Source organism: Rhea pennata, chromosome 2 (assembly GCF_028389875.1).
Source record: "Rhea pennata isolate bPtePen1 chromosome 2, bPtePen1.pri, whole genome shotgun sequence".
NCBI lineage: Eukaryota > Metazoa > Chordata > Aves > Rheiformes > Rheidae > Rhea > Rhea pennata.
The window spans coordinates 22,503,623-22,631,592 of record NC_084664.1 but is presented as its reverse complement, the minus strand read 5'-3'; the positions used below and the strand labels follow the sequence as shown (position 1 = coordinate 22,631,592).

The following is a 127,970-nucleotide window of genomic DNA, read 5'->3' as shown; positions in this document are numbered from 1 at the left end:
TCTTACAAAGAGAAATACCTCCAAATTTTGAACTCTCTGCCCTCGATTTATTTCAAACCGTACTAATACACAGATTCTCCAACTATTTGGCAAACATCTCTGTAATTCTACCAGCTCTCAAGTATTCCTTTTTGGCTGCAGGGATGTTGTCATTGCTAGATGACAAGCCTGTATTTAAAACACATTCTTTTTGAACAACATGGAAAAAATGCTTTTATTGTATATTTCAGTTCTCATAATTTCAAATATGTAGAAAAGTAAGTAGTCAGTTCTTGTGGCATATCTGTTCTAGGATTTAATTCGTTAAAGTTTGGGGGCAGGCCTCTGGAATGGATAAGTGTGGTTGGTGTTCCCCTCCTGGTATTCTGAGTGGCTGCAAGTGGGATTGTCTGGGAGGGGTATGGATGAGGGCAACGCAAAACCTCCTGCTGTATCAGGAAAACAGTGCCCGAGGAGGGGGAGAAACATTACCTATACATATCCTGAAGGTTTATGGGAGCACTAGATGGCTCTTACAGTGATCACGTGTTGTAACTGCTCACCTGTATCCTCTCTGTAAGTATCGTAGCTTGTAAGGCATGTGCTGGAATCAAGAAGATGACTTGATCAGTTGTATCGGTTACTGCTGATTTTATTTGCTTTCTACAATGGCTGGATCAGTTACCATTTCTGGAAATCTTAAATTCTCAAATGCAGAATTTATAGTCCTAATTTTTGTAAATCTTGTAAAATGTAAACAATGTCTGAGTTCAATTCCTCACATAAGGGTGTGTGAAGTTTGGTTTGTAGTTTCAGATTTTGTTCTGCGAAATAATAGCTAATTTTGATTTTTTTTTAAAAAAATAATTTTGCATTGATATAGTCTTACCTATGTAAGGGTCAAAGTCAAATTTAAAAGGCGATTATATAGCCATATTCCACCTTGAACTGTGATGAAATACTATATTAATCATATTTTCTTGTATCCGTCCATGCATTATCTGCTTAAATCAGACAGAAAAATGCCAGCTAAGTGCCAGCAATGATCTGAGTTACTCATTCTCTCAGATAAGGGGAAATTTATTCTGGATCCCCTTCCTCCTCTGGCTTTGCTCTCTTTATCCCTGTCCTCGACTCTATTCCTGCTGCTCTTTCCTTTTTTTTTAATGACATCTTTAGAGTTGTTTCAGCATTCTTTTCAAGGTGTGGTACTTCTAATGGTGTTTCACCTCACCTCGCATGTGGCTTATGTGCATGGAAGTACAGGAATCATTTAATTTTTAGGCAATGTCAAATTCACAAGGCACCATCACAAAGCAAATTCACACACAAAAAAAATGGATATACTGCTATCATTTGCTGCTACTGTTATAAAGAGATAGTTGAGTTTTTAGAAAATACCTTTCCCAAGCAGTGTCAAGATTGGTGAAGTGAAGAAGGCCTGTAAAATAAGAGCGATAGGCAGCATGAATCAGAAAACCTCCTGACTGAGTCTGAATAATGATGCTAAAGATGATATCACCACTAGTTTCAAAAGTATAGAAAAAATATTCTAAAGGAAGTGGTGCTGGCTAGAAGGTGAAAGGGATAGGGAAATCATAGCAATGTCAAGAGACCTAACCGGAATCCCAGCCTCATTGTGCTCACTGGTCTGCAAACCACAAACAGGTGCAGTTTCTGCCCCAGAGAAATTTAATCCTGTTTGGAGGTCCTGCACAGCTTTAAGGCTGTGCACACTAACTGATTATTCCAGATAACATTTCATCACATGTATATGTGCAAAGTATTACTGGAAAGATCCCGGTGCTTTGCCAAACTTAGCAGGTGCAAATCTACAGCTAATGTGGGTCAGTGAGAGAACCCAGCTCCTCGGCCTTGGATTGTCCTGTAACTCATTTACTCAGTTTACACTGTCTAAAATCCAGTATCATCTTTGAGTTGAAGAAAATTAAGAATTCCATGCCATCAGTAGCTAGTAATAGGGGTAGCTGCCTCTGTGAAATACTGCATCTGTTCTGTTCTCCTGGTCAAAGGGATACAGCAAAAACAGAGAAAGTTCCAAGTCTGAAGCTCTGTGTTCTTAGTCTAAAGATGGATTTAAATCCTTTGCCTGCTCTTTTTAGAAACAGTGTAACTAGAGATATGAAAGAGTTTCAGAAGAGGAAATTTAAGCTGCATGATTTACTATCCCTCTAAATGGAATGCAATGGAATTGAAGCAAATTTCTCATTAAAGAGCAAACATGGAAGCGGTGGCATTTATGGCACAGGAAATCAGTAAGTTTCCATTTAGTAAAATTAAGATTTATCTTAAGTCCCAATACTTAATCACCACTATGGATTCTAATAGCAAGGAATGGAAGGTAGAGAAACCAACAGACTTCAGCATTGTAACCAATATTTAACTAACATGGGATTAAATAGAAGACTTGTCCATGAGGACCTTATGGGATTTCTTCTTTTCTTTCAACTAGTGTCTTGCAGCGATGGACACTCATTCATTAGCCATCTGAATACAAGAGTCCCGAGTTTTTAACATTATTCCTTTCCTCAACTTATAACAAAACTGACCATACATTTTCAAGTCTGGCTGACAGTAGTTCCAAAACTACTGTTCTATTTCCATAGCCTAATGTTATTTCCATATTCCCTGGACAGAGTTGTAATGAAATAGTTTTACCTGACATAACTTGATGATCCAGCATCCAGGGTGTCAAGGGGATGGGAACAAACTATTTTCAGTTGTCCCATGGGACAGGACAAGAGGCAATGGGCAGAAATTGAATCACCGGAAATTCCGCCTGACCGTGAGGGGGAATTTCTTCACTGTGAGAGTGACGGAGCACTGGAACAAGTTGCCCAGAGAGGTTGTGGAGTCGCCTTCTCTGGAGATCTTCAAGGCCCACCTGGATGCAACCCTGTCTACCATGCTCTAGGTGACCCTGCTGAGCAGGGAGGTTGGACTAGATGATCTCCAGAGGTCCCTTCCAACCTTACCTATTCTATGATTCTGTGATTCTATGATTCTATAATGTTCCCCCAAAAATAATTGCTACATAAAAAAAATGTTGGGATGTGGAAATTATCCTTATTGCTCTTTTTGATTGAATATTGGTAAGGATTCAACTCATATGGATGCCATATAATTTGTTACTTAATGTATTTTGATTCATCACCAATTCTTTTAGCTATTTTTCCTATCAGCTGCTATTCCTGCTCAGATTGCTCAGTCATCTTAGAACTATCATGTTGCTCTCATGGCCTCTTGTTTTGTTTCCTCAGTAGATGCCACCACTTACAGAAGGTTTAAGCCTGCATATTGTATAAATAAACATTCACAAAGGAATTTGGATCTTGCTTTTTTGAAATTTTCTTGCTGTAAAAACAAAAATAATTCTTGATGAATAAGGTGAAATGGAAGGCCTGGGTAGAAAAGCAAAGGAAACTTTTTTTTACTGACCACTATAATTCATATTCATAATCCCCTGATTCTGCCAAGATTTATGGTATTTGTTCTTGGCAGCTTAAATAAAGAAAAGAAGAGAAAAATTGATGGCGTACAAAAATACAGCATGAAAGTGCAAGCTGCCTTATGGTGCCCTTTCAATCTGTTTGGGAGACTGTCTAGAGGAAAAAAAAAAAAAAAAAAAAAAGATAGTTTGCTTACTTTGTTTATTTGGCCAGGAACATTAATGCTCAGTTTTCCAGCAGCATCTTTAAAAGATTTTTGTGTTCAGCTGGCAACTTTGTGATTGTGCTATATATGGGGATTCTGGGTTGAAATTTTGTATCAAGTTTTATCAGGATAAATAATCATAATATTCCTTTCTGGATTTAATATCAGTGTTTTGTTTAACTTCAGTAGGGAAGCATCTACCAGAACCTGGATTGGAACTACCAATTTATTTCTGTGGGCAGCTGAAGAATGCCAGGATGGTGATGGGCTGCAGTATATGAAGATTTGTCTGTTTGCACGTTGCTATGCTTTTTGATAAAATTGAGCTTAATTTTCATTTCCCCTTTTCTCCAGAAGAATTCAGACTTCAGAGAAAAGGTGGTGAATCGGCACACTGTGAGTGTAATTTCCTGCCTGAGAAGCAGAGATTGGCAAAGGAACAATGCTGAATCAGCATTAGACCCTGCAGCCTTTCTTCCTCACCGCTTCTGGGCTTGCAGGCTGTGCCTTGCTAAGTGGAAGATGCTAGAGTACATCTTTGCATTCTTCAGGTTTCCTTTCCCTTTTTCTAGTCTGTGATGGGATCTGCTCACACAAACATACAAACACTAAGGTGAAGTTGACTAGTATGTTTTGCTCTTTTCAACTTCTCTTAGCAGGTCATTGATCGTGGTCCTTCACCAAACACTAGCCTTTTTCAGAACAGGGCTAGTTTCTCTTTTCCTGCTGTAATTGTATTTGTTCCCTCCCTGTAGCTTTCAAGAAGCTAGGACATTGTGTATCCTGCCTGCACAGCAGAAACACTGGACGTGTTTCTCCTTACTAATTAATGAATAAAAGTATTTTCTCCATCGTTACATCTGAAGGCCCCCCAAAAAGCATAGCAAGAATTGTGTTAATGGAAAGTTGAAGCTGCATGGTCAAGCATGTTGGTGAATACCAGAACTTTTTTACTCCAGACTGGATGTAGTCATCTTTGCATAGGCATGACAATGCACTTAGTAATTGTCCACTTGTTTCTTTGTCAGGGCAGTCCTAGCTTTTCTCCCAGTTTCTCAGCTCTTAGTGTCCTTCCTAGACTCCTTCTCTTTCCAAGTTTTTGGTCCAGCTCTACCTGCTGGGCTTTCAATTTTTTTTCACTCCTATGGCTATAATTCTTATTCTCCTCTTGTTCCTTGTGTACCTTTTCATACCCCACAAGTTATCCACCTGCATCTGAGTCAGAGCAGTAATAAAGGCAGGATTCCAGATCTTTACATAGCTGTTCCTGTTCCTGTTACCTACAACAGCAGCAATTTTCAGGGAAAGTCTTGTTTGGCTTCCCTAGCTCATAAAGGATATTAAAGGCTGCTCACTGCAAACAAAATATTGAGAAAATTATCTCATACCAGCTTCTCCTAAATCTGAAGAAATTGAGATTTTTTGAAGGCTTTTCATTTGACCATACTCAAGAATACAGAAATCCACCATAGGAGTGCCTCTTCTACAACTCCACCCTCTCCATGTTTCTAATTTTTCTACATATCATAAAGGTGAGAGTTTTGTCAAATTAAATGTCAGAATTGTGTCAGTATGGTTGGAGGTTGTGCACTTCAGGTGATGCTAAATTTCATAGAACAGAGACTATAAATGTAGGCACTAATGTTTATCAGTCGTGTTTTCCACTGCAGTGATAACTGAAAATCCCTCAGTTTTCCAGTTACAGTTTATTTTTGTCATACCTTCTTTGCAGGGGTTTGTCAATTGCTGCTTTCAGTTTGGGTACGTTGCTCTTGCAGATAGCCAGGAATAGATCCGAAGAAGGGACAGGTGCCTCCCTAAGAATGCAGCTCCTTTTCTACAGCTTTTCTCTTCTCTATGGAACTGCAGATGTGGGAAATCCTCATTCTTTCTAATTCTGAGGTCAGAGCTACTTGATTTGCATTTTTATGCCAGCCAATATTTCACAACACTGCATTGCACTCTGCCTTATTTATTATTTGTTGACATGCAAAGCTTCTGCTTCTTTTCACCTTCTCCTTTATTTCCAGAGAGACATTCATGTCAACTTATTCCCCAAAGTAATGATCCTGAATTGTAAGCTGTATTTCCAGAAATCCACACTGAAATGTGACCTCGTGGATCTAGTATTTCCAAGGAAGAGAAGACATGTATATACAGTTGAGAAAGTAGCTTAGAAAGCAAAGCTTATTCATTGAGCTATTATTTCAAAATTGCTCATGTGACAAGATACAGTTCCGTATTTACCACCCAGAACTTCCCTGTATCTTTCAAGCCTTAAAATCTGAAAACGATTTACAATCTGGTTCTGCGCAGAAAGGTTTTCCTGCAAGGCACAAAGTTAGTCTTCAGCCTCAATTTGAGGTGAAGGACAGAAGGGAGTGAAACATTCGATAATGACTGTCTACCTGCTCATGATCTTTCTCTTTCCCTTTAGTACATGTCTTCAAGTGTCTGGTAAGTCTTTGTCCTCTGCTGAGTACAGAAGTTTGCAAGTAGTCTTTCTTGAGCCTTCTTGATGTACTTTTTGGTGGAGAGTGAATGTAGTTTTGGTCTGTTTGTGGCATGTAATTTCAAATAGTTTCATTCAACTCTTAACTTTGGTAATAGCTGTATAGGCATTGTATGTCCTTAATCCCCAAAGCTAGTTTTCAAGGAAGGATTTGAGTGAAAGAAATGTGCAAACAGATATAGGCGTAACCTATAGAATGTTGATTCTTGAAAGTCAGCTAGCAGAGTGTGGACAAAAGCTGCTCTGAAACTACTCTACTGGAGTTAAAGTAACTCAGATGTACAAGACAGTGTTCTCTCACGACACACAGAACCACTGGCTCATGTGGTGCATTGAATTTCTTAGACAGCATGTGTAGACTATGGCATACTGATAGTTGTGTTTTGCAATCCTTTTCCAAGCTGAAGGCTTTAAGAAGGACATTCAAAGTTGCTGTCTGCTAGATTTCAGATGCTCCTACTTCTGAGAGGAAAGAAATGCTACCGTGTCTGCTACAACTTTTTCCCTCAGGAAACTCCCAGCTAGAGAACCAGTGGGAGTCTGGTGCTATCACTTGATTAGGAGCTTGCCAACAGTGCTGATCTAATCCAGTGCAGAAGAATTTCTTCTGGGCATGTTTCCAGGCGAGACCAAGCTGACTCTAACTCATCCTCTGCCAACTTTGTGAAGCACTGCTGCAGCAGGAGAGCTGTGCTGGGGGGATGCAATTTAGCTTGTGTGGTGGCTTTGCAGCCTTTCAGGGAGATGACACCAAGGATGCTCTAACATTCCTGGCACCTCTGTGATCTAAGGGATTACAAAGTCACAGTTAACTGTTTCACTTGCCCTGGCAAGAAAGCTTGGCAGCAATACAGCTCAATGGGACATGAAAGTGAGCTGTAAGATGTTAATGTCATTTAGAGGGGGAGTCAAGGAACACGAGACCTTCTGCAAACATAGTCAAGGTTTAGAACAGGCTGAAGTTGTTGATGTAGTCCTCTTTTTTTTTTTTTTTTTTTTTTAAGTTGGTCATAAGAAACAATCTTAACTCTGTTATGCAACACCTCACATTTCTATTTAAAAGTGTTGCTATAAATGGCACTTAGGATACTTAGTGAGCTTAACTGCTCAGAACTGAACTGATGGTATTGGAAGTTGTGGTTTCCCTCCTAAGAAAATTACAAGCTGAACTCTGTGAACAGTTTATTCACAGTTGCTGAAAACTTCCAAACTAATTAATTAAAAATGAAAAATGCTATACTTGTTTAAAAGCTGAAAAACACAATGTGATTTTGGTGAAGTATAATAGTGATTGCATTACGAGTGTGCAAAGTATTTTTTAATAACTCAAAAGCAAAAAGAACTTTTACTTCCAAAATTAAAGCCTATTTAGTGTACTGTATGATGGTGGAAATTTGAAGAATACATGAAATTTAGTAGAGGCCATTTTTGAATGACATTTTGGGAACAGTGTGCTTTAAGGAAGGATCTGAAGAGAATAATTTCCCTTGAATTAGCTATATTTTCAGTTTGCGCATGTATGCATCTTAAGAACATTTTGATGAATATTTGTTATAGTGGTGATAGATCTCCTTTGATTTCTTTCTTTATAGACTCTAAATATTCACTTTTTGATGTAGCAAATTGTCAAACAGCTAGTAACCAACCTATCTCCTATTTGATCTCTGGTTAAATATTTGAATTCTCATTTTATTTCATAGATAGCAGAATATTTTCAATATATAATGAAGATAGCAAGCTCTGTGCCCAAGCTCAGAACTCTAGCTCAGTCATATCTACCATGTGTGAGCAGCACAACGAGTTCCAGAAGTTCCGGTGGGTCTCGGCCACCCAGCTGCTGAGCATGGCGCTGAAGCTGTGCTTGGGAGTGCTCTCCAAGGATAACGAGGCTGCAGTCACTTTGGAAGCCTGTAACAAGACAAATGCACTTCAGTGGTGGGAATGTAGAAATGACACACTTGCAATTCAAGGCAAAGATTTATTTTTCAACTATGGAAAAGGAAAGGGAAAGAAAATTAGACTGTCCGAAGGATCAGGCAAAGGGAGCAGGTGGAAAATCTATGGAACCACAGACAGCGTGTGCTCACAGCGCTACGAAGGTGAGTTCTGAAAATTAATATCTACATTTCAAAGCATTTTAACTGCCTCTATTTTTAAAGCATTTTACTACCTGCTTGTCATCCAGCAGTCCCCTCTTCACAACCACCTCAGCAGCAGAGCTGACTACAGATAAGAGAGTAGGAATGCAAAGCAAATACAACTTTGTGCTGAACGTAAAGAGTGCAGCTCTGTCAAATAAAAGTATAAAAAAGTAGAGGCCTCTGTTGTAATCTGGTTGGGGAATGGGAACTCTATTGGTACAGCAACACTAGGAGAAGATCTATGACTCCTTTCAAAATGTATCCAATCCATTTGTGGAAGGAGTGGAGAATTCTGTTATATTTAAATATTATTGTGTGACTTGCTTTGACCATGCACTTTTCTAAAAAGTTATGTTCTATTTAATATAAATGTGATATAAATGTGATCCAGTTCTATCCTCTACCTGGAGTTTCTCAGGCCCAGCAAGAAGAAAAAGTAATTCAGCATATGATCATTATTTAGTCATCATTTGACCTTTAGATGAGAAAACTGCACTCAAAGATAAAAGGAAATTAATTTTACTACAGCTACAGTGGAAAGAATATCATTTAAACCTTGAGAAATGATGCAAACTTTACTGTCCAAAATCTTGTCCCATATTGGATTTAGCAAATGCGAATGCTGTCTCAGAAAGCATACTCCTGTTAGTGTCTAGGCTGCTAAAACCAGTAAGAGACTTTCATTGTGCTCCTTCCTCTGTTTTCGAGGTACAAATTTTGGTTAAGCCTGGATTATCTGTAAAAAATATTGTTATGGTTCTTGTCATTAATTTAAAAGTTGAAATTATTTCAAGAATCTCTTTAGTATCATAGATGAGAGAGCTCTTCACAGCTATGCAGGTCAAAACTGAGGTTACACCTGAAAACATAACTTTAAATATATGCTGTCCTTAACCACCCTCTGATAATCATTGAAGAACAGTGTTGTAATGCATTAGAGTGCATTAAGGCCTAACACACAGACAGAGGAGCACTAGAGGTAAATCTCTCTTTTCCTGCATTACTATCCTTGGGTTATGTAGATTTGGCCTCTAGACTCAAGCATTTAAGTTTCTTTCTGCAGTGACCCTGGTAGGGTTGGAAGTTAAATAACAAGGGATGAAATGTTGAGCCTGTACTACAACAGTTCTAGCAGAAGTTAAGTTTGTCGTAATTTGCTTCAGAAGACTAACAAAAATATTCTATCACCTCCTCTCCAAGCCTCCTCAAAAGCTATCTAAGAAAAAAAAGAAGATCTCAAACATCATACAAAGACAGGATTATGTATGCAACAGGAGAAGCTGAGTCAAGAGCACTGATGGAACACTGCTTCAGACAGCATTATAGCAAAATAAATAGGATAGAAATTACTCTGAGGGCCAAATGAAGGTTGTTTAATTCTGAGCATTTATTCTGAGTATCTTGCCCTAATTGTATCTGATTGGTGCAACAGCCTTGGGAGACTTCATAGCAATTAGATGATGACATGTTTTCTCCACGGAAGCTTGTGCATAACTCAGCTAAACAGCTGTATGTAGCTGGAGAGCTAGGGAGCACCAGGAAGTGCTGTCCTTAAGCAGGCACTGTGATCAACATTTGATACCAGCTGATTGCTGTTGCTCCTCATTTCTGCCCCTAGATATATTTACTCTGGGAGGAAATGCTTTTGGCGCACCTTGTGTATTCCCGTTCAAGCTCAATGGTAAATGGCATGCTGAATGCATACCTTGGAATGATGATGCAGGCTCTCTCTGGTGTGCAACATCTTCAGATTTTGATGAAGACCAACGTTTTGGAAATTGCCCATTAAAAGGTAATTTATTCATAAAAATTTCAGGAGAGGTATTAAGCAAAAGTTTCATCCCTTTTCATCGTCAGAATCTGCTTATGACTTGGAAGGAGTATTGGACAGCAAGCTGGATTCAGATTAATCTATTTTATTATGGGCTATGTAATAAGAAAATGGGGTATCTGTTATTGGCTTTCACTCTTTCTCTCTGCAACTGAGATGAGGAGAGCTCCTGCAGTACTTCAGGTAGAGCAGTGGATATGGGGAGCATGGGAAAAGCTATCATCATCACATGGGATGGTACTGGAACTAGGACAAAGAAGAGAAAATCCTTAGGAGCAGGGGAGAAGAAAAGCAGGGTAAATGAGAGGCAGAAAGAAGTGCACTGGATAAGGAGGATGGGATGTAAAGGAGTCAGAAGACAGTAATATATTGTAGTTTGGACCGGAAAATGGGAGGGTTGCCATAAATGACAGGGCACAGCCTTGGGGTCCCAGTGGTCCTTACATCTGCAAAGCACTGAAGAGAGCTTTTCAGTGAGAAAAGAGCAACCCCAGCTGAAAGAGACTTGAACCCTTCCCCCTGCTTCCCAGTTGACTGGCAATGGCTGTTTCTGTGGTATTGGCAGGGTGGGGAGAGTGTAAGAGGGAGGCCTGAGATAAGGGATCAAATGTGCAGACTGAGATTTTCTATATGGCAAACAGGGAAATGTGTGTGTCTGGGTAGAATATGTCAGAGAGCAGGTTAATGTGGACTGAAGTGTGAGAGAAATAGACGAGTTATGTAAATGAAGACCTGGAACAGAGTGAATGTAGAATAATCAGAATTTGTAAGGAGAAACAATTCTTTAGATTATTAATAATACTGAACAAATGGAGTATATATAAATGGGTCTAACTGCCTGTGAAAGCTTAGAAGATTGTACAGCTACACAGTTTTAGTCTTCATTGAAGATTTTGTTTTCCATGTTCCCATGCAAGTATGACTATCTTGTCAAATTGCTGTTACCGTATTTTATAGACTCCATTCACAATGATGTTTGGAAAGCAAATCCTTTGACAGAAACCTACTATCAGATAAACTCAGAGTCACTTTTGACATGGCACCAAGCGAGGAAAAGCTGCCAGCAGCAGAATGCAGAATTACTAAGTGTCACAGACCTTCATGAAGAAATGTATTTATTAGGTAAAGTAAAAACAAAAGCAAAAACAACAACAAAAAACCTGTGTGGGCAAAATGTGGGTCCAATCCAAGAGCATTCACATGGCTACTTATAAATACTTATACAGGTAAATAAATTGTGAAAATAGGTCTTAGTGGTTATCTTAAAAAACTTGCCACTTTCTCACAAAACACATTAAAATAGTAGAAAAAATTCAAATCCATACAAAACAGATATCTGTTATACTTTGACCTTTTCCAAATTTTAAAATTTCATTTCAAGTTTTCTTCAGTAACTTACAGAATCATATGCATTTAATAACTTTCTGCTCATTTCTTTTGAACACTTAGGACTCACTAGTGACCTGGGTGTTAATGCTAAGCTCTGGATTGGTCTTTTTGGTGCACTTGACAGTGGCTGGCAATGGACTGGGGGTAGTCCTTTCAGATATCTAAACTGGGCTCCAGGTAAGTGCACTTTTCTGAAACGATGATCAATATCTGGGCCAAAATTCTCTTCTGTTGTCCAAATTTCTGTTAACTAATTTCTTCAGTTTCATAGAATTGTTATAGACCCTGGAAGATTAGGGAAAACTAGGATATTACAGTAATACAGATTGCACCAGAAATGAATTGTCATTAATTCTGAATTTCTCATAAAAGGTAGATTGTTCATCCAAGAAAACATTTAAGCATATGCATTTGTACCTCCTTCAGTGTTTGATTTTTCCATCCACAATTTTCTCATCAGGCATATTATTCAATCCAAAGAAAACACTCAGGAACAATGCAATATGTTCTAAAGAGAAACATTACATAAAATACATTTTTAATGTTTTTCCTCAGTTATTATTTGTTTACGACATTTACCTGATGAACTTTGATTTCTTAATAAGACTGTGCTATTTTCTTAGCATGTAACTCAGCATGTTGCATGTTTGCATAGCTGCTGTTGTGACTACCGGGAAAACCCAAAGCACAAACATTCCCATGGAGTTACAGCATCATCTCAGTTTCAGTATTTCAGTAAAGGAGATTTGGTTGCTTGCAGTACCCATATGAATGGTGTCTTAGCTGATCTTCTATGAAGCGTTTTCCTGTATGCTGCAGTGTCCCAAACACACTGAATGTTTTCCTCCAGAAGTGCATGGGAGAAGAGGGGGGAAATGCTGGGAGCATCAGTCCCGTGGGCTGGCTCAGGGATTCTCCCCATGGCCTCTCTTTTAGAAATTCTCAGTCTGAGGAATAATGCCGCAATGGCTTTGTGGGTGCAAGAGACTTGCATATTTGTTCCTGTGGTGACATGAAAATTAATGACATTAACAAAGGAATTGTCTATATTTTGTGCCTTTTTTCTAAAGGAAATCCCTCTGTGGAATCTGGAAAAATATGTGGGACCTTCCAAGGTAGGAATGGCAAATGGGAAAACCAAGAATGCAATCGAAAACTGGGATACATCTGCCAAAAGAGAAATGCCTCTTTAGATTCCTCCACTACTGCCTCAAGTAAGTTGGCCAAAGATAAGATTGGTTTTGCAGGGAGTGAGAAATAATGGGAAGATGCTATTACTGGAAATGAAACTACATATAGCTATCCATCTTGTGTGTTGTCAAAAGTGTCACACTTGTTGACCTTGGTCAACACTCAGAAGACTTTGATTATTGTTCATTTTAAAGATGATGTCTAGATATTGCTCAGCTAAAGGCCATTTGGAAAAGATTCCAGGGTACTGAGGAAGGCAAGATTATTTGTTTAGTCCTGTGATCCAGACCATGAAATTCTGATGACTATTCTGTGATCTGCAGAACACTTTTACTGTGCCCTGCAAAAAGGTGTGATACAGAGTTCATACTTTATCTACTCTCCCTGCCCCTTCTGCTGTGTTCTGGAAGGACAGTTCCAGAATATGGGCATCTTTTCCAATTTGAGTTCCCTTTGGACCTGAGGCAGGCTCAGATCTTATCTACATGAAGAAAATAGTGTGAGTTAGTTCACATGGGAATTAACGGTATACTAGTAACTCTGCAGTAACTCCCTCCACCACATCTATACTAATAAATAAAATTTTTCTCTAGCTCCTAGAATGAGTGGCACATCATAGCAAGAATCCTTATACTCTTACTCTCCCAGACTGGCTGCATCCGAAACAGCTTACTGGGAATGGTTTCTGACCCATTTTAACCTCCAAACCACTCCTGGATGTTTTCTAGGGGAATGCAGGATTTCAAAGGTCAAAACTATGTTTAGGGAGTGTGATAATGACTGAACAACATAGATGACCGCATGCCAACGCTCGGGCGCACCTCCTGCCCTCTTCAGTTTGCTTGTACAGGTGCAGCCCATATGGGCATTCATCAGAGTGCACGAAGGCTGACTACACTAAATTCACACCGAGAGATAGCCATGGAAGATGTGCTGCACTTCCATGCAGCTGCTATTTCTTACACTTCTAATACAACATCGATGTGCCTGGGATCTCTGGGTATAGGATCTAAGCTGCGCAGGAGCTCCAGCTGACTGTCAATACCTATGTTTCCAGAGAAAAACACTGAAAATCTTCAAAATTCAGAGATAAATTTCCTAGTAGGAATAGAGGCCCCATTCTGAAAAAACAAGGCTGTACCTCTTGTTGAAAATGATTGAGCACAAAGTGGTGCCCTGCTAGGTTGCATGCCAAATTACTTTGTACTTATTTCTTTCTGTGAAAGTTCTTGGGTAGTTAGTAGTGAAAAAATAAGCATGACAATACTGCACTGACAGGAAAATCCATTCTGTATTCTTCATGATACTCACACATCTCTTTTTCTTTTCTGCTCATATATTCTTCAATATTTCAAATACTTGTCAATACTTGTCATTTTATTTTTAATTATTAGAAAGCGATGAGCAGGATTGCTCACTAATTGTTTGAAATAACTCTTTTTAGGTCACTTAAAGTCTGTTAAATGCCCCAGGGAATGGGTGGCCTACGCAGGTCATTGCTATATAATTTATAGAACGCCGAAAATATGGAAAGAAGCCCAATCTTCCTGTAGAAAAGAAGGTGGAGAGCTGGCGAGTATTCATAATATCGAGGAGTACAGTTTTACAGTGTCTCAGCTTGGGTACAGTGAGTATTCCTGCAGGTCACTCTTTCATCTAGAATTACAATGTCACTATTATTGATTTAATTGTAGCCATGATCTTAAGGGTCTTTAAAAATAAGACGGGAATCAGCTTTCTTGCTCAGTCAGTCTCCCATGGAGGTGAGATGTGGATGCTCCCTTTTGAGACGTAAGCACACCCACGATTACATTTGCTTTCCCAGGGCCTGACGATGAGCTGTGGATTGGTCTAAATGATTTCAGGGTTCAAATGTATTTTGAATGGAGTGATGGGACACCAGTGACATTCACCAAGTGGCTTCAAGGGGAGCCAACCCACACACGCAATAAGGCAGACTGCATCATTATGAAGGGAGAGGTAAAAAATTCTCACACTCTTTCATGCTTTCTTTCGTCCATTGGGTCCCCAGGAAAGGAAACAGTCAGTGGAAAAAAAAATGAAGAAAAGCTTCCGACCTCTGTATTTAGGTTTTTAAGAGCTTGCTTTGATTCAGAGTATCTTAGTGTGGAAGGAGCCGAGAGACTAGATACAGGAAGATGTATGGTAGAGCACAAGAAGCTCTGAGACTGAGACTTGATCTGCTCTGTAATGATTATAACAAATCTCCCATCTGAAAGTGATTGGAGTAACTCATCATCCACATACAATAGAGCTGATCATAGCTGCATAATATGATTCTTGGTACAAGGACATTCATATGTTTCCCCTAAACCACCTAATGCATACTTTTATTAGAGCCAATTTGGAAGCTGATATTACTGGAGGCACAAAAAATTAGATTAAAGAACCCTATCTTCTTTTATGCTCAGTTTGAAATGACATAACCTAATGCTATGGAGAAAGGCTTAAATAATGTGTGCTTCATATTTTATGTGTAATTTATGCAACTTTTCCTTTCTAGTGTCATCTGGGTATATGAATGTTATAAACAGCATGCTAGTGAGAAAGAATGGAGCAGAGTGTTTTCTTAGTGTTCTCATCAGCCACTGAACCTTTATTGCAGGCTACACTAATTCTGAGATCCCTGAGGAAATGTTCCCCCCTGTCTTGTATTCCCTTCTTGGGGGCACTGGAGAAAGTAGCAAGGCAAGGAAGAAAGCTCAAATGGCCTCAGCTGAATGTAGGTTCTCTCTGAGAAAAAAATATTCATATTGGCTCTGATTTTTCTTCAGACTTCTCTTTGTGCTCTCTTCTTACCATGCTCAGGATGGCTTTTGGGCTGACAGTGCATGTGAAAAGAAACTTGGATACATCTGTAAAAGGAAACCTCTGGCAGAAGAAGCAGAGGAAGCTGAAGTTACTTACGTGGGCTGCCATAAAGTAAGTGTAAAGCTTACACAAAACCACGGCTTCATTCAGGTTGTTGCATCTTACTTTCACTCTCATGACGGCTAAGCTGTATCTCACAAGTCTTCTACTTTCACTGCACTTGGTAGAGCCCTAGAAAATTATTTGTACATACTGATGCTTTTCAGACTAAAAAGGGGATTTTTTTCATTATTTTAATAAAATTTAGACTGACTTGTTTTTTTCACTCCCTCATGTGCTCACTTCACTCAGTTCTCTTCCCCAAACAGAGCTGATCACTTCAGTTCAGATCCCATAAGAACTGCTCTCTGCAGAGCATGTCACTGTGTTTTCACGCTGCATCCCAGCAGTTGCAGGTGGCACCATACCCGTCTCTGTTCAGCCCGTCTGCCACAAAATCATAACCAAGGCCCATCGCTCGTGCAGACCAGGAAATTTTGGACTTGTGTTTCCTTTATCAAGGAGGAAGAAACAGAGTTATGGTTACAAAGGCCATTTGATTAACCTCTTCGTTTTTTCTCACAGCTTCTGAGATTAATTTTGAGTTGGGATGCAGCATTAGCGCAGCTGTTAGAAGGGCATAGCATTGTGCAGTTTTACAAAACCTCCTGTGCGTTTCTGCTGTTCACGTTGGCAGGGCTGGACAAAGCACGGTTTTTACTGTTATTCCATGGGACAGATACCAGCAACATTTTCAGAAGCAAAACAAATCTGTGAAGAAAACAAAGGTTATCTGGCTACTGTGAAAGACAGGTATGGAAACATAATTCTTGTCCTTTCACATGCGCAACCAGGATGGAAGGAGCAAAAAACGTCATCGCTTCCTAGTCTGCACTTAGTAACAGTATCTGATGTGACACTTTTGCAGGAATATTTATGGTAGAACCGAAGCAGGGGCTCGATGTCATGACTACAACTGTGCAACGCCCTGCTACTAGGCATCTTCGCTATTGCTGACCCCAGGAGTTAAAAAATGGAGTCGATCTCCTCAGCCCCTCAGAACTGCCAGATTGTTTTAAAACTCACTGAACCAAAAACAAGCAAATGAATGTGGAGCTATTTATTTCTTTTAGTATTCAGATTTTCGTTTTCTTTGCAACGAGGAGATATGGAAACTTACCCTTTTTGGAATAAAAAATAGAATTTTTCCTAGAGTATCAAGAATCAAATATTTAGCTCTTACCACAAACCTCAGTAAAACATTGAATCACTTATTTTTATAGAGTAAATAACACAAATATATTAACACAGGTATTCTCTTATTTATGCTGTTCACTGTAGACTAGAAAAAGAGAACAGAATCTCTCTAAATTAAAAATATAACTTACACTATAAAATTATAAACAATTTATACAATAAATAGAATTTTAAGGGTAAGATAATTGCTTTTATTTCTATTTATGCTATTTTTTCACATATTAAGAAATCACTTTACCAAATTTGGTATTATGAATTGTTTGAAGAAATGGACAAATTAGGATGAAATATTAGTACAACATAATTTTGGAACTTATTCTTCACAGATATGAACAAGCATTTATGACTTCTGTAATTGGCTTCAATCCAGCAAAATATTTCTGGATTGCTCTCTCAGATGTGGAAGAGCAAGGGACTTTCAAATGGGCCAGTGGCGAAGCTGTTACATTCACTAACTGGAACTCAGGAATGCCAGGTACAAGCAATGGAAATGGGACCGAAGAATTTCTAGTCTGGGGGCCCAAGAAGTTAGGTTTTTCAAAACTAAAGCGCTGTCTTGAAACTTCTGACATAAAGCTGTAGAAATGAAAGTACCTCCCTCCATCTGTAGTAAAGAGAAAGGGGTGGTGGAACAGGCCATCCCCAGTTCCCAGTTGGCCATCTGGGATCGAGTGTGTCACTGGTATCATTTTCTCTTTGTTATTTGCTCACTTGATATTTTGGTGCTTCATAGTGTAATATAAGAGGAATGTGATAAAGTTTCTTTATGACTTAATTGAAATTCCTGTGAGTTATTGGTGTCCAGACACAGTGGGGTTTTTCAAGTAGATAGACCATGCTTTGAGAAGATGCAGTTCTTTACCAATTAGGTTCGTAACTCTTACTTTTTATGAAGGAAGGGAGTCAGGCTGCGTGGCCATGAGAACAGGAACTTCAGCTGGGTTGTGGAATGTTCTGAACTGTGAGGAGAAAAACATGTTTCTCTGCAAGCAACTGGTTCAGGGAGTGACCCCTCCGCCTCCTCCAACGACGGCTCCTCCTCCATCGTGCCCAGAGGAGTGGAAATCAGTTCCTCAGAGTAGCTCATGCTTCAAAGTAGGTATTTAACTTCTGAATGCAAATGCTTGTGATGTCAAATGTGAATAGAAAACATAAATACATGAAAGATAGATTTTACCCCATTTACTTGATAGTTACTCTGCGGTAACATGTTTCCAGCCAACCCCAGGGTGGTGCCTGAAGGAGAGTGCCATATGTAGATGAAACTGCAGTATGGAGTCACAGGGACACAGACATAACAGGCAATACAAAGTTGCAGGGATCAAATTTAATAGAGAACCACAAGCTTTGGTGACACAGTTAAATCGTAAGTGGTCAAACCAGAGAGCAGGGGACCAGGAGAAAGAAAGAAGCTTTCTGAATGTTTCTCAGTTTCCGGAATATCTGATACAGGAATTAACTGTCCACTTTTTGTAGCTTTTTCAGAGGGGAAGGGATAAAATGCAAACATGGTTTGGTGCAAGAGATTTTTGCAGAGCTATTGGAGGAGATCTGGCCAGTATCCATAGTGAAGAAGAACAAAATCTAATATCTGGCTTGTGAGTATTTGCAAAACCTGTTGTTTAGAGATAGGAGATAAAACATTTTTTAAAAAACTACCTTTCTAAAAGATATAAAAGATTTCAGATGATCAATTTCTACTCTGCAAAGATAATGTATATTTTTGCAAAGAAGTAAATAGGTAGAAGGAGGTGAGCAAAAGGGTTTCTTAGCAGGTCTTTGGGGAGGGGGTGTTATGTGTAGAAGCAGCAGGGACAATATTTGTGGTATCATGATACTTGTGATCCTTCCTATGAAGGTTCACAGCTTCCTGATTACTTTCTATGACTCTGTTAAGTGACACTTCAAGTGCCAAAACACTGAGAATGTAATGATATATAGCCTTCTTCTCTGCTTTCCACCGTGTCCAATTGTACTTGTGTGTAATCATTCAGAGACAGAGACTATCTTCGCTCGTCTTACTGGATGGGTTTAAATGCCCTAGACTCTGACGGAGGATTTGTATGGAGTGATGGCTCACCAGTGAGTAAATAATTTCTTGTTCCAGCTGTTGATCTAATTCTCCATATCTGTCTTGTCAGATGATCTCTTCTATACCAGCCACAAGTGCGTTTAAGTCTTTACTTCTCAATCTCACTCTAAGAATAAGTTTTTATTTTTTGATTGCTTGTAGTTATATATAACAGTATTACATTTTGAGAATATGCAATATCATCAAAGACGATTAAATATTCATCTCTCTTACTTAAGCAAATCTAGTTCATACTAATCTCTATATCCACATGTCATTTACTGTTAGAAATAATTTTGTGTGTCCAGTCAAGCTAAGCTCTGTTGCCCTCACCCTCTTAAGCATATCGAGGTCTGCAAGGTCCAAGTCAATGTAGCAGCACATATGGATTGTCTCAAGTTGAAATATTAGAGCAGGATAATCAACCCAGTGGTAGGAGGATGGTACTTGGATGCTCCTTCTCAAAGCCTGTCAGGACAACTTCATCTCTCCTGATAACAAGGAGGGCCACAACTTCTTAGCTTGTTAACATGACTTATAAATACATTGAAGAATCATTACTCTATACAACGGCCATGTCTTTCTCCTTACCAAAACACAAGACCGACCTTGAAATGAAGTGAAATGCATTCTCCTTTAACAGGACAGTATAAGACATACGAAAAATAGTAACAGAGCTATGTTTCCACTATAGGTAAATTTTGAAAAATGGGCAGGTGGAGAACCAAACAATTATGATGGGAATGAAAAATGTGGAGTGTTTTATGGCTACAATAATATGAAATGGAATGATTTATTTTGTGAACATATGCAGGACTATGTTTGTCAAATAAAGAAAGGTAAGGTGACTTTCTTCCTTAAAAAACTTGTAGAGACAGATAAGAACATCCTTTTCAGGTCAAATCGCACCATTCACATGTATGAAAATCAGCTGTATAATCAAGCATACTGAAGCACTTGATACTTTTCAGTTTGAATAAAAGCGATCAAAAACTACGAATTTTGTCCATGAGACATGTATGTAAGTGTACACTCCATATGGTGCATGATGAAGAAGTGAAACTGAGTAATCTGAAGCCTAGTTGCTGTGGGGTTAATTTGTGATTGGTTATGGCATGGTATTTAGCTGAGTGTAACGTATTTTTTAATATATTCTAAGAAACTGTGACAAAAATAAACCTACTGAATTAGCCTTACAATCTGTTTTGTTTTTGGGAGTTAAAATACTAATAACTATGAAAGTATATTTAATTGAGCAAAGATATCTGAGAGCCATATAGTCAGATACTGATTTATGTTGCAGGAACATCATTGAAACCAGAACCTAATTCCACATTCCGTAAGTCTTATTCTTTCAATACCAGAAATAAATTATCACATAATGATGCTAATTTCTATTATTGATACTCTCCTTAATGTTTTACCTTGCAGATTATGAATATGATGTTAGTGAAGATGATTGGATAATATATCATCATAAGGAATACTACTTCAGCAAGCAACCAATGCCTATGGAAAAAGCCAGGGATTTCTGCAGAACGAATGGTGCTGATCTTGTTGTCATTGAGAGTGAAAGCGAAAAAAACTTTATTTGGAAATATGTAAGAAAAATATTTTACATCAAAAAATGCATTGTTCTTTGAAGCACTAAGGCACCTTTGTCAGCTGGTTTCTGATATGTTAGAAAGTGCTCCTTGTCTTTAAAAAGAAAAATCAATGCCACCTTTAATGGGCTTATCTACTTAAGAACTTTACCATAATTATTATTTTGATTAATTGACATGTGTAGATAAATCCTGAACTTTTTTGCTAGGACACTCCGGGTGCAACTTTCAAAATCCTTTTCTTACTTAAATGCAAATTGCAGTCACTGAGTATACTTTTGTTTGTTTTCCTTCTCATTCTTTTTACAAAATTTAAGAAAAGCTTTTTCCCTCTTTTATAAACTGCTGGTATTTTTCAGGCTTTCAGTAAAAAGTTTAAGTTAGAATATTTTCTAATAGGAAGTGAATAGTCTGATAATTATACACTCCTTTGGAAAATTTTTTTTTATATTATTCAAAACCAATATGAGTCCTTCCTTCCCCTTACATGAATAAACACTAAAAAACCAACAATTACTAGTAGTTCTTCAGAAATTCTCACTACATCTTCCCCATACTCTTAAAAATATTGTTTTATTTTATAGCCTGCCAGGGAGTGTTTTTAATTTCTGAATATAGCTTTCTTTTCTGCTTTTCTTTTTACTTAAATACTGGGAATCAGATGAAAGTTTTATATTTTGCAGATCAGACACATAATCCCAGCAACTGCCTGCACATTATATACTATGTAAATTGTACAACTGAAACTAATCTGGTTTTGAGAGCTTCCGTATTTTATTTGAAAACTAGTTTCTCACATTTCCTTAAAATCTTTTTTTTTGTGTTTTAGAGTTTCTATAAAGACTGGGGAAATCACTTTTATATTGGCTTAAGCGTGAGCCTTGATAAAACATTCCGGTAAGTCAAAAAAAAAAAAAAAGTTGTCAAATATCATATATTAAATGTAAATACTCAGTATGGCTCTCTGTAAGAAACCATTGAAGTTCAATGACTTACAAAACTTGTCTGCAGCTGTACCTTGGCATAAAGCTTCAAAACAAGATTGTGAGCCTTAGGGTAACATTCCTCCCTTGATATCTGCACTCTCCGTTTTCCGTTCTCTTTGAGTCTAGGCTCTGCTTTTGTATTGGTGGGGTTGACACTCATTGCAGTGTCATCCACTTTTCCATGTTAGATGAAAGAAAAAATAGGTTGGTGGTCTGTAGGGATGTTCCAGGTGGCACTATCACCTCACTTGCAGACATTATCGAGTACTGAAGTGGTCAAAAAAAAAAAAACCCTACACAAGCCAAAATGAAAAAAACAGTGCCCCTCTCTGCAGTGAGGCATCACGGTGTTTCTTTTTAGAAGCTTAAACATCAGTGTAGGAGAGCTCATAGCCCTTATCTGGAAGGTAATTTCCAGGTGGTTGTAATGTCAGAGTCCAGAGCAAGAGAGCTTCAGGGTACATGGAGTCATTGCTCTTCTATAAATGTCTTCAGAAATAAAGTGCTCTGGGAACATCCTAAATATCCATGGAGCCTTAGGTGAGTTACAGACATGCTTTCCTTGAGTCTGCCCCTACTTTGCTCCCTTTCTTTAATGCTGCCTCCTGAGATTTCAAGCTTGGTCAGATGGGTGTCATCATCTTTGAGCCTTTCTCCTGTCCTTTCAGGAGGTCTGTCCTGGCTGCAAGCCACAGAGAGTGGATAGCCTCATCTCCTGGAACTCCTGCTTCCTGCACTGCATCCACTGCTCAGAAAAACTGTTTTCGACAGTTTTCTCTGCCTCCTCCTTAATTTCTCCCTTCTCTCTGCTGGATGATGGTGCCACTATTTGTATTATTTCCAGTTTGTTACACACTGTTTTTCCTGTTAGGCTCAATAGGAAGATTTGCAAGTGGGAACAGTTAGGCACCACCTGCTATATTCCATATTTTAATTTTACTTGTAGAAAAATGCATTCAGTTGCTTAGTCTCAAAAACTGGAAAAATCCCTTCCAGTACACTGAGACTTTTTTCACTTTGTTCTTGCCTATTTTTTGAGAATAAATATATGAATCATTGAAGTAGGAAGTAATTGTTGCATAACTGAAAGCAAAGTTACACAATATTAAAGATTACCTTTGTTTAACAAAATGACTCCTAGTGATCCCCAGCATGTGGGTCAAGGATCTTGCCTACCCTAAAAGGTCTTATGTTACTGCTTGTGGCTCCAGAAAATTACTAAGCTAAGCTCAAGTTTCTGTTGCTGTTGCTTCTGTTGCTGATTCTGTTGCTCAGATTTCCCTGTGCTTCAGGGAAAGGCACATCCAGTATTGCACTGATGAGGCTTTTCTTTTTTTAAAGTTATCAGTGCTCAGGGACCAAGAAAGTCTGGAGCCACCAGTTGAGATGATTAGTGTAGGCTAGGCAGCTGACATAAAAATATTTTTCATTAATTCTAAATAGATGACCTTGTTTTTCTTTTACTAGAGAACAAAATTTGTTTGTTAGCTAGGGTATTTAAAATTGTATTTAAAATACTTATGCGTTCTTTAAAAAGAAATATTAACTTATTCACTAACAACAGTTATTTCACAACCTGCTTTATTTCAGATGGATGGATGGAAGCCCTGTGAACTATGTTGCTTGGGCACCAAATGAACCCAATTTTGCAAATGATGATGAAAACTGTGTGGTCATGTATACCCATACAGGTGGGTACTCTAACAACATTCTAGCTACCTGGTGTGATATAGGCTTGGGAGGCTGTGTGCATTACTGGGTAAGTTATAATACTGAGCAAAGCGATGATTGAGAGAGGGTTTAAAAAGCTTAGGTGAAAAATCACGTTGTCGTCTTTCAATTAAGGCCCTTTAAAAAAAATTCAGCTCTGAGTAATTAACATGATGGATTACACCCGCAATTTGATTCCTAGCCTTATCGAAACTTTTCACCCTGAACAAAACAGGCAACAAACCATCTGCAGGTAGAGATAATATTGTTTTCTACTCTAACCTTTGTCCATGTTATTGCTATCATCTCTCTAAGACATCTATTATCTGTTACCATTTGTGCAGTTCCTAATAATACAGGGTTTGGACATGGCTGCGATTATTACTATGCCATTCTATACAGTATCTTAATGAAAAAAAAAGAGTACAAACATGTGTTAATATAGACAGGTGGGAAGGATAGTTATACTGATTGTCACCAAGCACTCACTCTGCTTTGGTGCTATTCACCTTTCCTACTTTTAATCATTTGTAGTCTCCACATCTATAGCTGAGATAATCTTCCCAGGCTCTCTTAATGGTCACTGGAAGGACATAGATACCTTTGCAGAGTAGGAGCTGTGTCCTGTTTTAGACATCTTCTTTAGGACAAGAAGAATTATGTCTGTAGCTTCGTTGAACTTTAACAACAAGGTGTCCATTGAACATCAAGTGTGATCATCTCTGCTGTAGATATCTACCGAGGAAATATCTACAATTAATGAGGTGAATGCCTTTTTCTCTCCCCATTCTTGATCTGTAAAATGGGGCTGGAGATGATAACATTATATTCTTACATCTCACTCCCATGTCGAGAACAGGTACCTGGAAAACTGTAGAGCTGTGAGAAGCTCAGGTAGTAACTCAGGTAACAAAGAGCAAGTACCGTACATAGAGAGACTGAGCTTACAGAGAGTGGGTAAATTAAGTAGTTGAACTAAAACTCTCCTTTGGCAATGCCAAGGCTTTTCAATATTGAAATATTTATTTTCTCAGACAAAATATTTCATATTTTGAATGTTGCTGGAGACCTGAATGTTTATTAGGAGGCTATATGTAAAAATAATTATTTCTGGGGTAAAAGGGAGAGAAATACAATTATTGCAATCTGTTCTACTTCCTGTAATAGATTTTTTTAATAGGAAAAGACATTTTTCATCCTAATCACAGTCTGATTTTTGTTTTTCTTTTATTCCAATTTCCCTTCAGGTACATGGAATGATCTCAACTGCGGCAGTGTTGAGTTGTTCGTCTGCGAAAGGCTCAACAGTACTGTTCGGCCAACTGCTGTTCCCACTTCGCCACCACCAGAGGGTGGTTGTCCAGAAGATTGGGCCCTATTTAATAGCAAGGTGCAGTATGAAAGGCTAGTGTATTATATTTTTAAAAGAACAGAATAAAGAACATTGTTGGTTCAGTTTTTCACAGCTGTAGCAGGGATTTGGATTATCTCAAAATATGTTCTTACTAGGTATATTAAAGAAGATAAAAGTAAACCTCCCTGAAACAGAAATAGGAACCTCTATCGGGACTACAGCAGTTATAGGAGAGGTTATGAGCCATACAAGAGTTAAGCTCATCTTCTATTTATGCTATGATTTGCCAAATGGTTGAGCAACTTTGTGCGGGAAACACAACCTCAGAGCTGTAGTATGTTTTCTGTTGCTGTGCTGAGCTTATCTGGCTGTCACAGGTCCCTTGGACACTTCTTCATCCCATGGTTGTTATGCTACTGGCTCTTAAGCCACTGAGGCAGCATCTGTTGAGCAAACTTACTAGTTTCCTTATATAACCAAACACTTGTTAAGGTTTTTAAGTAATTCATTCATAAGCATTGCAACGCTTTTTACACTTTTAATTGTATAAGAGCACTCTTAGTCAAGCCTTCTGAAAAGACAACATTTCAGGATAAGAGAGCATGTGTTTAAAAAGCATAGATTTTCATCAATAAAATAAAGTTATAAAACAACAGTGTGCAGTGCTAAGAATACCACTAGCAATAAAGATGATCCTTATCTACTTTGTTCGTCTCATCTAGCTCCATCTCTACTTCTTTTGGCTAAGTCTAAATATGATGTCAATTTGACAGAGCTCCTTTAAGGTGCCTGGCTGCTATCTTCTTCTTCCCCTCTCTCTTGGTCATGGGGAAAAGAGGCACAAACTCAGAGAGCGCCGTAAAAGGGAACAAACTCTAAAGCTAAAATGTCTCTCTCTTCCTTCTCCTGAAAGAAGAGCTCCCATAGTCTCCTTCCTTGACTCCTCTCTGAGTGTTTAGACACCATTTTTGGCTCTCATGGAGATACCTTTCCTTTGCTGACCCTTTTTTTCCCCCAAGTTGCCTAATTAACTTCTCTGTTTTATACTTTAATCAGCACATTCTTGGTTTTATATTGCTTGACTCTGACAGTGCTGTCTAACAGCATCTTGATTAAACCTCATAAATCATATTACATGAAATTGTAACTTCACAGTTTTCTTACTAGTGTCAGAATCATTCTTTTTCTGTGACTATTGTATGAAAACCAAGCACGGTATCACAACTGGAAACTGGGATGTTTAGCTGCAATAACATGTCTTATCTTTGTTGCACCTTTTTTGTTTTCTGAGGTCTTGGGCATTCCTCGCACAGAAATGCCGAGGAGCCCTTGCTTTAGGTTTCTTCCCACTGAAGCTGTCAGATTGGCACGTTCCTTCTTTTAAGTGTATGTTAAAATGTGCAGGTTTATACTAGTTTCCTAGGATATATCTTTTATTTCATAAAGATATTTTCAAGCCAGAAAAGACAGATCAACTGATCCCCCTTTTTGTTTAAAATATCCAGTTTATCTTGCTTGTTACAAACAGAAAAGCTATCACCAGAAACTCGGAAAAGCTATCTAATTACAGCCTTGGCACGCTTCTGTTCCTCAGTGTTTCAGAACGTTTGGCCTTAATGAGAGCGATACGCTGACATGGCACGCCGCCCGGAACAACTGCATACATTTCAGCGCAAACCTGGCGACCATATCAAAAAAGGAAACACAAGGTACAGTGTACAATTTTTTTTCCTGCTAGATGGGTCATCAAGTAATTCCTGTGAAACAGGTAAAAAAAAAAAATTGCTTCTGCAGTATATCTAATTATTTCTTCCATAGTAATACTATAGTAATACCAAGTTATGTTGAACGAGCAAATTTTAAGTTTGAAAGAAAAAATTGCATAGATATTAGCCCTGAAGTTATGATTTTAAAATTTAATCAATACACTAATATTAGGACTGACATAGGAATTGTTACTGTTCAGATATTAAGATTTTATAGTATAGGCTTATAAATGTCCCTATATTATTTTTTTAAGTTTAAGTCCACAAATAAAATAACATACAAAGGGAGTAAATTATAGCAAAATATAATAAACAGAATAAATTACTGTAATTTAAAAAAGCTGCTCATTCAAATGCTGTGGGTGTGAGCAGAGAACATACCCTCAGGCAGCAGATGGTCCTAATGCTGGAGTCCCAACTTCCCCCTTTTCTCCGTGCTCTGCCAGACCTGAGCCTGCTGTACAGCAGGTTACAGCTTTTACTGAGACCTCATAACTTGCTCAGGAGCCTCGGGACTCCTGAGGGCTCTGTGGATCCAGATCTAGCTTGTTCCATCAGAGCTTAAGTTTTCTGCTTCCTCTCCACAGCAGAGGAAGGACACCTTTTTCTTTTTTTTTTTTTTTTTTTCCTCTGGAAAGTCAGTCTGGGCAGGAGCACAGGAATACAATATTTGGCCTTCCACCAAGCTGAGGTCTTAGCACACACACGCTTGGTTCTCACATAGTCTTATTTGTGTTGTGTCTCTTTAGAAACTAAGTTATTAACTGTGGTTAACAAGGAAGTTACTAAAGAAGAAAATGGAATGCATTTTTTATGTGCCAAGTCTCAGTGTACTGAAGCTGTTAATTTGTGTGCATAATATCATTAAAACCACTTCCTTAGATGATTGACAACGCGGAAGAGTGTGCACATAAGTTCTTTAAAAAGATCTAGAGAGCCATTTTGTGTTAAAATTTTAGGTTTAAAACTTGCCCACGTTTGAATTTGTAAATATTTTTTATGATTTTGACATCTGAGGAATAGGTATTCTTTTTATTTTAGCATGAGATTAACACTTTATTTTTTAAAAAATATAGCAAAATAAAATGTATAGCCCTTGTTCCAGGTACCCCTGAATTTATACTGTTTGGGTTTCAGTTTTCCACCTTCTATAATTCTTTTTTTCTTTTTTTCTTTAGCTTTCCTCATGTCCCTCTTAAAAGATGCTGCAACTGATGCCTGGATTGGACTCAATGACGTAAATCAGGAGCACACATACTTATGGACTGATGGAAGCCCAGTTTACTATACAAATTGGGCAAAAGGCTCCCGAAGTTATTATAGTAAGGTAAACATTAATTGCTGGTTATCACTTAATCATTATAGCTTTGGTAGATGAATTAAAATGCATGTAGCTAAAACTGTATTTTTTATAAGATTGTCTTTATGAAGTTTTTTATTGATCTTGTTGCTTTTGAAAGCACAGTAATCATGTTGTAGATTTACCTTTAAACATTTATTCAAATTCTGTATTTTGTCGTGATCCAGTATGAATCCAGATAGACAGCTGACTGGAAGTATTGTGCAAAACTCAGACTAGTGAGAAATTTCCTCCACTTTACTATGACAGATCAAGGGACTCAAATAAAGCATATATGACAGTTACTGTATGATTTTGGAACACAGTGAATGTTATTTAGAATTGATGAAAATATTCATGGAACTGTGTATATTAGTATTTCTTGACTCTGAGTTTATTAAGGTAAATGAATTGAATTATACCATTAGGAGGAGAACCTGGATCTGCTTTTTTTTAATCTTTTCCCTCTATACCATCTATCAAATCTTTTTTGTGAAATATCTCTTCTGCATGCTGTGAAAATTTTATCGCTATAATGCCAATTTATATTTAATTGCTAAACAAAATTGAATGTTATTCAATAGCTTAAAAATGGCTAATGTAGAATACTGGTTGATAGCACTACTCCTGTACATCTATTTAATTATCCTTGAAAAGTTGTGTTGAAGGGAGACATATTCAAAGCTTGATACTGAATAATAAAATAAGATAGTTTTAAATGTTGTTGCTATTTAGAAAATGTCTTAATATACTTTCATCCTACCGAATGCAGATAATGGGAAATTATTCTGTAAGGTCCAACCTCGTCGAGGCTAGAGCTGGTTTTGGGGCTCTCCAAGGCTTCCCCCTCTCACTCATGCTTTCCGCAGGAGCCCATTTCCTAACACGAGGAGCTCATGCACACCCTCCTTCACTTACAGCCAAGACCTGGGCTGCTGCCTTTGATGGATTTCAGAGATACGATTAGGTTATGTTGATATGAGGGAGGGAGAGCTGCTGCCTCCAGCCGCAGACAGCTCAGCAGCAGCTTCTCATGCCAGGGAAGGCAAAGCATGAGGGTAAATGACCCAAATCAAGGTGGAAATGGTTGTTTGTGTGAGGAGGGGGTCTACCAGATGCCATTTCTGGTCTCTACCCCTATGCTGCTTAACTGTGATGGCAACTTTGGTTCCTGGTGCTGGACCAGGGCAGGAAGAGGATTTTAGCTGTTTAGATAGTTTCAGTGCTGACGAATGATAAATGGTTGTGGTCGTATTACTGCTTGTGACCATTGCTGATATGAGCTGACCTTCATTATTCATTTATGCATGTCTGTGTGTGATAGGTGAGTCTGTACATCAAACAGGAACAGGAACATTTCTTATGAATCCACATTTGTTTTTCTCATTTCCCTTCTAGGATGACTGTGTCTTTATGATGAAGAACCCTGCTGAACAGGCAGGGAAATGGAAAGATGAAGAATGCAAAACAAGCAAAAGCTACATATGCCAGAAAAATACTGGTGAGTTCTTTTTCACCAGCTTCTAGTACAGCCAATGACTTATTGTGGTTATGTTTTCTTAACACTGGTGTTAAAAGTAACTTTCTCATATTCAACCCTATTTTTAGTGAAATTAATTTGATTGTATCATGTGCACGGGGCAACATTTTAAGAAGATGAACATGCACTTCACTTTCTGGAGAAAAACTCTTAATCATTCCTATTTTAAGAACTGAACTAGACCAGTAAATTAAAAAAATAAAATCTATGAATCACCATGTATTGTACTATTTTTGATAGTAGGAAGGAAGGAGAGATATCAATAAAGTATTTTGTCTTTAGGTGGGCAAATTCTTCAAAACAGAAATTTTACTGCTATACTTAAGCATTGTAACTTCTGCGTTGGAAACTGCCCTGTAAGACTGTCTAAGTCTTACTTAGACAATTTCTTCAGCAACAGTTATATCCCTCTCCTTGTTCACAGTGTGCCAGCTTTACCCTCACCTACTTATCTTACTCCATTTCTTGTTAGTAATTCAACTAATGCTAATATACCATGGAAGAAGTGTAGGGGACTGTTCCCTTTAATGCCCTTCACAGTTCCATCATACTTTGGGAATTTTTAGCACATACAGGCATGTTCCTGGTGGTGCTATAGATATTTATGGTAAAAGACTATCAAAGACCATTCTGACAAGAATCAGAAAATTTTATTAGAGAATATGGAACCATATCTTTCACCACTACAGTGACAGTTCTTTAATTCGTTATTACAGCCTCACAATTATTTGACTACACTGCTACAGTAGATCCTCTTTCAGTGATATGATATATCTATCGATTATAAAGCTTTTGACTTTTCTTCTGTATTTCAGATCCCAAATTGTTCAATTCCCAACCCACGCTTCCGGTCTTTGGCTTTAATAATTATGGTAATGACCGCTATGCAATCATCAAGTCCAAAATGAACTGGGAAGAAGCAGAAAGGAACTGCAAAGACCAGTTTGCAGAACTTGCCAGCGTTTTGGATCCTTACACTGATTCTTACCTATGGTTACAAATGTTACACCATGGGGAGCCTGTATGGATTGGTCTTAGCAGCAACACGGTAAGACCATCAAATACTTGTACCAGTCATACCTGTACCTGATCAGAATAGATCTTTCCTACTTGTTGGTCAGAGGTTAACAAGATCCAGTATTGAGGGCACTGTTTGCTCCTACACAAGTGCTATGAATCAGATTTGGCATCAGGCATCAAAGTCTTGCCGAGGTACAAAACTTCCTTTGACTTCAGGGGGTTTAAACTTTTAAACATTTGGCCATAGTATTAGTAAGAACTCCCACAGCCCCTATTTTAGAGGATGAAGCTGCAGTAGACAGTGGCTTCAGAGGTGAATGTGGCTAAGAAGTTTCCAGTTGCTACGCCATGGTTTGCCACACACTCATTTGTGCTAGTAGAGTTATATCTGAGGACACACTGAAAACCAGGCCACAGAAATAACTGCTTCTTCTTGATATTATTTTTACTCAAATCGTTTCTATTTACTTCCTATGAGGTCTTGAACTGGGACAAGTGGGGAAGTGGCAAGGAGCAGCATAGAGGCAGGAAGTGGCATCTGGGAATAGGAATATCTTAGACTGGTTTCAGAACAAGCTGTGACTGTATCTGGTGTAGATCATCCTCTGCAAATCACAGTGAAATACACTGAAAGAGTATATATGCTCAGCCTGTCTCCTGTAAAAGACAGGTCCTTATAAGGGGTAGAAAACTATCACAAGTGCTATTGGCTTGAGAGGCAGAGGTCTGTAGAGTGTGCCTAAGGGTTCTAGCCCTGATGAAAACTATGGTCAATGTTCCTCTCTAGTGGAATTTTTGCTTTTTATTTTTGTTTTCTAAATATATACATATATATATATATTTAGAAGCGTCTGTAAAAGGAACACTAACGCTAGTTACTCTGCAATCTTTTTTTGACCCCTTTGAGTGTATATGTGGACTCCTCTCATAGATCTTCAATTCTATATCCACATTTGTATCACAAGGCCTTTTCCTCATTTACTGCAAAGACTGATGGTGTAAATTTAATACTGCTGGTTGCATCCTGAATGAACGTCTGTAGGGCCACTGCCTCATCTGCTACATAGAGAGTAAAAGTTGGTCAAGACTGCTGGGTATTCATGACAGAGGACTAGTTAATTTTGTACAAGAAGCTGTGATTTTGCCTTTTCCTTCTTTTAATCCAGTTCTTGTATGTGAAATAATCTTTATTTTCTTTTGCTTTTAGAGTCATGGCCACTACGTATGGTCAGATAGGAGAAGAAGCAGGTATCATAACTGGGCCAGCGGAGAACCAAATAAGAACACAGCCTGTGTCTATTTAGATCTGGATGGTTTCTGGAAGACAGCATCTTGCAATGAAACATTTTTCTCTCTCTGTAAACAATCTGATGGTAGGTTGTGAATGGAATAAGTGTCATTAAGGAGGCTGGAGTTTATATTTGTGGCTTTATTTCAGTTCAGCCATTCAACATAAGTAAAGATTGTGGTAGATGGTGTGGGTCTTGACATAAACTATTGCTTTTGTTCAGGAAGAATTCCCAGATCCAGTCTGTCTTACCTGAGTGATTTCCAAAGTTTTGTACATTACATTTAATTTCACAGGCCAGTCAACATGTGCATGTCATAAAGTTAACTGTGAGATTTCATGCTACAAGCAATGGATCTTTATTTGTACTTGCTTGTCAGAAACTGCAGAACTGGTCCTCTTTAGCCTAACTACGAATAGATTAATGATATATTTTTATATTTTAAATTATCTTTTATAATATTGGGAGATAATAAACTTCAGTTAGTGTAACAAATAAATGTAGCTGAGAGCAGGACCAGGAAGCAGAATACAATAAATACGTAAACAACCAAACCAGCTTTTTATATATCTATATAAGTAGAGAGAAAGATTTATGTGTATGTATATGTCAGTAGATTTTAAAGGATTAAATGAATGAATTTGTATTTGAGAAAAGTGTAGGATCCTAGGAAGCTTCTGCTAAAACATTTTAGGGGGTTCAGATTTTGCACTGAAAAGACCTTATTGTCAAATCTATGTTTTAAATTATCCTTGAAATTTGTGATATTTCCACCATACTTCACAGTAAATCTAATGTTCATTTAAGCCATACTGTGCCTTTAGTCAGGCCATGAAACAGAAAGCTAATTCTACTTCTACATAGCTTAGTACATATGTAAAAGGGCAGATACAGACAGTTTTGAATTCCACTGACTTTGCTGCAAACTGATTGGAGCAAGCCACTGGTCATCCGTAAGCCAGGCAGACACTGCGGCCAGCTGCATCAGGTTATTGCTCTCGCTGTCTCCTGTGTCTGTTGTCCTTTGCTGTTGCCCCTCTCCAAACGGAGCTGCTTGGAAGCTGTATGCACAGCAAAACAAAAAGTTAGTTGTGAAGCACAGAATAATATGACAGACGCAGAGCATGCTTCAGCCACGAGTGACTGACATCTTAGGAACACATCACTGTGTGCCGTTGTTATCGAGATCCTGTAGATATACTGCCATTCCTCATTCTGTTTCATAAATTTTGAGTCAAAATCACCTAGCTGAAGACTGTTGCAGTTAAACTGCTGTAAACCTCCTTTAGCAGACTGGAGATTCAACCTCAACCACTTATCATTAGTTTAGCATCATTAATTTAATATTTTATCATTACCTATGTCTATGGGACGTTCTTTCTTTCGGAATCATTGTCACATTGGTAGGGGCTACTTCTGGCACATGCTTCGCTTGGACTTTAAGACCCCTTTGAAATCTGTGTCTCCCTAACAGAGTTGATCCCTAGCGAACCCCCACAGCTTCCCGGAAAATGTCCCGAACCGAAGCGTGGTAGAGCTTGGATTCCTTTCCGGGGTCATTGCTACTATGTTCACACCACTTCTGAAGAAAGTTGGCCTGATGCTTCTATGGCATGTATTCAGATGGGTGAGTGTCAGTTTTTATTAACAGATTTCAAAGATTGTTCATGTCCAAAATAAAGAGCCAGGCTGCGACCTTTACATTTTTCCACCATTTCTAGTAAAAACTGAAGAATCTCAGAATAGATGAGCCAAGGGATTGATTCTTTGTGGATTGCCCCTGCTTGCCCCTCTGAATCTCCTCCTCTGCTACACCTTACATCTCTCCACTCATTTCACCAGTGGTTTACTTTTCCTGTTCACTTTATCCCACCACTTTGATGGCTCTTCTGCTTTTTGTATTTTCTTCCTCACCAGAAGTTCTTAACTCTGTTCATAGAGGATCTGTATTCTTAGTTTCATTAGGGGCAGTCTGTATCAGGTTAAAGTCAGGTCATACAAAGCAGAAGTATATAAATACATGCTGAACTGAGGCATCAACCAAATCCTGTGGATCTAGTGCTGAAGTTTGTAAACTTCTTTCATCAATTTTTGTTCTTTTTTTGTAAAATACAGAACTAACAGATAAGATATAGATGTGTGTATGTGTATCAGTTATAAATTACAACTAATTTAAAATTATTATCAAGCTTTTTAATAATATAATAAAGCTGATCATCATGAAACATAGCATAAATAATTTCTAATAGAAGATCTTTCTGAAATTATATGTAATATTTGATTGATATTTTAGGTGCTTCCCTGGTTTCCATAGAAGATTCAGCTGAAATGAACTTCATCTTACTTTACTTGTCTACAATTGCAAGTGACTTCAGGAAGTTTTGGATAGGATTGTTCAAAAATATTGATGGTAATTATTTCATATTACATATTGAGGTAAAAATACTTGGAAGTAAACAGACAGAAATCAACTGTTAAATAATTAATAGATTTTTCTGTCAAAATACTTAAAAATACAAGCCATCAAGAGGTCTACAATTTTTATATCTTTACTATAATTAGAGTATAGTTCAATCTTAAGGTTCCACCTTAGATCTGTAATAGTTGATTAAATGTTTCCTGTCACACTTTTGTGCCAATTGTTTGACACTGAACTCCTGTTAGCCTTTTAAGAAAAATATTGTCTTGCAATTAAATGTGCAGGCAGCCTTAAACTGATATTTATTTCTAAACAACACAGAAGAATAGCAACTTAATGTTGCCTAGAAACATTTCTTAATCTTATTTTTCATTTTTTTTCATACATTTTACATGAATTGGTGGAATATTTCATCCAAATTATGCCAGCTTTTTATTTGTACCTGTAGTTCAAAATTTCCAGTGAAAAATATTAGTGAAACCAAATCTAATTCTGTTTTCTGTATCATTATAATTATAAAGCTTGTTTTCCCTGGTAGTCTTTGAGGGTCCAATCCAGATCAAGTCTCAGCTGGGCTACTGTTGTCCTGGCCCTGGCTGCCCAGTACCCTTGACACTTGCTGCCAGCAGTGGCAGGCATCTTGCTGCATGGTCAGCCAGTTAGAGCTGCTCTAGTTGAAAACTAACTGTTCAAAAGAAATGATTTGTTCCCTGAACTGGCCCACTGCATTGCCACATGGGTGTCAGTGCAATAATAAGCAATAGCAATGTGCAGGTGCAGAACATGGCTTGGAGAAGGTGGGATTGTGGCAGCTGCAAATTATATGATGAAATGCTGCCATGAAAGTACAACAGGAAGGACCAGAGATTGTAATTATTCCCACTTCGTGGGCCTGGATATAAGAAGAGCAGGGAATTTTATTTAAGAGGTCTGATTCAGTTTGCTGAGATAATTAATTGATCTAGTTCTAATAAAACAGCTATTCACTGATCTTGGATCCACTTAAAAAGAAAATTTCCAGAGTGATCTGGATCCTTGAACTGAATAACCACAGAATGTGCCTTGCACGGGCACTCTGCTTGTTCTCAAGGCGCTCAGGCACTGGCAAGGTCTGGGTGCTGGCTTTGATTAAAAGTACTCAGGCAGCCAGGTCATTTCCTTCATGCTTCACTGACAGCTGTGACCATTTAGGGTAATGGAGTTAACTATGTCTGTACACTGCTTATGAGAACTTAAATTTGACACATTCCCCTCTGAACATCTCTGGCTGTTAAAGAGTGAGAATTGAGTACTCTGTTACACTAATGTCCTGATTTAATCAAATAATAAATTCCATGCCAGATGTAGGAGTGCCTGGACAAGAAATGGTTCCCCACATCATCTGCTCAGTAGTTAATACTTTTGATTTTAGGGGAATGGGCATGGACAGACAGCAGTGCAGTAGACTTTGTCAACTGGGAGAAAGGAGAGCCTACAACACTTTTGGAGGAGCACTGTGTTGACATGGATATCACAAGTGGAGCCTGGAGGAATTTTTACTGCTCTGTTGATCAGAATTTTATTTGCAAAATCCCAAAGAGTAAGTTCTGCATTCTGTACACTGGGTTATTTTAGAAGCAATGGTTAATATACCCGGTGCTTACCTTTTGCATTGGGTACTCTTTACGTGTTAATGCTTATGCATGTGTTCCCTACTTGCATTAAAGCCAGGAGTAACTCTTCCTAAGGATAATGAGAAATAATGGAGGAATAGAACACTGTTTCCTCTTCTCAGTGCAAAAGCATTTATGTCTTGGCACCTGCATTTACCCCTAGGGCAGTGGAGCACATACCACTTGTTGAGGGTGCAGGGGAAACCTGAAAGGCACTATGATTAGGCTGCATTCTAAGTGGTATTAGGCTGAAGTGGTAGTGGATGAGGAGTCGATGACTAAACCAGTGCTGAGAAGAAAGGAAGGCATGCTCCTTATAGCTGAACTGAAAGGGAGCAGTGGAAAGTTACTGAGATCCTGGAAAGGAATGCAAGTGTTGCTGGTGGGATCAGGAGGGGTGTCATGTACCTGGGATCTGTGGGATGGCCAAGCAGAAAGTACAAGATGAGGGTGGGCCCAGTTTGTTTCTCTAGCCTTACTGACATAGGCACATAGGGAGATCTGGAAGGACTATCAAACAACCTAGTACATTTGATTTTTAATGTGTATTTATGGCCCTTTGTTTTTTCTGTGTTGATCCATGAGAAATCCAAACGTGTTACAGACTGGGGTAAAGTCCAGCTTGTGTGCACAACAGTGCTGTGTAAGATGTGAAGTACGTAGCTCTGCACACACATAGCATGAGTGAACATGTGCGCTTGGAGTCTGAGGTGTTTGCACAGACTGGCTGGGAGACTTGAGATTTGTAACATCTACCCTGGGCAAACAGATCCACGGCACAACTATAATAGAGGAAATGTGGAGATGATTAAAACTCCTGCTTTTGGATCTCCAGATGTTGGAAGATTGGTAAATGAGTCATCCACGTGCTCCGTAGGGCCACCCTGCCAGTCCTGTGAGCAACTAACTAGATTACACTCCCCAAGCAATGGAGGGAGGAAAAGGAAGTTGCCTAAAAATACAGCTAAATGCTTTCAAGTACAAAAATGCTTTTCACTTTTGCAAGTGCAAAGAATTGAGTTTCTCAGTGTGAAGGCCAGATATCACAGAAGTGTGAAAACTTCTGAGGTCTGTCTTCCCCCATCAAAAAAAAGGAGTGCTTAAAGCAATTAACAATGAGGCAAAAACTATGGGTTTTTTAAAAGAAACATTTTAGCAAGAGTATTTGATTGATTTAATATGAATTGTCAAGAAAAGTATTTTTCATATATTTTTCATCTCCATTATTTCAAATAGCATAGGAACAAAAAATAAGTTATGTATGCAATATTTATTTACTCTGTGATTGGTTGCTCATAAACTCTATATAATACATATATTTTTAATTTTAAAGTTACTGCAGTTGAACCAACCCATGATTCATCAATCCATAAAGGTAGGTTTGCTTCTTATAAGCACTTTAAATAGAAATTTCTATAAATATGTATTATCTATTAATAAAATTGTCTCTAGGTAAATTTCAGTTAAATATAACTCAAGCTTTTATTTTAAATTTCTTTAAATGGAAAACTCCTCTCTCAAACTGGTGCCTTACTGAATTAAGATATTTTTGTTGTTCTCTGGGTGAACTGTGGTGAATGTAATGCTCCTTTTAAAAGGAACATTGAAGAAAAAAGCCCAATTTTGCATCATCCATCCAGAACTCACTCCAGTTTCAATTGCTGTTATCATTGTGCAGTATTTCTACATTCAAACCAGTTAGTTTGCTTAAAGAAATGTTTATGGTATTCGATAGCACTCTTTAGTCACTTGTGGTAACTTTTTTTTTTTTTTTTTTTTTTAATTTTCACAGCATCAAAAAGTGAAGCTACTTCTGCATCTGTGCGTGGATTTGGTGGGATGATTGTTATATTGATTTTTCTTCTTCTAACAGGAACTGGCCTTACAGTCTGTTTTTTCTATAGAAAAAGACATAATCAGCAAACAATCACAGCCAGTTTTGACAATACCATATACTGTGGTGATGCTGAACCTGGAACTCATGAGTCAAACTGTCTTGTGACCAACATTGAACAAAATGAACAGGCAGTAGTTTAATGAGCAAAGTAAACTTGTGCCTGATTTTGAAAGAAATTAAAGCACTGGAATACAAGAATTCTTAAGGCAAAGTAGTTTTCTCCTACGGAAATTCTAGTCTATTTTGCATGGGATGCTTCTTGTTGTATGTTCTAGCAGGAGCAATAATCTTGCATGCTCTGAATCTGCTCGCAAAGAGTAGTACCTGGAAGGACCGTTGAGTGTGTACTTAAACCTGGAACCACACTGCGTAAGTGAACACTCAGACAATTCCGGCCTCTGCATGGGACCAGCATCATCTCTTGGCCACAGGGAGAACTGTGCTCATTGCAGGTAACTGAGAATAAGCTCCTTAGTCTCCTCCAAAAAGCACATCCCCCTCTGTAGGAATCCTGAAAATGCCATTGCCCGAGCTCTAGCACAGACTGTCAGAGTTGTGCAGGTTGGATGGGAACTCTGGAGCTCACCTTGACCAGTCCTCTGCTCAAAGCAGAAGCAGGCTGCTCAGGGCCTCATCCAGTCAAGCTCTCTGAACAACCTGTCCCACTGCTTAGCCACATTCTTGGTGATTTTTTTCTCCGCATATCCCATTGGTCTTTCCCTGGCCTTCCCAGCTTATGATTCTCGCCTCTTGCCCTTCTGCTGTGCACCTCTGAGAAATGTTTGGCTCTGTCTTGTCTATAATCCTCCTTTAGGTGCAGGCAACCACTTCAGGTGGTGAACTTCATGGAATTATTCACCTTGCGTACCTTTGAACCATTGACCCTTTGAGCCTAGTGGTCCAACCATTTTTTCACCTGCCTAGCAGTCCATTCATCCAGTCCATACCTCTTGAGTTTAGCTGCAGGGGTACTGTGGGAGATGATGCTGAAAGTTTTGCTCAAGTCAAGGTAAATGACATCCACTGCTCTCCTCTTGTCTGCCAAGCCATTCATTTTGTCACAGCAAGTAATCAGTTTCGCCAGGACTTATGGTAAATCTATTTTGACTGTTCCCAATCACCTTTTTGTCCTTTCTGTGCCTGGAAATGGCTTCCAGGAAAACTTGTTCCATAGTCTTCCCAGACTGACTGAGGTGAGGCTGACTGACCTATAGTTCCTTCATTCGTATTTTGAAGATGAGTGTGATATTTGACTTTTCCAGTCATTGAGTGTCTCCCCTGCTCATTGTGACTTGCCAGAGATGATAGAGAGCAGACCTGCAAAGATCTCAGCCAGCTCCCTGAGCATCCTCTCAAACTCATCCCAGCTGGTCCCACGGACTTCTATGTATCCAGTTTACTTTAGTCTCTAACTCAGTCTTCCTCTACCATGGGTACTCCTCCTCCCTTAAACTCTGCTGCTAGATACAGAGGCTTGAAAGGTGGTTGAGGGCTTTGAACACCTCAACTTTTTGCAGAAGTAGGTCACCTGCTCCCTTCAGCTGTGGGCCTACACCTTCCTCTTGCTGCCGAGGTACTCCTAGAAGCCCTTCTTGCTGCCTTGCATCCCTTGCTAGTCTTTGGCTGTCCTAATTCTGTCCTGCCATGCCCAGGAGATACTGTTACATAACTGCTGAATAGGTTTTTTTGCCTTTCTTACCTTCTATACACCTCTGTTTGAGCTTGAGCTCACCCAAAGCTCCCTGTGTGGCCAGGCTGGCTGACTGCCTTGCCTACTTCTTTTCTTACATCTTGGAATGGAGCTTTTTTATGCTTCAGGGAAGTTGTCCTTGAAGAGTAACAAGCTATCCTGGGCTTCTTGGCCTGTTAATCAACACATCGTCACTGATTTCATTTTGGATTACTGTTGTATAAATTCAAGTCAGAGCGCTTCAAAATCCAGAGAGCATGTGTTCGCATATTGGGATTTTCTCTAATTCTATAACACATAGCTGTAATATATGAAAAATACAATATTCAGAGTTTTTCACCTCAAAAATATTATTTAATCTTATTTTTAGATCTTTTGTAAAGTTTCAGTCATATCTGAATTAACACATTCTCCTCCTCTTCATATGGCTGATAGAAAAGGAAGTGTTAATTGCTTTTCTTCTGCTATATAAGCAGTGAAAGATTAGGTATAGTATGAGGATTGAATGTATTGTGAATAGAAATGTTTTTTCATTTAAATAATAGAATAGGGACCTCAAAGGATTCTGCCAAAGGCAGGATCAAGCAGAATGAATTATACTTAATTCATAGCTGGCAAAACTATGTAAAACTTATTCTTGAAATCTCCAATATCAGTGAAGCATTTCATATCTTTTTAGGCCGTTAATTTAAAGCATAAAGAATCTCACAGTGATAAAGACTTTTCTAATTTCTGATCAAATTCTCCCTGTCCAAGTTTGTTTTAATCCTACGAATATACAGTCGTTCCAAATTTCCATCATGATCTGTCTGACAGTACTGCATTTCATAGCAGTGCTCTGTTGTACTATCTGGGTTCAAAAAGCCTTAAAATATACAATGTGTTAACATATAGGTGATTTTTACTTTTCCAGTGTATTTTATGCCAAATGTAAACAGTGAAATGACTCAGAGTTCTTAGTCTCATAAAGGTCCTAATATCACTGGGTATTTTAATCTTTTGTCAAATTTTAGTCATGTTTAAATTAAAATATTTTACATAGTTTGAGTGGCTGAAATACATGTAAATAAATTATTTCTTGTTCTACTTTGGTTTCAATAAAAGATTGGTTCTAAGTAAAATTTTGTATGTATTCTTAAATTAACAGTTTATCATAAAAAGTAAAAATAGTAGAAAAGAGGGACGGGATTTTTAAGGGTCTGTACTCAAACCAGCATCCTCTGAGCTTTGTCTAGCACGTTCTTAATGTCTGGTAATGATATGTCTTTACTGCCCCATGAAGCAGTGTGTCTCAGTGCTTCTTTATCCCTAACATTTGAAAGTTTACCCAAATACATTTCTCATGAAAATGCCTCCTGCTGTAATTTAAGACAATACATGTGCCATAATGGTCTAATGTTTTCTGAGGCAGATTCTTACATATTTGATAGCTATTGTCATGTCTCCCCTCCATATTTTCTGAAAGTAACACCAATTCTTCCCTTTTTACTTCACTGGCAATGTCTCCTAGCTGTCTAATCTGCTTTGCTCTTCCTTTCTAGACCTTGTTCTATGTTTTCTAGGTCCTTCCAATAACACAATACACTAATGTGGGCATGGTATTTCAGGAGGGATCCTAACAACAGTGAACACACAAAAGATTAATACACCAGTGTGGATTAATCCACAAGCATGGATTTGTCATAAATGCCCCTTCTGCATGAGTCTGTCTGAATTGGTTTTAAAGGATCGTAGGTCTGGATGGAGAAACTGTTAACAAAAAACAATAGGCCAAGGAGAGGAAGAGTATAAAATGAGAAGGTAGTTTATGAAAGTTTCTAAGAACTGATAAGTTTTATAGACTATTATTCCTATTGCATCTGTGAGAACTAATACACTCAGGACAGCAAGAGTTTGCTGTGGCTGTATAAGGCTGCTAGTACTGGGGCTGTACTAGGCACTCAAGCATGAGCAGTGGGCTGTATACTACAGACTACACCCAAAACCGTGGTGGCTGCTGTCCCACAATGAAGACTCTGAGACGCCCTCTGAGAGACCTTCCAAACACCTACCTAGAAGCCACTGGAGTGTCAGTACAACCCTCTGTGCCTGAGGGTATAGCTGGGATTGGCTCCCAAATGTTGCTCCAGCCAGGTAACTGTGGGTGAATAGGTGTGAGAGTGTACTGTGTGAGTGAAAAAGAGAAGGTATGTTGTGAGTAGTTTTCTGCTATTTATAAAAATGATTTGATTCTATTAGTAACAACAACTTAGCAGGGAAAGAAAACCCAACCCTTGTTTTGAGCAATACTTGTGGTTTGCATTTCCCCCCCACCTTGACCTCCTGTCTGTCAGGGGATTTACAACAGGGGAATTTACAACAAACTCGTTTTCCTTCTATGATCCTTTTTCTTCTTAAAGTTTTTGTTCAATGTTAAGCTTTTGATCCCACATCTCTTCCTGCAGGATTACCTGCCTAGGCAGCTGCCTCCACTTTGCATTCCTGGAGTGGATGATGTGCTCATAAGTGTACTGCATTGCACTTATCCTTACCGAGGCAATCCCTAAGTGTTTCAGAACTTCTCTGTAGCTGATGAAAATTATTTCATCGGCTCTCTTTTTCTATACCTGTAGTCTTTTGACTGGGGAGAGCAATCTGTATTTCCTTTGCCTTAATCAAAATACTCACTGCAGTAAGATAGGAAAATGTCCAGCCTTGCTCCGAAGCCGTGAGAGCCTGCAGTAGGAGCAGTGCTCCCCTGGCTGAATGGACCTGCTTCAAGAGTGTTCCTCAGACAAGACAGAACTGCCTACTTTAAGAACACTGATTATACTTAAAATATGAAATAAATGCTGGACTGCCATGATTTGCCACAATAAGTGCTTGGACACATACCCAGAAATAGATATAGAGGAACTTTAATGTTAAACAGCAAGCTTTTAACAGCACATTTCAAGTTCAGGCTGCAGTAAAATAGAGATAATAGCACAATTTGCTGTCCAGCTTTCACATAAATTCTGGATTTGGGCTTAGGAGCAACATAACAGCATTTGCAAAATGCCTCTCCATATAGATAGGATATGGAGACCTATTTTCTCAGTTGCTTACCCTTCCTTTCGTTATATTACGGTAGAATTTAAGAGAGAACGTCCTGACTTTTCTCAAAATTTCACTGCTTTCTACCTGTAAGCTACAACTGCAACATGGCTGAAAGAATAGTAAATTCTCAGCTTGAACATCCTACTCAGTATAAAGCAGTAATTTCCTTTAGGGATATTCTTCTCCATGGAGTAATTGATCATACAACTTTCTACAACGTCAGAAGGTGACGCAGCAGAGGCAGAGAGATATACAGAGAAGAATGGAATATTCCCTTCCTCTCAAAGCATACTAATTTGTAGATAAATTAGATGGTAATATTGATCTCAGTAACCTGGAACAGCAAAGAAAACATTAGCTGTAGCTTCTTGTCTAAAGCAGGGATCTGAAAAGAGGCTTATGAATGGAAAGTATTTAATTTTGCCATTTCCATTTCTGAAAATAGAAGATTAAAATAGGATGTGAAGAATAATTTGGAACAAAATGTAAGAAAGCCCTATAAATAGAAGTAGAATAGATAGATAGATAGTTATGAAATGAACTGGTGCCCTCAGGCCATATTCCAGTGGGCAAGAGCCAATTTTCTGATGTCAATAGCAAAAGTTTGAACTTCTCCATAAGTACAAAGTTGTCCTGATGTCACTGTATCCAGACACAAGAGAAGTTAGGGTTCAATTTTCTCTCTTCTCAGCTGTGTCCTTATTTGACATATCTAGCTTTCTCCCTTCAGTCACATTCTGCAAAGCACAACCTTTAAATTACTATCTGTTAAATAATTGTAGCTAGAGCATTTTAAGAATATGTTTTTCCATTCTTCTGGCATTAAATTTCTCTCTCATCTCAGAAGAATGCACAAGTGCAAGCATTATTATCAATATTGTGTTCTTGTCCAGACTGTTGATTTAGATAGCTAGATGAAACTCATCTCAGCTACACTTAGAACCGGTTCACATAATTCTCCTTTGTAGTCAATAGATAGGAATATACACGTGAGGATGCAATCTGCTTAGCATCACTTAGATATCTTTCAAATGGAATGCAGTTTCCCCTGTTTTGTGTTGCACCAGGGGAACTCAGAAGTGCTGCTGGCAGAGATGAGAGAACAAACCAGCTGAAGGAAACTGGAGTCCCAGGAGCCCAGCAGCACAATTCATCCTGAGGAGAGTGTGCGTACATGTGTGGAGGGGGAGGTGGCAGAGGGCACAAAATGTTTGTATGCTCGTTCCTGATTCGTGTGAGTACTCTGTGGCCTTTTGGAAGGCTGTGGCCTCAGGGAAGGAGCCAGGCTCTCTCTTTGCCTTGCCCTGATTCCTAATGATGTCCTGCACAGGGCAGCATCTTCTAGAAAGCATCTTCTAGAGGAAATGGCTTCTTCACTGAAAGCAGTGAGTGTGCACATGTTGGAGGGGGACAACACTTCGTAGAATTGAGGAGGAGCGAAGAGGATGGCAGGGAATCTGCAGTCTCAATTTGAGTGGAAACTGAGGTATTCCTAAGAGGAGCAATAAAGTGGACTCATGGAGAAGCCTCAGGGGTGATGGAAAGGAAGAGATTTCTCCTGGAGAAGTATACAGGAACTACATGGAGTGTTCTGCAACCCAAGAAGCTACTGAGAGCAAGCTTAAAGGCAAGGACATTCCATGCAAAGAGACCAGGGAAAGGGGAGAGATTTGCTTTTAACTCTATTTTCTAATCTAGCTTTTCTCAGTAAATCTGAATTTTCTGCATTGCACAAATGTGTCTTTGTGTTCTCAAAAAACATCCTGTTAGAGAATGAAAACCTCTTGGTGTTCTGGAATGTGCTCAGTTTGAGGAAAATGTGAAGAAAATTCCAGTTGCTGGATCTTGCCAGCCTGAAGTCTACATACTAAAGAGAAAACAAACCAATAGGGGAGGAGAAAGGGGAGTAGACTGGTGTGTTGGGTGTACTAGGCCCTGGATCAGTGGAGGGAATCAGGGGGTGAATCAGCTGTGAAGAGGAGGGTGGAATAATAATAAGGATTAACTAGATGTCTCAGAGTTCTCTCTTGCATCCCGTATTGCAAGAAAATTGTTCTATATTCAGGCAGTGGGAACAGCACCCTTGTCTTCTGGTAATAGTACTTTTAGTTTGCTATCTCATGGGGCAGTAGTGGTTCTTAGGTTGCTATTTCAAAATAAGATTCTGTTAAAGGCACGGTTTGCTGTGTACTCTGGCCTAATGATGCATTTGAAAACAAAGTTTAGGAACTATTCAGAGTTTGCTTGCAACAGATTTTTAACAGGAAATGGGAAAATAGAAACGTATAATCTTTACACATTGCAAAGATAACGAATGTCTGGAAAAGAAGAGACTGTCTCGCTTCTTGACTGATTATTTGTCAAAGTCACTACATCTAGAGCATGAAACTGTTCATCCTGAATTGTATTCAAAATGAGAGGGAATTGATTTTGCCTCCAAAATCTAGCTACATTATAATTACTTTATTACAATGTGAAATTTAGTGATATGAAAACAATATAGTGACACAAAATAAGGAAGGAATTGTAAAAGAATGAGGAAACTAGAAATGAGATAAAAAGGAAGGAAATTCTTAGACGTTGTGTGAAAGTTATTTCTATTCAGCTAAAGAATCACAAGAGGCAAGCATATTCTGTGAGCTGTCTTCCGTTAACTGAGTATTTTCCATTGCTTGTTGCACGCTTTTATAATTTCTTAATACTCTTGAAAGAATCCACAGAAGCGCCTCTCAGGCGCAGAAGCAGATCATTCCATTATCCAAAGCAGATCTCTAAATTTTATCCAAGTGTATTGAAAATGTGCAGAGACTGTCACCTGCATAGTGTCCTAAAGTGGCAAGGAACAGCAAAAAGGGCTGATGGAAAGCACATGTTGGACTTGTCTTCTGTGGGCCGTTCTCCCCCATGCTGGCAACGTAGAGCCCTATCTGGTCTACACAAAAGTACAGACAGAGCTGCCTACTTGAGTTAAACTAGTAAATTTAGATTGTACCATAGTTTAAGAGCAGCTATGCTGAGTTAGATCAAAGGTTTGCCTAGCCCAGCATCCTCTCTTGGATGATGCCCAAAAGAAGGTGCCTCACAAAGAGCATGAGTTTGCACACATCAAGAGGCACCTCCTTGGATGTGCCTCCTATCATTTGCAGCTGGTATGCAGGTAGTGTATTGTATTCACCTGCATATAGAAATTAGTTTATAATTAACTTGGGTTTAAATTATACAGTACTCTAGCAAACCTACAGTAAATGCTCCAATAGTCATTTATAATGGTAACGTGAGATGACCTCTTTGTGCAAAATAAGAAAAAAAATCCACACAGAGACTTACTACAGGCTAGATAATACATTGTATTTGGTGCATTTTGTTCCAAAACTTTCCTATATAAATAAGTCAGCAAGAAAGCCAGGCAGAGAAAAAAATATAATATTGCAATACTTTTTATGTTCCTATTTAGTATTTCTTCAGTAATTGTATTTTTTTCTTCTTCTTCTTGAACCCCTTTGGCTGTTCTGATACTTCAGAAGTATCAAGCCAGTTTCTGATACTCGTTACGGTTTACTTACCATTTCAGATTTTCATTTCTTTTCAGATGACCTCATTCTCTTAAATGCCCCAGGGGATGAACACCTTAGGGCAGTGTAACATAACTTACAGAGTAACAAAATATGGAAAGATTCTCTAACTTTCTCTAAATAAGATGACAGAGATCTAGCGACCTTGAATACAAATGCTGTTTTTTCTCCTCACAGTTAAAAACATTCCATAAACCTTCTTAGTTCCTGTTTGCATGCCGACACAGCTTGACTCATCGTTTTCTTTTTCTTTTCTTTTTTTTTCATTGGTGATTTCTGGATGAAAGCATCTTTCAAGAAAACATATTTATATTTTTGTAAGCAGTCTGATGGTAGGCTATTTTCATTTTGTTCAGAGCAGTCTCTGTGAGTAGTCTGTGAAGCTGGGAGGATGCAGAGTGACAAAGCTGGTGCTGAGGGGCAAGAGAGGACTACAAATGAAGTGGTAGCAGTGGAAAACCATTAAGTTTTTAGGGAAAAAGATTGGGAATAGTCAGTGGGAAATTTGTATTAGAAAAGCTGTCTTCAATCGAAGGATAAGCTTAAACAGAAGGGGAGTAATGGAGCAGTTTGCTTTTCTGATTTAATATCAGATCTGCTGCACCGAACAAGGGATTTTCCACCTATTCCACAAGACTATGGTCCATCCTGCAATGTAAAAAGTAGTCTCCCTTGCCACGTGGGCAGAGAGTGGGGAGCAGAGTCTCTTGAATGCTCTACATGCCAAACAGTGCCCCAAAATCCCATTGGATTTTTAGGATATGCCAGCATCCATTAACAGAATAGACTACTGTTTAATTATGCCTCTTCCTGGGCTCTGTTTAATTTTAATTAATTTGTTGAGTTTTAGAAGTTCATTAAGTACTCTTTTTTGCCATTTGAGCAATTAAAAAACACGATAGCACCAAACATTTCTGTAAAACAGCACCAAAGCTACTCAGCAAACCTTCCAGTTCAGCATAAACTGCTAGTGACTGCTCTTTTCTTAGGGCTATCTTACAATCTTGTTATCTTCTTTTTACTGATGAATAGTGACATTTTCCTAACAATTCAACTCAGCCTGCCTGGTTTGTAATTCCGAGGCTCCTCTTTTTTCTCATACTGATTATTCTTTTCCAACAGGCTGAATTTTTGTCTTTTATCAGTGCTCACTGAAAATTTTAAGTCTCTCAGAGTGCTCCAGCAAATTTCCTAAGTATTAAGACTAATAAGTTTAACCTTTTTTTTTTCTTAAAAAAGATGTGTATAATAGATGAAGATAATGTATGAAAATGTCCTGCAACCCAAATAACATATTCAATTTGATTTTTAATCTATAATGTTGCTTTATGCAATGTTGTGCAGAACTTAAATAATCAATGTTCATAGTGTAGGAACTCATTTTGTAAATATTTGCTCATCCTCAGTTGTTTATAGGCCTCCTAGTGAAGAGACTGACAAAATGTTACAAAATGAAAAACACACTTTAAACAACGCATTCATACACTTTGATATGAAGAATTATGTTCATGAATGCAGTGACACTGCCCCATGTAAAATAACAAATATAATGTATTCTGCAGTCAAGGTTTTCAGAAAAAACTTAGAACTTGATAGACTGTGTTGCTATCAGAAAAAGAGAAAAGATTAGTACAAATATGGGCATGAGCCAAGGTCATTTTAAAAGCATATTGACTTCACAAAGACAGAAACTGAGCACTCTGTATGTGCAGTGATATGAACAGCATCCCCCACAGTATATTTGGAATTACTGGTAAGGAGAGATACACAACAGATGAGGTACCTGCTTAGATGAGTGTTTAGAGATAGGTGCCAACTGTAGAAACTACATTTGCTGCTGCAGAGGATGCAGCCTTTGACTGTCTTGTAGCTGGGGACTGGCTGTGACTTGAATTTGAAATTTTGACCAAGACTTACCTACTTTTTACAGAGATTTTTTTTACTCATTTGAATTTAAGCAGTTTTTATTGCTGTATATCAGAAAACAGGACATTATGCCTGAGGAGCTGAAACCATTTTTTGTAGACGTTGGTTAGACCTTACAACAATTTTGTGTAAGTGTGTAAATGAGATATGTGATTTGTTCAGAAAGGAGGATGACCTGATATGTTTCATCACGGCAGAGCCTGGGATAGAAACATTAATCTTTAATTTTTCCTGTGTATGAATATGCAGAAAATCAGGGCAGCTTTGTGCACTGCAAAATTTTCTTACTCATCATAGAGAATCTGATTTTGTTCATTGAAATCTGACTGGAGACTACCAGCTCGTTTCACAGCTGCCAGTCAAACGGATGTTTCTATATATAGTTTGTTCCTACATTCTTAATTATTTTTCACTTCCTCTTCTATCCTCCTGTCATTCATTAGTAGCAGAGATAAGAATGGCAAAATTCAGCTTTGCAAGTTCTTAGGCTTCCTCTTTCTCAATCTGCAGCAGAAATTGCTAGATTTTGGTTACTAGGGCAAAGGAACTAGTGATTTTTTTTTCTGATAGATGATCCCCCAGGCTATTGACATCAGTTTGTGAAATCCAGTCTCCTCCTCATAAATGTCCAGATTTAAGATGCACTTTTTTCTCAGAGCTGTAGATGCCTGGGACAGGTTTAACACAAGTAGTCTGTCCTAGCATTCCTGATAGAGATTGTGAAGAAAGGTGAGTGGCAGCAGAAGGCTCGGAGAGCTGATGGTGTACCTGGGTGCTTCTCTCTCTTCCCGCATTTTGCATGTGTCTCTTGAGAAAAGCTCAGGCTCTTTTTCGCTAGACGTTTGCCTCCTCTTCAAGAAAGCAGGGACACTACAAAAAGCATTTGATGACTTCCATGTTCGGGCCTGCTGATTTCCTCTTCAAGACTGTTGTATGATGGTTGCAGATTGCTGCCTGTCTTGTTCGCAACAGTTGAGGTGTTTGTGAAGACCAGCAGCGGGTAAAAAGAGTTGACTCTACACCTCTTTCAAGAGTTCCCTAGATGCTATGCCTGGCTTACCTTGCGTAAGGACACTCTCCACACCTCTTATAAAAAGAGGTCTGTGCAAAAAGGAGTACGCGAGACAGAAAGAGAAGAGGCAAGAGGGAAGCTGGTTTGTCTGAGTGCTAATGGCCTGTGGTCGGCATGAAGCAGAGTTAGAGACACGGCCCCAGCTCCCTGCAGCACGTGCGGTTTGCATTAAGCCAGCGCTGTACTAGCTAAACAACAAAGCTTGTCCCACAAGCAGGGATCAGAGCCATAAATCCCAACAGTAAACATCACCTCAGTAGCTCTTTACAGACTCTTTAGTGGAGCTCTGGTGCTTGGCTGCCTAAACATGAATTGCTTTAGGCAAGAGTTAGATGCCTGTCCCTCCAAAACAGGCAATTCTGCACAAATAGGGATGACCCAAGGTGTGTGCCCAGGGAATATTCTGGCAAAGCAAGGCAGTAACATTGGGATTAGGTAGTCCTGAGAAGCAGGAACATTGGACCGGTGACTGAGACACAGGCAAACCAATTCCTACTCCTACAGAGTTATAAATTCAACCCCCTACAAAGAAATAAAAGAACAAATTACACATTATAATGAGATTACAATGCTCAGAGTATGCCTGGAAGAGCTGCAATGGATTTAGATGACCTTCATAACAAAGAAATCTGGAAACTTCTAATCTGGAGATTAGAAGCAGTCCTTAGAGCAACTCAGAGAGGTCTTTTTACTCTGTAGGATCTCCTGTGTGCAATTATTCAGAAAAAAACTCAGTTGCACAGATCTTATTACAATTTTATAGTTAAAAGATTCCTTTGATAACTGTCCTTGTGAATGTCTGCTCTATCTCCTTCTGTGCTGTTAATTACGAAATTTCCTTCCTCTTTCAAAAAATAAGTTTAATGCACTTGTAATTGGCAGGTATGTGAGTAGGGGAAGAACTTCACCATGAGATTCATGTAGGTCAGTGTAAACAAAATTCAGTAATTGCAAATCTCTCATGCCCAGAGAAGACTGACAGATAGGTCAGGCATGAACCAGCTGGGTTCATCCTCCTCCTCATCATCACCAGTTGGTGTTGCTCATCCTGCTGGTCTGCCTGGCATCATTCTAGTTTTATGGCACTGGCATTACGACTTTTTCAGAAGCGTCACGTAAGCTTGTTACCTATGTTTAAAATATTCTGAACCTCACCAATCCACAGGGAGTGGATGTCTGCCAACCTTCCTGTTTCAGTAAGTTTCTTTTAAATATTTAACTGAGATGCTGCACTTAGATATTGAACACAGTTAACATAAAGAAAAGGATTAGAAATGTGTAGACTATTGAAGTATTACCCCATGGTACATATTCAGAAGTATTTCTTTCTGGAAAGTGATGTATTTTTGTAAGGAAGGAAACATTGATAAAGCAAAGAAAGAAAACAGTGACTCATTATAGAGATAATTTGAAAAACAGGAATTTTTCCAATTATTTTTATAACTATACACTGATATCCAGGAAGTACAGCTGGACTAGCTTTTTTTTTTTTTTTTTTTTTTTTTTTTTTTTGTTATAGAAATCATGTATTTAAACAATGTGTTTGCGGATTAGTTACAATAATTACTGAGGTTCTGGTAATGAGAAGCAGTTATAGGGTAGTACAAAAGATGGATGAGAGTATCTCTAAACATACTTGAGCCTCTTACACATCAGCCAGAATACTGAGGTTCAAATGCTTCCAGGTCATCCAGGCTAACGCTGTCTGCAGATGTGACATGCACAGTCCTTCTGGATGCAGCTCCTCCCAGGATGCAGCATCTATGGGAACTGATGCTAGGACCTCATGAGCTCCTGCTGCTCCCACTGACTTCTGTCAGGATGGTGATCACGTTAGAGAGAGAGTTTATTCTCTCGTTTTAGCATATTACTTTCATTTTAGTACACTAAAATTGTGGAAAATAAGTTTTCAAGCAGTCCACTGCTTCATTTCTCCAAGAAAAGCTTGGCCAGGTCTCATCACTCCTTGTGAGCCTGTGGTGGATGTTGTGGGGTTGACCTACAGATCCCACCAAAGCTTTTTGGCCCTGACTCCCTGACCTTGTTATGAGCTATGTCAACATGTTAAGGAGAAAGGACTGTTTCTGGTGGTTTAGTGTGTGAAGACAGAACAGGTAAGATGAAAGTCTTCGTCTGTCATGGACAACCAAAATGAGTAACAAGGTTGACTCCAATGAGCAATCACAAACCAAAGTTAGCGTGAATGTTAACGGTTGCATCAGTTTAAGATTGCAAATCCATGGAGCTTATCTGAAACTTCAAAAATATTTCTCAGTTTCTAGTATTGTGGTTGGAAAGTGGAAGAGACAAGCAGGCAGGTGAGGAATATTGAGTAGAGAGTACCTATGGGAAGGTGGGAATATTGCAGGAGTACTCAAGGGGAGGTGCAGTCAGATATATTCTCAAATGTATCTGTCAGCCAAAGTATTCTTTAGAAATTGTGACAAAGAAAGTAGCTGTTGTGACATGTGCCGTGTAAGGAACCAAACAACTGCAAGTACTGATAGGAAGGTAAACTAGAAAACCCTGAAGATTATCCACTGGAAAAGGAGAGACAAGTGAGTCTGGTTGATTTCTTTCCTATTTTGCTTTTAAAAGCTGTCTCACTAAATAATCTTAATTCTGATATTAGGAAGTTTTTTCCTGGTATCCAACTTCTTTTTCCCTTGCTAAAATGTTTCCGTTGTTTCTCTTCCCATATTTCTTGTCCTTTCCCTAGTGGATACGTAAAACAATTTATGAGCTTCCTCCACTTAGCAACATTTTAAATCTTTGTAGATTGTTATCATGTCCTGCTCCTGTCTTCCCTCCTTTGGAGTAAATTTTACCAGCATCTCCTCAGAGCTTATGTAATTCTGCATTTTTCCAGGATTATGGTACCCCTTTAAAGGAGAAAAATAAACAGATTTGACATTATTGGTACTTGAAATACCTTCTCCCTCTATGGAAAGCTTTTTGTTATAAAAATAAGTAAGATTCCTAGGAGGTGCAGAACTATAAAGACTGGTTTTAGCTTGCACAGTAGAGATAAGGGTAAGACCTCAGACACAGAAGACCATATGATTTTATGATTGGAACAATAAAGTGGTAATGTCATGCTTTGATTCATTAATTTGGACTATGTTTAGGCAAGGCATAACGATATTCTAGCCTCAGGTGTCCTCACAAATTGTTTATGAAATCAGACTGCACCGATACTGGACACTTGAAGAGCTGAGGCTCTGTTAATGGTCCAGTGGTCACCATTATACTGTTGTTTTTGCTAAATGTGTAAATCTGCATCTCAATCAAAGCATATTATGGGGTATGGCAACCTACACTGTTTCAAAGGGAATATATAAATCAGGTAATTCTATGAGATAAGGGAACTTTTCACTCTGAAATATACTTCCTCTACTCCCTCACAAATGAGCTTATTGATATTTGCTATTTAACTGCCAAACCTGAGTTACAAGAAGAATATGAAATTGTTAAAATTCTTACTTTAGTAAAATATTTTCTTGAATTGAGCAATGAAGATTTTCAAATTTATACCTTGTTTGTTCTTGTGCAAGCATAAAATGTATGTTAAGTCTGAAAACTTTCTGGTGACTGCTGGCAAAATAAGCCTATTAGCTAAGTAGATAATTAATAGACATCATATGAGCAAAAATTTCATGATTTTTCTCACGATCTTTTTATTGAAGCTATGCTGATTCTCATTTTCTCCTCTTAAAATGTATTTAATTTGTTGTTAAATCTGATTTAGATACATGTAACTCCCTTCTGTAGCATTCTAAGACCTTAACACACCTTGCATCATTTTTTGAGATTATTGTTAATGATTTAGATCTAGTACATGAAAATTTTCGGTCCTTCATTGTGAGTATAAGCACATAAGGCAAAGTGAATTTAATTTCAATATGTATCCTCGTTCTAGTTTCTATTCTTTTTCAATATAATTAACACTGTTAACCTTCTATCACAATTAACTTTTTTGTGAAGATTAAAATAATAAAAACTTGGTGTATTTCTGCCTTATTTACATCGTTCATTCTCACTAATCATTTCCCATTAAATTATGGAGTTATACTTTCTTTTGGTTGTGTTTTCTTTTCTGTTCTAGTATTTTATAGATCTTGGCTTTTTCTTAATCTATAACACACTCTAGATGCCAAAACAATATGGTTGATTTTTATTACTAATTGCATCATATTTCTCCTAACATGATACAGACCAGAACATATGGAGCAAGCCAGTCATCCCATCAGAAATATTCACATCATTTTTGTAGACAGTATATGTCAATTGTATGATAATTGGCTTTTCATTGCCAAAAAGATCTTGTTGGCACCTCCCCCGTGGGAGGTGGCTCCCAGGAGCTCGTGCACTGCTCCGGTGCCCTGTGGTGCAACCAGTCCTGCGGCTGCTGGGTGCCCAAGCACCTGGCCAGAGACCAGGCCTTTTTAGCCCTAAAATCAGCCTGCAACCTGGACATGGGGATGTCTGTGAAACATTTGTTTCTTTCTTCAAGAACCAATGCTTGTTTTACTGCCAGCCTGTGGCTGGCTCTGACGTGGCTCGAGGAGGAGGGCAAAATAAAAGGACCGTTCCCTTCTGATATTTTAATGTTGCACAATGTCCAAGCAAGAAGGAAATGGAATCCACTTTGGCATCTTCTTTTACCAACTCCAGAACAAAATAAGATATTAAAAATGCCTGATATTATAAATGACAATGTATCATATTCATAAATAGGCCCCACGCCAATATGGAAAAGCTGCCAGTCCGAGAAATGCCTCAGGCGTAGCTCAGGCTGAAGAAAACGTTTGCTCTTTTCAAGTAAGATGTTTGGCAGCTGATTAAAAAGTCTCAGCAACAAGATGTTCTGGAAATGTTTGTTCCAGAAAAAGCCTTATAGTTTTAAGAGACTTTAAAGTCTATAGACTTTATAGTCTTTGTTAGCGTAATTTGTCATCATCTGAAAAGCAAATTGCACTGATTTTGTCCTTAACTTCCTAACATCTGTACCTGGCAGTTCCTTGTAATTTCTCATTTCACAATTCAATTTCTCCTTTTTATTTGAATCTTGTAAACATTCTCAGAGAGCTAATTCTCTTTTTGCCTTCTCTTTCTGCTGAGCAGCTTAAGAGGAACAAATCCTGTGCTTCAGAAATGCTGTCATCTTGGCAGTAAACAGGAGGTGATGCCAAATGTCCTTGCTATCACATTTTTACTACAGGTTCTGAACAAATCTGTTATTGCACTTCAGATAATATTTTCACACCACAGATCCGTTATTTTGTTTAACAGTTTTTCTAAACAACACAAAATATTTATACGGTAAAAATATTCTTAATAAAATCAGGCCTTTATGCAGTTATAGGGACATTCTTTCGTGGTCTGGAGATAACTGCTGTTCCTGTCAGATTTCCACCTATATGTTTACAAATACACAAAACTTGTGAGAGCTTGCTCTGCAGTCTGGGTAAGAAGAGACATACAGCTTTTTGTGAAATTGTGGCTGGCGCTTGGGACCTGGGTCTGACAAGATTTACCTGCTTCACAAGATAAATGGTACTGATTGAAAAATGAGACATTTTCCAGGTGGCTTCAGGTGTTAGTATTCTAATTGCATTTATATAGGAATGAAGGTCAGTATGGCAATGGGAAGCTCGTTTAGGAGGAAAGTAATATTTATAGTGTCCTGCAGTGTGAATTCCACTGAAATCCAGCTCCTCATCTCATGCATGAAAACATGAGACTGACATGTTTTCCTAATGATGTTGTTTCACTGAGTAATTAAGGTGTAAGATTTGAAAGCTGAGGCTGAGTTCCTACCTTTGATGTTTCACTGCTGGCTTAATCCCATGAGTTCCCTCAATGCTTCAGGGCTGGGAGCAGCAAAATATTGAAAGAAAACCTTCTGTGTCACCTGCCTTTATTTCAGGCAGCACACTTTTGCCCTCGGTTAAAAGTCTTTCATTTCCAAAGGCAAAATTGGTGCTGTGTGGTCCTGTTATTTCAAAATATGACATGTGACAGAATATTTCCTTATTTTGCACTCAGTGCTTACTATCTAACCATCCAGTGTTTGAAACTGAGGAGTACCGGTCACTGTCCTCTCTTCTGAAGGTCTTTATTGACAACTAGTCTCACTGCTTGGCTTTTGATGAAGGGGAGCAAAGAATGAAGCATTTACGATGACGCCCTCCAGGCTCTTGCTCGTCCTTTCTCTCGTTGGTGGTGCTTTGCAGCTGGCAGGTAAGTACCTCCCGCTTCTCTCCTGTAAAGCTGTGTGTGAAAGTACTTCCATGTCTCGTGGCATTTGACCTGGCTTTATCATTCCATGGTGATGTCTGACTATATGTTATTAGTCTGAGACAGAGAGATGGGGAATCTCCTAAAGGCAGGCAACAGGCAAGGGCAGGATCTAGCAGAGAGAGAGAAACGGGTAGAGAAGGAAGCAAAGACTTTTAATGGCTTTATTCATATAGATTTATAGCAACATTATTATTTCAGAAACTGCAGGAAATCATAACTAACAAAATCATAAGGTATGTTTATTTTATTTTTTTTAAATCTTTCACTTCTGCATTCTTATTTTTGAGGTGTTGGTGTCTGGGTTACGGTTAGCAAAACTAGGCAGGAAAATCTCAGGGGTGATAAAATACCAAATTATTTGAAGTCCTTTAAGAATGGCACAACTATTCACAGAAGATGCAATCTAGAGAGACTCAGTGCTTACAAAACAGATTATTTTCATTTTCTTCATATTGTTCTGAACAGATGCTGAATTCATTGGTGCTGATCAGGTGGCTGAAGTAAACATTGTGTGAAATAAAGTTGGATTAAATATGGAAAAGTTATTGTAGAATTACACTGACAATATTATCGCTGTTTCTTTAGCTGCACTTCTGCTGTAGATGTTAAATAGAAGTTGCCCAGTCCTTGCTTCTTTCTCAGACTCTTCATTTTGCTTCCCAGTGTCATGCCTAGTTTTACATCATTATAGTTCATAACAGATGCTGCAGGCCTTGTAGGTCAGCAAGCCCAATGAACCTCTAGGAGGTTCAGCATTCTTCACCCAGATGTATATAGTGAAAAGGAAGGGAAATCTGGATTTTGGAGGGAAAAGGCTTAGCAAACGGCTGAGTAAGATGACTGCAACACACCAGGAGACCTGTAAGATCTTGTAGGGACATAAAAATTTGCAGAGTTCAGAGGGCTACAAGGTCATGCATCTGAGGACACATGGGAAATGGGGTAATGGTGATAGCAGTGAGGTTGAGGGAGTTCACATGACTAATATAAATCAATCCAGCAAGCTATGCTTAGCTCTGCTGGTGCTACTGGCTGCCATTAATCCATAGTATGGTGACACATAATAAAGGACATATCCTATTGCCTACTTGATTGTTTTTTAATTGATAAAATTGAAATTGTACTTTACTCAAAAACACCATGTTTCTATCTGGCTCCTATTCATTTATGAAAAAGGGAAGTAGAATCACGCCTCTTATATCCACTATACATATATTATGTACCAACAAATACTTTCCATTATTTTGTTCCACAGATATTGAAATATTTCAAATCTACAATAAAGTAAACCAGCTCTGCCTTCAGGCTTCTATTACACAGTCAGTTAGAACTGCTACTTGCCATCAAGACAATGAATCACAAAAATTCAGGTGGGTCACTGATCACCAACTTATGAGTGTGAAACTGAACCTATGCTTGGGCGTGCTTTCAAAGGAGGATCAGGCTGCGATCACTCTGTATCCGTGTAACCAAACAAGTGAGCTCCAGTGGTGGGACTGCAGAAATGAAAGCCTTCTTGCAATCCAAGGAGAAGATTTGTTTTTTAGTCCGGGCAATGGAGAACATGATAATGTTATGCTAAAGAAGGGATTGACTGCGAAGAATAATTGGAAAATCTATGGAACTACAGATGTTTTATGTTCCCATGGATATGAAGGTACAATTATGAAACTTTATTCTTTCACCATTTGCACTGTTTTTTTTGTGAGAGTTAAAGTGTTTTGAGTTTTGAATATTCTAACCATCAGAGTTTTGAAAATCAGGATGCTGAGGACATTAGCCTTGAATTTGCTTTCTTATTTATGGCTATCATAAGCACTCTCCAAAGTAACTATTGCCTACCATGCTATGTCAGTACACTGTTAATAGTATAAATAACAAGAACTGTTATCTACAGCAACACAGAGACAAAATTACATGTTCAAGTAAGGTGAGCTGGGCAAGGGCTGGAAGTAACACTGTAGGTGGAGGAAATGTGGCTTTTCTAATTTAGCAGTTGAGAATGTCCACAGCGTAATTATTATTACCAGTGCAGTTATCCTTTGTGATTAGCTGGAGTTTGGTTGTTTCAAAAGGCTTTTCCACCTCTAAAGCAAATGTTCTGAGAACTATCTTTTAGGATATTTGCAGTATTAATCCTTCAGCCTTGCCCATGGAAGCTGCTCCAGCATGTGTGAAATACTTAAAATGCTGTTGCAATAAAGATATTGGGAAAGGTTGTCCAACTTGATGTTTACTTTTTTTCAACAAGCAGGACATCTAAATGTTAGTTCCTCCTATTGTGCATGTTATATAGATCATAAAATTGTTAAAAATGGTAGTATCTTTAGGTAGAGCTGTGAGGCTTTATTAACTGTTTCTGAAAATATCTTGGTTAGAACAAAAATCTGGTTGTAGACTTCAGCTATGAAATATTACTTTACATCATAATAACACTGTTCTACAAAATACTTCAGCAACTTAATTTTGAAAAACCATTGAAATAAGTTTTGCTAGGGTAATGGAAGGCACTTTGAAGGACAATTCACTCATTGGTACAGACTTCACATTTTTCACGATTTACATGAATTTATTATTGTTTTCCATACTGTCCTTATCATTTTCTCTTCCTAGAGACCTTTACATTGCTAGGAAATGCTTTTGGGGCACCTTGTGTATTCCCTTTCATGTACAATAAGCAGTGGTACTCTGAGTGCACAGACGCCGGCAGGTCAGATGGCTGGCTCTGGTGTGGAACAACTGCAGACTATGACACAGACCAGCGGTATGGATTTTGCCCATTAAAGGGTAAGTAAGTTCTCTGTTCTCACACAGATTCCCTCAATGTGTTATTGGCAAACAGGCACTAGCAGACCACCAGTACCGTTAAAACAAGGCATCATTTGCAAGATGCCATTTTGCTCTCTGATGTATTGCCACATTCTGCAGTTGTCTACACAGGGCAGTAACACAACATGTTGCAGAAAGGTGTGGAGAAAAGTGAGATTAGAGTAAAATGGCATGCAGTTCCCCCTAATTGTGGTGGCATTGCTGAGCAGCACAGTAATTTTGAGTTGTTCGCTGTTTCCCAAAAGGATGTGTGCTGTCGTCGTTGTACAACCCTTTTCTGAGGTGTTCTCATTGGGGTGTATGTGGGCATAAACATGACTGCTATAGGAAGCTTAATGATGAGGTTAACATTTCAGACTGCATGAATCACACTTGGATTTTTTTGTTTGTTTATTTAAAATGGAATGTATCCTTTCATCTGTCCTATTAAGCCCTCTTCATATTGTTTGGAAAGCAGCCTTTCTACCCGTCCAAACAACTGCCTCCCACTCCTGGCATTTCTCTACTACTTCAAACACTTTCTGGAAATTGTCCTCCTTTTCTGTGGGCACTTTCCTCTCCATGGCCTTATTCCTGGCAGATGAGCTTTACTTCTAAGGTGCTGAAGACTCTTCCTGACATCTCTCAGTTGTCCCCTATCTTCCTTCTCATTGCACTAGTTCAGCATTACATCTTCTGTTATTGAAATGCCTTGTCACTCCAGCTGATTCATACTGTGTTTTTGGCATGAGTCAAATTCATAGTCAAAGGCTTTCCAGGTTCTTACGAAGATATCTAGGACACTGACATGTGAAATAAGATCAATTAACATTTTTCAAAGCTTCTGAACGCCACTGCCAGCTCTCAGCTCTTCTTTTAATTCAGCTTCATGCTGGCTTTTGTGAATAATCAAATACCTGATTCAGTTTCATATCACATTTTATTGAACATACATAGATCTACAGCAGTTCAAAGGAAAAAAAAAAAAAAAAAAAAAAGATAATCTGAAGGAGTGAAATGTGACCTAGCAACATTGCAGTGCCCAAACTCTGCAGCTACGTAAGAGACACATTCGGAGACACTTTGCAGTGGGGATTTATCTAAGAACTGTTTGTTGCTAAATTCTGTTCTGGAGCTGATTCTCACAACCATCAGTGGGAACTGTTGTCCAGAAAGAGGCAATATCCTGTGTGTTTTCATTTTCACCTAGATTTCACCTAGGAGGTCTGCTGAAGTGCTCCATTTGATATATTTGATATATTTTTCTATGCAGTCACTTACCTCGTAGAGTTGTAGTAATTCCTGAATTATGTATCCTCATATCTTCACTCTGCAGTAAGCAATATTTACCACATATACTAGTGAATTTGCAGGCTTTAACTGAGAACAGCACAGTGACATTTAATGCAAATGTCATGTATAATGAACTTGTTTTTCTCTGATCTGGTTACTGTTACCACAAAAATAATTATTTCTCCACAGATGAAAACACCACTTGGATTACAGATCTTTTAACAAATGTCCGCTATCAGATAAACTTGGAATCAGCTCTCACATGGCATCAAGCAAGGAAAAGCTGTCAGCAACAAAATGCAGAATTACTAAGTATCACTGACGTTCATGAACAAACATATCTTAAAGGTGAGGAAGTAAACTGGACCCTGACTAACATCCAGCGTCTTTTCAGTACATCCTCACAACTAGGACTAGCTGATACGGGTTTGGCTAAAGTCTATGTACCTAAATATGAAAAAACAAAATCTGTTAGATGTTACAAATTAATATCAAAATCACAGACAAGTTTAAACAAAAATTCAGTGAAAGGTCTACAACATTCTCAAAATGTAACATTCTAGCTTTGTATTTAGAAACATTTTAGTTTGAAGTTCAGTAGCTTTTTTAAAGAGAAAAATGTTTTCTGGAAATCAGAAGAAAATTTCACTATTGTTTTTAACAACCTTTAAAAAAATTGAAAATAAGAGAAAAGAAATATTTTGCAATAAAACGTAGATATATTTTCTGTCAAATGTAATTTGACATTGATTTTTTTCAGTTATTTGATGAACTGAAAAATACCAGTTATTCTTAGATTCCCAAATTATGGCTCTACCTATCCATGTGTTTTTGGGGCAATAACAGATCTCTTGTGATTCCATGATGAATTCAGCTTCCAAGAGCTTTAGTATGAGCATTTACACTTACAGCGTGCGGCAATTTCCACTAGAAAAATTCCAGTGCTGCTAAAGAATTTAGGCTATTCTACAATATTACTTCCATCCTGAATTTGTTCTGTGATATCTCACCTGTGCACATTTTACAATAGATGACATGAAGACGAAGAGGGATATTTTTGTTTATGTTCAACATTAATCAAAGCTTTGGCATATATCAATTTATCAGCTATCTCAGTGCCTAAAGTTATCTGTAGTCTTTTATTTAAGAAAAATTAAACAAACTTCCTAGAGACATTATTAGTGACTGTTGCTTATAAGAAAGTGATTCATAGAATTATTTATTTCTTTGGTTACTTAGCATTAACAGAAAGTACAGATTCTGCACTGTGGATTGGACTTAACAGACTAGATTTGAAGAGTGGATGGGAATGGATTGGAGGCAGTCCTTTCCGATATTTAAACTGGGCTCCAGGTAGCTATGTCTTTCTTTGATTCTCTGTTTGTGAAGGCAAAGTATATATACCTCAAATACAGATTTAAATTCTAGTCTCAGATTATCTGGATATGAGTGAAAGTAAGACTTGAGCATTAAGCTACAAAACAATATATACTTTAGCTATTCTTGAGAGTTATATTGATATAAATCAGAAACTGTGTATTGAAAAAATATTTTATCACTGAAAGCAAAATTAACCTTCACATCGATATACTGTCTTCTATTTCTGGCCTATAGCAACATATGCAATACTAAAAGTCAGAAGAATTAATGATGTGTTGCATTTTCATGTCCACTTAAATGATACTATATTTACATGTAGATATTCCCACTGCTGGAGGTCTCAGTTTTTGCAGGAGCTGGGAAAGACATGGTCTGTGGCGTTGTCAGTTTAGCCAGGAATGATTTCTCCTGTCTGTTTTAGAACTTAGAGCACTACTTGGTGTTCAGAAGGGGGTCACTGGTTTTTTTGTACCTTTTGTACCTTTCCCAAAGGAAATCCCTCTCCAGAACCTGGAAAAATTTGTGCAGTTCTGAATCCTGAAACAAAAGCTAAATGGCAAAACTGGGAATGTGATCAGAAACTTGGCTACATTTGTAAAAGAAGAAACTTTGCCTTGGTTCCCTCAGGTATGTTCATATGTACCGGTAATTAAAAATAGAACCTGTTATCTGAATCGTATGGCATTCCAGCTGGCAAAGATGAGAAAGACAACTTCATCAGAACTAAAAACTCTTTTCAGCCCAGATTTTCAGGAAGTACATGCACCTCCTGTTGTTTATCTGGTTTGCTTTTTACAACTGTTGCACCCTTTGTAGACTGGATCTCCAGTCCCACAATGACAGAATGAAGTGAGTAAAAGGAAAAGAACAGAAAACATGTCCTGTCTGTCAGTGTTCCTGATAGCCAAGACTCTCCTTTGCAGTGCTAAGCATAAAAAGGGAGAATAAACTCGAAAATTATTTTCAGAAGAGGGAAGGAAGTAAAAATAACAAAAAGTAAAGGAAGAAAGATTGACATATTGGAAAGATGAGGACATTTTAAGTGAGTAACTATTTCCCTGTTGATCTTTCCCTATCTGTAGATCTAGTTCTAAGTAGGTCTGGATGTTTCTTGCACTATCAATATACATTTTTATTTTAAGAATTCTTAAGGATTCTGTGTTAGCTGCAGATAGTTTCCAATGTTCAGTTAAATGACAAATAGGTACTAAAGTAATACAGAAGCTGTTGAAATTAATATGTTAGTGTATTATTAAAGCAGCTTGAATGTATAAGAACCTTACAATTTGTATTAATAATACCTCTATTTGAGGTTCTCCATTTTACAAGGTAAAAACACCAGCTTTGGAGCCGTGTTTATGTTTGATGCATTTTGTGTCTATTGTTTCATTATAATGAGAATTTGCAAAGAAAATTCTTAGCCTTAGAGCTTTTGCACAGAATGTGTGAAAATATTACCCTTTGTACTGCATTTGAACTCCTCTGAAACACTGATGTTTATTTCTAGGTGACTTTGGGCCTATTAGTTGCCCAGATGGATGGGTACCATATACAGATCATTGTTACAAGATATTCAGGGAGACCAAAGCATGGAAAGAAGCTTTGATCTCCTGCCAAAGAGAAGAGAGTCACCTGGCCAGTATCCGTAACCTTGAAGAGCACAGCTTCATAGTGTCTCAGCTTGGGTACAGTGAGTATTTCATGGGGGCCTTCTGCCTACATGTCCACACGCATGAAGTATCAGTTAACCGGTAGAATTTAGATAAATTTAGATATAACAATTCTATGAATTTGAAAGATTGCAGGCAAAGAAACACAAGGAGCCACAGGTTCGGCAGAGTTAGGGTGATGCAGCACTTTCTGCTTCAAAGCTCATGCCTCTTCATGGGCTGCAACTTGCAGACTTACTCAACAGTCTTGACATGTACTTTGCCTTGTATGAGTGCAGGAGAATGTCAGTCATCTGGTAGGAAACTTGCTTAGCAAAAGGATTTTGAAATATTGCCTCTGCTTTGAAAGATTACTTTTTATGGAAAACAACATGGTTGAATTGCTTTCTGTGCACATTGGAAACTTACTATGTAGCTCTAGATCAGTCCCTGTGTCTTCTCTGTCACTCAGCACCCAGATCAGCAAGTTCATGGGTCTCTGCAAAAGTGATTGGAAGAAAACTATTAAAGAAGAGTTTAGCTCTTCACACTGGTAAATCACCAAATGGATGCAATCAGCAAGGCTAGCCAAGGTGATTTCCAGGCAGCCAGCTGTGAAATTGCTTGGGCTTTCTGAAGAGCCATATTCAGGTCACTGGATCTAAACTGTCTGCAGAAATGTACTACTTTTTGGCCCTGTTAAATGTTCTGCTCTCTCTCTCTCTCTCTCTTTTTTTTTTTTTTTTTTTTTTTTTACAATTAGAGGTAGTAAAAGCCTTAATTAAATATAAAAAAGTGAGATGTCCAAGACAGAAAAAATTTCTTTCTTTATCAAAAGTAATTTATCTGATTAGTGCCCCACCATCTTCACAAGCAGTCCCCACTAGCAGACACTTGTTTTTTCTTATAATTTTTGGTTTTGATCTTGTATCCTAGTTTAGTGACTGCTGAGGAAATTGTGACTATCCTTCCTTTTTATTTTTATCTTTTATCTATCTATCTACCTATCTATATACATCTCTCTCCGCTGTCTTTCTGTCTTCTTTCTGTTTTTCTGTTTGCCTATTTTGTCTTCTTGTCTTGTCTGTCTATCTGTATGTCTGTCTTTTTCATTTCTTTTGTTTTCTTTTCAGTAAGAATACCTAAAACCAGAGGATCATACCAGGATTTAGGCTGTAAGGGACCCTGGTGTTCATCTAGTCCAGCCCCTGCTCAAAGCAGGGACAACTTCAAAGTTACATTAGGTTGATAAGGGCCTTTCACCACTGCGTTTTGAGTAGTATTGGAATTTCTCTTTTTACTTTTTACCTGCAGAAATGATCTAGGACTTGAAAGCTGGGCTTAGGGTGTTTCTTAGCTTTTCTCACTTTGCTGAAAGAAATTTAAAACATACCAGGTTAGTATTTTAAAATCTGACCACAGAACCTAAAACCTTACTCTTCACACATTTGTATCGTATCACCATAGCATTAGGCTGGTAATTTTCACTGTGAGGAAGGGAAGCAACATTTTTTGATTCAGTGCAAGGACTTTACTATAGCCTAAGTTTCCTGTGTATACTGTCTTTGTTCTAATATGTATGTGAAAAAATTATCTTATAAAAGAATCATGTAGCCCACTACATGTCTATGTTCATAGATGTATGAAAGGAATTATGTGTTCTAGAGTTTCAGATTGCTGAGAAAAGGATTCAATAGCATAAGAGGTCTTTTCTGGTTCTATATTTGCACGTTTTAGAGCCTACAGATAAGCTATGGATTGGACTGAACGATCGTAAGGTTCAAATGTATTTTGAATGGAGTGACGGTACCCCAGTGACATACACAAAATGGCAGCTGGGGGAGCCGTCCAGCACAAACAACAGGCCAGAAGACTGTGTACTTATCAAGGGGCAGGTAAAATTATTCAATGTATGTTGAAATTAACTTCATAAAAAATAAAGTAAAAATTTCATAAAAAATGAAATAAAAAGCCCCTCTATGTCAGTAACTAGTCAGGGCCTGAAAAGGGGGTATGAGGACAGAGAAAGAGACTCAAATATTAGCTTTCTTTTTAGCTTGCTTGCTTTCCTTCCTTCCTTCTTTCCTTCCTTCCTTCTTTCTTTCCTTCCTTCTTTCTTTCTTCTTTCTTCTCTCTTTCTTTGTCTCTTTCTCTCTTTCCTTCCTTCCTTCCTTCCTTCCTTCTTTCTTTCTCTCTTTCTCTATCTCTTTCCTTCTAATAAAAGATCACATTACTGCATTACTGGTGAAATTTTCTCTTTAAGTTCAGCTAAAAATTACCACTGAAATTCCAGGGACTGTGAAGAAGGTCTCTGAATGTACTTTGGGTATAAACTCCTAACTTAACAACCATTTTCTTCTGTTGGCAATGGTGGCACGTGAGGCACATCCCTGCAATCCCTTTTGCACCTGCTCTTTGCCTCTGCTGCTCTGCCCCTTCAGCGCATGGCACGGTGGGTGCTGTGGCAGCCCTGCAAAACCCACCGGGGACCAGCTCCCGCTGTGAAGGAGCCTGGAAACTCTGCACCCTCATCCCCTCTTAGTGCTCCTAGGAGCAGCTGTGCTACCATAAGCCACCTTGTCATTTCTCTGAATGTCAGGAGATGTGTTTTTATTATCAACTAGCAGGATCGTATAAGGAAAAAAAATTCTGTTTCAAAAGTTGTAGGAGAAAGAAAATGAACAGTTTTCTTGAAACTATCCCTCTTATCTCATTGCTATTTCCTTCTTTTTCCTGCCATATAGGATGGCTATTGGGCAGACTATGTCTGTGACAAAAAAGCTGGTTATATTTGTAAAAGAAAACCTATATCACAACCAGCCGGAGAAAAGGAAAGCACTGATGCAGATTGCAAAAAAGTAAGTATTCAAGAATAGAACATTAATTTTCCAGAACAAATAGAAACTCTTTCTGAGAATTTTCTAGAATTATTTGGAGGTCAAGTCATTAAATTTTATCGTCATATTCCTCCTTCTCTCAGATATTTTAAGCTTTATTAAGACATTTAAAGAAATGGCTTAGAAGGAATCTGTAATTTTACTACAAAGACTTGCTAATTTATGAATACTCATGATGGTTGCACTTCATCAATTTCTAAACTGTGTCGCTCACTTAACACAGAGTATCACAATTCTTTAAAATTCATGTAGAGATCTTACAATCATGTTACAGGGCTGGAGAAGATATGGCTCCTACTGCTATTTTATTGGACATATACGAGCAACATTTTTAGAAGCAAACAAAACTTGTGAAGGGGAAGAAGGTTGCTTGGCCACAGTTGAAAGTAGGTATGACAATGAATTTTTCTTGGCTTTTAAATAAGTAAAGGTTGTATGTTCTAAAATATTCTTGAATTACTTCTACATTCTAACCTAATGTCAAACAGCAAATTATCTAACTTATAGAAAAGTTGAACAAAAAAAGTCTCTTTTTTTTGTTGATTTCTATTGAGTCATTTGTATTGAGTATTATATTCCATTGCAAGGTCCCCTCCCCCAATCTGAAATGAAAACATGAAAAAAGCCTCCATCATCCATTCTGCCATGGAAAAGGAGAAAGGGATTCATAATCATATTAGATAAATACAATCTGGATAAATGATTTTGTTTTCACTTGTGTTTGTTATGACCATTTTTCCAGATACGAACAAGCCTATTTGACTAGTCTTGTTGGGCTGAGGCCTGAGAAATATTTCTGGCTTGGTCTCTCTGACGTGGAGGACCAAGGCACTTTCAGGTGGGCCAGTGGTGAAGCCGCCTCCTTCACACACTGGAATGTAGCAATGCCTGGTAAGTACCAGGACAGCGTGTGGTGCATGCTCTGAGATTGCTGTCCTTGTTTGGTTTGCATAAGTGATGTTCTCTGAATTTCATTCCTTAGCCTTTCAATATATTTCTTTCAGGAACTGACAGTTCTCAGAATTCATCTTTGAATTTCAAATGAACAATTTGAATTTAAGTTTTATATTAGGACTTCAATATACTTAGCCCTTCAGATTAACCTTTTGGCTTGACTTCACAAAGAGAATCATAATAAGAATATGAGCAATAAAACTTTTCTAAACACACCAAGAGAAGAAAGTCTATCAGGGAGTCTGCAATGCTAGTAGATGACCAGAGTGCAAAGGGCACGCTTAGAGATCAGTCTGTAACAGTGAAGAAACATTAATTTTTTTGCAACTCTGTTGACTGAGGAAGTAACTGGGCTTTTTGTGATGAAAATCTTCTTTGCAGGGGTCTGATCAGAGAGTATGCTTAAAGCTGAAATACCAGGAGAATAGATTGTGAAAAAAATAGAGGAGTTGAAGTTGTCAGGGCTAAGCAGAGCTGTAAAGGCTTTACAATCTTCCAAGAGCTATAAAGGTTTCATTGAGTAAACTATTAGCCTTAATGTATAACTACCTGTTGAAAACTGTTTTGATATCTAAGAGCTGAAAGAGGGCAAAATTGGTGCCAACATTTAATTTGGTGCCATCCAGGGAGATGTGGGGAAATAGAGACTAATAAGTCGTGACTAGATTAGTTGAAACCATAATAAAAAATAGATAAAGAAGATATATTGGGGAAGATAATTGCTTTTGTAAAGGTAGGTCTCACCTACAGATCTCTTGGAGCTCCCTGCAGGAGCCAACAAGCATATGGATAAGTGAAATGTAGTTAGTGTGGTCTATCTTAATTACTTTCAGCAAGTTCTACCAGGCTTTAAAGAAACTAATTTGCTTTGACACAAGAAAGCTTTTTACATGAATATAAAATCTGGTTAAAGATAGGAATGTAAGTTAGGAATTAATGGTTAGCATTTATGGAGGAGAGAGTGCTCACCATTAGAGTCCCATAATGATCTGGGCCAAAAGCCATGCTGTTCAACAGATTTACAGACAATATGGAAAAGGCTGTGAACAGTGAGGGGAAAAAAATTTGCTAATGATACTATATTATTTCTGGCAGTGAACACGTTTCTGTGAGAAATTGCAGAAGGATCTTGGGAGAATGATTGACTGAGAATGATCAGTAAATGGCAGGTGACATTTGGTACAGATAATGTGTTGCTCATACAAACAAACCATCTTGAATTGACATATAAATGATGGGCTCATAGCTGATCATTTCATTTCAGGAATGAATTCCTGGCAGTATGGTAGGCAGCTCCATGCAAACATTGGCTCAAAAGGAGTTAAAAATTAAATCAAGTGTTAAAATAATTAGGAAATGAAGAAGGAACTGTGCCATTGAATTAGTGTCTGTGTGTGTGTGTGTGTGTGTGTGTGACTGCATCTTGTGTGGGGTACACAGCTCTAGTTCCCTCTGAAAGAATAAACAAGAACTGAAGCGATTAAGAGAAGGAGAAAAAGAGTAATCAAATATATGGTACAGCTTCTACAAAAGGAAAAGCTAAGTATGCTAGGATTTTCTGACCTGGAAAAAAGACAACAGTTTTAGGTGAGAGAGGTCTGCAAAATCATGAGTGGCATGGAAAAAATAAGTATGAGCAGATTGTTCACAGTGTCATTGTGCATAAGAAACACAGGTGACTGAGTGAAGATAGAAAGATTCACAATATATAAAGGCAGATTTCACACATTCATACAACATATATCTAAAGTATGGAGTTCCTTACCATAGGACAGTGTGCGTATTTAAAGTTTACACGTGTTCAGGGAAAGAATGGGCCTGCCCAAAAAAGAGAAACCTACCAAGGGTTCTTAAAGACTTTGAAATCAAGTCCAGTCAGGAGGCTGCTGAACCATGAATGATTGAAGACTAGGAAATACTCAGAAGAAGACAGTGTATGGGAGTTCATGGGAATATCATTTGAAAATCTGTTGCTCTCAATTTCATATGTGTAATGAATTTTCTGTTCATTCTGTTGGAGAAAGTCATATTTATTCCAATTCTTTAGTGTTTTCTTGTTAAAGCAAATATCGCAGGATGTGCTTTATCATATCTGAGTTGATTTTTGTATAACTACCTTATGTGTGCACTGAAGGTTTGATTTTGATTTATATGAAAAGCGCTAGTGACTGAGGAAGTGTTGCCTGAAGTGGTGTAAAGCAGACTTAATGCAAGTAGGAATTAAGTTCTCACTTGTAAACACAGGTTTTCACTATAATGAAATAAGACCTACTTTACATCCATAAAATTTGTTACAGAGGATTTACAAAAATAAACGAGAAGGATCCCAAACAGTTGGTGACCTCCTAAAACAGAAACTAGTAGTCTTCAGCTGTGTGAAAAACATCTAAAATATAATTTTACAATTGAAATGTCATTGTATTGTGAGAAAGGAATGGGCACTGTTCAAAGTTTGTAAGTAATTTAGACTATAAAATACCCAGTCTGCTTTTTATTCTTATAAAGGAAGGAAGCCAGGATGTGTTGCCATGAGGACTGGATCCGCAGCTGGATTATGGGATGTTATTGACTGTGAGACAAAGCAAAAATTTATCTGTAAACAGTGGGCAAAGGGTGCAACAGCCCCACCTATTCCAACTACCGCTCTGGTCGCCACGTGCCCTGAAGGCTGGGTATCAAACACTCACAGCAGCTTCTGCTTTAAAGTAAGTACATAAACAGTTAAAGGAGGAAGAAAGGCTTTGTGCTGCTTCATTTGAAATTAAGAAAAAAGGGAGAAAAAGGAAAGGACTTGTTAATTTTCCAATATCTGAGATTGAAGTACAGTTAAATAAAATAAAATTAAAAAAAAAAAAAAAAAAAGAAAGAAAAGCTCGCCAGGAATTATCTGTGAGGGGGGAGAAGGAATATGACTGAAAGGGCTTGACACAACGGATGGGAGAAGAAAGAAAAGAAAATTAAGCAGTTTGTGTGAGGGGGTAAAATAAATTGCAGTAGAAAATGGAAAAAGAAGAATATAATTATGTCCCTAGAATGGCATAAGGAAAAGAGGAAAAAAAAAAAACCACAAAGATGAAACAATATTTTTAAAGAGAGTAATGTCAAAACATTGCATTAAATAGTAGAAGCATCAAAGCTTGGCCTTTATCATGGCTCTTTATATCAGATGTGATCACTAGGTTGTGCAAAGATCCCATATTTAGCTGAGGTGCTGTGTGAAAGTTCAGAGAATGAGGTAGACGAACAGTGAAGTCTGCCCACAAGCAGGGTAAAGCCCAAGGATGGACCTTTCCACATTCCCACAAAATAATAGGTAACACCTCAAATTAAAGGTTAATTAAAGCAATATTTGTGAAGTAGATTTATTACAGAGTTTTGGATGCAAAGTTACATACAATTGTATGTGAAGTACACTCAGTTATGAAGCCATATGAAAGGACTTGGAACAAGAAGTATGGGTAGTGTGCAAAGATTGATTTGGGATGATGCAGAACAAAAAGGTGCTAAATAAATGTGAGATGTTAAATTTTTTATAACTTTATTTGCATTGAAAAGTCCTTGTCTTTCTATTTTTTTTTCCATTTTTTTTTCAAACTCACCAGGAACAATATTTATTTGGGCTCCATTTTCCCCAAATCATCTTTTTATTTCTTTCCAGCCTTGATCAAACTTGTACTCATTCTCTGTTAAATTGTTAAGAAAATCCATTGCAAATGTGAAGAGAGGGATATGAACCACTATAAGACCAGTCTTTTGCCTATATCTTCGGAGTCCTCTCATGACATCTTGTCTCTCACCCATAACCATTACCTTCCCTTGGGAGGGCGTTCTACGTCCTCCTCTAGACAAAACAAGTTAAAGCTGGTTATATTCCCATATAACAATTGCTCTGCTTTGTTACCTCTGTGGTAACTAGCTAGATCATTCCTTAAATGTAAAAATTTTATGAGCAGTTAATGTTAACCTGTGTTATCTCTCCTATGGACTATAACTTGGATTTTATGAAACCTCATTTATATGAAAGGAGATTATGTTTATTTATTTTATTAAAGCATGTAGAATGTATTTTGAAGTATTTTCTCTCTAGTGTTTTCACAGAGTAAATATTAGAAAGAAATCATGGTTTGAAGCTCGAGATTTTTGTAGAAAAATAGGAGGGGATTTGGCTACCATCAATAGTCATGAGGAGATACAGTTATTAAAAAAAGCAATACAGTGAGTATCTGTTTTGTGTTTATCTTAGTAGATTTAAGTGATATTTAATATGAAGTATTATAAATGCTCTTTGATGATTTCTGGAACATATGGATTCCTTAAGAAGGAATAGGAAAAGAAATACATTGTGTTAGTTTGAAATTTTATCTAATGATGAATATTTTTAACCATTTCTTGCAAAGAGTTGATTAAATCCAGGAGCTTCATATGCCAGTGTCATGATTAACTGATATCATTTAGGAAAACATGAAATTGCAGCAATGTTTTTTTCAGTAGGGTAGAAAATATGGCGGATGCATTTATTTTTAACTCACCTTTAAGTAGTCAACGCGTGAACCATTTTCAAAAGCAAGAGCCTCTTTTAATCCGTGAAGGCGTTTCCTTTCCTAAGAGAGCAGGACACTGCCAGGGCATGGGCGGCAGCAGCGCAATGCTGGCTGTTCTCACAGCTCCTTTAGGGAGTTAATTATCTTTTATAATCCTGCTTCCTGAGCCCTTGTCTGAAGTTACCGTTGGTAACACATTTTTAAAGACATCTGTTACGTTTCTAAGTTAGTGTAGAGGTCTTTCCATAGTTCATGATCCAGAGCCAACGCTTTGCAATCGGGTGTGCTGCCGGTTACGTGTTGCATCCGCACATTCAGACTGGGGATCCTAGCATGTGTAAGCACTTGCAAAGTCCAGTCAAAGCTACCAGACTACATCAAAGAGGCAGGTGAGGTGGGAAAAGGGTAAATAAACATTAGACATTTTTATGAAGAACTTTTACATCTGCACAGACTTCACCCAAAGCTAACTCAGGTCAAATGGGATAATTGTTACAACTTCACTGCGCTTTAGAATGTGCTCTACCACATTAATTATGTATTTCTAGATGTCATTTTCATTGATATTTACATATTGCTCTGTTTTGTAATTTGTGTTAGTGGCACTCACTGTAGATTTGAAAAGATTTGGCTTGGTATGTTTTCCTTGAATCCAGATGAAGGATTTTCCTGGAGTGATGGTTCTCCAGTGAGTATTTTAACTTGTTAATCAAGTTTGTTTGTTCAAGATGTTTTGAGGCTTGTACATGTGCTTTTTTATTTCTTTTACTGTTCTTTTCAAAGAGAATACTAATCCTGCAAGCACTTACATGGCAGTTAACCTTTACTATCACGAGTAAAATGACATCAATACCTTTGAACACATGGAAATCATCTGCAGCTCACCATCACTTAGTTTGGATCTGTATCTGTAGCTTTCTGCACGCCACTCCAGCATATTTTCTTTTCCAAGACTATAATAAGAACACATAAGAATATAAAACTTAGTCATATCAAATTTTTTATCCTGTCTTTGACAGTGGCCAGAAGCATCTTAAGAAGTAAATGTACAGCAAGCATACAGGATACTTTTCCAGTATACTACTGGGTCCCCCTGGTAAATGGCAGCTCAGGGTCTTCCAGAGCCAGAGGTCTGATCATTATACTTAGTATATTTTTTTCTATGAATGTATCCAGTCATGTCTTGAACCCATGTAAATATCCACAAATGTGTGAAATGTTCCTGTAGGTTATTACCCTGTATTTACTTTCATGCTCTGTTTCCTATTTCTTAAGCCACACAAGACCCTTTGCTCTTGTCTTCTGGTACATTAGTTTCCTTGAATTTTTTTGGAAAGAGATCTTACCTTTCTGAAAATCCTTGTACATTATACTGAAAAGATCTCCCTTCACACATGCATGTTGGTTCCTTCAGAGGTAACTCCATTAGATTTATCAGACATGACTTCCCTTGCAAAAGCCATGCTGACTTCTTCATTTGATGTAGTTCCCCTCTTTGAGGCTTAGGGAATGGAAGCTGTGAATATGGAATGGATGCACCATGTGGTCACAACCACCGGTGGCTTCCCTGACAGCATCATTTTGAACCAGGACATAGTCAATTAAGTGAACCTTACCATGCAGGAGCAGCATGAAGAGTGACATTCTTAGCGATGTGAAGAAGTCCATTGAAAATAGCCTGTTTGCCTGTTCCTATTCTGACTGCTACTAGGGAATGAACAAGACGATGTGAACACATGGAGAGCAAAAGCCCTTCATGGTAAATGAGCCTGATTCCCTGACCAGTGACATCATTGCTCCGCTGTAAAAATTCTTAAACCTACTGTTTTCCCTGTATTTTCACCTCTTTTTAGTGAGAATTTTTCAAGCAAATTCCGTTTGTTCTTGTTTGCCAGTGGTGAATATAACTGCTGTAACTGTCTTTGAGATGAAAAGAGAAACGAAGATGATTTTTTTCCGTAGGTTTGGTACACAAAATGGGACAATAGTCCAAGAGAATCAGGAGGAGACAAGTCTTGTGGCTTATTTGATGGCAGATATCTTTCTGATAAATGGTTTATTTGGCACTGTGAAGGACAGTATGACTGGATTTGTCAAATGAAAAAAGGTAATTTATTCCTTTGAAATAGGAAGCTTAAATAAAGTAGCATTTTAAGTAGTTTTCTAATGAATAGCAGGAGAAAGATACAAAATTTTGAAAACTATACTTTTTGCAAGTGCAGGCAAGAAGAACTAGAGAACATAATTTGTGCCAGGAATTTTCAGTGTAACATGATGAAAATAAATAAATGTAAGTGTACACCAAATATGGTTTTGTCTTGAGATTTGACTGAATTTATTGTAAGTTATCATCAGTCGAAAGGAGTTAGAGAAGGTGGTAGGAGATGGACAGAAGCAGAAGGTTTTGTTTTGCCTTCCAGCCCTCTTATTGATGCACCTTAGCCCTGTGGGCCCTGTTGGAAAGGTACTGAGTAGTGAGCTAGCTTGGGTATGTCTCTTGTTAGGCAGACCAGACACCCACAAACAGGACACATGGAGAGCTGCACAGCCATGGGACACCTGCTTTTCTGCCTGATATCCACCAAAGCTTTGGAGAGTATTAAAACATCTGTGCAGGATATTTTGGTTCTAGCAGATCAGCTGCTTTTCCAAAGGAAAATAGTTCCAATAGAAAATTTTCTGCTGCCTCTAGACATTGTTATAATGGTCCGATCAGGAAATTATTTCATACGAGAAAAGTCTTCAGGCTCACAGCTGTTTTGATGTGTTTGGCAGTTGTTGCCTAGGCTGGTCACAGCTATAACAGTGTAGTTAAGAACATATCTCATTTTACTTATGAATATTTGGAAATGGGAGATGTTATTGATAGTGTTGAAGTAAACTTAATGGAAATTTTATCTTTCTTGATCATAGTCCACCCCTTTAGAGGATTATGATCTGTTTACAGATGCATCAGTAAAGGAGCTGTAAAACCAAAGCTAAAAATCTTTTAATTAACTCTATTGTTGCTTACAGAATCTCAGGGCAATTTTCCTTTACATTCTTCTGTGCAGGAATGTAATCCAGGCAAAACCATGACTTTGTTGGCGTGAAATATAGCTTACGATACAAATGTAAAAGTAAATGACCATGCATATTTCATGATATGCAGCTAAAGTACATGGTTAAACATGCCTCTTTTCTAAGCAATGGTAAAGAGTGCAGAATGCTACTCTAGCTGTATCTTACTCAGTTTTTTGAAGGCAATCATAAGTTATGTAATACATTTCAGAAACACATCGCAAATTCTTTTCTCTTCTACTTTGTAGGAATGCCTCTAAAGTCTGAACCAAATGACACATATGGTAGGTTTTTGCATATTCATCTTGTTCATTATTTTGCATTAAAATTGTTATTCTAAAACAAACTTTTATGTTCTGCAGATGAAGAAATTAAGGCTATCTTGTTTATTTTCCAGAATATAAAACCACTGCAGATGGATGGGTCATATATGAAGATAAGCTATACTACATCAGCAAAGACCGTGTGTCCATGGAAAAAGCCCAAGAGTTTTGCAGAAAGAATTCTGCAGATCTTGCTGTTGTTAATAGTAATAGTGAGAGGATGTTCCTAAGGAGAACTCTAAAAAAAAAAGTAAGAGTCAATATCAACTGAGAGCTTAAAGCAGCATAAAGCTTTTTACAGTCTGCTCCCCAAAACTGCCTCAAGGGTAGAGCTGTGAGCATTTTCATTAATGAAATCTGCCTGAGATAAAATCTATGACGTTCCTCCCAAAGTGCCTTGTCCTCTAATATGTCAAACCCAGAGTGTTTGTCTACACAACCTTTTTGGTCCCTCCGGGTTTGTTCTGTAGTTCTCCTGCATGAGGCATGCAGGAGAACCTCAGCTCTAGGGCAGGCCAGCCAGAAGAGCAAGGTGGGAGGATGATGTGCTGGTCTGGGAAGCACTCAGCGTGAGAGAGTGTCTTGAGGGCTGGAAACGGACAGAACCACAGTCCTGGAGAGAGGAGAAAAGACATCTACCAGCTTCTTCCTCAGGAGCTGTTTCTCTCTTACTCCATGCCATAGACCCTTAGAGCTGCAGACCTCAGCTCTGATGCTGCAGACAGTGCCACGCAGCTACGGAAAGTGGACTTCTGCTGAATATCTAAACACATGACTGTACTTAATTATAAGTATATGTTTTAGTGTTACTCCTTTAGTGACTGTCTGCTGTATGGACCTAATCAACGGCCAGTGCATTTCTGTTTGTTCTACGTCAAAGATCTTTTTAAAAATTAAAGTGGTGTTTTTCTGTTCTAGGATGAATACTGGAGTAAGTCTACACCATACTTCATTGGTTTAAAAGTGAGTCTTGATAAAAAATTTAGGTAAGTTAACATGATCTCTGCTCTTAACATATAGAAACAAATACTGCATTTTATGTAGCTGGAAGTAGTAAAATATATCATTTTCAAAGACTGAAAGGAGTTGTATGTACTGAGTACAAAGTAGTATAGAATGATCCTGGAATAGTCTGAAGTCCAATAGTTTTCTCCAAAAGGGGGGAAAAATAGAATATTTTTTTCTTGAATAATCACTTATCTAAAGAAAGGCTTGGCAGCTGCATTTCTGCAAGTACTCTGTTTTCTCATGTCTTTTTCAAAGCTTTACCTCATAAACTGGAGCACCTTACTGTACTGGATTTTATACCTGTAAAACCTATAAACACACATGTACAAAGTATGTTCCATACTGTACAGCCTATCTTTCACATGCATTTTATCAATATACCATAGTTTCAGATAGGCCTTCCACAGTTAAAAAGATGAGGACAAGGAATGCAAAAACTGCTTCTGATGGAGATTTTTAAGGTAGCCTCTTAATACTCCCATTCCAGGAGAAATATCAGCAGAAGCTTACACCACAGTTAAATTAACAAGTGTTGCAAAACATCCCCCCCACCCCAGAAACAAAGCAAAAAACCAAAACCCCAAGCCCCACATGCAAATAAGCTCCAAGCTGGAGTAAAAGTTATGAAACAGCAGGATACTGACACTTTCTACCTTCCCTCTGGTACTTAGGATACATCTGGGAGGTGAAAAGCCATGCTTCTAATCCTGTCCTGAAACACATTTAGAGGGCATTTGAATTCAACCTTTGCATTTTTCAGTCACAATTTAGTCTCAGTAACCTTGGAAAGAGCAGAGGAGGAATCAGCAGAGGCAGATCTTCCGTAACTTGTGTTGGAATGTTTCTATTTTAAATGGTGCTATTGCTCGTGACCTCCTGAGTTAGGACACTAATTAGGGAGGTGGCGCATTGCTTGATTCCAGTGAAAATCTCATTTATTTAGATCAAATGCAACACATCAGCAAGAGACATAAGAAGGGAGTTGAACTTGATTTCCCACTTCCAGATGAGTGACCTCAACTCTGAGCTATTGATTAAAAGGCAATACTAATGTCTTCATCCTACAATACCAATTAAAATAAAAGGAAGTAAATATAAAGAAAAATGTCATTTTTGATACTTCAGAAAGGGTGGTTTGAAAGCTGAGAGAATGCCTATTAGTCTCCAGACACAAGATTTTTGAGAAAAAAACTATTGAGCTATTTCTCTTCAGAGTAAAATCCACAGATAAGTATCTTCTGCCTTTGCTTGTGTCTCTGAAAGTATTGGAAATAGAATGAGAAGCATAATATTAACTAAATGATTCAGCCAGATAGTTAAAATAATAAGATATTTAATTTTCTCCCCTATACTGGGGCTACATAATAGTTTCTGATATTAAGTTATTCATTCCTGTTTATCAATGGAAAATATATTTGTTTGTTTCTACTTGGAATTAGTAACATTTTGCATATATTACTTCAAATTGTAATAATCAAGTAAGGAAAAGAAAATCCATAACAGTCCTTCTAGTTTTTTGCCATGCAGTTCCCACCGATACTTTACTTCACTGTGAAAGTTTATTAGGATTCTTATCCAATGATTGAAGTGTATTAATTAATAATTGTTATTTTATCTTTTTTCAAGCTGGATAGATGGGACTCCAGTGAGCTACGTGGCTTGGGCTCCCAATGAACCCAACTTTGCAAATAATGATGAAAATTGTGTGATAATGATGTCAGACCTTGGTAAGTAACAGGGGCAAAATTTTAGGTTTTATCTTTTTCTATTTGCCTCAAAGGCACAAAGGTAGTCTTAGCCACTTTTAAATTCTCTTGAATGCAAATACCTTGCAAAACAAATCCTAGAGATAATTTTTCATCTTAGCTTTGTCTCTGTAACTCAGCTGACACTAATGGGTATTCAATAGCATAAATAGAAGGAAGTCAATATCCCCATTTATGGTTTCTAAACAATTCATCCAGCAATCCTACCTGAAATTGTGTTTATATAAAGGCATAAAAGCAAGATTAATTTGCCCAAACATAGACATCTAGTGCCATTTTAAATGTATCCTACCTGCTTCAGCTACTGATCCAAAAAAGGTGGCTCACAGGTCCATATTGTATCTGTCAGGCTCTGTGTGGATGTCTCATCTATCCTGAGCTCATCTCAGATGATGCTAGAAGCCATCATACGGACAGCTGAATTGAACCATAAGTGTAGCATTCAACTTGAGCTGATAACTAAATGTAGCTAGTGAACTAGGCCCCTAGATCTCATTGTGGTCAAAAGGAGATGTCCCTGCACCCAGTGGTGCCTGAAGAGCGATTCAGTTAACCCTAGAGTAGAGATGCCAAAACATACAGGACTGTAGCCACCTGCAATGTCCTAGAGTTATCCCACCTGCGTTTTCTGGAGGAATTCTAGTGTTATCTTCCAGCCCTCTGCATAGCCTCTCAAATGGTACTAAACATCTCTATTTAGATAAATGAATCCTGCTCTAGTTCTCTGGTGATTATAACAGGTGCTTAGAAACCTGGTGTACATTAGGACAACTGAAACAGGTATTTTAGCCTGCAGTCTGAATCCCAAGATAATGATGCAATAGCTTGAAGTGGTGACCCCCAGGAGATTTCCCATATTTCATAATGCATGTTTGAACATCGTATTGTGCCTTCGGTTAGATCCAGAGTTTCCTATCTCACCCATTCCTAGGCAATTTGCCTTTCAAATTTGATTACTGGTATATTTCCCCTGCGGCCTGCAGTGTAACGGTGCCGCTGTTTGAACAAATCACAGACAGGTAGCAGGATCGGTGGGGAGCTCGGGCTGAGGAGCAGCAGGGTCAGGCAGCTCAAGTTAAGCATGAGGAACAACAGCTGTGCTACCGTTAGAGCTTCAGCTGGCTCATCAAAGCTGTCATGGTAGCTTGGCCCTCACATCAAGCTGCGGCCTGGAATATAAAATACACTAAATTGCTTTCTGCTACAAAAATGTTCATCGTATCTTCTTATTTTCCCCCTTCATCCTCTATCTCCTATAATTCTCCTACTCACACTCCTTGAGGGGGAGAAAAAGTGGAATGAAGTTAATTGATGATCACAGCTTTTATTTTGAGCCACTTGCCCTTTCTTCCCCGTCGTTTATTCCTTTTTTAGTTGCTACACGCTGGCCCAGCAGCAGTGCTCAGCAGCTAACATGCATAAACATCTGCTGTTTGTAAACAACAGTTCGCTGCATAAATGTAGTGCATAGCTCTTTTACTCTCTTTGACAGTCTGTAGCACATAGATTACCTGCTTTAGAAATTAAAATAAGTACTAGACTATTGCTACAAATATTGCCATGACATCTTGACTTGCTAATTCAATCTAATTACTTTTTAGGCTTATGGAAAGACATAAACTGTGGTTCCTCCAATAATTTTATATGTGAAAAGCATAATAGTTCTATTAATTCAACTTTTGCTTCTCCATTGCCTCCTGGAGGATGTCCAGAAAGTTGGCTTTTTTTTAACAACAAGGTATGTCAAAAATTATCTTCAGTGAATTGTGCATAACAGTGAAACTGAAGAAGAATTGATTACTAAAAGAAAGAATTTGCACACCAGTAATGACAATTTAAATTCAGCATTCTTGAGCTTTGCCATTATTCTAGCCTAGCTTTCTTTTTCTGGAGAAATATACGTCCTATGCCTGATTGACCTTATTCACATGTAACAGCTTCTATCTTCGATGTTGGTTCAAGTGAAATACTTGACTCATGCTTTTCTTTTCTTCCTCCCCCCAGTGTTTCAAAATATTTGCTTCCATTATAACAAGAAAGCTCACATGGCATGCTGCACGAGACATCTGTAGAGGTTTGGGAGGAAACCTGGCTACCATACCAAATGAACAAGTGCAAGGTACATATATGGGCTCTAGGAAAACTGACGGCATATCAATTACCTCTCATGAAGCCAAATGGTAATCTCTTGCTAAGGAAAGTATTGTACTGTCCAATGCAGATTATAGGTTTATCTGCTAAAAAATTATTTATTTGCCAGATTAGTTCATGCTTGGTTTTAACAGATGAAAGGTTAGCTAAAGTTTTATATTCAAGAAATAAAAAATGTGTTGCTAGTTCATTCATCATTGCTCAATTTGCATGAAACTATGAAACTTCCAGACTGTTTTGAGTGTGATTCCTTGAGTCTAACAGATATCTGTATTCTTTCTCACTCTTACTGGTGATATGATTAGTTAGAATATTATGTGTGCACACATGTTGGGAATGGGGACATTTTCTCATTTTCTCCAGAGCTTACTCTGGTTGTTTTTTCAGCCTTAATGCTTGCATGAGATGTGCTCTTGTAGGTACTAATCTAAACATTTATTAAAAGGCTGGGCTCTGGTGTGGGAAATGTTATCTCTTTAATATGGCCTCAGTTCTGGGCATGTGTACAATTTTTCTGCTTTGGGCAAGGCATGATGGGGTTTCCTTAACAAGAAATCTCTACTTCCCTCCAGCCTTCCTCTTTTATCATTTAAAGGAGGCCACAACTGATGTTTGGATTGGACTGAATGATATCAATGCAGAATCCACCTTTCTTTGGACAGATGGAAGCACTGTTTCCTACACCAATTGGGTTAATGGTGCACCAGAAGAAAAACAAAGTTTCTTTGACTATTACGACTTTCTCACATTAATGGACAACACTGTGGAGGTATTGAAAATTTAAGTAACCTAAATATCTTAGGCAGCTAGATTTTTTTAACAAGATAACAAGATGCTGAAGTAGGTTCCTTCGTAAGCAGCATGGGGCTTACCAAATCATGTGATAGCCATTCCAAATATACCAATATATTTGTCAGAGATTCTGAAGAAGAGGGATTTTGTGCTTTCCATCTCAGCCACTGCAAAATATGAATTCTTTAAAATCCAAAGACATATATATTACATCAGTTAGATGATGTACAAGAACCACAGGAACTACATTACTACATACATTAAAACTGCAAAGCCAAATTTTTCTAAGTTGCCATAAATAAAAATTAATGTTGTAATAGCAACATTATATGCTCCATTATATGCTATTTATATGCTCCATTCCTGGACAAGATGTTTCCATACTGTTATACTACTTCCTGATGGTATAAAAAGATATCATCAGTATAAGGACTGTCACTCTGCTGAAATTCAATCTCTTTTCCAAAGGAAAGACATTTGCAGTTTCTGAAGAAATGGTAGTAGAAGTAGCCACTAAAGATTTTTAACATCTACAATCAATCACCTTACTTATGACTAAAACTTGTTGCAATGAGCTTAAAAGAGAAACTCAGATGAAATGCTGAAAGCCTGGCAAGGTGAATCTTGAAATCAGGAAAGCTGCTGGAAGGAAATCTTGAAACAATTAAAAATGAGGAACTAAAGGGATTTTTTTTTTAACCAAACATATCTGATAGTGATAACTTGATAATGACTGCAAACCACTGGTATAGTGTGCATGCCCGGCTCAGCCAGGTGTCCCACAGCCACCTGCCTTGCAGCAACATCGCACAGCATGGGTCGACCAGGTGTCCCACAGCCACTACTCTGGCCACCAGACTTGCACTAGGAATATGGGAGACAGAAATGCTTCCTCTGTGCATGTGCAGGCTGCCCAGCTCACTGCCTCCTCGTTGCCTCTTCTAGTGACAGTGTGTGTCCCCTTTCCTGCAGACAGACTGTGTCTTCGTGATAAAGACGGATGGGAAGTGGAGGGACGATAGCTGTGACAATGAGAGAGGCTATATATGCCAAATGAATTCATGTGAGTTCTGCTTAACCCCGTCTCCTAAATCAAATCAGTACTTCCATTAAATAGGATGAATATAAAATGCTTTGCAAATGGATGTGATTCTTTTTAGCTTTGTTTGATCCTCATTCTGGGTCTCTCAGGCTTTCAGAATTCCACCAATCTTAGGGCAAGACTATTTTAAAAGTACTGTTTGTCCTACAGAGCTTACTAGAGAGGAATCATTATCTTAAATGCATTTTGGTGTCTAAATCATGAATAATACTAGACAGTAATAAGTGCAAACAGATTTCTTCTCAGTGGAGCATGAGGCTTTTTGCATTCTCTTTAAGTGCACTGTAAAATCATACTCTTAGAGTAATCCTCCCTGGTTATCTCATAGCATGGCAAATAATCCATTCTTAACCCTCATCCTGAATATCTTATGATGTCTATTAAAACATACAGTCTCCAGACTATTTCTTCACTGTTCAAGAATATTGAGGTTTTTTTGACATCAAAATGAGGAACGAATGTTGACTCTCTCTGCTGTAAAATTCTGTATTATGTAAATTATGTAAATCCCTGCAGCCCAGCAACAGGATAGAGGTAGAGAAGGTAAAGCACAGATAATAAAATGTGTTTCTTTGCCTTTCTTATACCATTAGTAAAAACATATCTCCTCCCTTTAATCAACTTGTACAGCCTGCTTACCCTCAAAGTAGTTAACTTTCTTTTTAAAAAAACACTCTCCTTATACAGCAAATATAGGGTTTTGGGAGGGCAGTCGTATCCCAGATACTGCTGTTTTTAACATATGACTGATCCCAAGAATAAAAACAGATGCTCAAATGTGCGAAGAACGTTAGCATGGCTTTTACAGACAGGCTAATGACTTTGAGTCAAGCAGTGACTGGTAGTCAGTTAACACCAAGTATCAAAGGCTCAAGTTGTGATAATACAATACAGGAGTAAATACCATAAAAGCCTAGCCCAATGTCCACTCCACCAGTGACCTGAAATAGGTTTCTACTCAGATAGCTAGATTTAGGCAAAATATATTAAAGCGTAAGGGATCAAATCTCCAAACTATGAATAAAATGTTTGTACCAATCAGGTCTCTATACACTTCAGGGTATAGGATTTCAGTCTGCTTTCTATATTCAAAAATTTTGTTCATGCTTTGTAAGAAGGTTTTGTTCATTAAAAAGTTGTTCATGAACTTAAATAAGATTTTTACTTACTGTTAATACCGTTCCTTTTATATTTTTAAGAGCCTCTATGTTAGAGATCATTGATGTGTTATAAATTCCTGTGTTCAATTTTCTCTCTGTAGTTACTACACAATCTGAAGTACCAACAACAAATCCATCCCCTGATTTTGCCCATTATGGTGACAGTAGCTATTCAATCATCTCATCTGGAATGCAATGGGAAGAGGCCAGAAAAAACTGCCAAGACAAATCTGCAGAACTTGCCAGCATTTTAGATGCTTACATCCATTCATTCCTGTGGATCCAGACACTGAAATATGGAAAACCTGTATGGATTGGTCTCAACAGCAATGTGGTAAGAGCACTGGAAAGATGGGAGGTTTGGGTGCTCAGTGGGGAGTGTTGGTTGCCACAGATGGATTCGCTGTCCGCATGCGTGGATTTCTATCATTCCTGTCAGAATTGGTCAAAGACTCCACACAGCAAATGGAGTCGAAAGAAAGGCAGAAACCAAAAGCTACAGAAATGGTAAAAGAAATAAAAGTGCAGTCTGGGAGTCAAAAGCCAGGATGTGCAGCTGTTAGTGTGTCACAGCCAGCCTGAAAGTGTAACTCTCTGCCAGATCTACGGCTACTTATAACTATTACTATGTTAATAAAAATATTGTGAGTATAAAAGAGATATTTTTTAGATGATTTGAGTTTTTAATGTCAAGTAATCTTTACTTACCAAATTGCTCACTGTCTTACTCTAAATAAAGCAGAGCAGAGAAGATGAATTCTGTATAACTGCTTCTCTTGATTCAAGCTTTGCTAAATGATCTAAGATGGACTTGTCTGAGGGTCTTGCAATGCTTTGGCACAATATAAGGCTGTGCTACTTCCAGCTCCCCCCCCCCCACACACACTCCCATTTAATGCACTGTTGAACACCATCCATATATAATTCTTATGTCACTCATACATTCAGCATACAGTGACGTTACTTGATACAGTGAATGATGTTTAAAACAAACCCACAGCAGTACAAACCTTTTTTGATGAAAAACTCAAATTAGAACAGGACATTTATGTATCAATATTTTTATGTAACAATCTCTATGGCCAGAACATACTTTTTTTCAGACTGGGAGCTATTACAAATGGACTGACAACTGGAAAACTAGATACACTAAATGGGCAGCGGGAGAGCCAAAGGAGAAAAATGCTTGTGTCTATCTTGATCTTGATGGTACCTGGAAAACAGCATCTTGCAATGAAAGTTACTTTTCAGTTTGTAAAATATCAGATGGTAAGTAAATCAATTTAACTATTTTAATGACACATTATTAATTCCTTTAGTCTGCCTGGGGATCTTGCTATGGCTTGGGCTAAAACCCTCAGAAGAGTATGTTTGAAGATACTGTCCACTTCCCTGCAAAATTTGGTATCTTGCTTTTGTATGTCAAGGCTATGGCACTCTTGTAATACAAGTGGACACAGTTTCATTGACTTTGTGGTAGCCATAACCACGTGGATTAGAGGAGTGATGACTCCTCTGAATAACGGGACCACATATAGAGTACAGGCAGCCATACAAAACGGATTGCAGTATCAACTGTTCATTAACCTACAGAAGTCTTCTGTGGTATGAAAATAAAAAATTCTATATGTATATCACCTTCAGGATTTGCTTTCCTCATGTTCTTGTCAAATCAGTTATTTAGGTGTTGCAGGATGTGATTTGTTTCCCTGCCCTGAGAAATGTGGCTGGAGAAATGAGGTGTTGCATGGCCTGATCATCTCTCCCTATTGTCTCAACTGAGAGCTTGTGTGATTAGTCAGGGGTAGAGGTCTAGATAGTTAAATCTAGGTGAAATAAATCCCTCTCTATATGTGTTTTTGTATGTACATGTACAAATATATATATATGTATATGCAGATATGTATATTCTGACTCAGGCTAATCATTAAAAAATACCAATTTCAAATCATGTGACTTCTTAAGTTATAGCCCCTACTGACCCTGCTCAGATGCTCGAGGACTGCCCAGAAGCAGAGGAACTCCGAGCTTGGATTCCTTACCATGGCCACTGCTACTACATCGAATCGTCAGCTAGGACAAGTTGGGCCCTGGCTTCTCTGGAATGTGCCCACTTAGGTGAGAGGCTTTCTTATTGACTGATAAGATTTATAAGAAATTTTTATATAAAATACATATAAAAATGTAGAAATGTTAATAAAAAATCATTAGGAATACTTCAATTACCTAAAAAGCTATTTTAAAATCGTAGGCAATGAAAATAAACAGATGTGGGTGGCTTTCTGGAGCGCTCCCTTCTCCTAAAGATGGAAGGGCGACTGGATGACGAGAAGGGCTGTCACCACAAAAAGAGCAGTGGTTCCTCATCATCTGCCTGCTGCTGAGGCAGGGCAACCTGGGGCAGCGGGTTGGGAGCCATCCTCACCTCGTGCCTGTAAGGTTCCTTGGTGAGAAGCAATAGTGAAGCAGCAGAGAAATATGCATAAAACTACAAAGTAGTTGTTTTGAAAGACTTGAAAGGACAGGTCATGCCAGTAGTTGTTCATGCACAATACCATTATTTGCTTGCTAATGCCTTTCAGGTGCTACCTTGGTTTCAGTAGAAAATGTGGAAGAATCTGACTTTTTGATCCACACAATACAACCTCTTGGAAACAAAGTAGAAGGTTTCTGGATAGGACTTTACAGAAATGTGGCTGGTAATGTCTCACCTTCAATATTTACTTTAACATACTTTCAGAAAATAAGAAAGTTAGGGATAACTTTATCTCTTTTTACAAAAAGATACTGATAGCATCTATTTTTACTTTAGTGCATACCAGTAATACGCATAGACAACAGGACAGCCCTCGTTATCCGTTATGAAAACCTTGTTAGAAGCCACCTGAATTGGAAGATAATTTATGCTAAGAATATGAAGTAAACTCTGTGAACATGCTTTTGTCTCTAAGAGAACTTCACTGACTGCTTTAGGATAAAGTAATGATTTTATGATTCAGTTATAACTCAGAAGGAGAAGAAACATTTTCTCTCTTCAACACAGTTTTGCAGTTTTTTATTGAATAGTTTAGCTGTGAAAATAAATAAATTCTTTCATAGAGATAAATTCTTTTTTTCCACAATAATCCCCTGTGGTTTTATGAAATCTGTTTTCACAAATCTGAACTCGTGATGAAAGCTGCTTGAATTCTAACAGAGTAGCATTTCCAGTATCCTATGCTGTGGCATTACTTTTGTAATATGTGCAACCTAAACACTTTCCAGAACTCAAACGGTAGGAAACTTTTTTCAGCTGCAACTTCAATGAAGTCTCTTGTGCTCTGAGATTTCTCACTTTTGAATGCAATTTAATGAGTGGTAGTTATACCTATAGTAATTCTGTACAATTTGGTGTAGCATTTCCTGAAATACCTTCCTATCAACACTCTTTTAGCAAGAAAAATGATGTGGTCTCCTGCTGGAAATGGATTACTGTTACAGGTTTTGAAGTCATATGCTGAGCTAAGGAATTAAAATATTTATCCATGGGATATATTTTAAAATTTATTATTCAATATGTTGATCTTAACTTTAGACCAGTGGTTATGGCTAGACAGTGCTGCAATGGACTTTGTCAACTGGGTGGAGAAAGAGTCCAGTGTGGAGCATCGCTGTGTTGAAATGACTGCACCATCTGGCTATTGGGATAATACTGAATGTTCTTCTGAAAAAGGATTTATCTGCAAAAAAACCCAAAGTAAGTGCTGTGAATAGTGACAGAGCAGATCTGTTTATTAATAGCTATTATAGGCCTTTTATTACCATGTGTGCTGTGTAGCACGCAGTATGTGCAAGAATAATACAACATGTGTTTGTGTGTATGGACACACAGGAATTACGAGGACTCAAAGGGATGTCTTGGATCTCCTCCGATTGCCCCGTACAATTCTTTTCATCATACCAGTTTCTACGTTAAAATACTGTACTGTTTGTTCCTACTCTTCCTACTTATGATTACAGCTTTGCTCTGATGGTTTAAAACCTTTTTCTGACTTCCATCTTATGACAAGTATATACCAATTTGTGCTTTTCCAGCACTTTCTATGTCTGTATATTTACTTAAATGTCAAGGGGACCCATGAATCTCAAAATTGCTCCTCTCTACACTGACCAGTATTGGAGAAGGGAGATCTCCCTCCTTACTCTTAATCTGGGAAGAGCAGTGGAGGAGCAAGGGGATTGTGAGACCCTGAAATCGTTCTGAATACTAAACAAACTTTAAAGTAAAAGTAAGATGTGCTTGTTCTATTGAAGAGTAAAACTTGAGAAAACAGTATCTGTATTTTGAGGTAGCCACAGAGAAATGAGAAATAACCTGCCCTGTGACTACCTTTAATTGGCTTTCATGATGGTCTCTAAATTCACTCCAGAGCCTCAGATCACGCTAAAGCCGTAGATACCTTGTATTTTTAAAAGGAAGAAAAAAAAAAAAAAAAAAAAAGAGCATGGACCTGATACTCTTAACCAATTCTGTTTTCAAGCTTTGTGTTCTCTAAAACAGATAATGGCTTTTATATCCCTCCTTGTTCTGGATGATTTCCAATTTTGGCTCATGGATTACTACTGAATATAATTTCTCTCTTTTGGCTTCCTGCAGCCCTCAGTTCCAGTTTGTTCAACCTGTGACTCAATTTATCTTCTAAGTTAATGGAGTCTTGTCAACCCTCACTATGAAAAGCTGTTTCTGGGATGTCCCTCTAGTCCCCTTTCTGTTCTGACACCCAAAATTTTGTAACAAATATTGATTAGTTTAGAAGATATTTTTATGAACTATATCTTGAAGTGTTTCCTGACAGTTTAGTTTCCTGACAATAATCCTTCAGGGTTTCTTGTTCCTGTATAATTTTAGTGAAATAGTCAAACTTTTATGGATTCTAATGAAGTGTTACATTATTTCTCTCTGATATTCATTGAAGTTGAGCCCAGTGGGAGTCCTCTTCATAAGAAAGGTAAGAGTTTTCATAAGAAAGCTAATTAAAATCTAAAAGCAAGAAAAGCTTAAAATGAGTTTTCCTAAACCACTCCCTCTTCCACATATTTGGTCAGCTGGGTTGCCTCAGGGCTAAGCCTGGGCTGATGAACTCAGCAGTGACCTAACTTGTGACTCACTTCACGAACAGATGCAGAGAGCTTTAACTTCACTGTTAAAACTCATGTGGATCTAGGTGGAAGTCTCTTTGCAAATTTGTTCCATAGGTATTATTATTACTGTAAACACTCTGACATAAAAATATTGTAAAACTCACTTCCAAATTACTAACATCCTATATTCATATCTAAAGCATGACTATTAAAAAGCTGGCTCTCATTACATATGCTCTATATGGACCAAAAGTCTTACCTGAGGTTGGAATTTGCCCTGTTTCTTCAATAAGGCAGCAGGAGATATTGCGAAGTTTCTTCCATGATTTCCATGCATTACATGAACGCCAAGAACAATGATAGCCACCAAATTGGAAGAAAATAGGAAACTTTTTTATCCAAACTCCTCAATATTTTGAAAGCTACCAAGATGATGCAAGATTCTTGTTCTCATATAGTTTCACCATCTTATGAAGGACTGTATTTCTCTAGGCTGGAATTAAGAACAAGCAGGGTATAGCACAGTGTACGGATGGAGGATGCTCTTTAGCCAGCGTTGGGCAAGGGGTAGGAAAGCTCAGTGTGACTCTTTACATAAGCAGAATATTGCCCTTACTTTGGTTTCCTAGTCACCTCTATTTTTCACTTAGTTGAAAGCAGAAGCAATGCCACACTGTGAAGGTGACCAGTCATGGAGCCAAACTGTTGAACAACGAGCAAGTCATAGGTGGATACATTATTAATTGAATTCTTATGAGTATCCAGTGCATTCATAGGTAGCTTTGTATATTACCACAGTCCAGATTCATTGAGACCAAATATTAGCTTTAGCAAAAGGAACCGGGCTACTAACCAGCAGCCAGAGTTCAGGTCTACACCAAACAGACTCCAGACGGCAGAGAGCACCTGCATCTTGTTTCTCATGTCTTCTGTGGAATAAAATATTAGCAAGGTTTCTTATGGTAATGTGCCTTCATTTTCAGACAAGGAAGGGAATGAAGAGACTCATCCATCTGTTCATCTATCTGTTTGGCTACTTGTTTTCTTGGCCATTTTCATTCTTCTTGGAGCTGGCATGTCAATCTACTGCTACAAGAAAAAAGGCAAAACCAACTATCAAGAGAGAGAGGTGATGAAACACGTTTATACTGCAGTGTGAATGATTAAAGAATTGTTGAGAATGGGTCCTGCGGCACATATCAATTCAGAGGAACAAACTGCTTGCTGAAATTAAAAGATGTGTCTGTTAAAAGTCTCCAGTGAGGATACCTGTAATCTTAAACCAAATCCCATTTTCCCATTTCTATTTTTTTTTGTAATAGCAGCCTCTTTTGTATCACATTTTACAAAATAGAATTATTGACTTACAGTTTTCTAACAGTCACATTGTTCTTACATGTCTTAGCAAACATACTAGTGTAACTTACTTTCCAATAACAAACGAACACAGTGAAAAAGAACTATAAAAGTCAACTAGTGAGAATAAATATTCAATAAAGTGTGATTCCTATATAGAACTGGATTTCCATGTCTTTCTGAAAACTGCAAAGTGCTCAAAAAATCTGCCTAACTATTGCCATTCTGAACCCTTTTTGCCCCACAATCTTTGCTCCATCAATCCACCTGTTTTATTGATTTTTACAGCTGAATCCTGCTACCTTTTTTAAAAAAAATGTGGCTTCGTATACTAACCTCAGATAACTTTGGCAGATAAAAACTTACCATTCTCATTTTCTGCTATGGAAAATGCAGTTCTCACTAGCAAAGGATATTAAGTTCAGGCACGTTCTTTTTCAATCTGATAATATGATTAACTTTGTAATATGTTCAATATATGTGAATTAAAATATTCTCACCCTCACAAAAGGGTTTAAACAATACATTTTTCTGTCTTCTTTTTAGTGGTTTGAAATAAATAGAGGCTTTTATTAATATAATTTTTACCATCAAAATTCCCTGTGAATCAAGTAACAGTCCTGTCTGCTTTATGTAGTGTTAGTAGTTACTGGGTGACATACATACAGCTTCGCGGTTCTGGAAGCAGGTGGCTCCTTTCCCAAGTGTAGCACCCTACAATGTCCCAATATTTCCTTTCCCTTAGGCCTTCCCTTGCAGCCCCCCATGCACATGTGACAACCATATCTCTATCTGCGTTTTGAACATCAGTTCATTGTGCAGGATAGAGACAACTTTTATCCTCACTAATCGTGTTAGGCACTGGTGGCCAAATACTGCCCCTGAAAAATAGTGCATTTTTTAACAGGAAATGAAAACAAACAAAAATGTGTAAGAAAATGTGCCAATGCTTAAATATAGGCTCAGCTGTGTGTTGCAGAAGTTCACCTACAAGCAAAACACCAGAACAGTTACTATCAGTTTTTGTTAGTCATGCAAACTCAGCAGAAAGCCACAGCCTCAGAGAGCAGCCAAACTGCCCAAAACTATTGTGCCCGATAAGAGCTCCTGCAGTGCACCTGGAAGCCACCGGTGAAAAGAGGCACGGAGGGTGCTCCTGACCGTGCAGCATCTGTTTGCAGATAACAAGGAGGGCTTCTCTCCCCACCACTCCAAATTTAGCTTTCTATTTTTAAGTGCAAAAAGACGAACTGAAAACTGAGGAATGCAGCAGATACTGTGCTAGGAATCTGCACAAAGGCAATGTTGAAGACATTAGAAAAACAGAGTGAAAAACAGTGTGAACTAGAATTTAGGTGAGATGCAATTTAAGCACTAATCATTTTGGGGGAATAGCATTTAGATGCTAGCCTCAGCATGCAACCTGTTTTGTCTAGGCTGCACAAGGACTCCTGTGCAAGCTGGAAAGTTAATAGAATAAAAATAGAAAAGGAATAAAGGTTACTTTTTAGGTACTGAGCCCCCTCCCCCTTTTTTTTGCATAAATAAACCCAAGAATTTAACACACTGGTGAGACTGACCTCTTGCACCGGTGAAATTCAACATGCAAGGACAGTGAACATTCAAGGTCCATAATGAGTGTTGAGCTCTCTGGTTGTGTGAAAGCAGCAGCTGCAAAGCGCTGAATTTTCAGCCCTGCTTTAGTCTACCCCTGCAGCCCTAATTTCACCACCCCACCCCATCGCTCTGCAGCCCTGGGGAGGTGAAGCCTCATAAATGTTCGCTTAGGCAAGGGGAGCTAAGGCTCGGTTCGGACCAGAGTGTGGATGGCACTTGCCCTGGAGGCACTGGAGGGCACTGGGCAGGAATTTTGTCCTCCGGGAATTTTCCATAGGGATTCCCTCTGTCAGTGCTGTTTCACTTTGTGATTTCAGATATATTTAAACTATGGTTTCACTCTTTAGACTCTGCTTCTATTTCTCTCCTACCCTATCATTTTTTTGGCTTCACTCAGCATTATTTAAGACTTTGGGCCAACCCTGCGCACCTTGCTGATCCTGTACTGTCCCAAAATGTTATCTACAGAGAGACTCCAGTTAGCTCTCGTTGTTCTTGCATATCTTTTTGTTTTCCTGACACAGTTTTACTTTTCCCATACAGCAGCCATCCACAAAGAATGAAAAAAATTATTAGCATATTTTAAGTAGTTGCACAGAATGAATTCACAGGCTTACTACAAATATCACATTTGGTAATTCAAAATTCGCTAATAATGAAATTCTGAGAGTGCTTTCATTTGCATAATTGATAGGGAAGTCTTTTTTCTTTTTAAAGCTACTTCTGGGCGAATTTTGAATTTTACAATTTATAACACTAAAATCTCGACGGAAGCTGGCTTAGGCTTTTCGGAGTTATGATAACATAAATATTGTATAATAAATAGCTATAATTAATGAGTGAAATTGATTATCTCATTAAAAAAAATTGAGAGGGAAGTAAACTTTCTTTCTTTCTCTTTGAGTACTTTGCTCAGCCAAGTCAACGGGTTTGGCTAGTTCTTTCTGTAATTTTCTTTACAGCCTTTCAAACAGAAGTGGAGACAGTTGTTGCTCCTATGACATCTGCAGTTCAGCTTCTGTACATAGTATCTCACAATTTCCGTTTTGTGCTTCTTTCCATTTTGTTTCACAGCTTCTTTTAATTGTACCCATAAACAGAAGAAACAGTAGGATTTGTCTGCATATGAAAATTTACCAGTAGAACTATATCAGGATGGTTCTACTGGAATCCCTTGCCAGTGTAAGTCTTCAGACGAGCACTTTGGTCACAAATTAAGAGGACCTTCTTCAATTTAGCTTACTTTGCTTTATCCTAGAACACCTTTATTAGTAATTTCTCGGTAAGGCATATATATATAATTTTGCTTGACAAACTATTCTAGGCAAAAGTTCGGTTCTTACTCTGTTACAGAGTGGCTTAGTCAGTAGCATCAAACTTCTTCATTTTCAGATTTTTAACCAGTAGTTGTAAACAGCCCAGTTTGAAACTGTGATCAAAGCAAGCACTATAATTAGTGCAGAACAGAAGAAATTTGAGCTGTAAAAGTGAGCAATAATGCACAACGAACCGAATACTGCAGGTCCTGTAAAATACTCTCTTTCTTCCGGTGTGGAGCTGTGAGGTTGAAGCAATGCACTGGACCACTGGGGCTTGTCTCCCTCTCTCCTCAAGGTATTAAAGCTGTCATTGAGTTTTTAATCTTTTATGTTTCACTGCAGGTTTCTTGTCACCAACTCCCAAGCTGCTTTTTTAGAGGTTTGGCCTGTGTGACACCCCAGCAACCGACCCCTGTGAAGTGTTAGCTAAGTCCCAAGAAAAGATGAATGTCACCTTTCCACTTACCACCTCCAGTAACAAGGATGGAGGCTCGAGTTTTGGAATGAACTAGCACTTCAGAGACAGTAGTGTTTACAAAGTGCATTCTACTTATTTCAAAATGCCACATGTGACAGGATACTTCCTTATTTAGAGTATAGAGCTTTCATCTATCAACTCTCTGACACAGAGGAGGACCCGCCACTATCCTCACTCAGAAGGTTTTTATGCATTGCAAATCTTACAGTCCGATAAAGGAATGAAAGGGAAGTAACACTGGCCATGACTCCCTCCATGTTCTTGGCTTTTCTTTCCCTCGGACATTATACTCTGCAGTCACTGGGTAAGTTTCCTGATGTTGGTTTTGTGTTAAACTAGATATGAAAATGCTTTGCCTTGGTCAGCTTCATAATTTTAATGCACAGATTACCTATTCTGTATATTTTACAAGATTTGATACAGGATATAGATTATGTTGGGTATTATTCTGGCAGTTTTGGATGCAGAATGCAGAATAAAAGAGGAGGATATAAGATTGCTGGGGGGAAAATGAAGTAAGAAAAAGAGGATCTCACAATGGATTTTTTCCGTTGGAGATATTAAATCAGATTATTGATGGCTCTGTATGGCAGAGTGATGGGAGAAGAGGAAAAGGTGGCACTCTCTCCATTTACCCTTCCCAGTACACCAGAAGTGCAGTTACTGTCAAGGTTTTAAAGCTATTTTTTCATGTTAACTTGTACAAGCTTCCCCTTCTACCGCACGTTGTAAGGTATGAGAAGAAAGAATTGGCTCCTCCCTCCAGTCCGACCGAGGCAGAGGAACCGTTCTGTTTTATAGATACTGCTCATGGTGTATAGTTGTAGAGAGAGAAATGGTAAAGCAATAATGCATGTAGAACTGAATGGACCAGTGTGTTTGCATGAATGTGGGATCGAGAGCATATATCTGAATTTCAGGAAAAATCACTCTCCTGCAATGCAGTGATAATCAAAAAAGATGAAGCACCGTTAACCTTGAAGAATGAGTTGAGTGCAAATCTGCCAGACTCAACAAGTGCAGAAATGTGTAACTGACGACTAACATTCTCACTGTCCAATGATGTCTGTCACAATCTGGTCTATATTTTCTTTGGTCAGCTATCCTTTTCAGTCATTGTTTTCTTCAAACAGTAAATTAAAAATAGAATAATAGAATGAGCCTATTGAGCTACACTGACTACTACAATGCAGTGAACTCATTTATGTCTAAGAGCTACTTGTGGGTGCTCTGGCATCAGGAACTGTGATTTATCATCACAGGTGAGGATTAGACTTTCCTAAAAGGTGTATACACTCTTCAATGTTTAGAGCATCTCTCTGAATTCTAAATATGGCATCTAAAATCCAAATCTTACTAATATAATATTTTATTTAATATGTCTAGCTACACAAGGGAAAAAAATGATAAAATTGGATTAAAAAAGATGGTGCCTCAATTTCAGATGGCTAGATAGCTTCAGAGATAAATAGATAAATGGATCTATTATTAGAAAGTTAGATTTATCATTTTATGATCATTTTCATGTGTCTTCTTAACTCTTTCTTTTCCCCAGATACCTTTACATTACAAGGAAATGCCAGGGGACAACCTTGTGTATTCCCTTTCAAATATAAAGGCAAACAGTACACTGAGTGCACAGATGCTGGTAGGTCAGATGGCTGGCTGTGGTGTGCTACAACTGCAGACTTTGATGCTGATAGATTGTATGGATTTTGCCCACTAAAAAGTAAGTAAGTTCTGCATTTTATTAACTTGTCATGAAACATTGTTGAGAAAACCACCTATTGAGCTATTGGATCCATTATAAGGTTCCAGCTACTCATCCTTGTGACAAACCTCATCAGAGTAGCCCAAATGAAAATGGTCTAATTGAAAGCTAACCCCACCACCCAAGCTCTCCCTCTTTAGTGAGTGGAGAAATAAGCACCCCAGAGTGTGATTCAGTCCACTCAAGCTCTGATTCACCTACTGGAGGTAGCTGTTTCTCTTCGCAGACCTGAGAGGTGAAGGGGCTACTAGACGTCTCAGTTATGTAACTAAAGTGCATGGCATGAACAGCATGAATCTAGGTTACCGTCCTTTCCAAAAATTCTTGTTGCTCTTTATTCCTCAGGCATGCCCTGTAGGTCAATTCACACTTAAATTGCTATATACTGTGTTTTTCCCCTTGGCATACATTTCCTACTGTGTTCTTGTCTCCTATTGCTTCTATTCCGTCTACACAAAAACACTGTTGATAAAATTATGCTCCCCTCTCATCTCTGTACTATTTTCCATACTGCTGCATCTGTGTCTGGGGTTCCACCACCTTGGGACACAGATGATTTCACTTTCCTCACCGACTGCTTTCCCAGTAACACAACAGTTTCAAATTTTAAGAGCTGTTCTGTAAGCAAAGAGTCCAGCTGGTCTGAACATTAGTGCTGCACAAACTGTTTCTATAGCTCCTCAGGCTCTCAAGGGCCAAACTCTGCAGTTTTTGGACAAGTTACTTCTTTTGAAGATGAGCTAACAAGGACTTCCCTGTGAGTATGAACAGTCCCCAGGGTCATAGTTCATCAGCATGCTTGCTTTCTTTCTCTGACTTAAACCAGGAATCTTTTTTCAATAAACATATGTATTTAGTTTACCTAATACTACTTTTCTTGGATAAAAGCAAATTTTAGATGCACATTCACTTCCCTTAAAAACTTAGAAATTTAAAATAATAATTTTTGTACATTTAAAAAATGTACATTTAAAAAAATTATTCTTAATCCAATTTCAATTTTCCAGGAGCTTGTGATACCATGCAGTTAATGCTGTGCATTGGTAGAGATTTTGTATTACAGAATATCATGTACTTGTTAGGTTTTCGGGTGGTGCAACGTCAGTCACCTAATAGCAGTGTTCAATTTTGCTTCCTCTTCCAGATGACACAGAAAGATTTTGGACAGAAGACGTTTCAACTGGCATTTACTATCAGATAAACTCAGAATCAGCTCTAACTTGGCACCAAGCAAGGAAAAGCTGTCAGCAGCAAAATGCAGAACTACTAAGCATCACAGAGATACATGAGCAAATGTATATGGGAGGTAAATGACAAAGCAACTGCACTTGAAAATATGCTGGGGAGTTTTCCTACCACAGATCTTTAGACAACTCAGTTAGCTGCCTTGTCTTCCCACTCACTGAAGAAAGACTGCCCCGACCTGTTCTTCCTTTAATTTAGCTATGTTTTTTGTTGTTGTTGTTGTTGTTTTTTTAATTATGGAGGATTGGTCCTGAATCTATTCAGGGAGGGAAAATGACCTCATCCCACCTGTGTGCTGCAGGCAGGATATAGGACGTTTTAATGAAATGGGACTTGCTGACAAAGTGAGAGAAGTAAACTGTCATTCAGCTTGTGAAAATAAAATGTTGATTTGCCCTTTCCAATAGCCAGAAGAGACGTCTATCACCTTTACATTTATTCATTTACATGTTTTATAAGTTTGGTCTGTGAATTTCAGTAATGTGGAAAGGAATATTTTTGGACTGGTTTAGGCTAAGAAACGAATATTCCTTATTTCTAGCTTTCTTTGTTTTCCCTTGGTAATGATGAGGCTGGTAAGCTACCATTTACTTTCTTTTTCTAATTTAGAGCTAATTAAAAAATTCAGCTTTGCTTTCTGGATTGGATTGAATGGTTTGAATTTCAAGAACGGATGGCAATGGGCTGGGGGCAGTCCTTTCAGATATTTAAACTGGGCTCCAGGTAAGAACTAAATCTTTTTGTAATATTTGAATGGATTCTAATAAAACACAAACTGATAAAAACTACTCCAGGTACTTCTAGTTCAGGGGCCCATGCTGATTTACTGTAGCTGAAGATCTAGCCCTTTATTTCTAAAGGTACACTTTTCAAATTACCAAGCTGCCTGTGGATATCAGCTGTAGCAGGTTCTTTTTTTTCTTTCCTTGTATAAGCAAAGAGCTTGTTTATGAAAGGAGAGTATTATTCGGAGTGAAATATTACCCTAGAGATCAGAGATCAGAATTTTTTTCCATAATGTGTTATCCAAAACTAAAAATATAAATCAAATCTTCCTAAAGTAGCAAAATATTTAGAGAATAATGACACTACATCTTCTGGAAAAAATCTAAATATTGTCGAGAGCCTTGCAGAGCAGCTCGTAATTCTTCGGCAGTGTCCGCAAAACTGCCCTGGGCCACCTGAAGACAGAGAGATGGGGCCAGGTTTGCGGCACTCGTGCCGTGGGGAGAGCAGCTGCACCGCGAGGAGGGGCCGGTGGTGGCCGGTGGCACGGGGCTTTGCTAGCACCAGGGCAGCGGGGCAGCAGCCTGGCCACCGGCCGTGGCCACCTCGGCAGGCAAAGATGCCCCCGGCTCCCGCGGCAGTGGCAGCTCCCGTGGCCGAGCACGAGCACCCGCCTCCGGCCACCCTTGCCTGCGTCTCCAGCGCCCGTCTGCTCGAGCAAGTGCTGCTACGGCCAAACCCTCCCTGGTCTCTGCTGGGAGAAGACGGGGCACAGCGTTCAGGTGCCGCATTTGGCGTGCTTGACTTCAGCACTGGCACAAATAAAATCATCTTGGTGTTTCTTTTCATCTTTTCTTCTTTTGGAGCTCGGTGATTACAGCTGTTTGGTTCTCCTGTTTGCTAGTTGGTTTTTCTTTTCCGTGTTTCTATTTGTAGTACCAGCATTCCCAGCTGCCCCCAGTTTTGGAAATGTTACAGAATGGTAAAGGAATAATGCAAGTCTGCTCTAAGTTTTCAAAAATTCTGTGTCAGGCAATTTCCTCTGCTGCTTAAACAAGTTCTTTCACACTCCAATAGAAAAGAGAAAAAATATAATGTTTTATAGGAAAATATGATTGTGAAATTGTTGATACAGACTAAATGGATGTTTAAAATGGAGTATTTTTTAAGTTAGCAAGTTTTTGAGACAGCAAAAACATCCAGCTTCAGCTGTTCTTTCTGTGTGTGCCAGGATATCAGGAAAAGAACTAAGAAGTTCCTAATACTGTCTTGGAACAGAAGCAATGGAGGATCATCCATCTCACCCAGCTTAAACATTCCCTCAGATACCCCTCAGATTCCCTCTCCCAGCAGAGACTGAAAGCAGCACCGTACAAGCTGCAACAGCAGTTACCCTATGGAGGAAGGCATTCTTCGTAACGAGCATTAAAGAAATCACAATACGTTGATCTTCCCACTGATAACATGATCTTCTGGTAATTCTTTTTATCTGTTTTTGTGGTGCTTATATAGAGATTCTATTTTCTCTCTTACTCAAAGGAAGTCCTTTCTCAGTCCCTGGGAAAATCTGTGGAGTGATGAATCCCAGAAAGAACGCTAAATGGGAAAACCAAGCATGCAATGAGAGGCTCGGCTACATCTGTGAAAAGAGAAAGTTCAGTTCAAAGTCTGACAGTATACCCGAGGGTAGGTTAATCAAATGAAAAGAAAGCTTTTTTGTCTAACTTTAGAAAGAGCAATTTGCCAAAACCTGCAAAGGATACGTCCAGTGCAACCGCAATTTTCAACAAAGATGTTAAAAAAAACTTTGAAAAACAGAGCTATGTATCTATTTATATTGATGTATATACATGCACACTGTCTGTCACAAAATGTCCTCTCACTGTATATTAATCACGCGTAGGAGAATTTTATTGTTTTTTTTCATGTCGTTCTATTGTTCATTCCAGCAAGACAGATAGAAGCTGCTCTGTGAGGGTTACCAGGGCCAACGACCAAATTTGCATAAGTATTGTAGAAATTTTATGCTCCTCACTTGCTCCAAATGAGCAATTACAATTACTCTAATATTAATGTATTCAACACATTGGGTTCATATGAGCAGAGCAGGAGGAGCAGCAGCATTTACAGCAGCTATATTTCATCCGTGAGCCACACGACCTAAGGTCCCAACTGACACAACATGGTTGTGAACATGCCACATGCAGAAGGGAGCTGCTAGTGGCTGTCATCTGGGAATGTTATAAATACTACCTTTAAAAGAGGAGTCATGTTAAAGAAAGTAAATGGATTATTTCAGAGTAACTTCACTCCAGTATTAACCTTAAGAAGAAACTGCTTATTTAAAGCATTCTTATGCCAAGCTTTTAAATATGTTTAGGAATCCAAGTAATAAAAAGCTGCTGAATACGAAAATTAAAAAATATATATGAAAAGTATAGCACCAGTTTACACTGATTACTGACATTCAGTTACCAAAGTATTACATCTTGATTTGCCATATCTGAAAATCGTATGTGTTTGCAATAACAGACATTTAATAGACGGCAGAACCTAATGTTAACCACATCATGCGATATGGGAGAACATGACATGCTGGCCTTACCAGGTCCTTACTGGGGAAAAAAGGGAAGAGACTGGAGTCTATATCAATCCCTCTTTCCTCACAAAGTATCATTTCAAATTGTGTCTCTGACACAATTTGGACAATTTTCAGTATTTCTCTGCTTGAAAGATTTTTCATTTTATTTGCCTATGTAACATACCACGCCTTAATCATATATAATTTTCATTTCAATGCATTTGTATTTCTAACCTTATCTTATATTTATATTTATAGTCCTAATTTTGTAAAGACTGTTAGAGAGACCTCATTCTAGACTCCCTTACTTTCCTCTTTATAAAATTGCTCTGAAACAGTTGTGTCTTAACTTCAGAGAAACTGAGACCTGTCAAATGCACTGATGGCTGGTGGCCATATGCTGGCCACTGTTATAGCATTCAAAGAGAACCCAAAGTATGGAAGGATGCTCTGACCTCCTGTAAGAGGCAAGATGGAGACCTGGCAAGTGTCCACAATATTGCTGAGTGCAGCTTTCTTGTGTCACAGCTTGGTTACAGTGAGTATACAAGAACGTCTGCTTTTTGATTGTCTCTTCTGTAGCATAAAAGCAGGGCTTAGTATTAACTATTAAAGCTTCCTCTGAAATGTCACAAGCCCAAGGCTGGATATAATTTATGGTGTTCTTTTACGTTACTGCCATTGCACATACATGGAAGCGTATTTACACTTATCAAGATATAATCTATATTCTGAAACATTAAAAGTATTAAAACAAAAGAGAAAATATGTATTCCTAAAAGAAGCACATGAAGATCTTTAATAATTACATCTTTTGTGTCTTCATTCTGTGTTCAATATCCTCAGAATTGTGCTTCAAATCAACAAGTTTAGCCTCTGCTCAACTTTTAGCTCTGCAGTATCCCCACTGAAAACAGTGGAAATTCAGCTAAGTGCTTGCATGGATCAGGTTAGGTAAAGAACAAGTAAAGAGTATTGCACAGCAGGAACTCTCACTGACTTTGAGTTGCCCAGATAAGGGGATGGATTGGTAAACACCTTCATGGTTCGACTCACCTAATAGGATGGATACATCTATCCATGGACTATACTAACCTTGGTATTAGGGGTTGTTTCATTGTTCAAAGTCACAGTCGAGCAAAAATTTTGCAAAAAAATTTCTTCCAGCCATAGAGACATATATTTAAATTAAAGATTTCTGGAAGGAATCTGTGGCCTTTCAACTGCAGATCAAGCCAAATCTTAGTGCAGATCCTAGAGGGAACCAGTATTTTTGATAAAGCACAAAGACTTCTTGCATAGCACATCCCGACTTTTAGCCCTGTTTGTTCCAGATGTGAAAATGCTCACTGTATTGCATAGCACCTTGCCTATTTCTTTTTATGCTTCAGATCTAACAGAAGAGCTATGGCTTGGTCTGAATGATCTCAAGGCTCACTTCTATTTTGAGTGGAGTGATGGGACTCCTGTGACGTTCACCGCATGGCAACGTGGACATCCCACCTACCCAAACGGTCTAGAGAACTGTGTTGCCATGAAGGGTCAGGTACAACCATGTGGTCATTTTATAGGAAGGCAAAGTAGTTAACTACCTCAGGGTGAAATTACTTGCTGTTACAAACTTGTCTAGGAGCCATTTGATATCCCAGCTTAATATAGTTTTCCTCATAAATGGGCATCAAACATGTGAGACTTTCAGAGGACAGCAGAGGTCAGAAGTAGTGAGGTAGCATTTCCCTAGTGCTACCTTTCAAAATTTCTTTTCTACTGAAAGTTCTGATCCAAAAATTTTATATTAGCTTTATTTTAATGGCTGCAGCAATAATTGATTCACAGCTTTTATTGTCTTGATTATATATATATGTTTGGGTTTCAGACGCATTTATATGTACACATACAAACACACACAGAGTCCTGAATTTGAAAAGAAACAAATTTAAAATACAGAACTGTTATGTCATAGAATAATATTAATGTTTTCCAGTATTAGACATCAGTAGAATTGACCCTAAATCAGATTTTCTGGAAAAAAACAAAGCCTCTATTTCAATTTTGCTTTTTACACACTTCCTTTCTTACAAAATTAGTCATTTTCACAGAAACTTCTCCCTGATTGATGAAATAGCCACATTTACTGTGATACACCCAGACCTGCATTATCTCTGTTTCCTTGATCTCTGCCACAAGAGTAGTGAAATAATACTGTAGTAAATGTGGTTCCATTAGTTCCAGAGGGTATTTATCTCTATAAACCCTCTCATAAAATAGCTAGTTATGATAGAAACTGGCTGAGACTTTAGGACATCATTTATTTCACTCTTTCATCTCAAAATAGCATCCAATGTATCTTAAATCATTCCTGACAGATATGTCTAATATCTTTGTATATCTCCAGCAATGATCCTACAGCCTTCCTAGGTAACATATTTCAGTGTGCTTATAGTGAAGGCAGAACAAAATACAAATTTTCTTAGGTTTATAAATGTCCCTCTTTTTCACATTCCTTTCTTTTCTGTACTAATCTAGGATGGATACTGGGCAACTGATATTTGTGATAAGAAACTTGGCTACATCTGTAAAACAAAGCCTTCATCCCAGTCCTGTGAGGAAGAGAAGATCAAGGATCCAGGCTGCCAGAGAGTAAATGCTCTCTCATAAATAAATTATGTTGGGAAGAATTAAGAGGTTTACTGTTTCTTGCCTTTTTAGAGTCTTTCTGTTTGTCTGTATCCTCTAGAGGATCTACTCCTGAGGAAACCCAGTCTTTTCCCACTAGCGCATTATGAATATATTTAGTATAATTTTTATTTTTGTTCTGCAAATAATTAAGAAACACAGTCAAAATTTGTTCACATGTAAATGAATGCCCCTTTCCCTCCATTCCCCGGAGACATTTCAGTAAGTAAGTTTTGCAAAAAAAAAAAAAAAAAAAAAAAAAAAAAATCACCTTATCAGAAGATCATTAGATCTGCATTGGTCAGCACAAACCTCTCTAATAGCAGAAAGAAAAGAGGTGGTTTTAGTGATATCCCTATTCTAGCCTCCCCATAACTAAGCACTGAGTGCCTTCCTCTTGGCTCTGAAACTCACCAGTTCCCTTGAGTTAGCCATGGCAGCTTTGGACAGCTGCACTTATACGGGAACCCACTTCAGTACTGAAATATATATATATATATATTTTTTTTTCATTGCACTAGACCCTGCAACTCTGGAAGGCTGGAACTGCAGCTTCCTCCGGAGTGGATCACAGGAGCCTGGGGGAGTTTGCATAATCTCAATTTACAGGGCACTGGAAAGCTATAGCAAATAGCACAGTCAAATTTTTCTTTGAAAAGTCACGTGTAGATAAAAGAGGGAAAGAAAATAAGATTAAGATCTTAATAGCATCCCTTCAATGAAAAAAGGCCTTCCATGGGAGCAAGCAGCAACAAAATCCAATAACTTTTTTTTTTTTTGTTATTATTAATGGATCTGCCTAGTCTGATCTTATTTGTAAACTTAGAGCAACAAATTTAACACCAAATACTTCTATACAAAAGAGCAGAGCTAATTTCTACATGGCAGTCTCTTTCAATTTCACATTAATAACCTTATGTTTTCCACAGGGTTGGAAAAGGCATGGTATTCACTGCTATTTGGTGGGCTCTGCATTTGTAACGTTCTCAGAGGCAAATAAGACATGTGAACAGAGCAAAGCACATCTAACTACAGTGGAAAACAGGTAAGAAAGGTATCTTTTTTCTACTTCCAGATCTGTGCTTCTGATGCAGAATCTTGCAAAACTTGTCCATTTTTTTAACTCTTGACAAAGTGTTTTACTAGGGCTTTTCAAAAGTATTCAGTATAGTAAGCCAATTAAAATGATCCATGCAAGGAAAAAAAATACTAAATGATTTAAGGCATTTTACTCAACCTATTTTAACAGTATTTTTTTTTTTTTTTTTTTTTTCCCCAGGTACAAAGAAGCGTAGGGCTACTAAGGAAGGGACTGGAGCATCTTTTTATGAGGAAAAGCTGAGAGATCTGGCCTGGTTAGCCTGGAGAATAGGAGGTGGCTGAGAGAGGATCTTATCAATTGTATAGGTCCATAGGTCCTTTCCAACCATTCTGTGATTCTGTGATTCAACTCGTGTGAGTTGAGCCATGACCTGTGGTATTTCACAGAATGGAGAAGAAAGGAAGGGAGATGCCTTTGGCTGAAAGGAGGAAATTGTCCTTCACCAAATTCTTCTAACCTCACTTAAAAGCTTGCTGAGGTTTTGCTTGAATTTCATTCAGAGGTGTTTCTCTGGAGTCGTTCTGGCATGACAGGGATACCTCCATTTGCATCAGTTAGATTGACATTGCAGGGTAAAGTTTGGTTTTGAATATTGTTTTCCTCTTCAGAAATGAGCAAGCCTTTCTGGTTAGCCTGACTGGACTGCGACATGAAAAATATTTCTGGATTGGTCTCTCAGACATAGAAGAGCAAGGTACTTTCAGGTGGACCAGTGGCGACACTCCTCTCTTCACACACTGGAATACAGCCGTGCCCGGTATGTGCTGCAGAGGGCTATTGCCTGTGACTGGAGTCCTGCTGAAATCTGAGCGCATTTCTGCTTTCCACCCTGTGGTAGTCTAGAAATGAGAGTAGGGACTTCTGTGCTTAGAGATGTAGGTGACTAACATCATCAGACCTTGTGTTTGGCTCCAGGACAACAAACGCAGTCACAGCTCAGTATCACATGCTGTGTAATTCAGTCACCCAGTAATTTGCACAAAAGCAGATTTTAGATGGACAAGATTGAAGTCAATGCTATGCCGGTCTAACAAGATCTATAGTCTAATTTTTTCATTTTTTTAATGCCAATTAATAACAGTTCATCAGATTGAGAAAAACAATTATCAACAGAATACTGGACCTACAATATGTGTATGTGAGAAAACTGCAGAAAATTTCCAGCTGTTTTATATTTCAACAAAACAAAAGTGTCTGACTGAAAACGCTTGCCTTGACACTAACTAGTTATGTCTTTAAACAAGCTTGTTAGGTTTGATAGTAGTTTCTCTGAAACTGAATCACCTCAATATTGAGAACTATAAAGCAGTTGTCATGATATCTGCTACATATGTAAATAAAATCAAATGTTCTTTGCCTTGTGATCAGTGGCAAGATAAGGAAGATATATGTTCTAATTTTGTGAATGTCCTTTTTTGGCAAAGCTGTGTCTTTGAGATTTATTGGCCCACCTCTGGGCTATGGTGGTAGGTATTCAAAATAATTGTATATCCAGAGTTTCTAGTCTGCACAACCTGCATCTCCCATTTCATTACTGTAATTGAAATTGAACGGAAGCAGAGGTCTGATCTCTTAGAGAGCAAATGGGTTTTGGTTTTACTCATTTCATTATATATCACAAAGGAAAAGAGCGGGGCTGTGTTGCCATGGGAACTGGAGTTGCCGCTGGATTATGGGATGTTCTCAGCTGCGAGAAGACTGCAAATTTTGTTTGCAAACAGCGGGCTGCAGGAGCGCCAGCGCCCGCTGCCCCCGCGCGGGCTCCTGCCGCTGCCTGCACCGCGGGCTGGGACGCGGCCCCCCGCGCCGGCGCGTGTCTCAAGGTGAGTGCGCGGCTGGGCCCCGGCAAGCCCTGGCCACCCGCCCCTTGGTCGCCTCCTGCCCACACTGGGTCATTGCTTGCAAAAGGTCTTCTCCGTGGTATTTAAGTACAAAAAACCCAGGACATAAACACACCAAATATAAGGAAACTTAGCAATGAAAAAAGCTTAAAACAGTGAGAAAAGAGAGAGCTAGGCCTATGCTTTCCTTTATTTAAATGCCAGGTGAGATTCTCATCTGATTTGTTGACTTCCAGGAGTCTCAGATTTCGAAAAAATGTAGTATCGTATCTCAAGACTTGGCAGGGTCACTTGCAGAGGACAAGGTTTTCTAAGAGAAAACTTATGGGAATCTGGCCCTACACCAACCTTTCCTCACGGAGCACATGATATTTTCAGTGATAATTCAGATCCAGATTCAATTTGACATTGGTGACACTTTAGCAAGTAGAAAAAACATTGTGTATTCTCTTGAATTAGTTAAAAATCTTAAGAATGTCTCCTTTTTGAAAGGAAAAATAGTTAAGGAAAAATAAAATAAATCTAGAGAAAGTATGTACCAAACATTACTATTCCAAATCTTTACTTAAGTATCCTCTTGCTTTGTCTCCTGTGACTCCACTTGTTGGATACATAGAGATGTTTTTAGTCCTGTATTTATAAATATCTCAACAGTTCCCCTACATAATATGCACCATTAATTATTGTTACCAACATTATTTGTTCTGCCATTTACCAAATTGCTAACAAAAAAACCCGTACAGTCTACATTATTAATGCTTAGTATTGTAGGGCTTGACAAGTGCTATGTTGCCTCAATATAAGATTGGTGCTAGTGTGACACTGATTTTAATTACATATGCAATTATATCTTATTATATGTTATACTTTGTATGTTATATATAGTAATTTTTTATTAAATGTTAGTTTTGTCTTGTTAGTTTTTTGTTAGGGAAGGAAACCAAAAGAAGTCTTGGTTTGAAGCGGAAGAGTTCTGTAGAGAAATAGGAGGAAATCTGGTTACAATCAAAACAAGAGAAGATCAAGTTCTAATATGGCAGTTAGCATCGTGAGTACTTGCACAACAGTTCTTTTTCATGTTAATACTATATTAATAAAAATTGCTTCAAAATATATACAGAATTGGCCACATGGCTGAATAAAAAAATACTTTGTAAATGATAACTGAAATTTTTCACTTGGAATATCAAGCTGAAAGCTGATTTTTTCAAAAAAATTTTATCTTGAATATTTCAAAGTATTTTTTACATTTTTGAATTTTTCATCACAGTGTTTCATCAAAGCTGTTCTCCATATTTGATCAGCTTTATAAATGTTTGTCCCTCTTCCAAAAGAGCAACACTAAAGATGTTCAGCTCTGATTATGTCTTTTTAAAAACTATTATATTACAATTTAAAATTGTTGTGTTTTCCATGCAATTCATATTTTAATAGATGGATTCAAAAAAACCTTTCAGCTATAGTATAATGTAAATCAAAATGCACTTAATGTGCAGATTTTCTAGTTATTGACTGAAGACTCCTGAAATCGAACCAGAATTCATTTTCATTTATTTATGCTAGCATTGTCGATGCCATATTCTACCCACAGTGCAGCAATTATAGCATTTCCCTCACCACCACAGCTTAGACCACTACATCTTGGTTGCATTCTTTAAGATAATATCTCAAAGTGCCAGTGGCTGCTATCTCCCATGTGCTTCCATCTCCAGTGTGTCTGTCATCTCCCCCTTGATACAGCATGAAGATATCTCAGTGGTATGTAATGTACAGATAGTTAACAAAAGCTGTGCTTCAGATAGTGGTGAATCCAGGATTAATTTCTCAGACAGATTTAAAAATGTGATATGGAAAAGCCTTTGGCATCTCTCCCCTCGTCATTTTGTCTTTTATTATTGTGCAAAGCTGAGTAAGCTTTGTTTGTATGTTAAGTCTCTGGGAAAAGAAATCTTTCTGATCTTTCTATTTTAATAGTTCTTGAGAACTATTAAGAGTACTTCATAAGAAGTTCCAAGAAAAAAATCAAAGCAGTTAAGAAACATTTCTCACTATTTTTCTTAGCTAAATTATATTACAGAATCACAGAATGGGTAAGATTGGGAGGGACCTCTGGAGATCATCTAGTCCAACACTCCTGCTCAAGCAGGGTCACCTAGAGCATGTTAGACAGGGTTGCATCCAGGCAGGCTTTGAATGTCTCCAGAGAAGGAGACTCTACAACCTCTCTGGGCAACCTGTTCCAGTGCTCTGTCACCTTCACAGCAAAGAAGTTCTTCCTCATGTTCAGATGGAACTTCCTGCCTTTCAGTTTGTGCCTCTTATCCTGTAGCTGCACACCACTGAAAAGAGTCTGGTCCCATCCTCTTGACACCCCCCCTTCAGATACTTATACACATTGGCAAGCTCCCCCCTCAGCCTTCTCTTCTCCAGGCTGAACAGGCCCAGCTCTTGCAGCTGTTCCTCATAAGAGAGATGTTCCATTCCTCTAATCATCTTTGTAGCCCAGTTCACTGGACTCTCTCCAGTAGCTCCATGTCTCTCTTGGACTGGGGAGCCCAGAACTGGACACAGTACTCGAGATGAGGCCTCAGCAGGGCTGAGTAGAGGGGCAGGATCACCTCCCTCCACCTGCTGGCAACACTCTTCCTAATGCAGCCCAGGATACCGTTGGTTTTCTTGGCCACAAGGGTACATTGCTGGCTCATGGTCAACTTGTCATCCACCAGCACTCCCAGGTCCTTCTCTGCAGAGCTGCTTTCCAGTAGGTCAGCCCCCAGCATGTACTTGTGCCTGGGGTTATTCCTTATTAGGCGCAGGACTCTGCACTTGCCTTTGTTGAAATTCATGGGGTTATAGCACTATATTTATGTTTTACCTTTGCTAAAACCTCTTTCCACAAACTCCTGCTTCCAGCCAAGAATTATGCCACAGCCACGCAGAGGGTGCCTGAGATAGCTCCATACCACTTCATCTGTCCTTTAAATTACATTAAATACAACAAGTCTCATCTCAGCCACAGACCACAGATGCAACTCCTTGACAAAGGGTGCAGGCAGTTACCCTGTCTGTGGTCCAATAGTGAACTTTTAATGGCATGGAGAACCAGCTCTCAATTCAGATGAGACAGAAGCAGCATGTTTGCCTGCTCTCCAGCATTTATATCATGGTCTCTTTTTCTACACTTATGCATCTATATTGTATGTTTTATTTTAGGGATAAAGGACTGAACACTCAGGCTTTCTGGATAGGTTTGTTTCACTTAAATCCTGATGAGGGATTTACCTGGATTGATGGTTCTCCTGTGAGTACTTATTTGTTGGATAGCAATTGCCTTTCTGGCTTTTATAATACACAAATTTTCATCTTTTTATGGCTTTTTTTCCAATCTCTTCTAAATTTTTGCCAAATCTATGGCAGCACTTTATCCATCAGCTGAACAGCTGCAGTGCTAAATGATGGCACTGTCTTAATGCTCTAATGGAAGCACAAAAGTGCCTCTGCCTCTGTCTCATCCCTGAGACAATGCCATATCCCATCTTCTACTCTCCGTGTACTTGGGTTCTTCATAGCACCCCGGAATGACACTGCTTTGTGTCAGTCAAGAGAAGTCAGGCTACCAGCTCTGTAACAGAGAGAGATAAACATGACTTCTTCAGTCCATCAGTTTTTCCTCCATCAGACACATGCTTTTCTATATAATAAGATCTTTTCACTTCCTTCGGTGAGTGATGGGAAAGGTGCTTAGGGTTCCATAGTCCTCTGAAAACCCTCTGAACTCCTATTGATCCAACAAATGAGGTACTTGAGAGCTTGAAATTGTGTGATGATGGCAATCTCAATTACTCCCACTCAGCTCAAAGCATGTAGAGATATATTTCGTAATAGAGATGTATTTCTAACACAGGTAATTTATGAGAACTGGAATGAAGATGAACCCAACAACCATCAAGAAATTGAACATTGTGTGATGTTTAATAAATCACCCCAGATGCGCTGGAATGATTTGAGCTGTGAACATTTACTTAATTGGATTTGTGAAGCAAAAAAAGGTACAATTACTTCCCCATTGATTTTGAGTAATAAAGACAAATTCATAAACAAATTGTATGGATTTAAACAAATTGAACAGAATAGGGATACTGAGAGTTGTTCTTTGTTTTAAAACCATGGAAGCAGTGGGAGGCAATACATAAAACAAGAGGAATGAATTCTGATGTTTCAATTATACTCAAAGATGCAGGAGGTTAAAGATATCCCTATTATGTTATCTCTGACTTTATCTCATTCTGCCATGGATGGGCTGAATAAATTTGCAAGGCAAAGATACTCATCTCATAGCAAGAATCTCTCTCCTTTTGTCTCTTCCCTGTATTTTTACCTGCTTTGGGCTTACCCTGGAAAGCCAAAGAGGCAGCAGAAAAGAATTCCCTGTATAGAGGAGAAAAAAGCTTTGGTTCCCGCTGAGAAACAAGTAATGGGAACCAAAGAGTCGATCAGTTGCTATAGGAACCAGTAAGTCTACAAAGGAAATCAGAAGTAGAGAGGCTGATGTAACCTTGAATGACTCTAGCTCTGGGGAGGTAGCAGGGCCCTAACACCAGGCCCTCCAGCACTGTGGGGCTGGGGCACTGGGCCAGCTGGGTGGCTGCATGGAAGCCCCACTGGGGTGCAAAAGGGATCTGGCTATGTGCCCGGGGGGGGGGGGGGGGGCAGCTATCGATGGGGAGAACTGGGGACTTTGTGGCTAGGGAGCCAAGTGAAAACTGATAATGAAATAACTTGTTTTGCTTGCTTGGTCCTATTTCTGTGTCCCTGCTTTCTGGTTATGAGTCAGATTCTTGTATGCATCTCCATGGAGCAAAAGTTAATGATGAATTTGAAAAGCTACCTGAAATTAAAGCAAAGTTGGGTGCACACAGGAGACTGGAAGGAGTCATGATGGGGAGAGAAAGGCAGAATCAGTTACGTAAATAGCACTGAAATGATCCAACATTTGACACCTCTGCTAATAACCAAACATTCTTAAACAGTGAGTAAGGCACTACACTGTCATTGGAAAATTGTTTACTCAAAAGGGAGGAATCACTGTTTCTTTGTGGGTAGATTGGTCATACAGATGTACCATCAAAACATCGACTCTGGCTTGCAAGCTCGAAGCAGTATATCCTGTGCTGCCCTTTTCGGCATGCTGAGAGTGCCATTTTGCAAAGATGTGGCTCTCAGCTCTTGAAAAGATTACTCAAGAGGAGTTCAGAAACTACGAGATACAGACTCCAATCAGTTCATCTTGATCCTAGATGACCTTTTAGAATTAAAATTTTTTTTAAAGAAAGAATTAGACCTTGTAGTTCTGAGTATGGATTAGATGGTGATCACAGATGCTCAGCTGTTAATGCCCTAATTTTTAGTATGTAACACCATTATCTGGCCTGGTGTGCCAGGTGGTTGGTGCATAACATGAGTTGGTGCTCACTGAAAGACTTCACATGCTGCTCCCAAAAGAAGGAATTGTATTGGGTGCATTTTTCATAAAATCTCCACTGCTGGTGGTCATCACTGCATTGCAAATTCTAACAGGTGAAGGGCAGCACAGTGAGAGCAGGAGCCCGGCAAGCGCTGGTGCTTCCTGCTCATTTCACAAGGTAACAAACATCCGATTCAACATCCCCAGCAAATTTGCCAGCAGTGCTAATCACCTATAATCTCAGGTTAGCTGCCTGCTTTGGGCTTCTTGAAGAATTAAAAAGAAAGGAAAACTTTTCAAACTCTCATTTTGTGACAATTTTATTAAAGTTTCTTAGTTAACGTTCATATTGAAGACTTAAATCAAATTTTAGTTGAGATGACAATAAAGATACATATTCAATTAAAAGATATTAAACGTTATACAGAAAGTGTGGAATTTTATGATTAAGTTAGGATTAAAAAATAAAATCCAAACAAGATGAAGTATGTAAATTCCTCATAAAGATATCTGGATAATTTTAATGCTATTCTTCACTGACTGCTTAAGGAGAAAATGTTGAAAAGCTCCCCACAGAAAAAATAAAATTCTTTGTCATTTGTTTGTTATCTCTCATCTTGTTCCTGTCACTTCTTTAATAATGTGTTCCTCTCTACCAAAACACAGAAGAAATGGAGAAAGATATTATCAGAATCGGTGGTCTTTGTGAAGAACAAAATAACAACAAAAAAAAGTTGAACTACTTTTGAGGGGCTATAGCTGGATCTAGGTCTAGCAACCGGTTAACGTCCTCCTCCTGGTCCATCTTGTAATATCGTAACTGGGATTAGGGATCTACTGGCTCTCCAAGTGTTTCCTGGCTCTCTCCAGGACTCTTGCAATTTTTTCCAGCACAAGCCAAGCCATCAAGATAGTAGGAATTAGGCACTGGAAATGATGTGGGATATTAATGAAATATCAGCATTAAGCTTTTGGCATTTGTGAACAGTTTGCCATTATGTAGGTGAGCCTGGGAACTGAATATATTGAACGGATTATGCTGCCTAGCTCTAGTCCCTAGAGTATGAAAGAAATGATTAATAGCATGCTAAGTAAGAACATGAAACACTTTTCAAAACTGACATAGGTTTCATCTACAAAACATTTTACGGCATATCCTGAATCATTATAGTTCAATACTTTTGGAGATAGGTATGCAAGTTGTAAGGATGTACATTTTTCAGTAGATAATTGTTTCTAAATCATAAATATTTTTTACTTTAATCCTGTGATGTATCCTCTAAAATCTTAAAAATTCATTCGTTAAGTGTTAGTTTCTTTTTCTCTGTTTTAAGAAGCATTCATAACTGCACGAAGCAAATCTATCTGTATTTCTGTATTTGGAATATTGCTCATGGTGACATTTTGTGTTACAGGTACATTGCTAAAACCTGAGCCAAACAACAGATTTGGTAGGTTTTTTTCATCTTTCAAAGGAAAGTTTACTGTATAGTTCTCAGACCTTGTACAGATTCGTTATGTATGTAATGTATATATGCTCCTTCATTTCAGAATATGAAGTCACTGATGATGGATGGATTATATATGGAGATAAGCAATACTATTTCAGCAGTGAACATGTCCAAATGGAAAAAGCTCGGGGAATCTGCAAGAAAAACTTTGCAGATCTTGTTGTCATTGAGAATGAAAGTGAAAGAAAATTTCTTTGGAAATATGTAAGCACTCAGTTTACTAATCGGCTAAATTCAACACAATGAGCATAGGCACTTTTGAACCCATGAAGAATTTCACTGTTTTGCATCTATTCACTGTTTGGTAAGGTAGATTATTGCATTGCTTTTGTGCTTGTGCTTAAGATTTCTTTTCAGTATCTAGTACAAACCAATGATTTCTACCTCACCTGCTCTGGCAATCCAAGGACAGGGGGACTTTGGCTGAAACCTTCCTGTTGGGTTGGCCCATGTGGTTGAGATCAGCAGCCACCAATGCTGATGAGACGTTTCCAAATTCTCAAGCAGAGCAACTGAAAAGACAGAGAACAGTCTAGCTATTAAGTTAGACTATAGTCCTGAACTATTGTCCAACTTTATTTATTTAAATGGTGATATATGAGTTTGGGACTTTTAAAGAAACTACTTTTTTCAGGTAGCAGAAAATGCATGTGAATGTTAAGAATGTAGGGAAGGCCAGTGGAGGACAAGGTTCTCTTCTAAGATCTTTATGCTTCAGCATAGTTTTTCTGTCCTGTCCTCTCCAGTGGATTCCTCTCTCCAGAATGTTCCCAGTATCTCTATTTGCCTACTTACAACCTGGTTTTAAACCTATAATATTCTTGCTTGAGGCCAAATCCTGTAAAAAAAAAAAAAAAAAGAAGCGTCCCAGACATAGATAAGAGCCTTCTAAGTTTTTTTGCTTGATAGTGAGGAACTGTCTTTATTAATGTAATCTCATTTGGTTTAGATTTACAGGAAAGATGAGAAGAAATATTTCATTGGCTTAGTTGTCAGCTTTGGTCAGAAGTTCAGGTGAGAAAAAGAAGAATATTAGAACTCGTAATGGACAACAAATGATAATTTTATCCTGCTCTCTGGGAGCATTTGTGTATGCTTTCATTTTGCAAGTTAATAACTATCGTGCAAGTGACCTCTGGACAGATTCCAGAAGAAACTTTGGATTAGAAGTACTAAGTTTTTCTATATTTGAACAAAGTAGTATATTTTCTTCCTGGAGAACAAAAGCAATAGAAGTTCATGTGTAAAACTCATATCAGTGTCTTATAGTGATCTGAGACTTGAGTTAATCACCCAAGCAACCCTTCTTAGAAAGTGATACAATGGATAATTTTTGAATGTTATTCAGCTGATCTATGTTAGAAATCAACCTTAAAACAAAATTAACTCTCTTGACTGGATCTCCGATGTCTACAGAGAGAGTCCAGGATGTTTAGATAAAATCTAGATGCAAGCACATAATCAGACTAATCCCCTAGCTCAAGTTCTGAGAGCTGGAGGCAAGAAGCAATAGCAACATCTCATCCAACAGCTTTCTGAGATCCCTGCTAGGGAACATGTTTTAGAAATCTGTTTGTAGAAGGCTTTCAGAAGGACATTCTTCTGAATGAGAGGGAAGTCCGTGCACTAGTGAGACCTTGCGGTTTCTGTCTTCCACAGACTGCAAGAAGACTCTCCTTTGAGTATGACATCTTCTATACAGCCTCTGGCAAAATGGGTCATTGATGAGGTCTTAACTGGGCTAGTACAAAGCAGATGGACATGAACATGGACACTGAATATGTAACTGAGGATAGCTCCAGGATATGTAGACCTTTTGTCCTCTGGTGATTATTGATACTTTGCTTAGCTCTTTTGCCAAACCGTCCTAGCGACTTTAAAAGCTGATGAAGACATCTGTCTGGCAACCACTGTCCCTGTGTTTCTTTCAGCTGGCTGGATGAGACCCCTGTGAACTATGTTGCCTGGGCTCCAAATGAACCCAGTTTGGCAAATAATGACAAAAACTGTGTGATAATGTCAAAAGATTTTGGTGAGTAAAATAGCAACAGGAAATGAGAATTTTAAGATGAATATGGCATCAGAAGCTAAAATGTTCACCACACATTTAAATCTGAGGCTACCCCATGAGCAGGTAGTTAAACAGTAGTGCAAGGTTTTCATAACAAGTATGTTGCAGTTTTAAACTACTTGCACCACCATTATTAGAAGGCAAACGCCCTACGGGAGAGGGAAGACTTAATCTGGGCAAGTAGTGTAGATTGCAAATGTTTTATCTGCCTGCAAGAAATTTCATCTGTGCTTTATGCACATTGTCTGGGGCTCATCACTGTGACAGAGGTTTCAGAGTTTTGGTCAGTCATTCCCTCTATTTCGTTTATTTACAGGCTTTTGGAAAGATATAAGCTGTGCTGTGAAAAATGCCTTCATCTGCGAAAGGCACAACTCTACTTACTCAGTGTTTGCTCCTACAGAACTTCCACTTTTGGGAGGATGTCCTGAAACTTGGCTTTTGTTTAACAATAAGGTGCAGTAACAAATCTCAACAGTATTTAGCAGATCAACTATATGTAGAAAAAAACTGTAGCTTTTACATAACTGTATGAGTTTTCTTGTCTTTTACACCAATTCACTAAGTGCTATTCTAATTAGCAGTGTAGCCTATTTTCATGATGTCAAGTGTTTAAATTTCAAAGATGTGATCTTGAGTATTTTAAATTACCATAACTTCTGTGAATTGCAACATGCCTTTAGCCACAGTTACTTTGTCATTTTCTAGAATTTTCTCTCTATTTCAGACACACTTTCTGCAGGGGAATACAGTTTTGTTATCCTAATCTGTAAATGTAACCGCCTTTTTCTGAGTAACTCTAAGTAGGAAAAAAAAAGAAAGGTCGCTCTTTTCATACATAATCGGATATCATAACAATTTATCTTAAGCTGAGTAACACAAACAGCAATAAATGTCAGCTCAAATGTGAAAAACAAACATTTTTTCTGCTAAGTTAAGCAAAAGTACACCTGGCAACAGGAACTTCAAAAAAACAAATGAAAAACAGAGAACAACCTCCGAGGGAATGGATAGGAAAAGTGTTTATTCTTTAAAAGGGAGAAAAAAAGGGAGAAGCAGCATATGCCAGTTCAAAATAAATTGCTCCAGTGGCTCAGAACTTGCACAATTATAGAGATGATCTTTACACTACTATTCAGCAAAAAAAAAAAAAAAAAAAAAAAGATGCTAATATCCCATGCCAAAGAGCAGTTTTTCTCTAACTGTTCTAGTCATCCTGAATGCTTTCATATGCTTAGATTTTAACACTAAGTCTTTGACATATAGTTGAAATAATTTGATCTGAGAGATGCCTACTATGGCAGCAATATCAAAAGCAAACTATGTAACAGTTTCATCAGTTCACACAAATTTTTTTATTCCTTGTACTTAAATATCTCCTTCATATGTAATACAGAAGACACATGCTGTACTTCCTTATAAAATAATAACTTTTAATTTTCATTTTTGATTTTAGTTAAAATAAGTCACCTAGATTCAAAAGACAAAAGCACTCATGCTGTTATAAACTTGTTATAATTAAATATACAAATATAAAGTCTGCCAGAGACAAACTGAGAATTTTGTTATTTTTAGTTGTGATGTACAACTACCTCAACCAGAGTATAGATTCTTCAGAATATAAAGACAAAGAGCATACAAAAAATGTGCTCAAAATTTTGTTCTCGATCTAGCAATAGTTTCAATCCCTCAAAAATTCTTTTTTTTTTTTATCAATTTGACCCAAAATTTCTATCCATATGGAAATCTGCTTAATTCATCAATAGCTTTTGGAAGCCACCAGCTCTTTCCCAACACTGTGTGTGGATGGCCCACACACTCGCAAGCGCTGTGCACAGATCGCTGTGATTAGCTGTACCTCCTCCTGGCTGGCTGAAAGCACTGGCATTTCAGGAGATCCCCCATCTGCTGCTCTTCGCATACAGACATTGGAACTGAACTAACAAAATCCAGTGCCTTGAATTCTCTTTAACACCTGAAAAGTTGTCTAATCCTTTACTCTCTCCACAGTGTTATAAAATATTTGGATACAGCGAAGAAGAAAGACTGACCTGGCATGCTGCAAGAAGCACTTGTATAGAATTAGGGGGAAACTTGGCTTCTATACACAACGAACAAGTGCAAGGTATGACATCCAAATTTTTTGGTACCAGATGAGAAGCCAGATAATTTCACCAAAAAGATCATAATTATTATTTAAAATTATAACTGTGGCTGCTGTTATCAAGTGTATTCCTCTCTGTGCTTCACAGTTTAGACATAGGAACCCATCAAAATTCCTCTGAAAATAACAACTCGGCTGCCTCCTTTGTGCTGGATCTCAGCATCTGACTACTATATGTGTTGATGACAGTGCACAGACCATCCTAGGGAAATAATTGTAGACTCAATCAAGACAGGGATTGTAAAGATGAATACTCATGGAGTCATATTGCAAGATAGATTGGTTTCCCCATCATCACCTTTTTTTCTTCTATTCCTCCTTTTCTAACATCAGGAGGATCTACAGAACTGTGTTGTCACTGGTCACTAACAGTTATCCAGGGAAAGGATATACAGAATGGTATTACACAAAGGTCTGTCTTGACTACAGTAATATTCAGTATCTTTTTAATCACTCCAGCTAGTCATATAAGCATTGCATCTTTGGATCACATAATGACAGGACATGAGGGAGGGCAGAATTAGAATATGAAATATTCTTAACAAATCTCAGAAATCCTGGGAGAAGAAGAAGGATGTACTTGAATAACATTCTGCACAAAGTTCTTTACCTGACCGGGAGTAATCATTTGCACAACATGATGAGGAGTAACTGAAAAGGATCTAGAACTGGACTGCAAGCTGAACATGATTCATTATGCTGTTGAAAAAGAAAAAAAAAAGGCAAACATCTTATGGTGTATAGAAATGGGTGTATAGTCTGCATAACCCATGAAATAGCCCTTCTGCTCTGCTAAGCACTAGAAGGACCTTACTGGAGTGGCAGTCAGAGCATGGGATTGACCACTCAGGGTCACCAGGGCCCTCACCCACCTATTCTTGTTGCCATTCTGCTGACAGAGCCCCCAGGTGCCAGGTGCAGCCTCACATTGCCTGCCAGGCACACATGACGTGGACATGGGTTGTCTGGGCAGAGAGAGGAGGAGGAGGAGGCAGCAGCAGCAGAAACCTGCTGTCCATATCCCTCAGAAATCTTAGCATCTCTGTTCAGCCTTCCTTGCTCACCTTTGCCTCTCCAGAGCACTATTGACTTTTGCAGCACCTTTCCTTTTCCTCTGGAACTCGTTTTTTGTTGTCACGAAATGGAATTTTGCCCCACCTAAAGATGAAGGCTAAATAGCCTCCAGACCTAAAGAACCTCCTATGAAGAATGACCTGGAACTGCTTCATGCAGAGAAGAAAAAAATGAAGTGATGTTATGACACTTCTCAACTCTTAGTAAAAGAGTAATGTGGAAGGAGCAGAACAATCTGTTCCCCATGGCCTTGGAAGATGGGAAGATAGGATAAACAGTAATGGACTTAATCTGCCCACAGAAACTTAAGTTAGACAGTAAACAAACATCCATCAGAAATAACCTCTGTATTGTTGATCTTGAGGAAGATAGGTCAAGACTTTCTGAGGCCCCTTTTAGCCCTAATTTCTATAATATTTCCAAGAAGTCCATGAGTAGCATTTTTATAATGAGAACTTCTCCTTTTATATTTTAGTGAAATCAAACTCCTTCAATTAAATTAGACATTGTACTGTCTCTTTTTGCTTTTACCAGTAGCCTAAGAGATACTAAACTGATATTTGCAATATTTTTGATAGTTGATTGGTTGGGTTTTTTTTGGATTTTCTTTCACTCTGAATTTGAAAATGGCGACTCTTCTGCTACTTACTCTTTCTTTGCTTTTTTTTTTTTTTTTTTTTTTTTGGATAGCCTTCTTCACCCTCCTCCTAAAAGATATCTCAGATGAAACCTGGATTGGACTGAATGATATTAACAATGAGGGTACATACCTTTGGACAGATGGAAGCTTATTTGACTACTCAAAGTGGGGAAGCCAATTCCCATTTAGAGATAATTACATTGAAATGAATTGGAATTTTATTACGATACAGGTAAACAGAACAATAGCAAAAATTTCATAACTTTACAGACTCAAGTGTAGTGTAATCAGCTGGACCTCTGTCTTACCTAGGTTCTTTATATTTCAATGGCTTAAGGTAGAAGGCAACAGAATAATATTACAAGAATCAACTTATTAAAGCTGTGCCAATACATTAATAGGTTTGTTTAAAATCTGTATTTTAAAATTTTTTGCAGAAGTCTAGAACTGCAGGAGGGCTGTATTGTAATTATTTTTGGCATTAACTGGAAATATTACCAGAATTATTAGAATTTACTAAAAATACTCATTATTCCTAAATGTGCTTGGTTTTTACTTTGTTTCATTGCCTCTCCTGATGCAGCATGAATACAAATGAAAGCTTAACAGTTCTGTGTGGATTACCATGCACGATATAGTAAAAATAGTTGTGATGCACTGTAAGAAATTTTTTAAAACTGACAAAAGTTCTTGTACTAATCTGCCAAGGAGATTTCATTTGCTTCAGGTATAAAATGCAATACATTTCTATTCTAAAAACCGATAAATGAAATAAGAGCCAAAAAAATATTTTAAAAAGAGCCTTAAAAAGGTCTCTAAAAAGATTAGAGAAAACTATTAACTTGGCCTGCTAAGATGTCTCTCTGTTATTTTGCCAAGCATTTTGCGGTTTACCAGCTACAACTTTCTTTTTAATTTTTCCCTAGACTGACTGTATTGCAATGATGAAAAGATCTGAACATGAAGCAGGCTACTGGGGAAACACGGACTGCCAACATAACAAAAGCTATATTTGCCAGATGGACAGCAGTAAGTGCTATTTTTCCCCTGCTTTGGTAGAGGACATTTACCGACCAGTCTGAATTTAGAAGTCCTCAGTTTTAACTGGGGTTAAGGAAATTCATCTATTTTCCCTGCTCAATCCAGACATGAAAACAGTTCTGGGATAAGGATTATAGAAAAGTTCTTGTTTTATGGCCTCTCCCCTACCAGCATTCACAGAGGCTGAATTTACTTCCACTGTAGGTATCTACCTCTGAACCAGCCGCCTGCACACAGAGTAGAAACTTTGAAGGCAAGATTCACCTCACCTGAGGTAAATGTCTGGAGCAGGTCAGAAGAGGCCTTCAAAGTGCACTTTTTTATTGACAGCAAAATAAATTTAGCCAACTAGCACAGATGTAGGTACCTGAATTAGGTTATTTTGTAAATGTGAAGCATAAAGACGAATCCATCGCTAACCTCCACCACAGGGATCTTAGCTGCAACCTCCCCCTCCCAGACAAGCCTTTCTCCACCCACCAAAAAGCCCCCACACATCCTCCCCTGGAGGGCTGGGTAAGGTGAGTTAAATCAATTATTTTGTGGTACGGATTCTGGCAATGCTTTTTAGAGCAATACCGAGATTAATCAGAAGGACGAAACTGCTACATTTCTTCTTATATCCTCAGGCTGGGAGAAACATCCGGAATATATTTGCACCGCACAGTCCACAAGAAGAGAAAAGGGGAACTGCTGAGCTAGAAATACAGGAACTGTCCTGCAGCTAGAAATATAGGAAGAAGGCACATTTGGGCCAGATGTTTCAAGGCTCTGTCCCATGCAAATGCAGAAAGCTGCACAAGGGAGTCACTGGCAAAAACATTTTGTTTTTGTGTGTTCCTGAGACTATATGAGCAAGAAGACAATTTTTTTTCTTTTCTGTCTGCAGCTCTAGGTCTTTATGCCTCCTACTTACAAAGATACCATTTAAGGCAGAATTGTAGTTTCATTTTTTACTTTATCCCAAATGTAAAAGAAGAAGGAGCACATGTATATGTGACTATATATGTAGCCAAATATTTTTCTTAGAATGAAGTTCATCCTCAGTTTGAGGCTGAAGTGATCCTGAAGTGATATGCAGAGACTCTGTGCTGTGCTTCTGCTTGGGAGGAGTTTCACCGACATTGTGGGAGGGAAACCTAGAGAGAACTGGAGGGAGGATTATTGTGTGACCACTATCCACATAATTTTCAGCTATACTTATATCTACAGATATAAACAGTAAATTCTCTGCCTCTCCCTATTTCCTAAATGCATTATTTACATTGTAGTTGCAAACACTTTAAAATATCTGTCTTTTGCTTTTAAAATAAAAAATGAATTTAGAAGATGCTTTTGTTGCCACACTATATTCATCTGTTACTCTAAAGTAATACTGCTACTGAGGCAGCTAATAGTTATCACTGTTCTGCTTCTCTTCTTTCCTCCTTATCTCTTTCCTACAGAGCCTGAATTATTTCATTCGACACCTGCTCCAGAGTCCGAGTTCATCCGTTATGATAATAGCAGCTATTTAGTCATTCCTTCTAAAATGAACTGGGAAGAAGCAAGGAAAGCCTGCAAGGAGAAATCTTTAGAGCTGACCAGCATTTTAGATTATTACAGTAATATATTTCTGCTGCTGCAGGCAGCGCAGCGTGGAGAGCCCCTATGGATTGGTCTCAACAGCAAAGTGGTAAGATTAATACATCGACATGAAGTGTGGTTAAACGCTATGGTTTGATTACAGGCTGAATGTAGAACTGTAGCGTGAATAGACTTAGGAAACTAGGATGAGAAGATAGCATTCACTTTTTTTTAACTTTGTCTATTTTAAAAGCATTAAACTCCACCTTAGGGAATGGAGATGTACATTCGACTGTAGCTGAGCTTAGAGTCCTTATGTGACAGCCACCCTCTGCTCTGCTGTACCTGAGCTCAGCAGTTCTCATGTTCCTCGTGGTCACATTGCGCCTGGGGGTGACCTGACTCCTCCAGGACAGGTATGCATCTCACCACCCTGTCCCATAAGCGACTCAGCACCACCAGCACTTGGAAAGCATCACTTGGCCTTCAAAAAACCTTCATGGGCTGTTACAGCATGGAAAGCATACTGTTATGTATTACTTTCACATTACTGAGTCCTGATTTGATCAACATTTTAACAGTACTAGCACAGATGTACACTGTAGCACTGAGCTTTACATATCACTGGGAAAATGTGCATTTGTATAAATCCTCTTACCTGAAAAAGAAGACGGAAGTGCAGAAACATTATATTAAATGTGTGTTCCAATTTTAGACTGGCTACTACAGATGGATGGATAATAGGAAAATCAATTATTCTAACTGGGACTATAGTGAACCGAAACGGAAAATAGCCTGTGTCTATCTAAGTCTCCATGGGGCCTGGAAAACAGCACCCTGTACCGAAAAACATTTTTCTGTCTGCAGAAAATCTGATGGTAAGCTATGATGATGCTAATGCTTTAGGTTTTAAGGTAGAAACCTCACTGAATCTGCTTAGAGTAAAAAACATATTGCTAAATATATATTAAGGAATAATGAGACTGTATATGTAATGCCAATACTCTTATTTTTGCATCAATATCAATTTATTTTCGTGGAGCTGTCATTCATCATTAGAAACCCTGCATTTTTATGGGGCTCAGGAGAAAACTGCTGTAGAATTGCAATGTTGCAGACAGAGCATACAGATCGTGGGAGCACTACACTTTTTACTCCTTTATAGTTTATAAGGTGAATATTTTTGCTGACAGGAAATTTATGGGAAGGATTGTAATCAATAAGATCCACTGAGTATAAAATAAATTCTGTACCTTCAAAATAGCAGTGTTCATACAGTGGTTAAAGCTTCAGTGTTATTAGATTCTAACAACTGGAAAAAGGAAGACTGGTTTTATCTGGTTATTAATGTGATCAGCAGTTTCTGGTGACTGTGGCTAATGTTAAAGTGATGAAAAAAGGAGTATCTTTGTTAGAAAAAACAGAAGTTCATATTTCATAGTGATTGCACAGACTTCAGTGAGGAATACTACAATTAAAGCACACACAGACAAACCTAGGATAGGACTGAACTTTTGCTTCCTCACTTGTACAAGAGCAACTGCTGCTGGCTGTAGCAACACAAAGGTTATGGACAGTCCGAGTTTCTTTTGAGTTGTTCTTGTGTAATTTTGATTTAATTTCTTTTCCAGATCATGGTCTGAACTTGATTCATTTGCAACTTCTACTTGCTTTAGTTAAAAATGCATGTGCCAACTGACAACGTTACTAGTTCATGCTCTAACATCATTGCTTGCAGGAAAATGTGGAGCCGCTATACATATATCTCATGAGAAACAGATTGTTCCACATAGTGCCCAAGTTAAAGCCATTCAGATGTTTTCTGTTAGAATTATTATCTTGAGAAAAATATTAAATTGGGAATATCCGTAGTAAGTAACAATTTAGAGGATATGTCACTTAAAATAAAATTGTTATTTGAACCTATAGAGGATTCTCTTCATCTTTTTCTATCTTTTAGTATACTTTTTATTTATACAAAGTTGTCAGTTATAGAAAATACACTGGAATAAAAAAAATCAAACTCTCAGATTTTCTTGAGATAATCCAAGTTTGATTCAACTGGTGAGACTGAAGAGTTCAGCCTTGTATTTTACTGCTCAGCTGTGACTGAAGAGTGCTGTTCCTCACTGTCACTCCTGATATATTCACTGATAATTCTAGTTATGTGTGATGAAGATTATTTTAAGTACTTTTAAGAATGGTGGGTTTTAAACTTAATTTTATATCTGAAGAATTTCGATCTCCACTGACAATAAAATCCACAATATCTCATTTCTTGTAGATGTAGTTCCTTATGATCTTCCACAAGAGATTGGCAAATGTCCTGAATCTGATCACATCTCTTGGATTCCTTTCCAAAGCCACTGCTATAATTTCAATGCCAATGAAATGAGCTGGGCTCAGTCTGTGACCGAATGTGTTCAATTAGGTAATTATTGTTTTTATTATTCAGAAATAGGATTTCAATTTTGACCTAAGAATTCGCTTTTTAAAAGCTTTGAATACTAATGCCACAAAATGTACACAGATTTAAAAGAAGAAATCAATGTCTCATTTACTTTTCATCATTAATGCTGTTTGCTTTTCATTTAGGCTGAAACTAAGGTGATCAATTTTCCTAGTTATTTTTTTTTCTAACCAGCTGCGTTCTGTTCTAGTGCTGTTTTACATCTTAATTCACAAATTTTCTACTTTTAGTGGGATTTTAAAATGGTTTAGAATGTTTCCAGCCTTATGCATTGTTCAGGATCTCTGTGCCAGGAACAGAAGTAAATATCACAATGACAATCACTTGTTTTTCACGTGGGGTAGGTAATCTAACAGGGGGCTGCCTGCACTGCCTGAAAGCCCTCACTCTGCCAGCAGGACTCCCTGGCAACCTGCAACGCAAAGGGAAGGCAAAGACCTCCCTCCTCTCTCACAGCCAAGCCCATGAGCTCCTCCTTGGACCTCGTCCACCAGCAGTGCTCAGCTGTGAGGCAGCTCATCAACACTTCGCTAGGCAGTGAACAAACAAGGAGAGCACTATGCTGCTCTGAAGAAATTGATCCTTTTGTTTCAGCTCTCATTAGGTCCTCTCAGCCTCCTTCCAATGCTTTCATTTTGCCACTATTGCTGGAAAAATGAATCCCTTTGAATCCCGTGTTTGTTTGCTGCACAGTTTTACATGCCACACAACATCCTGTCAAATCCAAGAAAAAAATAATCACCAGTAAATTCTAATTATGAAAAATATTATTCAATTGCTTGAAAATAATGTGCTGTTTGCCTGTTTTGAAAGTTTTGAAATCATCTTCACTGCGCTGCAATGAAAATCATGTGTCTTTCATCTGGGACATCACTTACAAGCTACGCTGTTCCCCTGCCATTGAACACTTCTTTCTTGTCCCTAAATCTTAGCTTACTCTGTACAAGCAGGAAGAGGTTTTATTATTAAACTTATCCTGCATCAAAGTCTTTAACTGCCACTGATTTCTCTGATAGGAGATACCTCCTGTTTTCTAATGTATTATAGGTGGTACTTTGGCTTCCATAAAAGATCTGGCTGAATCAAACTTTTTAGAAGATCATGCAGACTTATTCACGAGCAAGACAAGTGGGTTTTGGATAGGAATATACAGAAATGTAAATGGTAATTGCTTTAATTTCTTTATATAATATTTACATAAATGGCCTTCATTGAATTTATTGAAATATGATTAAGATATGTTGTTATTTTGAGGGGAAAGATTCAAGTACAATAGAAATTATAAAGAAAAATTTCTGAAGCAGTTGAAAACAAAAAATAGATACATAGCATCTGATTTAAAAAATCTTGGAGGTTTAGGGTCTTATCCAATAAGTGTGAATGGTTGTAGAAAATAAATTCTGCTTGGCTTCAGTTTTGGTTCCTGGTTATTGCACGGGTCAAACAAAAAGGCTGCAGCCAGCATGGAGACTGGCTCAATGCAAATTTCTTGTATTCTTTTTCTAGCTTAGTAACAAAGATATGGAAAGGTGATAGGAATTTCTCTCAAGAGGTATAACACAGAACAGACCCATTCTTAAGAAAGTAGGACATCAATTATGCACAGTTACTTCTTGGCTGCAGCGTAAAGAAGAAATCACAGAGGTCCATAGTCCAGGACAGGCACTGTTCATCCTCCCCTCCTCGTGGAGCCTTCATTGAGGACATCTGCAGTTCCTGGCCCGTGAAAGAACATTTTTTCTGACGAGTTGGCTCTGTTGCCTAGTGGGGACCCTTTCCTGTGTGCTCTGACCTTCTCGTGGTCTGGCAGCCCCCATGCAGGGCTGTGTGGGTCCAGCTGGAGTCCACAGGTTCACACCAGGCACAATCATTCCTCTCTGTAAAGAGAAAATGAGACTGTCTAGAAATGGCCCTTTTGGAAAACATGTAAATGGAAGAAAACATGCCTAGCCTCAGTCCACTAGCAATCATAAAGGATTTTTTTAGACTTATTTTAACTCATTGATACATCAATATTTTTATTTTAGAGGCAAAAAGAAATGTTCGAATTTTAACTAAGTATATGCTTAAGCTTTACAGTAAAAGCTGCTTGATTTTCAATGAGTGTTGCCAAAATAAAAATTTATGAATTTCAAAAAATAGCGCAGTTTTATCAGGGCTTTTTCAGTTTGAAGCATTAGTCCCCTAGACAAAAATATCATTCCTTAGACAAATATATAGGTAAAAAACTTAGCTACAAGTGTCAAAGCTGTGATCATATTCTAGAAAAATAATTATTTTAATAAAAAATTCAAAGGAAATAAAATGTATTAGAAAATAACCACAGCAGGGATTTTTTGAAGTATGTAGTAATGTTTTATTAGACTGACTATAATAATAAAATTAGAGAAAAACTAATATTAGTGAACATTTTTGCTGAATTAACTGTACTATTGCTAACATTTGCCACACCAGGGAAGCTGCTCTGGCAAGACAACACTGTGTTAGACTTTGTCAACTGGGGTGAAGGACAACCCTCAGATGATCAGCCTGATTACTGCGCAGAAATGTCTGCGTCCTCTGGGTACTGGAGTATCATTCCTTGCTCTTCCCAAAGGGGATTTATTTGTAAGAAACCAAAGAGTAAGTGGAGTGTTTAATATTTGCTTTTGACATTTAAAGTTCTGTTTTAGTAGTAATAACACCATATGATCATTTTGAAAAGAGGCACATTTTACATCACATAAAAGGATGTATTTACAAACTTTTACTTATCACCTGTTTATAGGATTCAGACAAAAATAATATGTAGATGTAGAATTATCCTTCTTCTGGTCTTCCAGAAGACCTGTTGCGTACTATCTGTACTGTTTGTGTTTTATTGCTTCATAACTTCAGATACTCTTGCATTCTGGAACCATTATTCAAATAATAACAAAGATTATCAATATTTTCTGGAAAACTTTTAAACTATTTTCTGATTTTACTCCCCCCTAACATACACACACTTTTTCCTGTTAACATTCCTGTTCTCTTTTTATGGAGCAAGGGCTGCCTCAGTAATTTGCTTTTCTTCCTCTTGCTGTGCTGTGATACATGCTGTTCCAGTGAGGGATGGATGAAGCAATTTCATTTAAGTAATAACAGAACGGAAGCATGATCCAGAGCTTGTAAAGTGACCTTTGAAAAATAGTAGAAGTATTTTGATTAACATTTTTTTTTAATATCGTGTTTCTGCACAACTGGGCACCATCTGCTTTGGTCAGGAAGCAGAAATATCAGAATATGATGAGCCAAGCAGCCATGTGGTATTTTTGAGTTGAACTGTAATTCTGCAGAAAAGTATAATTTCCTGTCCTATTTCACAACCCAAAAGATCTGAATGTTTTGAGGTTCTTTTATGCTCTGTCCTTTCTCCTACCAGACCAAGCAGCTGGCGGGAAAAGCAGATGTCCACAAATGTTAATACATTTGTGCATTAGAGCATTTTCTAAAAAAATATAATTCTCCTTTTAGAGCGATTCCTAATTTTATTTAAGTGGCTAGAGCAATACACCTTACAGAAAGCTATTTTTTTGTTACCAGAAGTTTCAGAAAGCACAAACTCATCATCAGCATATACTTTAGTCATCTGAGTTTGATTGTGGCTGCCCCTGTGTGCAATGCTGAGGTGCGGAGTGTTTCCTTATGTCCAGCTCTCCAACAGAAAGATTTTTCAGAGCAAACAAACATGTTGCAGTGAGTCCTGCATCCTTCCAAGGGACAGCTGAAGAGGCGCGTTAAGAGGCGCGCTCATGAGCACAGCAGTGTTTTATGCATTGCAGTACTCCTGGTGGAGCAGCAGGCTCTTCACGGCTTTCTGCTGCAGTGAAATGTGCACTCTGCCTCTCCATGTGGTTTTTCACTAGCAGTGATCCCACTTGCACCCAGCCGCTGCCCAGTGCACCGTGAAAAATCTTGCAGATGGCGCCCCCTTTACACAGCCAGCAAAACTCCATACGAAAGCCTGAGCTTATAAAAGTAGCTATAGATGTAAATGAATTACGGACACATTAAAAATCTGCTGAATCTTGGATCTTGCTGTCCTGTGTAGCAGAGGAACTGGAAAACATCCTCAGCACTTGATCATCTCACCCTAAAACTTAGGTGGTCTCTGCATGGGAAACGCAGGAAATGCATGCGGAGCCAATAAGGGAGGCAAGGTTTATTAGCAAGAGGAGCACACAGTCCTTCTACCACAATCAGAACCTACTTATGCTTGGAAATTATTTGCTTATCAATAAAGGAGAAGAAAGAAGGCTTCCACGAACCATCACAATTCCATTGCAATGAATATCAGCTAAAGGTCAATTGTATCTTTCCATCTTAATTTAGTAAATGCATTTCCAGAAGAGATGAGGTAACCTTGATATGCAGCATCACATGTTTTGCTGACCATGTAACTGTAGTTACATGTGACCTTTTAAGATTGTAACTAGATGTTTTTCATTATCTTTGACAGCTATACTTAAAGCAACTTCAGTTACTCCAGCAAACGTGAAAAGCAGGCACTTCTCTTCCTTCTTATAGTTTAAGAGATATAAAAATAAATATTTGGGTTTTTATTAATTCATATTTATAATTTAATTTATTCTTTGTATTTATTTATATTCACTTAATTTATTTAGTTGCCATTAAGTTCAATTCCAGTATAATTTAGCAGTATCTATGAGATACTTATGGCATCCCAGGATGACAAACCCATCACTAAATACATTGGTATGCTGATCATCCCCTCTTTGCTCCGTCTTTCACACACTAAGGTCTGTGAGGGGACTGACAGAGAAATGCTAAGATAGATTTTTAAGAGAAATCTCATTCTGAAAAAGTATATGAGAATATCTACATTTTAATAACGTCTTTGCCCATAGTCCTACCCTTGCCCCAGCAGAACCATGGAAGAAGGCAGGAGGATGCTGAGATTATACTCTGTTGTCTTCATAAATGGTTCCAGAGTAATATTAATGTAAATGGGGGGAATATCAGACAAATAATTTTCATTAGTCTTCATATTTATTTATGGCTATAGTGGACCCACTTTTAACTGCTTTATATTTATTTACAGATACCAAAAAGGACAAATCACATGGTCACAGCACAATCTGGCTGCTACTTACTCTCGTCCTGCTTATTTTAGTAGGAACGACTTTCATGGTTTATTTCTTATTCAAGATCAAAAAACAAAGCAACCCTCAGAGAGAGGTGAGGCAGCGCAGCGCACTACTAGAATACAGCAATGCTGTAACTGGAGTGGGCGATGAAAGTGATCCTACCAATGACAAAGAAAAAAATGAACACAGCGTTGTCTAATGTGATAACACAGCTCAACTCTATGTTTATGCTTAAAAAAAAAAAAAACTAACTAGAACAAATGAAATCTTAGTAAAAGCTACATGCACCTAACACATATTGTACATACTAAAACTAAAAATTCTTCATTTCACAGGAGCTAAGTGATATTGCTCTGTGGTGCTTAAGAAATATTCACAGGACTAAGACTCAGAGCACTGTACTGGGTTAATTAACCGAACAAGGCATATAGAAGAACTAGTAAGAGTTTAAACTTAAAATGTACAGATTAATGCTCTACTTACTTGCATTTTAGACATTTGTGCTGTCATCACATGCAGAAACAAGTACAGATATATAATGAACACTCTGCAAAGCACTCAGCCCCAAACCTGCACTTTCAGAATATATCTCGCCACAACATGAGGAGTCTTTACTGTTACTTCAGTCAAATGGTGTTTAGAGTATCTAGTGATTTACACAATTTGTTTTTCCCAATTATTGTCCCTGTGTAACAATTTTTCTTGCTCAAACTTTGAATATATAATATGCAAAATGTATATCACCCTAAAGATAATGTGTGTCAGTTGAAAAAGCTTCCTTGCCCTAATATTATAGCTATAAGAAAAATGTAAATACTTGTACTACATTCATGGCTTCAACTTGAATTTTGCAAAATTAGTAAATCTTTGGAAAGCACTCAGTTATATTCTATAACTTTGACTATTTTGTATCAATTATATGAAATTATACCAATAAAGGATTTAGATATTACAGAATACTTCAGTAATAATGAATTGGCATGCAGAGA

At 38.2% G+C, this 127,970-nt stretch overlaps 3 protein-coding genes across 3 annotated transcripts; all 3 read left to right on the top strand.

Moving 5' to 3' along the window:
* The first annotated feature begins 6,050 nt into the window (after nucleotides 1–6,050).
* On the top strand, nucleotides 6,051–37,633 carry LOC134136843 (macrophage mannose receptor 1-like). Its single transcript, XM_062569054.1, has 30 exons — nucleotides 6,051–6,111; nucleotides 7,867–8,265; nucleotides 9,926–10,099; nucleotides 11,096–11,260; nucleotides 11,588–11,704; nucleotides 12,598–12,741; nucleotides 14,163–14,345; nucleotides 14,544–14,698; nucleotides 15,548–15,661; nucleotides 16,287–16,402; nucleotides 17,173–17,321; nucleotides 17,742–17,941; nucleotides 18,323–18,444; nucleotides 18,841–18,928; nucleotides 19,612–19,756; nucleotides 20,221–20,256; nucleotides 20,349–20,518; nucleotides 21,351–21,418; nucleotides 23,098–23,198; nucleotides 24,465–24,607; nucleotides 26,166–26,280; nucleotides 27,516–27,664; nucleotides 29,075–29,177; nucleotides 30,032–30,264; nucleotides 31,444–31,609; nucleotides 33,000–33,152; nucleotides 33,819–33,935; nucleotides 35,356–35,523; nucleotides 36,930–36,971; nucleotides 37,389–37,633. The coding sequence occupies exons 1-30, from the start codon at nucleotides 6,051–6,053 to the stop codon at nucleotides 37,631–37,633; spliced, it is 4,341 nt and encodes a 1,446-aa protein (XP_062425038.1).
* A 17,380-nt stretch (nucleotides 37,634–55,013) lies between these two features.
* LOC134135918 (macrophage mannose receptor 1-like) lies at nucleotides 55,014–88,924 on the top strand. Its single transcript, XM_062567605.1, is given in 31 exon segments — nucleotides 55,014–55,074; nucleotides 56,390–56,791; nucleotides 57,748–57,921; nucleotides 59,425–59,583; nucleotides 60,475–60,588; nucleotides 61,108–61,242; nucleotides 62,123–62,305; nucleotides 64,002–64,159; nucleotides 65,009–65,122; nucleotides 65,436–65,551; nucleotides 65,904–66,056; nucleotides 68,625–68,820; nucleotides 70,203–70,330; nucleotides 71,257–71,344; nucleotides 72,619–72,763; nucleotides 73,965–74,000; nucleotides 74,114–74,289; nucleotides 74,958–75,025; nucleotides 76,674–76,774; nucleotides 78,415–78,551; nucleotides 78,818–78,932; nucleotides 79,537–79,733; nucleotides 80,729–80,819; nucleotides 82,120–82,352; nucleotides 83,122–83,287; nucleotides 83,984–84,136; nucleotides 84,601–84,717; nucleotides 85,593–85,754; nucleotides 86,974–87,006; nucleotides 88,123–88,233; nucleotides 88,236–88,924. Coding segments are annotated over 31 exon segments (4,293 nt in total). The 3' UTR covers nucleotides 88,307–88,924.
* A 3,228-nt stretch (nucleotides 88,925–92,152) lies between these two features.
* On the top strand, nucleotides 92,153–127,180 carry LOC134136845 (macrophage mannose receptor 1-like). Its single transcript, XM_062569057.1, has 29 exons — nucleotides 92,153–92,213; nucleotides 93,465–93,638; nucleotides 94,825–94,986; nucleotides 95,535–95,648; nucleotides 97,191–97,337; nucleotides 98,588–98,770; nucleotides 99,624–99,778; nucleotides 100,759–100,872; nucleotides 101,838–101,953; nucleotides 102,619–102,767; nucleotides 103,634–103,833; nucleotides 104,772–104,899; nucleotides 107,065–107,152; nucleotides 107,756–107,900; nucleotides 110,731–110,766; nucleotides 110,867–111,030; nucleotides 111,776–111,840; nucleotides 112,758–112,858; nucleotides 113,214–113,353; nucleotides 114,908–115,022; nucleotides 116,826–117,007; nucleotides 117,702–117,804; nucleotides 119,262–119,491; nucleotides 120,098–120,260; nucleotides 121,667–121,813; nucleotides 122,900–123,016; nucleotides 124,307–124,474; nucleotides 126,333–126,374; nucleotides 126,936–127,180. The coding sequence occupies exons 1-29, from the start codon at nucleotides 92,153–92,155 to the stop codon at nucleotides 127,178–127,180; spliced, it is 3,954 nt and encodes a 1,317-aa protein (XP_062425041.1).
* The last annotated feature ends 790 nt before the right edge of the window (nucleotides 127,181–127,970 follow it).

What these genes read in the sequence shown, in the direction of transcription:
- LOC134136843 (XM_062569054.1), top strand. Translation starts at nt 6,051, where the DNA reads ATGACTGTCTACCTGCTCATGATCTTTCTCTTTCCCTTTAGTACATGT. An exon ending in CTTACGTGGGCTGCCATAAA is followed by an intron (nt 15,662 to 16,286) that starts GTAAGTGTAAAG and finishes TCACGTTGGCAG; the next exon opens with GGCTGGACAAAGCACGGTTT. An exon ending in AGCCTTGATAAAACATTCCG is followed by an intron (nt 21,419 to 23,097) that starts GTAAGTCAAAAA and finishes GCTTTATTTCAG; the next exon opens with ATGGATGGATGGAAGCCCTG.
- LOC134136845 (XM_062569057.1), top strand. Translation starts at nt 92,153, where the DNA reads ATGACTCCCTCCATGTTCTTGGCTTTTCTTTCCCTCGGACATTATACT. An exon ending in ACACAACGAACAAGTGCAAG is followed by an intron (nt 115,023 to 116,825) that starts GTATGACATCCA and finishes TTTTTTGGATAG; the next exon opens with CCTTCTTCACCCTCCTCCTA. An exon ending in TACTCCAGCAAACGTGAAAA is followed by an intron (nt 126,375 to 126,935) that starts GCAGGCACTTCT and finishes ATTTATTTACAG; the next exon opens with ATACCAAAAAGGACAAATCA.